General features: G+C 37.2%; 11 protein-coding genes across 16 annotated transcripts; 7 read left to right on the top strand and 4 right to left on the bottom strand.

Annotated features, from left to right (window-relative positions):
* Positions 1-20,758: 20,758 nt before the first annotated feature.
* Positions 20,759-22,642, top strand: msx3 (muscle segment homeobox 3). Its single transcript, XM_081350864.1, has 2 exons — positions 20,759-21,249; positions 21,727-22,642. The coding sequence occupies exons 1-2, from the start codon at positions 20,844-20,846 to the stop codon at positions 22,140-22,142; spliced, it is 822 nt and encodes a 273-aa protein (XP_081206990.1). The 5' UTR covers positions 20,759-20,843; the 3' UTR covers positions 22,143-22,642.
* A 1,576-nt stretch (positions 22,643-24,218) lies between these two features.
* Positions 24,219-26,673, bottom strand: znf511 (zinc finger protein 511). Its single transcript, XM_081351457.1, has 6 exons — positions 26,416-26,673; positions 26,179-26,252; positions 25,575-25,776; positions 24,824-24,948; positions 24,475-24,657; positions 24,219-24,367 (listed from the first exon to the last, which is right to left on the bottom strand). The coding sequence occupies exons 1-6, from the start codon at positions 26,611-26,613 to the stop codon at positions 24,301-24,303; spliced, it is 849 nt and encodes a 282-aa protein (XP_081207583.1). The 5' UTR covers positions 26,614-26,673; the 3' UTR covers positions 24,219-24,300.
* A 1,637-nt stretch (positions 26,674-28,310) lies between these two features.
* On the top strand, positions 28,311-35,872 carry adam8a (ADAM metallopeptidase domain 8a). The gene is made up of 25 exons (XM_081351456.1): positions 28,311-28,393; positions 28,506-28,618; positions 28,726-28,799; positions 28,899-28,977; positions 29,072-29,148; positions 29,338-29,521; positions 29,681-29,746; positions 29,834-29,902; positions 30,013-30,182; positions 30,571-30,652; positions 30,770-30,903; positions 31,011-31,188; positions 31,779-31,868; positions 31,970-32,165; positions 32,331-32,397; positions 32,495-32,663; positions 32,762-32,839; positions 33,079-33,163; positions 33,256-33,370; positions 33,483-33,666; positions 33,794-33,829; positions 33,928-33,984; positions 34,796-34,867; positions 34,975-35,049; positions 35,202-35,872. Exons 1-25 carry the CDS (start codon positions 28,342-28,344, stop codon positions 35,244-35,246), a joined length of 2,547 nt encoding a protein of 848 aa, XP_081207582.1. The 5' UTR covers positions 28,311-28,341; the 3' UTR covers positions 35,247-35,872.
* Positions 35,873-36,041: 169 nt separating this feature from the next.
* On the top strand, positions 36,042-47,145 carry spef1 (sperm flagellar 1; the record flags this gene model as incomplete). The annotated part of the gene is made up of 7 exons (XM_081350770.1): positions 36,042-36,156; positions 36,355-36,470; positions 41,518-41,664; positions 41,770-41,812; positions 44,721-44,793; positions 44,900-44,996; positions 47,065-47,145. 7 exons carry the CDS (start codon positions 36,042-36,044, stop codon positions 47,143-47,145), a joined length of 672 nt encoding a protein of 223 aa, XP_081206896.1.
* Positions 47,146-56,435: 9,290 nt separating this feature from the next.
* On the bottom strand, positions 56,436-64,226 carry erlin1 (ER lipid raft associated 1). 2 transcript variants are annotated; one of them, XM_081351047.1, is made up of 12 exons: positions 64,064-64,226; positions 63,022-63,149; positions 62,421-62,502; positions 62,194-62,240; positions 62,016-62,077; positions 61,451-61,576; positions 61,231-61,304; positions 61,089-61,147; positions 58,888-58,979; positions 58,711-58,800; positions 58,550-58,629; positions 56,436-57,087 (listed from the first exon to the last, which is right to left on the bottom strand). In XM_081351047.1, the coding sequence occupies exons 2-12, from the start codon at positions 63,132-63,134 to the stop codon at positions 56,863-56,865; spliced, it is 1,050 nt and encodes a 349-aa protein (XP_081207173.1). In that variant the 5' UTR covers positions 63,135-63,149; positions 64,064-64,226; the 3' UTR covers positions 56,436-56,862. The 2 variants fall into 2 exon arrangements, with proteins under 2 accessions (XP_081207173.1, XP_081207174.1); XM_081351048.1 differs by having other exon boundaries at positions 56,438-57,087; positions 61,445-61,576; positions 64,064-64,203.
* Positions 64,227-65,022: 796 nt separating this feature from the next.
* cfap43 (cilia and flagella associated protein 43) lies at positions 65,023-79,288 on the top strand (the record flags this gene model as incomplete). Its single annotated transcript, XM_081350564.1, has 38 exons — positions 65,023-65,111; positions 65,502-65,755; positions 65,884-65,980; positions 66,408-66,575; positions 66,697-66,847; positions 67,092-67,254; positions 67,401-67,480; positions 67,596-67,727; positions 67,945-68,061; positions 68,557-68,637; positions 68,746-68,894; positions 69,086-69,189; positions 69,728-69,877; positions 70,020-70,183; positions 70,275-70,442; positions 70,571-70,701; positions 70,852-71,023; positions 71,150-71,248; positions 72,122-72,199; positions 72,328-72,453; positions 73,025-73,129; positions 73,272-73,388; positions 73,571-73,750; positions 73,924-74,130; positions 74,385-74,474; positions 75,126-75,206; positions 75,308-75,433; positions 75,811-75,930; positions 76,077-76,184; positions 76,430-76,516; positions 76,604-76,692; positions 76,798-77,002; positions 77,119-77,231; positions 77,317-77,476; positions 77,555-77,719; positions 77,893-77,973; positions 78,153-78,306; positions 79,113-79,288. Exons 1-38 carry the CDS (start codon positions 65,083-65,085, stop codon positions 79,286-79,288), a joined length of 4,977 nt encoding a protein of 1,658 aa, XP_081206690.1. The 5' UTR covers positions 65,023-65,082.
* Positions 79,016-80,688, bottom strand: sfr1 (SWI5-dependent homologous recombination repair protein 1). Of its 2 annotated transcripts, XM_081350562.1 has the most exons (4): positions 80,638-80,688; positions 80,366-80,476; positions 79,828-80,160; positions 79,016-79,740 (listed from the first exon to the last, which is right to left on the bottom strand). In XM_081350562.1, exons 2-4 carry the CDS (start codon positions 80,453-80,455, stop codon positions 79,549-79,551), a joined length of 615 nt encoding a protein of 204 aa, XP_081206688.1. In that variant the 5' UTR covers positions 80,456-80,476; positions 80,638-80,688; the 3' UTR covers positions 79,016-79,548. The 2 variants fall into 2 exon arrangements, with proteins under 2 accessions (XP_081206688.1, XP_081206689.1); XM_081350563.1 differs by having other exon boundaries at positions 79,828-80,107; positions 80,366-80,667.
* A 2,338-nt stretch (positions 80,689-83,026) lies between these two features.
* col17a1b (collagen, type XVII, alpha 1b) lies at positions 83,027-105,870 on the top strand. The gene is made up of 57 exons (XM_081351821.1): positions 83,027-83,200; positions 84,345-84,405; positions 84,646-84,693; positions 84,871-84,978; positions 85,100-85,351; positions 85,445-85,492; positions 85,585-85,614; positions 88,496-88,543; positions 88,815-88,955; positions 89,144-89,323; positions 89,594-89,665; positions 89,765-89,839; positions 91,517-91,591; positions 91,695-91,847; positions 92,268-92,357; positions 92,441-92,485; positions 92,587-92,745; positions 92,840-93,079; positions 93,212-93,262; positions 93,396-93,422; positions 93,537-93,563; positions 93,682-93,744; positions 94,148-94,252; positions 94,422-94,466; positions 94,680-94,697; positions 94,792-94,845; positions 94,941-94,976; positions 95,068-95,103; positions 95,203-95,265; positions 95,829-95,864; positions 95,957-96,028; positions 96,197-96,223; positions 96,362-96,397; positions 96,566-96,601; positions 96,710-96,790; positions 97,874-97,909; positions 98,024-98,107; positions 98,195-98,272; positions 98,469-98,519; positions 98,656-98,718; positions 98,811-98,870; positions 99,019-99,045; positions 99,184-99,228; positions 99,473-99,550; positions 99,634-99,681; positions 100,114-100,239; positions 100,321-100,437; positions 100,520-100,636; positions 100,726-100,842; positions 101,040-101,144; positions 101,257-101,403; positions 102,614-102,745; positions 102,967-103,152; positions 104,725-104,886; positions 104,985-105,065; positions 105,195-105,275; positions 105,455-105,870. The coding sequence occupies exons 2-57, from the start codon at positions 84,351-84,353 to the stop codon at positions 105,496-105,498; spliced, it is 4,617 nt and encodes a 1,538-aa protein (XP_081207947.1). The 5' UTR covers positions 83,027-83,200; positions 84,345-84,350; the 3' UTR covers positions 105,499-105,870.
* Positions 105,871-106,074: 204 nt separating this feature from the next.
* slka (STE20-like kinase a) lies at positions 106,075-131,430 on the bottom strand. Of its 3 annotated transcripts, none has more exons than XM_081351824.1 (19): positions 131,254-131,430; positions 130,176-130,301; positions 125,487-125,651; positions 123,824-123,872; positions 122,725-122,874; positions 121,288-121,360; positions 120,943-121,137; positions 120,503-120,584; positions 120,266-120,412; positions 118,933-120,096; positions 118,552-118,682; positions 118,296-118,419; positions 116,056-116,235; positions 110,369-110,498; positions 109,509-109,633; positions 109,228-109,416; positions 108,997-109,122; positions 108,737-108,850; positions 106,075-107,673 (listed from the first exon to the last, which is right to left on the bottom strand). In XM_081351824.1, exons 3-19 carry the CDS (start codon positions 125,571-125,573, stop codon positions 107,527-107,529), a joined length of 3,213 nt encoding a protein of 1,070 aa, XP_081207950.1. In that variant the 5' UTR covers positions 125,574-125,651; positions 130,176-130,301; positions 131,254-131,430; the 3' UTR covers positions 106,075-107,526. The 3 variants fall into 3 exon arrangements, with proteins under 3 accessions (XP_081207950.1, XP_081207948.1, XP_081207949.1); XM_081351822.1 differs by lacking the exon at positions 131,254-131,430 and adding an exon at positions 112,011-112,082 and having other exon boundaries at positions 130,176-131,189; XM_081351823.1 differs by lacking the exon at positions 131,254-131,430 and having other exon boundaries at positions 130,176-131,189.
* Positions 131,431-131,944: 514 nt separating this feature from the next.
* LOC308681775 (dual specificity protein phosphatase 13A) lies at positions 131,945-133,193 on the top strand. 2 transcript variants are annotated; one of them, XM_081350892.1, is made up of 4 exons: positions 131,945-132,150; positions 132,237-132,274; positions 132,419-132,454; positions 132,857-133,193. In XM_081350892.1, the coding sequence occupies exons 1-4, from the start codon at positions 132,011-132,013 to the stop codon at positions 133,054-133,056; spliced, it is 414 nt and encodes a 137-aa protein (XP_081207018.1). In that variant the 5' UTR covers positions 131,945-132,010; the 3' UTR covers positions 133,057-133,193. The 2 variants fall into 2 exon arrangements, with proteins under 2 accessions (XP_081207018.1, XP_081207017.1); XM_081350891.1 differs by having other exon boundaries at positions 132,237-132,304.
* Positions 133,194-134,037: 844 nt separating this feature from the next.
* LOC308682178 (dual specificity protein phosphatase 13A) lies at positions 134,038-137,277 on the top strand. The gene is made up of 3 exons (XM_081351690.1): positions 134,038-134,330; positions 134,642-134,859; positions 135,280-137,277. Exons 1-3 carry the CDS (start codon positions 134,206-134,208, stop codon positions 135,489-135,491), a joined length of 555 nt encoding a protein of 184 aa, XP_081207816.1. The 5' UTR covers positions 134,038-134,205; the 3' UTR covers positions 135,492-137,277.
* The last annotated feature ends 201 nt before the right edge of the window (positions 137,278-137,478 follow it).

Raw genomic sequence — 137,478 nt, 5'->3', positions numbered from 1 at the left:
AATGACACACATTAAAGCAAGTTTTATGTTTATGCTTTTTGTCCTTTGGCTGCTCCTTTGCTTAAATGTAAACTCCTGATCTTTTCAAGCGAACTAGGAAATCTGTGGGATGTTTGTTAAAAAAAAAAATTGTTAGAATACACAGGTGATTTGTTTTACAGTAAGCTATGTTGTCAGGAATTAATGTACTATTAATGATGTCTAATTAACTTCTAAATTTAATTAAATTCTCATTGTCTAAAATAAATGGGGATTGAGCACTAGAAACCCAAGTTTAGGGTTTCTAACATACATTTCATTAATGCAACACTGTTTAGAGAGACTTGAAATTAAATCATAGTCATTGAGCTCAAATTATTAGTTGAGAATAAATAGAACAAAACTATATTTTAAAAAATGTGTTTTTATCAAACATTGTGCATCTAAAGTATAACCGGTTAAATTCATAAATTCAGAATTACCATTTCATTTGTGGAAGTCATTTCTATGGGTCAGATCGGGTAGAAATAGCTTCTGTGAAAGTTCTTCACTTTTACAGTGAACAACAGCAATAATTCAGAAAGAATGGCCACTCCGTGCATCTCGGTTCTTTTCACAGAACACAGCTATGGGGAGGTGGTGCACAGAGCCAGCGTGGGGTGGAACACATGGCCAGCGCTTCAGTCAGGTGAAAGTGTCTCCCCCATGCTGGCGTCTGAAATACCCGTCTCCAGGTCCCACTGTGGCCCCTGCCTGCCAGCTGGAGCCCCCTGACCTCGGCCCCGAGTGCCGTCACTGAGCAGGACACAGAAATGAATGAACGGTTTAACCAGGACCCCCAGAAGTCTGCTGGGGTTAGTTCACAATGTAAACACTAATCTAATATTAGATGAAATTGGAATTTAATATTATCTGACAAGGAAACACGCAAGTATTGTCTGATAAAATCATACTTAAGCACTATTGCACAAATATTGTAAATGCAAATCACTAAAATGCACATTTTCATGATCTTGGACCATTTTCTTTAAATTAAAGGGTCTATCAATTATACATTTTTCAACACCAAAAAAGGTGGTAACCTGCGATTGTTACCTTAAGGAGTCATTTCTGCATGATCTAACTCTTAAATTTCGCTTTGTTGGTGTAACTTTATGTATTTAAGTTGATTCAGTGAATAAATATTACAATTAAATTAGTCAAGGCAAAAAGTTTATAATTAGTAATAATGGTTTAGATGTTACCATATGAAGCAAATTTTTAAGGTTAACACAGTGGAAGACAAAAAAAAACACCTAAATCACACAAGCACCTGAATAGTTTCTGAATACTTTCTGAATACTTTACAAACGACTAATAAATTGTTTTCTCAAGTTATAGAAACACAATAGTAATGTCTATGACCTGTTGCTGACAAAATTATGGCGCTATTTTAAATCATTTCAGGTTATTCAAAGGAGCCAGAATGGATTGGACACTGCTGACCCAAAAGCTCAGTGGAGAACGTAACTCTGAAAAAGCAAACCTGTAGGCAGACAGTCGTAAATTCCCCCTACATGAAAACCTTTCTTTCCTGTACTGATATCTCTTAGGCACTAAATCTTCACTGCTAACTCAGGGCCATTAGAACCAAACACAGGGATTGCTGACTAATTGATAACGTTACGATTTGAAACATTCTCAGAGGCCCTAATTGAAAACATTAGGGAGGAGGCCTGGAGATGTCTGGGGAACGAGCGGAGGGAATCGAAGGGGGTCTTTGATCTTGGAGCTTGTCTGTCATCCTGTTTTCCTTCAAGGTTTCCTGGTTTGTTTCAGTAGACTGAGGCAGACTCTTGGGGACAGGACGTTAATGGATCACTTAAAAGAGACCTATTCTTTACGAGGAGGCTAAAGCGTTATCAGCTGGGTTAAAGACAGTCAGGCCGCAGAGCTGCATTTATGGGGGGAGAGGGGGGGCTGACAGATAACCCTTCTGAGTATTACAGTAGCTTTTTGTTGCAGGGGAGGAACTGCACTTTTCAGGGAGGAAAAATGGGAGAAAATCATTGCAGAGTTCAGGACATTGTTTGAATCAATTTGTCACATTGATGCAAAACTAAGTTTGCAAGTTTCCAGAATGCAAGAGCAGAACGTACTCGTGTGTTAGTCCATCCAAACATTTTACAGAAAAAAAAAAATGGCTCAGAAAAACTTTTCAAAATAGGAGCTAAATAACAGATACATTTTTTTTAATGTGTATTCATTTATATACTGTAGTTTTTTCCTAAATGACTGCAACAAAGCACTTGATTGATTACAACAAATATGTTAACAAAACAATCAATTCTTTTGATAGGCCACCGATTTTGTTATCAGAACTGTTCTCCCTAACGTTCTGTAAAACTTTGAGCAGTAACATTAACAGAACTTTCTTTCAGCGTTATCAGGATTGATAAACAATCTCAAAACACTAGCATGAAACCATTATTCAAAAATTGTTTCTATGGAGAATCCATGAGTTAATGAATTAACAGCAAATAAAAATTGCTCAGGGTCTGAAATGTTTTACAAAGTGCTTCAAAGTCATAAGACACAAATCATAATTCTGTTATTTTATCGCTGTTAATCACTGTCATTTTCACAAACATGAAATCTCTGGGTAGGCTTATCATTGAGATAGGCTGACATTAAGCATGTGGTACATTTACTGATAAAGCCTATGAAAGTAAACTGCACCATAGTCAAGAACGTTTGGATTTGATCTTGGGCAGTCTAGCCATCTTTACACTTGATCCAAAGCACCAGCAGAAAATTGCTTTTTGTCCCTTTGCAACCGTACATTTGGATTACAAATGAGGCCTGAATAAGGTGGAATAAATCATTGTCCTGTGTTTTTTGCACTGTGAATTAGCAGCAGTCATCTCAGTTGAGTAAAGACTGTGCAGAGAAGGACTCCTCTGAGAACATAACACAACATGATTCTCCAAGCTGTCCAGGCTCCGGAGCACAGTTGGCTTTGATAATGGGATTTCAAATCACAGTTGGCTTTGAGCAGAAACATTTACTTTAGAGAGATTTTTTGTTTGCGTGTCAAAGCCCCATCCATTCCAATGGCTCTGAATTATAGTGGAGATCATGCTGTTCCAGCATGAAATGGTGCCTGCAACAGAAAGATCAGATTTCATGAATTTTGGTCTTTCATCCTTATGAAAGAAATGTGTGCACCGTCCCAAAATGTTATGAACGGCCGTTTAAAGTTTGTGTAGAAAGCACATTGAACATATGCAATATTTGAGAAAATGACATCACAAATTTCACTGAGGAGACAGTTTGCGGAATAATAAGGAATCACTAAATGAACACAACATCGCCATTTTAAATGTTCCTTAGACCTGAATCTCCCTTGACATCTAAATTGAGATATATCATGCACACAGAAACCACTGAAAATGCAAAAAGAACCTTAAGCTAGCTCTTATTTATCATTTAAAACTGATGGCACTCATGCTGCCTCAGGCCTTCACACTTTAATTGGACTGGTGCCACGGCTGCAGAGGGGCTGGAGATCAATGGATTGCATGGCCAGTGGAGCGTCCGTGACCCATACAGTCAGACTCTCAGTGAGCGTCTGCCTCTTGCTGCCTGTCTCACTCTCTTGCCCCGGGCTAGACTCTGTGTATACAGGCACGCCAATCAAACAAGCCTGATCACAGTCTGAGTCAGTGTGGGTCCTCACTTAAACGGTCTTTAATTGTACCATGATTACATTTGGTAAGCTGTCTTTATAAAGGTGGTGTGGGGTGACAAAATTTAATCAAGTTTCTAAGAGGGTAATTACATCAGATCATGTTTTCATAAACACAATGAGACCACAGCTGCATTTACAAGCGTTTTCATATTAAAAAGCAAAACATTACGGCTTTAAACTCATTTATGAGATCATTAAGAAGTAACTATGAAGATTTTAGCATTTATAATTTTGCAAAACGATGATAGCAAAACATTTTTTGGTATGTTGTTTTCTTCATTCTAAACCATCAATAAGAGGGAAAAAAGTTCAGAATAGAGAACATTTGCAAACCATTTTGGAGCAATTTTTATCTACAATGAGATATAATTTGTACTCATTACTACATTAATTTCAACAAATCTGAACCAACACCTTGACAAATTTCTCTAAAATATTTGTTATAACATCAAAGTCTCCCCATATTGGGAATCAGCTCCTCCTAAAACATTCAATCAGTCCTACCCTTCTACATTATCATTATCCCCTAAACAAGCAAATGTTTAGTATCACAGACTTATGCAATGTCTATTTTGAAGTGCTTTTTACCTTTGAAGAGTTTTCAAGTCTATTTGAGGAAGAGATAGTAATTCATATCTACAGGGCTCTGCATAGGAAGTACCGGGTCCCTTTTGAACCTTTGGGTTTGCTTTAATGTGGGTCAGCTTGGAGGTGTAGTCCAGAGGTGTGGGGTGATATTACAGACTGCGAGAGAGAGTGTTTGCTCTCTGCTTATTATGGAGAGGAGCCAGTCTTCTCCGAGACCGTGGGGAGAAGATGGCAGCACTGATAGCAGCCACATGGGTTCCATCAGACTAATTGAAGCAGGCTGCTCTGCACCAAAACTGAGCCCTGAAGGACGTGACAAAACCAATTGATTTAAAGGCAATAGAAACAGTACTCAAAAAATGACATTTTTACCAACAGCCCTTAATACGAAGCAGGGTTGTTTACGGCTGAGTAGGTGTCTACCGAATATGTATTTTACTTTTACTGATTAGAGAGAAGTTTGGGCTTACATGCTGCAGGGTTTCAGAAACAGAGCTGCACTTCAAAAACACAAGAGTGATGAAGGCATTCTTTCCAGTGCAGGAACCCAAGTATGATATTACAATAATCTGAGTGATTCTTTGCTCATGTCAGATCCATTTGGAGCACTAAAAGATGTTGACAGAGACAAGGATGAACCAAGGAAACTTCACATGCAGCATGGAAAGATTTTAAAGATGCATGTAACATGATCAGAGATGTGAAAACAAAATAAAGGTCATTTTTAAAAGGATTTGGCATAAAAGAGTATGAGTGTGTTCATGAGCACAATGCACATCATGAGGTTCTGTATAAATAGCTGAAGTAAATGACACTTTTTTTGACAAATGATTTGTTATCACTAATAAGATCAAATTAGGTCACCAATATATCAAGATTTCTACAACAGATAGTCCTGCTAAAAAGACCTTTCCAAGGATCTGATCATCCGATCACAATACTCCAGAGCGGTGTCTTCAAAAATCTGCTGAGAAATATAATAAGAAATGCACCTCTACCACAGATAAGCATGGAGGAAGAGTATCATTATGTGGGGAGCCTTTTAGCTGCTGGGATTGGTGAGCTACTTCACTGTCAAAAGTAATTTAATGCTTTGGAGTAACAGGATAATATTACAGAATGGCTTGCTTCCCACAACTGAAAAATTGTTATCTTAAGAGGAATGATCAGATGTTATTTTTCAACAAGAAAATGCTCCTGCCAAATTACAAAGACAACCAAGAAGTAGCTTGGGAGCAGCTTTGAACCCTATAGTGAATATTTGGTCTCACATTAAACTCAAACAAACTGGGAGACATTTTTTAACTACTTATGAACTGTTTGAAGCATTGACATTGAGTGGAACAACACTGACTCTACTTCCTGTAAAATGCTATTTCAAGTTGGGGAAGGCTATTCCATGCTAAGTTACTTTATCTACAGTATTTGTGCAATTCTTGCAAATTTCCTGACCATTGATTTGAGATTAAAATTGTTAAGACCATTAAAAGACCACTAAATATTTTAACCATTTTTGGCTTGGCCCATTTTTTTGCTCAGGAGTGTACATAAAAACTGGGGGCAGATGGTGCAACATTGTTTGACTGACAGGTTTTACTTAATAAAAATAATAGAAATTTAGCAAAATGTACTTTTGTTAGCTACATATTTTTGTTAGCTACCACCATAAAACTAAAACACCACTTTTATAAACCTAAAATAGTCTATTACATTGTTATGAACACCAGCAATCGGCTAAATGTGTAAAATCAATGTAAAATATAGCCTATTATAATATTATTCTGTAGATCGCTACAAAAAAAAGACTTGATGCTGCTCATTTATCTACACAGGGGAGTGATGAATCAGTGAATTATTTATTTAATGTTTGAACCATCATTTAAATGAACCATCAAATTAACCGACTGTCTAAAATGAATCAAACTTTTCCAGCGCATACGAAAAAGAGAGACAGAGTGTGCGGCTACCATTGTAGATTACTGCTTTTCATTATTACCTCTTGTTATGGAAAAGCTACACTGTTTTGAGAAGCTACTTCCAAGTTAATGCAAACTGTAGGTAGGTTATATCGTCACTTTACTTTGAATTACTAGTTTCTCCCTTTAACATTAGAAGCAAAGAGGCTTTGAAAAGGTCCCTCTCATCCAGAGCAGATTAACATAGGTTTTAGATACAGATATGCCAGGTTAAACAGTCAGTGGTCACAACAAGCGGTTGACCTAGAATATCTATTTCTAATTGTGTGTCATTACACTAAACTGGACATCCTTGTGTGTGATGAGGCAGGGAGAGGCAGGGTTCACATGTCCAGCCTGCACATTGTTCAGAGCCATTGTCCCCTGGATTGTCTGGCTCCAGACCTCAGAAACCCTAATTACATGTCTGCAAAAACCACATACAATACTAGACCAACAAGGCAGCTTATCACTTGAGGCTCTCCATGCACATTTTTTCATCCCCATTGTTTTGCTATGTCTTGTGTAAGAAGTGAAGGAAACTTATTGTGTGCTTATATACTGTAACAAATAAAGCAAGAAAACAATGAAATGCACATAGCCAGATTGTTCTAGGGTGCACATAATACTGGCCATGGTTTCACTGGTCAAATGTCAAACCAGTAAACAAAAAGTTCAATGTAAATGGGATCAAGATTCTTCTTCAGCAACAACAAAAAATGTGTATGTCTGGATATTTATACCAAACATTTGTGATAATTAATGAAAATGTTTTTAAAGATCACTGGCTAATGAAAGAGATAACTGATAAAAGACAAAACGGTAGGCCCACATACAATCCATAACTTGCTTCTGCTTATCTGGTGTTTCTTCAAAGGCTGCACCGAAAGAACATTAAGGCCTTTTGAGTCAGTAATAGGACATGACATACAGAGAAAAACATACAACCAGGGTCAAATATGGTGCTTGTTAAGATAACGAATGCCCCATGTGAACACTATGCTATACAGCTCTCACATACCCACTCAGATGAAACTGAAGCCAAATAACAGACGTTTGCACTAAACTGTATTTTATGCTGAATATTTCCCAAGTTTTCACTGTCTGCAAACATTCCTTTGCATTCTACATGGCAAAGGCCCACATTCTTACCAAAGAGACGCCAGTGAAGTCGAAGCAATACAAATATATAAAAAATATCATACATTTTTTGTTTTTTTTACTTGTTACATATGGTGCTAAATATTTATAATAGTTGTAATCACTTTAATGATGCTTACTTTATTAATTTAGTCCATCACTTTCTGTCTTTAGACTACAGTGTTGTGAAATATCAAGTTTAGTACCCCATAGTTGGCAATGAGAAGATGTGCAGTTTACTGGTCTGTATTAAAATAAAACAAGCTACTAAAAGTCAACAGGGAAGCTTGGGCTCTTTTTAAACTGTGCCTCATATAAATAATGCAGAACTTGGTAATTCTTACTAAACTGGATTATAATTACATTATTGGTTTACGTAGCCTCCCGAAGTATCCCAAAGGGAAGTTCTTTGGCAAAGACTTGCTTTAATATGTCTCAAAATTGTTACCAGCTGACTTGGCTACAGGAAATGCGTCCCTCTTAAAAACCTCAAAGCAAATAATACAAGTAGCATGCAATATTCATAACCCTGTTTGGTTTTATTGCCGTCCATCCAATGGCGACATGTAGACATCTTGCCTCTCGGTATTTCATTACATGTATTTTTGTTTAATACTTTGCACAAAGTCTGTGATATAATTTAGTCTCATCAATCTGTCGTCTCCCGAGGCTTAGTTTTATCCATGCTACTATGAAAGCATCTCTTGACCTCCTAACCCTCTTGAGACTATCATCAGAGCCTTGTGGAGCCAGATCAAACCCATAATAGCCCTGTGTTCTTTTTTCTCTCTTTCTCTGCATGAGACAGGACACAATGTCTTCAGGCAGTGGTGTAAAGTACACCCTGCCAGCAAACTTAGATCTTAAATATCACACTAAGAAGGTATTTCACCTTCTCAGCTTAAACAAGTAGATTTTTTTTAGAACTTGTTTACAACTACGCTGAATTAGTCAAACGGCCAGATCTGTTCGCCACATGAGAGATACATTTTTGCATTACATTATGCCTGGCTTTGGGCTGTGGGAGAGATTTCATTTATTTCCTTTTTCAGACAGGCAGAGAAAGACAAAGTATGTTTAGATGGTGACATCATACATGCTGGAGCATTCAAAGGGCCCAGTGGAGAGAGTCCAGCCTGCATGTCTTGTATCTACCTGGTCTCCAGCTTTATCATTCAGGACTTCTACGGAGTGGAGAATAACAAGCTCTGAAGGTTCACGGTAGGAACTTAGGAAGTTAAAATTTCCCTCCCCAAAATACAGAATACATAAGAGAAGAAATATTCTACATGTAACATGCACAATGGAAATGTGACAACTTTGGGTAATTTGACAGGAATCTGATTATATAACTTGGAAACATATCATATTTAATAGTTAATCATGTTAATCATATACAAAAAATAAAAATATATAAAAAAAACATGTGTGTCATTTGGGTTAATAAGCAGAATTACACGTTCTTTCATTGCTTTTCTTACACAAAGGTTGAATGGATGAGGCCTGGATGAGGACTTTTTCCCCCAGTTTCTGTTAATCCAAGTTGTTGTGTTAAATTGTAACGCAAGTTAAAGCACATGTAATTCCATTTGCGTTCCTTCACCTTAACCTGTGTCTTAAATTCCAAGGTAACTAGTAAATAGAGTAGTAATTCACCCTATCGAATTGTGAATGTAATTAAGAGAAAAGTAAACAGCCCTGGGCAGGCAATAACACGAAGTGGAGTTGATTCAAGAAAACCCTCCGAAAGTACTTAGTGAAATTAGACCAGAACTGATAACATCTACTTACCAAACTTAATTAGTTCAGGCACTCAGATGTTTCAAAGCATTCCAGGCTGTCTATGGCAAGGCTGTCCCATCCTAGCTTTTTTTTCTTGGCACATGCGATGCTCCTCAACTGCGTTTTTATCACTCCTATTTGTCATATCAAGACATGCAGTCTAATACAATGGATGATATTTTGAAACAGTCAGCGATGTCAATATTGAACCTGTCTTTGATCTAAAAAAAGAAAAAAGAACCCGCAGATGAAACAATGTTGTATGAAACAAGTTCAGAGAGAAGACACGTGATTAAGATACACGTTATGTCAAAAACAACTAACGGCGATTTCTTTGACATCGCAGATGACACGCAAAACACGAAGGCAGAGGGGGAGCAGGCACACTGGTGTGAACTGAGAAGTCTGTGTTTTCTCAATGCGGCCCCCGCTTCAAACCCTCACTGATGTGAAGGAAAGTCATGCAGTGGTGACTTTCGGCCGTCAGCATCGGGGAGTCCAGCTCCCTTGTCTACTTAAGCCTCTTGATATGAGTGTGAAAGCTGTTGTTAATAAAAGTTTCAAAGGGAGAGATGAAAAGGAGGAGAAATTGAGCAGCCTGGGCAGCATTATTCCCACTCTGTATGGAGGCTGCCCTGGCGGAGGTGTTCCGCCGACCGCAGGGGATCGCAGAGGTCGCCGGAGATGTCGCCACCGTCGCCCAAGGGCAGGGGCGAAATCACTCGCCTCTCACAGGCTTCAAAGAGCCGGGCAATTACACTCAAGTAGCCAAATGAATAGATGTCTCAGCTTGCCAGCAGTTTCTTCAGAAAAACAGAGGAGGCCTTTGAGAGGGAGAGGAGGGGAGAGCCACACCTTATGAGTAATGTGTAACAACTCGTTTGATAATTGCAGGGGGAAAAAGCTGCCCGTCTTCTATACCGAAAAAAGCAACCCGCGCCAGCCGCTGGCTCTGATCGCAGACAGAAAAACCGGAGAGAAAAAGGCCTAGTGGCAGTACTCCATATGAGCAATGTTGTTTAGAGAAGGCGTCCATTGTGAATGCTACTCTCGAGCAGTGGCACATACGAAGTCAGCTTCCCATTGAGTGGGCTGAAAAGGGCCTTTGATTGGAAATTGCTCTGGCAGGAGAGCACACCTGCAGAGAGCGCTCTATAGAGCCTTTTGGAGGGCCCAGCAGCTGCCAGAGCTGTAAGTCTGGGCACCTAGTGGGCCGAAGAATAGAAGCTGTGGAGTCTTTCAATGCAAAGCCACTTAGTAACAGAAGGCATGTGCCAAGCTTGCAAAGGCAGAATGAAAAGTGCCCTTCGGAGTTGACTAAATATCAGGGGGGCACTTCTTCGAAACTCACCCAGCCCCCTCTTGCACTTCTATTTGTGAGAACAATAACAGACCTGAGAGCCCAAACGGCAGAAATATACCAACAATCGCCAGGGAGAGGGGCGAGGAACTCAGCCGGAGTGTGGAAGCCATCAATTACACAGAGCAAAAGTTAAAAACCCAGCGGGACCAACGCATTAGAATGCAGAGATATGCAGGCCTGCAGGCAATGGACAGCTCTACTGTGCTGTGGTCGAGGCCCCAGAAAAGTACTGTGTGGAAGAATATGGACCATGACTGAGAACATTCGACCACAAGTCTCAGTCATATGCAAGGTTCCATCTTTCATTGTTCAGAACGCTGTCTTTTGGAAGTTTGTATAATGTGGAATTGCTCTTAAAGGGACAGTGCACCCAAACGACAAAAATCATGTCATCATTTACTCACCCTCATGTACTTCTAAACTGGCGTGAGAAGATATTTTAAGAAATGCATTTTGTCCATTCAATGAAAGTCAATGGGGACCAGTGATATTTTGGACCTAATTGACTTTCTTTTATTTGGACAAAAACAGTTCAAAATATCTTCTTTTTAAGAATGAAAGTCCTGTGGGCTTGGAAAGACATGAGCGTGAGTAAAAGAATTTCCATTTTTGGGTGAACTATCTTTTTAAAGCTACAAAGACATGATTTGTTGAATGCAACTGGAATATAGTTTTAACAAACATGGCCTCCATATAAACACAAAATAAGGTTTAACAAGACTTCCACTGTATATAACACTTTGGATAATCTCATCTGAAAGACTTCAAGGGATCAAAAGCAGTTGACTGTCCGGGCACTGAGGTCCCGGATCCCCTCGCGTTCTTTCGGCTGAATCCCTCTGAAGGCGCCGCCTGACACATAGAGAGCCATGTGCAGGAATCACACAAAGCATTGTCAATTGAAGTATCTCCCAGCAGCTAATTTATGATGCCCTCAAAGCAATTTTCACAGTCAGAAAAGTGCAATTGTATTTTCCAGCTCATTAAACCCAAGCACAACAAAGCTTTCATCCTCCCGCAACCCCCTCCCTCTCTTTCCACCCCTCCAACCCACAGTCTGCATTTCAAAAGAGGCAACATGAAAACACAAGCCTCCGCTAAGTGTAAAATAAACATTTTGCTCTCATTTCGATGTTTTTATGGTCACCACCAGGAATCTCTCTGCATGTACGGTACGGATGAGAGCACGGCAGCTTGAAGTGTTCATAAATGTGGCGCAGCTAAGATTCAGTGAGAATTTAAGGCTTGTTTATTCAGAGGGCCTCTCTGCTCTCCTCCCTCCTCTTTGTTCTGGGTTTCATGGGAGGACTTGGAAATTGTAATCTCAGGACAATCAGGCTGACTTATTTGTTCAGGCCCTGTCTCACTCGTAATCGCAGTAAACCCTTTAAATCATGTGAGTACCTGTTAAAGAGCCTCGCTGTGAGGTGCCTGCATTCCCCAGCCTCTGAAATCTCCCTGCTTGAAACACTCTCTCAGTCTCAAGTGCTTAATAAGTGTTAGCAGTTAAATAAATCTCATGTTAAAAAAGCACTCTTGATGGACGAGTCTTGTTTAGTTTTGATCTTTGTTTGTAGGATTTGATCCGGCTTGAAAACAGTTTAGTTTCTAGTTTTCTTTGCAAGTAAATTGAGGAGCGATGCTAGAATAGGCTGACTATGACTTCTTTTCTTGTCTGTTTTTGACTTTGAACACCTGAGCTTCCAATCATAAACAAGAACCAGCATAATATCTTCCATAAAGAAATCAAGAATTGCGTTTGCAATGATTCGAATGACAAATAGGGCATTGATTACACTGAAGAAACTGACATACAGACAAATGTTTTTGGAGTGGTTGACAAGGAAGGTCTGCATAAGAACAGCCCCTTTTAATTCAATACTACATTTCTGCTGAGGGAAGTGTGCTCTGAGTAACAGCTAAGTGCTGGTTTTCTGTCAGGCGTTTATCAAATTTAGGTTGAAAAACCAAAAGGTATAATTCACACTTCTGTGAAAACCTAACTCATTGATTCATACAGAGAGCCACTGCAGACAGAATGAGAGCCGTTGGTGCATTCGAATATGTGGTCACATTCTTGGTTCCTCACTAAACCACAAAATGGCCACAATTAGTTTCTCATCCCAATAGTCAAAACCATGTGACCACGCTCATTGTCCTTTGCTTTCCCTCAAAAATCTCGGCTCGATTCCACAGCTAGAGTCCAGAAAAATTGCCTCAATTTTGTCCGCTGTCATCTTTGTAGTGCCCCTTAAGCGTTATTTGCTTTTTAGTGTAATGGATATTACATTTACACTGGAGTAGAAAAGAGAAAAGGAGAAAGTGACTGTAAATGCCAGTAAATGAAAAAAATGCTTAGTCTGTCAGGGCATGCAATTAAACTTGATAAACTTGAACATTTAGGCAATTCTCTCACAGCATGCTTTATAAATGATCCTGACATGAAAATGACACTGCAAAACCGCACCTCATTTTCTCAAAATCTACTTGCAATATCCTCTCATTAAAGGGATAGTTCATCCAAAAATGACAATTCTGTCATTATGTAATTCCAAACCTGTGTGAGAACGTCGGGGTCCAAACAACATTGGACCCAATTGTATGAAAAAAAGAAACAACCTGAAAGTCACACATAGGTATAAATGACATAAGGGTGAGTAAATGACAGAATTATGATTTTTGGGTAAAATGAACCTTTAAGCAACATGCATGTCCCTGATTTCATAAAAATGTATAAGGGTGATTTTAAATTTTATATTAATATTTACAAATTCATATTGCCTCATAAAAGCATTTTATACAACAAAACTACATGTAGCCTATTAAATGAAAACCAAATGAATGTAACACAGGGTATGTGTTTATTTCCATTGCTGACTACCTAATTGTTGAATTTCCTCTTTTTTATTTTATTAGCTTTGTAGCTATTAAAATTAGCCAGATAACAAGCAGTCACTAAATAATGTCCTCAAGTGTCATACATTTGGTTATGTTGCTTTAAATTATGTTACGATTGAGTTTCAGATTAGAGTAGGCAATTGGGTTATTTTCAATAAAATAGAATATAATTTATTTTACTGTACATGCATTCCTGATATGTACATCTTTATTTGCACACCATCAACTCATCATTTTTAACCAATGCATTCAAAATAATGTGTATCAATATATAAATGTCTGAGAATTGGACAGGCTGCATTAATAGGTTCATGGCTCTGTGGTGGGTTCAGTCTCTCAGCTGGGATGCTCAGCAGTTCATGGGTGACTTACCCTTATAATTGTTGGAAAACATGAGTGCGACAGTTGAGCTAAAGCAGGCAAGATTTTTCTGTGGGGAAGTCAAATGGCTTTAGGATTGGGGCCATGATGTTAGCCTAAACTGATTGGGTCAGGTCAAGCTCTTGTTAAGTCAAATAAAAGGTCAAGATACTTTCTACTTATCCGTGTCACCCGAGGCCTCTGTTTTAAGTGCCCCCTCTGGGCAGAGTAAAAAATCTTAAGGAAACCCTATGCGCATGGACATAAACACAAGCCCAACTTGCCAAAGCAGTTTCCCTTTCGGGGTAGTTAAGCATTTATGAGGCCTGACCTCCACCGGTTTCACTCGCAACAACCCATTGGGTTCTAGTTCAAAAAGACGTCAAGAGAACGCTGGTCAGAATGAGTAGAAATACTACTAAAGAAATAACTCGACCCAGGCCTTTTTCTAAACCCCTTTTCTTAAGAAACAACAATTTTTACTCTTGAAAATTTGTACACAAGCTACCATACAACAGATTACGACCTCGGTTTTAAAAGCATGTTAATGCGTGCGCGTCACAAAAAACTAGGTTGGTAAGAAAGCATCTCTCAATATCATCAATAAATATTTGATTGCAACGTACACACTCTCAGGCATAGAAATACAAACTTACAATGATAAACTTAAAAAAAAAAAAACTTAGTTACTTGAATCAATAATAAGAAAGCGACAACAAAAAAAGAACAAAATGAAACTGTAATAGACATTAGAGCAATATAGTTTTTGTTAGCATTTACATTACAGTTTTTTGGAGGCCTGGGATTCAATTGCTGCTTTTGTGTGCCGTCATTGATACAGCAATAATCATTATCCAAGAGGTAATTCTCCCCAGACTTGGCAAAGTCATGATTGTGAGATGTAAATGATAGTTTTAATTTTCCCTCAGTGGGATACAGCTGTTGTGCTCTGCCTACTTCTGTCACATCAACACTTCATCTTGGCCACCATTTCACAGAGGGCTATAACTGTGTTCCATTGTGCTTCTTCTGACAAGGGTTTAAAGTTCCAATTGTCTCTGTAAAACCCAGGAACAATGCTCAGATGTAATCCTATTGGAGCTTGATGCCACTTTCTGGATTTTTCATGTGAGCGGTCAGTTAACGGACATCGTGAGCTTTGTGGCAACAACTTCATCTTAGGTTGACTTTTCAAAGTGCTCTTTAGCATTTAAGCAAATGGATATACTCTACAAAACTTGATTTCCACCGTTGTGATCGCCCTGGCAACACAACAAGAGTTACTTAAATGCATACTTATTTTAGACTAACACAGATTGCAGTTTCTAACATTTTTAAAAAGGTACAATTAGCGCAGCTGCTCCAACATACTGTACTAGTTTGCATTTCAGCCTCTAGCTGACTTAAGTTTTTGAATCATTGCACTGAATCAGCCAACTTTCATTCACACTATGAAAATGTCCATCCTACTCCATGGCGACCTTGAAGGACAGATCTGCTTTCAAGGTCTGTAATGACTTCTGACATAGTTTACTTGCCTCCACGCTGTGACAGAAATGTCTTCTGGAGTCAAAGGCGGAAATCTCTGAAACAGGGCACCACTTTGGAAGCCTAAAGCCAAACATTGTGAGATTATACTTCAATGGGGATTTTTTTTCATTAAGGTATATGTATAAAAATGCAAAAGATAATAGGATAGATATATAATATTCTGAACGTTTTCCTGCATAATTATGTTGATTTGACAGGATCAAATCATTTGCAAGCAATAACCTCCTACCACTAAATGATATAGACGTATGAAATGGAAAAATAAAATAATAATTATCTTAACTTAAATCTTGGGTGAGAACCTTTTATGTACAATAGGCTGAAGAGTAGCCAAATTTAAGGAGAACCATGGAGAGACTGCACCCCACTAAGGCACTGCTTGACACAGAGATGAAAACGCTCAAAACTGAACTACTGTAATGTGCGTATGTAAATTGATCTTGACAAGCCAAAGTATTATCCACAGAACAAGATCTGATTAAAAAACAAAAACCTTGAAGCCAAAAGTTCAAGTTCTGTGCCTGGAGTATTCAAAAACACTGATCTCATTTAAAATGGTTACTTGTGCCCTTTGAAACCTCTGCAAGGATTTTCTTTGATCGTCTAAATGCCTGTGATTATCATAACATGATGCCAATACAATCTGTACGGATATGCCTCAAGATTTAATGTTTATAGACGGCCCATTTTAGCGGTGACTATAGAAAAGCATAGACTTGGTTATGAAGATGGAAATCTCTGAAGATGACAGTCTGAGATTTTACATGCTTAGAAGTATAGCTTTCTCAAAGGTTTTCATGGTCTAAAGAGAAATGAGGCACAGATCAGAAAGACACTAACATGCTAGGATGAGATCACAAAATAGAGCTGTAAAACCACAGAGATGAGATAGTTCTGTGACCTTAAACTTCATAATGGCCGTGTGTGTGTGTGTGTGTGTGTGTGTGTGTGTGTGTGTGTGTGTGTGTGTGTGTGTGTGTGTGTGTGTGTGTGTGTGTGTGTGTGTGTGTACCTGTTTTTCTATCCCGGTGGGGACTTCAACCTGAATGCACACAGACTCATGGGGACTCGTGTCACAGTGGGGACCTAAATTGAGGTCCCCATGGGTAAACAAGCTTATAAATCATGCAGAATTAGTTTTTTTGGAAATGCAAAAATGCAGAAAGTTTTCTGTGATGGGTAGGTTTAGGGGTAGGGTTAGTGTAAGGGGACAGAATATACAGTGTGTACAGTATAAAAACCATTACGTCTATGGAGAGTCCCCACAAAGATAGTAAACCAGACATGTGTGTGTGTGTGTGTGTGTGTGTGTGTGTGCGTGTGTGTGTAAGAGGAGGGGGTTGTCCTCTCTGTACTATGGCATAACCACACATCTGTGATTGGCTCAACATACAGCATGTCGGCATAGCTGGAGAGGGTATGAAACGTCTTGAACTATTAATGTCAGTTGGGCCAAGATGATGGCAATTTAACTTGAACTTCAACTATGCTTCACACATTTGTGTATGAATACTATTGCATCATCCAAGATACTGGCATGATTCTGAATTATTAGTCTAAATTGGCACTAAAAAAACATTTAATGTCATGTAAATCTGGAGTATTTATTTAACTATACATTTTTTCTGTTTTCGAACACTTAGGTTTGCTTACATCCAATGAACTAGGAGCAAACAAAAACGTACCACTTTATAACTGACACAACTTTTCCCAACAATTTTCCTTTTGAAAAGATGCATTTTCCAACCACAAGAGTCTTTCAGCAATCAGCATAGAATTCTGCTTGGCTTCATTTTTTTAAACATGAGAATCAAAGCTAAGGATGCATGAGAAATCTATGTAACCCCCCTTGGACATAGGCAAACATTCCATCAAGAATCAGATCTTTGCAAAACTTTGAACTCATGCACAGAGGACTAACATAAACAGTATTGTACTGCTTAAGAGCAATTGTTCCATTGGCAGAGCAATAGTCAAGTCATGAGGGATTCCCAAATAATAACATTGTGTGTTTACATTTCAAGCAATTATACTAACCTCAAGAAGAGTAACAGGAAAAATTAATTATTCAATAAAAAAGGTTGAGAGTCAAGGGAGACTGGAAGAAAGTTACACATGACATTAAATTCCCCAGAGATGAAATAACGTCCTGAGATGACGGCAAAGGAAATTACTTAATAGCTATATAGAAGCAAAAGGCAACAGCGATGTCTTCAGATAGAAATCTTAATGTGGTCTTTTAACATATCAACTTTGACACTGGCTCTAAGAATATGAAAATCTTGGTTTGTTAACAAATAATGAGGACATTGTGGCCCACTGTACAGTAATGCAAGTCCAGCTTCTGGTAGTACCAATTGTATAGGGTACAACAGAGCTAAAGGCACAACTTAAGAAAAAATGTATGTGTATGATTGCAAAAAAAAAAAAAAAAGTTTGTATTGAACATTTATGGAGCAACATTATTTTGTGTGAAAATAAATCATAAAAGAGGTTTATTTTGTTTAAAAATCGTATAAGTGTATGAGGTGGCAAGATGGGCCTTTTACCCCCCACACAAAAGGCTCACCAGTATGGGGGAAAATGCACATAGTATTTATACAAATACAACCAAATTAATATATGATATTTAGGCTACCACCTGAATCTAACCATGTCATGTCAACAAATGGAAAAGTCAACCAGATATTTATTATCATGTTCATTATTGTGCAAATTATTGTCAAAATATATTCAATAATTTTAGCTATTCTCATTTACTTAAATCGACAACTTTTTAACGTAAAATATTACATCAAAGTAGGCTAGTGCAGAACTTTGCGTTCCTGCTCGTGATCGCGTCAAGGATAAGTCAATCCACTTGCATCTTGAAAAGCGGATGTTTTGAAAAGTGCTACGGCAAGTTTTTTGCCATCTAGAGGTTTCAAAGGAGCCTTTTACCCCGTGGAGCCTTTAGCCCCGTTATACCCCATATATATATATATATATATATATATATATATATATATATATATATATATATATATATATATATATATATATATATATATAGCCTATGTTCTTAAGCATTTTACAGTCCGCTTGTACCTTTGTAGCATCTAAAAACAAATATGTCTCACGTAAATGCCAAGAACATTTAATTTATTATATGGCAACTTAGAAACGTAGAACGTAGAAAGTGAGCTAAATATGTATAATTCATAATTCTGCACAAGAATTATAGTTTTTTAAATCTCCAGTTATCAGTAGGCAAATAGTCTTAAAGTCCTGTTTTCTATACACTTATTTATATAAATATATAAGCTGTTTGGGCTCTTTCACATCTTAACCCATGTCAGCTTCTGCCATTTTGAGGTAATGAGTAGCACATAGACACACTACTTACAGTATTTTGTTTTGTAATAAATCAGAGAACCACTTCCTTAGTAAATGTTTCAATATGTGCACTGGTTTTGAAGAACACTTGGAGTGGTATTCTCATGGGAGGAGGTTACATGGGCCTAGCAATTACATTCACCAAGGATTTCGCTGAAATACCGCCTTATCGAGAGCAGGCACTGTGGATCAGGAGAAAAAGCACTCCACTTTTTTCTCACCGGTGTTGTTGGATTGAAAGACATAGAGCATGAAGTCCACAACACGCATCTTGAAGGTAGAAAAGGCATTTGGTATTACTCTTAACAAATTATCTATCAAATATTAGGCTACTAAACGTAATAGGCCCTATTTACAGACTGCATCAGCAACTCTTAATTTAAAATTTTAAATATCAAACATAGGCCTAAGTGCTATAGCCGGTTTGAATCAGAATTAGCCTATACAAACCGCAATTTGTATCGATGAATCATGTGGTTCTTAAATGGATTCGTATAAATTGTAGGCCTACATCCTAGCCTATATTAGCTGACATAATAGCCTATAGCCTATAAGTTTCCGTTTATACTAGGCTAGCTACTTTTTATAATCACTTTTGTCAAATAGATACAATTTAACTCTACGTCCTGGAAGAAATATGCTTCTTCAGGTCTTGAAACTGATCAAATGAATGTCATGATCTACAAGCAGGTCGCAGGCTACTAATAATAAAACCAAACATTCCTGTAGGCCTATAGCCTAATAAACTTTATTTTCTTTTTTCTTTTTTTAAATGAACGCGTTTTTATAGTATGATTTTAAAACGAACTGCTAAAATGCTTAAAATGTAATATTAAACTAAAATGTATATAGGCTAATTACAGGAGTCGCTTATTACATTTAGGTAGCTAGTTAATTTAACTTGTTGGCACAAAGGTCTAAATCCGTTTTAAAAGTAAACTTTACTGGGCTAATGGCTCCAGTTCATTCTTTCGCAGAAATCTGCAAAGTAAACATGCTCCGATGATAAAAATGATCAAGTCTAAACCTTCTAAAAGTAGACATATAGTGAGGCAACAGTTAACTGAGTAGTGCGCGCTGTCTGTGGGAACTGATTGCCCTCTGGCTATTGCCTTGACATTAAACTCTTCGAGGACAATTGGTTAAGTGGAGTTAACTGTTGCATATTCTCCCTGAGGTAGCTTCCTTTTTGATCTTGCCGAGACTGGCGCCTTCCAAAACAGGGCTTGTCTGCGTTATGAAATGCTTTGACTTACGGTGAGGGGTTGCCAGTTGCGCCTCAATGGAGGCTTTCTGCAGTCTTAAAGGGCCAAGACAAGCTTTAAATTGCTGTAATGCAGCGTGACAAAATCATCCTCAATTCAATCACATCATTTTGTCCTACCATTTTGTCTTTATGGATAAACGTTTTGTTTTTTCTCTATTGAACATAGTTCCATTTTTGAGGTAAAACAGACCCGATGCGATTTAGAATTTACAATTTAAAAAGCAATTTAAAAAAAAAAAAAAAAAAGAGGCTATACCACAAATTAAAAAAATAATACCACCCGCCTTATCTTAGGGCGTTGAGAAGGCTAACACTCTCGAAATTCTATCACATGTGCAATATAAATATTTTTCCGCTATCTCCACTATCCAGCGTTTTTATAAAGAAAATCTCCCAGAAATTGTGGACGAGGCCAAGGAAGTGGTTTGTTTCGCTGTATGTTTTCAATAAGAGTTCAGTTAATGAGTACGGAGGCCCGCTATACAGACATCCCCTCTGGTTAATTGCAACAAAACTTCTCAAATGGCTCCTTGCCTCCAAGACTGGAGCCCCCAGAGCAATCAATAAACCACCTCGGCAAGACAAGTATGATTAACCATGCAACATTTCTTTCAAAATCATTGTGACGTCTCAAAGAAACTTGTTTGACCAATCAGGACGAGCAAGCGGAAAGTCATGTGGGTGAAATGTCAAGCCGATTGGAGGGCGGCAGGGAAAAAAGAGAACTTTTGGAAGTTTATAGCTGCGAGTGCGCTCTGCGAGGAGAGGGAGGCAGGCGTCGCAAAAGCGCGACGGCAGAAGGGAAAGCCACTGGGGAACGAGTACAATTCAGGACGACTCACATATTCTTGTTGTATGGCCCCTCTATCATCCATGATGAATTCTTTTCAAGGGCCACTCTCCCAAGAAGGAAAACTACTGGAAAGCAAAAGTGCGGACAAAGAGGAGCAAACTAACGATAAAGCGACTGTCAAAGGATGTAAAGGCAAGGCGCAGAGTCTCCCGTTCAGTGTGGAATCTTTAATATCAGACAGAACAAGCACACGGACTTTATACACGTCATCTGAATCTGGTATTATATCTCCGACATCCAGTGCAGATGAGCGGCTGAGGCTCTCGCCCATGGCTCTTTACGCAGACAGAAAGATCCCAGTGGAGAGCGTCTCCAACCTATCCGACTGCAAGAGAGGAGATATGGAAGAACTAAATGACAAGGGACAGTCCGGCTGGTTTCAGACACCCTCGTACACTTCTCCGCCAAGTGAGTTGTTCAGTGATGAGGCATTGCAATTATAAACATGAATTTTAATATATATATAATAAAGTTTATTTAGATTTGAAATGAGCTTTTTGTATGAAAATAAAACGATCGTGAGATGTGTAGAGGAAAGTCTTGATGTCATCCAAAAGTTTAATAGGCTATAATTGACCAGTAGCCTACTTCTGCAAAGAAAAGCCATGCGTTGCAAAAACGCATTCCTTTTTAAGACAAATTTATGGATGTATTTGATTTAAAAATAGGCTAGGCCTATTTTTTTCATATCTGAATATATAGGCAATTTAATAGGCATAGCAGGCTAGGCTATCCCAATTTCGCATAGCCTATGTATATACTAATGATAATACTGAAAATAAACGTGAAGCATAAGTGGAAAAAGCAGGGATTCATTGTTATCAAGGCAACGTAACATATTTACTCCCAATTTAACATGTTTAATGTTTTATTGTTTGTTCGCAGGGCACTCGAGTCCACCTCCGTGTACCCTCAGAAAACATAAGAACAACCGAAAACCGCGGACACCGTTTACCACCTCGCAGCTGCTCGCTTTGGAGAGAAAATTTCGTCAAAAACAGTATCTTTCAATTGCAGAGAGGGCGGAATTTTCCAATTCACTCAACCTCACAGAGACTCAAGTTAAAATCTGGTTTCAAAACAGACGGGCGAAGGCAAAAAGGCTTCAAGAGGCCGAACTAGAGAAACTAAAACTTGCAACCAAGCCATTATTACCTGCGTTCGCCTTTCCGTTCCCACTCGGAACACACGTTGGTTCTCCACCCCTCTACGGACCGTCCAGTTCCTTTGCTAGACCTGCGTTACCAGTCCCGGGACTTTTCGGTGGCCCAGTGACCTACGGAATGTACTATTTGTCTTAACCGACTGAAGAACGTCCTTCAGTTCATCGTCTGCTGCGGTTCTGCCCAGTCAAATGACGAGTGAAATAGCAAATATGTTTTCTTTAAAGAACTTCAGCAAATATACCAATTTAAAAGAATTTATTCTTGTGAACTACACAGTTTATTCCAAAAGTGAGAGTCCCCAAATTGGCTTTAAAAGTGCAATGAATCTTCTTCCCCTGAACACAGAAGACTTTATCTTGTATTATAAACAAGCAGACATAACACAGTGTGGCTGATTGTCTTAGTCTCAGAGAAAACAATTTCCAAGAGATTATTTCTACTGAGGGCACAGCCGATTTGGCAAGTGCCACTTGTTGATCAGCATCACTTGTTGATGGGTGATGCGCGAGAAAACACTGATCTGAAGTGTGGGATCTGCCAGATCCAACAAAGCTCTTATTAAAGAAATGCCCTTATAATTAGATTTTTAAAAAAGTTTTTTTCTAACTTAAAGAGCTTGTTGCGATTGACAGCAGAAACAATAAAGAAAAAACAAGAAAGAAATAATAATAAATAAATAAATAAATAAAACATTTAATTTCTTATGACATTACTCATTTCCATTAGCTTAGCATACCTGCAGCCAAATTCGGCCTAAATGGATAGTCAATTTGAGCCCACTTTTTTTTTTTATGAATTATGAACATGTATTTTCACGCAAACCAAATATTTTGTAGCATATTACAAAGAATGTAGGCTACCCAAATAGCTAAAAATGTACGAAATCTGCCAGTAGGTCTGCTACACTTCTTTTTCCCCCCATTAATTTGACAGGCTGCACGGTTTTATGTTCACATACGATGCTTGTTATTCTGTTTGTCTTTATTGAAGAGAAACTATGCGGAGACAAACAGCATCGTCTATTCCATCCTTTCACTGAACTTTTCCTACCAAACGTTTTTACATGTTGTTAGATACAGAGAGTATTTTGGCCTGTTTATTGATTTTTCGCCTGTTTAGGCATAATCCCTTCAGTAGACTACATGTATGCTAGTTTGCTAGGTTGTAAGATTAATGTCTAGATTTTTATTATTGTAAATACGCGTATATATTACCGATTTTGCATTGCCCTTTTGAAAAAAAAAAAAAATACAAATAGAATTGCTGATATTTATACAGTGTTTACATTTATCTTCTGTAAATTATTGTATATTTTATATGTATATACAAATTAGAAAAATAATCTTTTGCATTAAAAAATAAATCTTCACAGAGACTGATGTGTACAATGTCATTATTTACAAGTATAGGCCTAAAAAATACAAACTTCAACCTAATAATCCTCCGGGAGTTTTTTTTCTCTCTCTCTCTCTCTTACGTTTCATAAACCTAAATAAAAAGCGCTAGCCTATGTAATTCACTGAGGTTGTAAAACTGCGCATTGTTCCATGTATTAGGCTACATTGTTTAATGATGGACGATTACATACATTTAATTTAAAAATAGCCTAGGCCTAAGCGCTAAATGGGAAGCACGACCGTTTCCAAGAAACACGAATATGCTCCTAAATATACATATATATATATATATATATATATATATATATATATATATATATATGTATATTTTTAAAAATAAAACAAAAAAGAGGAAAAAACAGTATTTAAATAAAAAGATCAAACACTTAACGCCGAACTCTCGCGACCAAAATGAAAAACGAAAGATCCATACGTATAGCCTACATTCCAAATAGTCCTTCAGATAACCTTTTTATAGTGCTACAAAATCCAAATCCCCGTCAAACCCATTCGAGAACACACATTCCTTCCATAGCATCTCAAGTTTGTAACAGATCTTATGTGAGTTCCACAGTTCCGCGTATTTGTGTCTGAAGCATCAAGCGAGAGAGCAAATCAATGTGCCATTCGTTGAAAGCATCTTTAGATCTCGAAGCACATAACCTACACTTAATGGAATACATAAAATATGTATTTAAATTACTCAATATATGTGAAAATATTTGAAGATATTCTGCTTGACATTTGACTTAAATTTCTTGCCACAAGTTTTAGATCTGATTAATAACATCAAAGAGAGAAGACACCTTTTTAAAGATTGCTTTTACAAGTTTTATTACAAAAATGCCACTCTCAACAAATTACTGCAATTGTCTGCATTGAATAAAAGCTTTGCCCTACTTCTTTCTTCTTCCTCTGAAGCCTCTGACTGAGCCTTGACCGAAGCAAATGGATGATGGAACTCTGGAGGAAAGATAATAATCAACACAGATAGTTTTGATCACTGAGTCTACAGGGTAATGAAACTTAATCAAGTATTTATATGAATCCATGACCATGAATCCACTCACTTGTATGAATATTGAGGCTTTAGATTAGCTGCATGCATTGGTCCGGTTTCTGCTGTCTTAAGGCTTTTTGGATCTGGGGTCAGAGAGAAGTCCATGGACTCAAAGCTCTCTTGTTGTATAGTTGCTGTTTCAGAAACCTCCATATGTGCATCCTTCTGTTGCCGAGTCTTTTTTTCTTGTATTCTGTTGATTTGCGTATTAAGATAATAAAAAAAAAAAATCCATTCTAAAATAATTTTAAAAAGTAATTGTATGAGGCACTGAAATGACTGGATAGGAGTGCAAAAGTAGAATATCTATAATATATTCTAAAATCGTCCACAATTTACAATCAGTATTAATTTCAAACCTTCCACTCTTCTTTGATTTGTCAAATCTGAAGTCTGCTGGATAGCTATGTGTTCTGATAAGATGATCTTTCCTTTCTTTGGTTGTTTTGAATTTCAATCCACATCCATCAACCAAGCACTCATACTGAAAAGCAATATTAACAGAACACAATAAGCAAAGCTGAATGATATTTGTTTGTTCAAAGAGAATGTGTATGGGGAGGAGGAAAAGTGTACTAATATTTTCTTTCACAAACGTTATTTCTTGTCCCTTTAAAATCGGTTTCAGGTCAATGAAACACACTGACTCTGTAACCTAATGTTGAAACCAGTAGGTGGCAGCATTTCATAAACATTTTAATTAATGGTTACCGGTACTTTTCTCAGTGTAAATGTATGAATATCAATTCTAGAAAAAATATGTAGTATTTCCATTGAGAGAGTAATATAAACCCGGAAAATGTATTTGTAGTTTGTATGCGCTACAAAAATTTATGCATCATCCAATTATTTTTTGTACAGTAGATTTTCTTATCTGGTTGGTAGGCTATACATACACCCAAAGAATTCATGCAAGATTGCCTGCAATCAATGACACTCCAATTCTCATCAACTTCATCAAAGTGGTAAATAAAACTACATCTAGCATGCATATAGTCTGTCTGACACATGCCACTCAAAAACATGTTATGAAAGACATAACCATAGCACTTCATACAACAACATGTATCACTCAGTACAGTCCTATGAACTATCTGGTGGTACTATTACCATGCATTGTTTCTCCGCCATGACCTGGAAGAGCGAGTCATGCCACTCCAAGATGTGTATCTCCAGCAGTCGGTTTGATGGAAATGAGCGCTTGCAGTTGGAGCATACATTTCGATGCAATGAATTGTAGTGGTGTTCATACGCTTCCAATGTGTCAAATAACTGTTTGCATCCAGCTATGTGACATCTAAACTCAGAGATACTGGGAAGAGGTTTGAGATATTAGTGATACATTTATCAAGGCAAGAGGATGTTCATCAAAATCCCCACTCATCCAAGCGACATCTTCAGTAGGCACTAAACCTCATGAGATACATTGACATCACTTAATGATAGTACTAATAACTACACTAAAAATAATAGTAATCTAGCAAGTCACATAATGACAGCAACAGAGAAAGATGAACTAGAATAAATATACAAGGACATTTTACGAGCTGAACAACTGAGGTTCTTTATAGACACATGATAATTATTTAATAGCTTTAACAATTATGATGCATAACAATTATGAGATCTACCAATTATTATTATAATTATAATTAAATTATAAGTAATTTGCCTAACTACAAAGCAATATCAATGGTGAAGCAACATTACTCACGTTGGAGGTTGTTCATCATATACAACAGCCGTCACGACATCTCGTAGGTACATGTGCCTGTGTATATCGCCATCCTGATGAAGAAACATGAGATAGGGATATTGGTAAATATCATCACCATGTGGTCATGTAGTTTCTAGTTTGACACTCTTAAGTTAAGTAACATATTGAGAAAAAACATGCAATTGTTTTTTTGAAGTGCAAAATTCTTGTCGACCAAATCGAATCTATACTAACCTCAAAAAATGCATCTTCTACAGCAATGCGAACTCGTTGAGGTCTGAATCCAAAAGGTGAAACAGCAGTTTCATCCCTTCTTTCTTCTTGTTGTAAATCAAGACACGCGTATTTTCTATATTCAATCACTGGTATCCTATCTGCAAGAATTGTTGGTGTTACAGACCCCAACAGTTCAATTAATTCTGGTTGCAGCATTATGTCAACATACTCGTTTATATGCCGCCATGCGAATCCGTGTCATCGCCCTTTCAAAATAAAAGCCGGTTGATGACGCAGATACGATTTCATGAGAAACTTGTAATTTTATTTTGATGCAAAACCAGTGCAATCTAATAAAAAAAAGTCTGATTTATAGTCTGATAGTTTAATATATATATAGATATAGTCTAATACTGATAAACAATACCTGCTGTAAACCTAATATAAGCAGAAAAATAGCTGAGAGAAAAACTGCACCTGCAGAAAATAACCACAAGATGTCAGTAGAGTCATTCATGTTATGCTGTTCATCCATCATTTTCCAAACGGCTTGTCCAATAAGATCGCTGGGATACTGGATGATATATTGGATAAAATATTACTGACAACAAATGAACAATTTGAAATCATATTTGTTGTTTTTCTTATAGCACATGTGATACATTTTTACTACTACTATTCTCGTCCTTGACCTTTTTTTTTTTTTTAAGTTACCTTGAATTTCACTTTCTGTCCCAACTATACACTTTGGCAATATCCTTTTTGTAATAACGCACATAGCCTATCCTTAATGACATCATCCTCCAGGAGATCTCAAAATCTCATCTCAACACATTTAGGCTAATGAATGGCTATGCTCTTCCTAATTTTGTAATTTAATCTGAATATCAGCATTTGTCATATTTAGTCAGTGGAAACAGTTCTGAGGTTAATTGATCTAATTATGTGTCTCTGGATAACAACGATGTGTGACATTGTATTACCTTGAATATCATAGTTTTTATCATAGTCGACTTGATATTGAGGAATTTGTGGACACATTGAGGTTTTTAGATATGTGGAGTAGAAACATATTGTTTTTATTTTGGAGTGAAAAGATCAAATTAGACCCTTAAGCCCCCATAATTGGCACAGAAGCCATTAAGAAACATCATTTTAAACAGAATATATAATATTGTATATTAATGACACTTAAAAAATATGTGTATTAATAAGCAAAATATCAAAAGTAGCCTAATGCATTATTATGTTTCATTCTTCACGTACTAAACACTTAATTAACACTTGATACACTTAGTATTCAACAATGATTTGACTCCAGTGACAAGCCCTATTGGATGAGAACTTAACTGAGCTGGACGATGACAACACTGTTTTCTACAGAACTGCTTTCGTCTAAATAAGTTTGCATCACTGAATTAGTTTCCGGTTATCACTATAAAGCTGCTGAAACAATCTGTATTGAATAAAGCGATAGCTAGCAGGCTATAAATAAAAGTGACTTAACATTGTTTAGGATATAGTTAATTGTTTTTGACAGTATTAACAATTAGACTATTTGCTACTTTAGTGATCTTAACCCTCATAAAGTTTTAATAGAGATACTTTGTTACACAAGCATATTCATTCCATTTGAAAAGATTGATGAACTACAAAAATCTACCATATTAGCATTCTGGGTGGTAAGCTAGCCTATACCTAGCCGGATTTTTAAAATGTATTTTTTTACATCAAATGATTTTTCTATTGAAAATTTGTATTTGTATTTTGTTTCTTGAAAATACTGACACATTTACTGGGTCGTGACTCATTAGTGACTAGTTTGCTGTTAAGTTACCGGATAAGGAGGTCGTAATGTATCGAGGCGGAGCATTAACCGTAAGTATAAGTTCCCACAGCAGCCCACCACAAGTCCCCGAGCAAGTCCACACAGGACAGTGAACCATGCAATACACTGGAATATTTATATCACTGCTTTCTTTTGTTTATTCATGGGGTGAGCGCACAGCATTATGAGGATTATTTTACAACGCGAATCATGTCACATTGCGTGATGTGCTTTTAACTTACTGCTTTTTACTAACTTTATTGATTGATTGTTGCTTTAGAGAATCTTGAGGCAGCGAATCCAGCTTTACCTCATGTGATGCGCTATGATGTGGTGCAACTCCGACCTCAGGCACTGAAAGAGCGAGTGAGAAGGAGCTCCTCTTCTCTCAAGGTTTGCTCTTTTTCAGACTATTTTTGCAAATCTGAAATATCATATTGACATCTCTTGGGATGCTTGATTCGACTTTTATTCATGCATGCTTGCTTTCACCTCTTTAGAGGTATCCTGAACAACTTGAATATGATTTGACTGTAGATGGGAGGAACTTAACGATATCTTTGCACAGAAATAGGTGAGAATGTGACAATATTATAACAGCTTATGCTCTAAACAATATGTAGAGGACGTCTTGTATTCACACTCAGTCTAATTTCATTTCTTTTTTTCACAGGGAGCTTTTAGGAAAACATTACACCATGTCACATTATACCGAAGATGGAATTGCAGAGACAAAGTCTTCAGACACTATTGTATGTTCAAAAAGTAAAACAGCTTAATTCCATCTGACATAGTATGTGAATATTGCTGCTTAATATTACATTGTATTCTGTTTTTTCACTTCAGGATCACTGCTACTATCAGGGACACATCCAGGATCTTGAAGACTCTTCAGTCAGTGTTGGAATTTGCTCTGGAATGGAGTAAGGATAATGTTAATTTTAAGCAACTTTTGTTAATTATAAAGGTGATTTTTGTGGATTTTGCCTGTAATAAGTTGCTTTGGATAACATTGTCTGGTGTAAATGACTACATGTGTACTATATGTGCAATGTCGGCACATAATACATTTCGCCCTCTTTAAAATATATTGTATCTTCATTATTTTGTAGAGGGTTTCTGAGGGTGAACAATCAAGTTTACTTGATTGAGCCCCTAGAAGAGTCTTTGGACGGGGACCATGCTATTTACAAGCAAGAGCATTTAAGGACCAAGCAAGGGGCCTTTGGATACATTAATGACACAGTCTATAACCTTGGCCCAAAGTCTAGCGGGCTGTATAAAGGCAAATATATGGTAATGATATTATAATTATCTTTTGTTGAAATCTGATTCATATTGGACTAGCTCCTTATTTCATTATTATGCAGAATGTTTGATTTGTACCTACTGTCTATTTCTAATGCATTTACCATTAAAAGTTTTATGACAATGACTTTTTCAACTTTCCTTCAGAAAAACAAAGTCCCCAGTGGAGGACAGCGGATCATTGAGATGGTTTTGGTCGTTGATAATACGGAGGTATGAATGTGGTTTAAAGGAAGAAATATCTTGATTACTAATGTGTTCTGTTCATATTGTTAAAATATATCTATACATTTTCTTCAGTACAACAAATTTGGGAGTTTTAAGAAAATTGAAGCAAGAATGATGCTGGTTGCAAATCACGTAGACAAGGTATGGTGGTTTTATTACAAGGTATTATTAAATTATTAAATAATAGTTTTTGCATGGTATGATTTTTAAAGAAATAATTATTGAATAAATACAACTTTTTTCACTTTCAGCTTTACCGACCGTTAAACATACGTGTCATGTTGGTCGGACTTGAAGTTTGGTCTCAAAGAGACTTCATTGATGTCAGCAATATACCAAATCTTACTCTGGAACGTTTTTTACAATGGCGTCAGGATAGCCTGCTCAAAAGAAAGAAGCATGACAATGCCCATTTTATTACGTGAGTCACTGACTGCTCATCTTAATCAGTTTCTGTGCTGAGAATGCCACATTTGTACTCACACTGAACATTGTTCCCTTTAAAATGTGTCTCACCACAAGCTTTAAACATCTATCTTTATTTAGTTATAGAAAATAATATTTTAAACAGGCGCCTTGATGAAAGCCTGTTTGGGTCGATATGCTTTGGTGTTTTTTAATATGTAGCCCTGCCCTGAAAATAATGGCTTTTTAAAAGATAAAATCTATGTGAGTGCCTGGATATTTGATCTATTCTATGCGTTAGGATCCACATACAATTATCTATTTTTATTTTTAGAAATTTTATTTGTGGATTTTTGAAACAACAAAAACATCATTTAATGACTTAAATTCTCTTTTTTATTCAGTGGTGTAGATTTTGTTGGATCAACGGTTGGGTTGGCAACAATGTATGCTATGTGCTCTTCATCCTCCGGTGCTGTGAATGAGGTATATTTTGAGAATATGTTTATATATGTAAATCAATAGATGAAGTGCTACATTTCTAATGTTTGAAATAAAGCTTTGGTTGTGGTAAATAACATAAGATATTTTTTCTTTGCAAAGGACCATAATAAAAATTGCATTGCAGTGGCTTCTACCGTTGCACATGAAATGGGACATAATCTGGGTATGTCACATGATAATCAAAACTGTGGATGCTCCTCTAACAATGGCTGCATTATGCAAGATAGCATTGGGTAAGGCTAATTGTAAATGCATACATTTATACAATGGCAGAAGATATAAGCAACTGCAGTTTAACTCTTCCTCAGAACCTTCATTTTCTTTCATATTCTTCCAACAGGTATATTTACCCTGATTCCTTCAGTGCTTGCAGTCAATCATCCTTGAGGACATTTTTGCAGAACTATGACAGCAGTTGTCTGCTAGACGTGCCGAATGAGGGTGAACTATATGGAGGTCCAGTTTGTGGAAATGCTTTTGTTGAAAAAGGCGAAGAATGTGACTGCGGAACTGTTGAGGTTTGTTGAAATTTTCCAGATGAGTTAACTCAGTTTCTCAATGACGGCTTAACATCACTAAAATAGAAGTGTGTATTTGAGTAGCCTATAATATATACACTATTGTTCAAAAGTTTGAGGTTGGTAAGATATTTTTTTAACGTTTTTGACATTTTTAAATATTTTATTGAATACAGTAAAAAATAAAGTAATATTATGAAATATTATTATAGTTTAAAATAAAGGTGTAATTTATTCCTGTGATGGCAAAGCTGAATTTTCAGCATCATTACTCCAGTCTTCAGTGTCACATGATCCTTCAGAAATCGTTCTAATATGCTGATTTGCTGCTCAAGAAACATTTCTTATTTTTATTAATGTTGCTGCTTAATATTTTTGTGGATTTTGTGGATATTTTAAGGATTATTTGATGAATAGAAAGTAAGAAAAAACAGCATTATGTCTTTATTGGGTCTTTACTGTTACTTTTGATCAATTTAACATGTTCTTGCTGAAAAAAAAAATCTTTAAAAAACACTTACCCCACAAACAGTAGTGTATTCTGAAAAATAAAAAGTTCTTCATTTTGTTGACTCAAACAATGATTTTAGGAATGCAACAATCCCTGCTGCAATGCCTCCACCTGTCGACTGACCGAAGGTGCCCATTGTGCACATGGAGAGTGCTGCCACAATTGCCAGGTATCAGAAAAGCCGCCCACCAGGCTACACAAGAAGACAATTGAAAATACATGTGAAAGTAGATTATTGCCTTAATTTCTGTCATTCATTCTCCCCTCTAGCTGAAACATTTAGGTAGCCTGTGCAGAAAGAGTGCTCACGACTGTGATTTGGATGAGTACTGTACAGGAGAGTCGGCCTTCTGTCCTGAAGATGAGTATAAGATGAATGGACTCCCCTGCAATTATAATCAGGGCTACTGTTACAATGGACAATGTCCAACACATAAGGAACACTGCAAGATGCTGTGGGGATCAGGTACTAGTCTCGCTGAGCGAGATTACATGGCATTTTGGATGTTTTATGCATTTACAAAAACTTTAACATAAAAGTCTTACAACTTATATACTTGTACAACTTTTATATAGAAATTGATAATTAATAAAATGAATTAATAAAAATCAACATCTTGTATATGTTTAGATGCTGAGGTGGATGCTGACACCTGCTTTAACCATAATGTATATGATGGAACCTCCAAGAGCTTTGAGTAAGTGTAACTTAACTCTTCTTTGATGGATAAAGATCTAAAAATAGTATTTTGTTCATTGCTTTCTAATGACACAATGGTATTCTAAATCCTATAGGCACAGGAAATGTGGGAAAATATACTGTTATGGGGGAAATGATTTCCCCATAACCTCGAATAGAAATGTAATAACTTTACCATCAAAAACCTGCTACATGGCTGTGGATCCCTCGCCCACAGAAGACTTAGGGATGGTTCCAGCAGGCACCAAATGTGGCACTAATAAGGCAAGTAAATAATGTCCAGTACATTGCCTTACACAGAATACAAAGTGTACAAAACCTTCAGTTATTTATTCTTTTTTTTTATGTTTTCCAATCAACAGGTGTGTTACAACAGCCTGTGTCAAGACATTAGTATATACGGCACTGAGAACTGCTCTGATAAATGCAACAATCATGGGGTGTGTGATTTTCTTTTTCACTTTTGTATTATTTTAAAAACTTACTTAACGTAAAAAATATTTTTTTTAGAAGAAAAGCATTAATGCAATGTTTGTCATGCTGTGATACTGTGATGTTGCGAAAAGCCATATCGCTCAAATGTGCATGTGAATATATTCCCTTTCATATTTGCTTTATAGACAGATAATTTTTCATAGCATAAACACATGTAAACATATTATTGACTTATATTTTAAAGGTATGTAACCATGAGAGGAAGTGTCACTGCGATCCAGGCTGGGCACCACCCTATTGTGATGTCCAACTCTCAGAACTTCCAAAAAGTAAACCAATTACATCCTTAGCATAACTGTACAGTACTTCAATTCAATTATTGTCCATGCAATACTAATTCTGTGCAATTTCAAATTTACAGTGAGAAATGGTGTGATAATTGGTGTGTCCGCATCTGTAGTCGTCATTGGACTGATCATTATTATTGGAGCATTGGTGTGTTACAGGAACAAAATAACAGAATTTAGAAAGAAAAGGTAGGATCTGTTACCTAACTGTCAATAATGACCTTTCAATGTCTGTTTTCATTTTAGTAAAAATATTATACTATTAAAGAAGGACATTCTATTTTAAATTGTCTTCTAAAAGGTCTTTGAAGGACATCCACACTTCCTCAGGCCAGTGCAATCCGGCATTCCAACCAGGAAGTGCAAAGAACAGCCCCAGATGTGCAATGCCACGTATCAGTCAACCAACTTTCCTTGACTCATCCACTACTCTGGCCTGCAAACCTCTCTATTCTCCGGCCACACCCTGGAGACCAGCACCACTGGTAAAATGATTCATTTAGCACTAAAACGAGCTGTTCAGTTTGTGCTTCACATTAAAAGTGCATTTTAGGATGAAGGAACTTCTGAATATATACTGAATTCCTATCACTAATTTCTCACTATGCACAGCCTCCAAAGAATGCACCACAAACTAGGAAAGAACAGGTAGTTAATCTTATAAAAAAAAAAATACTGCGTAATTAAATGAATCTTTTCTTGACTGTTTTAAAAAAAATATATAATATATGTCCATATTCAATTAGATTGTGAAACCCTCTGCCCCACCTCCTGGCATTTGCAGAAACATTTATCCTGCTCAGGTGAGTCCTAGAATATCTTGATATACACTCTTAAAAACAAAGGTTCCTCAAAGAGCCTTTCAGTCTTTCTTAAACGAACTGTTCTTTTTCATAGTGTGAAGAACATTTTAATAATCGTAAAGATATTTTTGCACTATAAAGAACTTTTTGTGCAGTGGAAAGATTCCATGAATGTTAAAGGTTGTTTATGGAATCATAAATGCCAATAATAACCTTTAATCTTAAGAGTGCACACTACCGTTCAAAAGTTTGGGGTCAGATTTTTAAAAAGAAATTAATACATTTATAAAACTTTCTATTTCAAATAAAAGATGTTATTTTGAGCTTTCTATTCATCAAAGAATCCTTAAATACTGTAAATGCATGCCAATTTCCACTAAAATATTAAGCAACACAACTGTTTTTAACACTGATAAAAAGAAGAAACGTTTCTTTGGCACCAAATGAGCACATTAGAATGATTTCTGAAGGATCATGTGACACTGAAGACTGGAGTAATAATGCTGAAAATTTTGCTTTGCCATCACAGGAATAAATTACATTTTAAAAATAGAAAACAGTTATTTTAAATTGTAATAATATTTCACAGTGTTACTGTTTTTGCTGTATTTTGATCATATCAAATGTAGCCTTGGTGAGCATAAGAGATTCTTTCAAAAACTTTTTTTTTAAAAGTTGACCCCAAACTTTTGAACGGTAGTGTATTATTAAATATAATTGTCAGTTCAATGTTGGTTGCTTTTAATGCCTTCAAGCTCATTGCAGAGGTGGCATAAAACAGAGATGATATCATGTCTAAATTTTGTTTCAGGAAAAAAATCTACTGCCACCATCTAAACCACTTCCTCCATCAAGACCGTTACCGCCACTGGTGTCTAAACCTGTAAGAAGCTAATTTTTGATGAGTGATTTAACAGAAAGCATCCAACCCTACTAACATTCTATAAATACCAACCAAAAATAATATCCCTTCTTTGTTTGAACTGATAGGTGACTAAGTCAAAACCGCCTCCAGTGCCTCCAGTGAAACCTACTGGGATGCAGCCAGTATTCACTCCACCTCAGGTACAATTTTACATTTAGCTGTTCACTTATAAACTATAAAAGCATTTTCGTTTGTCTCAAAAACTGCTGATACTAATTTTTTCAAGCTGCTTGACAGTTCAGTTGTGTGAATAAATGTCAGTGTTTTGAAAGCTCTTTTACATTCACCGTAGGTAATCCAGAAAGTTGCACTAAAACCTCCTGCCAGGCCCAGATGATCTGGAACAGTATTAGTTACCATGAATCACTGAGAGTTCCATAAGAAGAAGTCTACGAGCTGAACAAAGCTCAACTTTCTTTGTGGTATTGCTCTGAATAACAAGATGAAGTTAAGGATGGTAAAACAGAATAAAGCATTTGCACTCTAGGGATCGCCTTTGTTACACTTTTGGTACAACTTGTTTGTAATTTCTTTCCTTTATTGTACTTTGGCTGTCTTTGCTGTTTATTTATTTTATATTTTAATTTTAAAGAGTGTTATGTGCAGCTGTTTACAGTCAGTTCAGTTTGTATCTCCCTGTAAGTCTACATCACACTGCAAGAGGCATCCTACAAAGAGGCTGGTGCCATTTCTCAAACATAATCCGTCCTGGCTTTAGTGATTATCTTATGTGCAGAGTCAGACTCTTTCTTATTTATAAGTTTCTTACACCTTTTTTTTATGTGTGTGTGATCTTTGACGTTTTTGCAATTAATATTGTAATTTTATTAATTTGTTTTTTGCCTATTTTTTATTATTCAAACTTGCAATGATCTCAGCTGGTCTGATTTTACTTTTCAATGAGAGAATGTACTGTTTTTAAATTTGTTTACTATAATAAAGTTTTTCTAATTTCTTTTTTAATCCGTTTTAGTTTATTTCCACATTATTGTGAATCGCTTCTCACGTGTAACGCCATGACCTACTGCGCCCTGTATTTTCGTTGCCTAGTAACGATTCAAACACTCATAATACGCGTTCCTCTGAGAATAACAGTTTCGGGCTTTAATCACGCAAAAGCTTGTTTCAAATTATGGATGGGCCTAAACAATTAGACGAAGAAACTTTGCAATACCTTTACGCGTGGATAGACAAGATACCGCTCTCCAGAACCAAACGGAATATAGCAAGAGATTTTAGCGACGGAGGTAACGTTATATCCTTCAAGAAACAAATAAAACCAATAAGTTAGCTAATTAACTATTCATGTTTGTTGACATCGCATTTGAACAATGACTAGATAAAAATAATGCAATATTATTATACTATTATATATTATCATCTAATTAAACTGACATTTTCTCAGTTCAGTATAGTCTGAGTATTTTAATGGTTTCCATAAGCAGTTATGGCAGCAGAAGTAGTGAAGCATTTCTTCCCTAAGCTGGTGGAGCTGCACAACTACACACCCGCACATTCCACGCAACAGAAGCTGAGTAACTGGAGCACCCTGAACAGGCATGTATATTTATTTGTTCTCCACGCAGATAGTAATGCAAACAGTGCACTGCTTATCTGACCCCCGCGTGTCGCTTGCCACATTCCCCGGAGGATTGCAGGAATGTGACATTACACCTCAGCAATAACACCATTAACACTAGCTGGGTCTCCAAACCTAATGAGCTGCCTAACTACACAGCATACTTGGGCATCACATGTCGATCAGTGGGGGGAATGATGTAGAAAGAGCAGTTCCCTTTCAGTTCGGTTACGTTCGACGTTTCAGTATTGATTAAACAAGCCAATGCACATTGGCGTGCGAAATTTGCATCTAGCCTAAACACAGAAGCGGATGCTAGCTCCATTTGTCTTTCGCTTCAGGTTAGTTCACCCAAAAATGACAATTGTGTCAGTAATTACTCACCCTCATGTTGTTCCAACCCCGTAAGACTTTCATTCACCTTCGGAACACAAATTAAGATATTTTTGATGAAATCTGAGAGCTGGCTCACTCCTTCATTGGCTGCTAGGTAAATGATATCTGCCAGCCCAGAAAAGTTAGTAAAGACATCGTTAAAATAGTCCAAGTGACTACAGTGGCTCAACCTTAAGTTTATCAAGCGACAAGAATACTTTTTGTGTGAAAAACAAACAAAAATAACGACTTTATTCAACTATTCATTTTCTTCTGTGTGGGCCTCTGAGTGAGTTCACAAAGTGTAACAGCGCAGTGCTTTTGGGTTGTACGTCAGAACGTAGGCTCACTATTGGCCAGCATCACACACATGACCAGCGTCGGCCAATAGTGAGCCTACGTTCTGACGTACAACCCAGAAGCGCTGTGCTGTTACACTACGTCAACAGCTTAGGAGAATGACATGGAAGAGAAGAGATGGCAGAATAAAGTCATTATTTTTGCTTTGTTTTGTGCATGGGATCCACAGAGCGTGGTGTTCGTATCCTCAACTGATCTCGACGACTGGCTGATACTAGCTCAGTCTCGGGAGCAGTTGTGTGAGCACAGGAACTTGCTGCTCCAGCATATCAGTCAGTTGGGTCTTCGGGTCAACAAGGAAAAGAGCAAACTCGCCCCTGTACAGAGGATCTCTTTTCTTGGTTTGGAGCTGGACTCGGTCCACCAGAGGAAAGTGTCCGGTCAGTGCTGAATTGCTTGAATACTGTCGCTAACTAACTAACTAACTAATACTGTCAAGAGCAGAACAGTGGTCCCACTGAAAATTTTCAGAGGCTCCTGGGGCATATGGCATCCGCAGCCGCAGTAACGGCGCTCGGTTTGCTTCGTATGAGACCGCTTCAGCACTGGCTTCATGGTCGAGTCCCAAGATAGGTGTGGCAGAGCAGCACGCTCCGTGTGACAATCACCCCGGCCTGCCGCCAAACCCTCAGCCCATGGTCAGACCCTTCGTTTCTCCGGGCCGGAGTGCCCTTAGAACAAGTGTCCAGGTATGCTGTGGTCTCCACAGATGCCTCCAACACCGGCTGGGGGGCCATGTACAACGGACATGCAGTAGCTGGGGTCTGGGCGGGCCCCCAACTGCATTGGCACATCAACTGCTTCGAGTTGCTAGCAGTACACCTTGCTCTGAGACGCCTCAAAACGCCACTGCTCGGCAAGCATGTGCCAGTCTGTACAAACAACACCGTTGCGTACATCAACCATCAAGGTGGTCTACGCTCCCCTTGCATGTCGCAACTCACCCGCCATCTCCTCCTATGGATTCAGAAGCATCTGAGGTCGCTTCCTGCCACTTATATCCCTGGCCTACTCAATCGTGCCACCAACGAGCTCTCACGACAGCCTGTGGCCCAGGGAGATTGTAGACTCCATCCCCAGGCGGTCCAGCTCATTTGGGACCACTTCGAGGCCGCACATATAGATCTGTTTGCCTCTCCGGACTCGTCTCATTGCCAGTTGTTTTACTCCCTGACCGAGGGGACCCTCGGCACGGATGCATTGGCACACAGCTGGCCCCGGGGCTTCCGCAAGTATGCGTTTCCCCCAGTGAGCCTTCTCGCACAGACACTGTGCAAAGTCAGGGAGGAAGAGGAGCAGGTCTTGCTAATTGCACCTTATTGGCCCAACCGGATCTGGTTCCCTGAACTGATGCTCTTCTCGACAGCCCTTCCCTGGCCCACTCCTCTCAGGGAGGACCTCCTCTTTCAGAGACGGTGCACCATATGGCACCCGCGTCCAGACCTCTGGAAACTCCATGTCTGGTCCCTGTATGGGATGCAGAGGTTCTAGGTGATCTACCACAAGCTGTCGTAAAAACCATCACTTCTGCGAAAGCACCCTCTACGAGGCTTGCTTACGCCCTGAAGTGGAACTTGTTAGTTGAGTGGAACTTCTTCTCACCGAGAAGACCCCAGAAGATGTTCGATCGGTGCTGTGTTTTCCTTCCTGCAAGATGGGTTGGAGTGAGGGCTGTCTCCCTCCACCCTTAAAGTGTATGTTGCCTCTATTGCCGCACATCACGATGCAGTTGATGGGAGATCCGTGGGGAAGCACGACCTGATCATCTGTGCCCGGTTGCATAAAGCACCTTAAGTGTAATTTTCCCTTAAGTTCGCCCTTATGTTTCCCTTAAACCTAAGGGTGTTGCAGAAAAAAACCCTTAAGTGTTACTTAAGGCTTTCTTTAAGTGAAACGTCATAAACACTTTGAATTTCCCTTAAATGCTGTTTTTTCACTTAAATAATCCCTTAAAAAGAGTTTAGTGTTGCATAAAACCCCTTAACGGTCATTTCCCTAAGTATAACTTAAGGTTTGGAAATCGTAACCTTAAGAGTAACGCGGACAAAAATAAGACGACATGGATGAATTTATGGAACCAGCTGAAGATCATTATGTGCCAAGAATAATTTTTAGGGATAGGGAGAACCCTTTGGACCATTTTAGCGATGAAAAATTGTTGCAAGAATACCGATTTGACCGACGCGCAATATTTGCGCAATGCATCGCTGACAAACTAGAGAGCGACCTTGACCATGTCACACATCGCAACCACTCTTTACCTGCGGTGTTACAACTGCTTATAGCACTGCGTTTTTTTTTTTGCAACTGGGAGTTTTCAGTAGTGGGATATGTTTTACATGTGCATATCGGCTACCATTCAATAAATGTAGGCTACAATTAGTGTGATATTCTCAATTCATTCTGTTAACGGACGCTCTGAGGTAAAGTGTTCAGACTGCAGACTTATAGCAACGATTATATTTAATTGAACAGTACAGTCATAACATAACATAACATAACATAACATAACGTACAGACATTATCTTAATTCCATAATGTCCTTAAACATAACAATATTGCTGGCCATAAACTGAGAAAGTGCGCGTCCTTTGTGTGATACAGTTGTCCTAGACGCGACGCGGCGTGTTAGTGTTTTGCGTATCTATGGCAACAACAGACTTTTATAATGTGAATCCAGGATCGCTGTCGTGAAACACTTAAATGTTTCCCTTACCTAAGAGAACCGTTTAAGAGATTATATGCAACACCCTTAAGTTATTCTCTTAGGTAAGGGGAAATCGCCCCTTAAGTATCATACTTAAGGGAAAAACTTAAGGTGCTTTATGCAACCGGGCACAGGTTCCTGAGGGGCGCGAGGAGACTGAATCCGCCTTGCCCCCCATCTATACCCTCTTATCTCTGGTGCTGACAGCACTGCAGAGACCTCCCTTTGAGCCATTGCAGGCTGCAGAGTTAAAAGTCCTGTCTATAAAAACAGTTCTCCTGCTTGCTTTGGCTTCTATCAAGAGGGTAGGGGACCTGCACACATTTTCGGTCGACGAATCGTGCCTGGAATTCAGGCCGGCCGACTCTCATGTAATCCTGAGACCCCAACCTGTATATGTGCCCAAGGTTCCTACCACTCCCTTTCGGGACCAGGTGGTGAACCTGCAAGCGCTGCCCATGGAGGAGGCAAACCCAGCCCTGGCTTTTCTCTGTTCCCGTCTGCACTCTGCGCCTGTACGTGGACAGAACGCAAAGCCTCAGGACCTCAGACCAGCTCTTCGTCTGTTACGGAGGCCAGCAGAAGGGAAAGGCTGTCTCCAAGCAGAGGTTGGCTCACTGGATAGTGGATGCCATAATCTTGGCGTATCAATTCCAGGACGCACCATGGCGGAGCGTCCGATGCCAGGCCTAACACTCGCATGCATTGGTGAAACCTGTGCTAGGCTGGGTCCCATCTGTTGTGATCCCTACGGCGATCCCATATGTGTATTCTTCCACGGTACGGCTCCCTGCGGCGAGCCCGTGTCTTTCCCTTGGCAGAGCCTGCGAGCCTGCTCTGCCGTCTCTGACTGGTGTTGTCTCCCCCCTGCTATAGGCTGGAGCCACCTCAGTGACATTCCATATGTTGTACTGCCCGGAAACGCCCAGTCCATATGTGTAACCTCCACATGATACCTCCCTACCAGATGTGGGTTCTGTAGCATCTCCCTTTCCACCGAAAAGGCACACTTTCCCAGTGTTATCCAAGTCTGCCTGAGTGGGTCATGTGGAACAGCAGTGGATTTCCCTGGCCTAAGCCCTTTCCATCCTCACCTTAATAAATGCGGGAGGATCAGGAGGCTTTCACTAGGCACTGGAAGGTGGCAGCACTAAGTGGCGTTTTAATTGGGATCCCAATCAGTACAGTACGTCTCGGTTACGTATGTAACCCTCGTTCCCTGAAGGAGGGAACAGAGACGTAGTCCCGTCGCCACTATTGCTGGAACACCACTGACTCCGGGCTCTGCTTGGCTCCTCAGCGAAAAACAAATCGTGCGTGCATCCGTGTCTATACCTGCACTGCGGGCCGGAGCGCAAGATGAAAATTCCGCACGCCAATGTGCATTGGCTCGTTTTATCAATACTGGAAGATGACAGGCTCCCTAAGCGTGATCCCAATCAGTACGGTACGTCCGACTACGTCTCCGTTCCCTCCTTCAGGGAACGAGGGTTACATACGTAATGAGACGTTTTACTACCAAGACATTCCTTATGTTTGTATATAATTGAACAACACACGCCTGCATCATGTTCTCATTTCAGAAAGGTTTTCTCCAAGCTGAACTTTCAAATACCTGAGGACTTGCTGAAGAAAATTGTGGTCAGCACACCAGGCTACATTGAAACAGTCCTTTGCTCTCTAAAAGAGAAGATAGAGGAAAAAAGACAAGGAAAACAATTCGATAGTACACAGGTGAGTCTGTGTGAATTTGCATTGTCCGTTATATTTGCATAATTCATTATTCTTTATAATGGTTGACTTAGCAGTATTTTAACCCTGTCTCATCCTTTTTCATAGGACTTGGAATATTACAGCACATCAAATGGACAGCTGAGACCAGGTAGATACTGTAAAACATGTTGCACAGAAACGGGACTATAGCTTTTCAAGTTTTATATGCTACAGTAAGGCAATGAAGTCATTTTGAAGAGATATGACATGAAGCTCATGGCTCAGGAGTAGGTGGGGGAGGCCCTGGCGAACGGGCGCATCGATATTGCAGTATCAATATCTATCAATCTATTACCATTTTGTGATCCTATGGCCGTCTCTCGCTGTTTTTTCTGGGGTAGGTTGCCAGGACTTTCCCCAACCCTCCCCATTACATGGCTTGGTACTCACACACACACCTATGGCCAATTTGGCATGTTCAAGAAGTTTAAGAAGGTAAAGAAATCTTTAAGAAAGTGCACGTTTTATATTGTTGTATTTTAGTTTAATTAATTTATATTTCTGTTGTCATTTTGTATTAATTAATCACAATATTTTTAATCACAAAAAGTATCGGTATCGTATCAACTTAAAAAAGTTTGGTATCGCCCTTCACAAATCAGTACGTTTTAGTCGTCTGTAAAATGTCTCCAAAAAATGACAATTCTGTCATTTATTCACCTTCATGTCGTTCCAAAACCATAAGACTTTTGTTCATCTTCAAAAAGTATTGTGAAAATATACGATCACGTTACATGATGAACAGATTTAAAGGGGAACTGAAACTAACAAAATATAATTCGATGACATGTTGGTTATTAAAATTGTAAACAATTAATTCAAAAATAATATTAAAAACAAAACATATATGAAGTTTTTCCCAATACTGAAATTTACATTTGTTGTCATCAGAGCGCTGCCGTGTTCGATGGCGCCACTGGCATGGTACCACTGTAGGCTACTAACGTTATGTCAGGCTACTCAACTGCTACTCTGACTGAACTGACTGATTTTGACTTTACACATTTTTTTAACTGTACAAGTTAACACTAAAAACAGCATTTAAATAAGAAATTGAACTTGGATTGAACAACTAGATTTAGATGGACTAGTTTTACGACACATTTATGACCATTTTGGATCGCCTAAGTTTTGATTACCTGGACTTTCAATGGAGGGACAGAAATATCTCTATTATCTAATATCTATTTGTGTTTTGAGTCTTATGGATTTGGAACAGCATGAGGGTGAGTTAATGACAGAATTGTTATTTTTGTGTGAACTATCCTTTTAAGCTCAAGAAGGAAGCTGAAACCATGTCTATACCTCTACAGAACATGACTCCCATAGATAAATGTGACGCGATATGGCATGACCTCAATCACCACCCACCTAAATGTGTTAGTGGAAATCAGTGGCCACTGTTCCCACCCATATCAACTGTTTGCTGTGAAGGGAGGACATGTGAACTGTAGACATGTGTTTGCTCTCTCCGCTGCATATGAATTGTGATGATTATTTTTGATGCTAGTAAGAATGTAGTCTAATTCCACTGTTTAGCTTATCATTTGTCTAAACAGATCATATCTGAACACTTGGAAATGTGTCATCATTATGTTTTTAGGAACAGGTCAGTGTTCATAGATGAGCTGATTGTCACAATACTCAGAAAACACAGCCCTTGCCTCAGTAACTAAAAACCAAACTACCAAGATTAGCAAATTAAGTGTCACAAGTGCTAAGGAGTTTATTTTTGCCCTTTTATGTGCAAAGAAGAGCAGTTTACTTGAAAAATAAGTCAAGACTTTTAGAGATGGTCAAGTGTCTTAAGTTTTGTGTGCTCAGGCCTTCTGCTTAGTTCAACCTAAAATGACATTTCTGTCATAATTTACTCACCATCATGTCTTTCCAAACCTTTCTTCTATGAAACATAAAATAAAATATTTGAAGAATACCACTGAAAACCCAATACAATATCTTCTATTGTGTTTCACAGAAATAAAGTCATACAGTTTTTTTTAAGATATTTTAATTGATAAGAATCCACAGATACAAAAATATATAGGCTATATATTAGATAAATATACAGGTTCTCCAGTTTCAAGTTTAGTTTGATAAACAGTTATGGAAACGTATTCTTTCCATATGTATTAGGATGGAATAAAAACAGTCAGCTGTGTTTAGAAATAGGCCAAATGCATTGCATAGTCTGTACTCTTAACATAACATGGAGAAGGGCCAGATCAACCCTCCATTTCCCACACCTCATCATCATGGCGTCTTAGTCATGACAACATCTGGTTTCAGGTCCTACTCCCTCTTTTCTTGATAGAAAAGGTTCTGCGTCCATCAGCTCCATTTACCAGATAGCCCTTATCACTTCCAACAGGCTCAACACACTTGGCTAAAAGCCCTTTTCATCCATAGCAAACACAAGCCAACCAACAGTAGACTATTGAGTCTATTATGAGACCTGGAAGGCTAGATTGTTTCTGATATATCATATTATCGAAACGCAGACCTTTTCTGTTAAGGAAACGGGAGTCCTGTGCTTTTTACTTTTTTTTTACTATGTTTATAAGGTGAAGCACAGCTGGTGTTGATGATTCAAAGCTTAAAGCCAAATAAAACTCTACTGCTCCGTTGTTACAGTCTGGTGCCCCGTCAATGTGTCTTTTTGACCTTATTGTGTTTAATGGGTTCAAATGGAGTCTAATTAGTTTAGCCTTCCTGGCTAAGCAATTCTCATGAGCTTTAAAAACCTAAAGTATGGGGAGTACCACTCATCTAGAGGAAATTGAAGCAGGGTATCATGAGGATAAGGTCTCGGTGCCTGAATTTAGCCTGGAGGGATCCTGAAGCTGGTCTATGCCAAGACCCGGCACTTGAGTTTTAGGCTGTCACCTATATTTGTACATCAGGACATGTTTACCATGTTTTTGTTAGTTTCAAAACCAAAAATGTTTAAATGAAATATATATATATATATTTTTTTTTTATCACCTTATCCCTTTCTCTGTTTTCTCACATTTCTACAGTGAATCATATGATGGTTTTTGAGAACACTCCAGCCACCAATCCAACCACTGTGATGAAAACAGGCAAAGTCAGGTACTGAGTGATGAGATTTTGTTAAATAGAACTTTCTGAGGTCTTTGATGTAGGCCTGTGAAAAAAGATATACATTTATAATGGACTTGTTGTAAATCTTGCCTAGTGCTGCTGCAGCCTTGGGACCAAATGTGGATCCATCTCTCCGTTTACTCTTGGAAAAAAAGGACCAAGACATTTTGACTTTACAGGAGACTGTTGAGGTAAGGTTTTGATGTTAAAATAACAACAACAAAAAAATCCAACTTTATGCAGAGATTTGCCATATAGTGTAAACACTGTTGATCTTTGGCACTTTCAGTATTGCTTTGTTTGTCTGAGATTAGACATGTTTGCTCAACCAAAGGCATGAATATTTGGATTTAGCTGCCTGTTTGTCTGTTGACCAAATATGGGGGGAAGGTTTAGGAAACCTGCATCGAAACAGTCATTATGTTTGCAATTTCGTTTTGTGCCACTAGTAGAAACCACACTCTGCACCTTCTGCAATCAATGAAAATGAAAATCTATTTTCAAAATGCATGTTATTGATCTTATTGTAAATGATTCATCCATTTATACATTTTATTTATTTTAACAGTAATTTTCAAATAAGAAACAACGTATCTCAATCTTTCAGTGAAATGACAAACTTTATCAATCATTTAGTCTTAAATCCCCTGCAAGCTCACATTCATCTGCCTCTGTTTTTGAGTGCAATGCCCACATTTCAAAATTCAATCAACAACCAATTAATAGAACTATGTCACCGGCCTACATTTATAATTTTCTGATAAACTGATAGTAATTCTGATAGTCCCAATACAAAACCAAAAAATCTATCAATACTTCTGTTTCAACACAAATTTAATGTGCATAATTCATTTTAAAGGGGCCCTATTCTGCTTTTTCACTTTTTCAACTTTAGTTAGTCTGTAATGTTGCTGCTTGAGCATAAAAAAGATTTGCCAGGTTACAAAGCTCCACTCCAAAGGGAGATATTTTATTTAACAGAATCCACTTTCCAACTACAACGAACGATTCATTTGGACTACAACACGATTTTTCCGGATCTTATGAAGTCACAATGTTACTCATTTAAATAATCCCCGCCCACGGAATATGCAAAAAAAGGTGCGAGGCCTGGCTGAGCTGCACTAGAGAGGACAGTTCCTAAGCCTGACAAACTTGTAGTTAAAATTTCTTTTAAACACTGTTTCTGAACATTATAACCCCAACGTTTGTATGTGCGCTGCACATTTTACCGAGGACAGCTTCTAGAGACTAAGAGAAAACAATGCAGGCTACGCACAAAAGCTTCTCCTGAAATGGACCAGTTTTCACTTTATCGGGACAATCTGTTGTTTGTGGATCACAACTTGTAAGTATGTCTTATTATTTCTAGTTGCGTTTTCTATTAACAGTTCCAATTATGAGTTTATGTTGGTGTTACGATGTAAACAAAGGGCAATTTTGCTGTTATGGTAACTAAGGGGAGTGACATTTCCCGAACGCGTGCTTCTCCACTAAGCGGTGCCAACACACTGGGACACATTTAGTATTTAATATAATGTTAATGTTATAATATAATTTTTTGAACAATCAAGCATAAAAGCATAGTACACCCCAAAAACAAAATCAAGACTTCGTAAAAGGGCATAATATGACCCCTTTAAATATTTATTTCTTGCATGAGACGTACAGATATTCTTTAAAAATGTTAAATCTTATGACTTGCAAATCCCCAAACCTAACTAACAAGTTAGTTTCAGCACCTTTAGCATACAATGCCAGCTGGTGAGAGATGCTTGTTTCGCAAAAGGAAATTTGTCCTTCCTGTGCTGTTCTCCCTGCATTTGGTCAAGGGCTGCAGGTCACATGTACACTGACATGTTTCCTGTCACTGTTGTGGTAATGTGGTAAGAGATTGCAAGATTGTTAAATGAGTCACTTTGAGCTCAGCAGATGTGATATTTGTCATCTGACAATTAGCAAGACAATTTTTAGGTCAGCAAAACATTCAACTGCTTGAAGTTTGATAACTGCAACTGTTTGTGTTTCAATTGAAAGAAAAATTAATTAAGTAACTGTCCACCTTTTATCAACTTCTGCAGTCATTTGAATAGTCATCAAAGTTTATACGGATGGAAATGACACTACATAATGATTGTGACATTACCCTTCTGTTTGTTTGTTCTTTTGTGCCATTGGCTTAGCCTTTGGTTTGCAGATATTATATCATAAACCTACAACCACTGTTGAATATCACCTAAATGGTCTACTTTCCTCCAGATTTTACAGATCAAAGTAAACCGATTGGAGAACCTTGTGCATCTTAAGGACCTACGCATTAAGGACTTGACAAAGCACTAAGAGCAATATAAAGGCACACAACTCATGATCTCATTATTTCATTACATTGTCACCATAAGGAAGTGCATACTATATGCATACTCAACACTCCTAGTTAACTTAAGCTGATGTGTTGTCCATGTGAAATTATCTTTTTCCATACCTGTTTCCTAACCTGTGATCGTTAGCACACAGAAACACTGATGGCAATTTCTTTAACTTGCATATTGCATTAGCACCAGCAGTGACCATCTTCAGCAGTTTATGCTTCTGCATATGAATGATTCACCAGTATCAGTATAGGTTTTATTTTTAGGTCTTACGTTGTATTTTTTCACTATTTTTTCTTTTTTTCACTCAATATTTAAGAACAGACCTCCATCACCATTGATCGTGATAATCTTACAAAGCTTACTCTCAACAGTAAATGCAGTGATAGTGGTTTTATTTTATGTGGAATTATTGAACTTTATATTTAGTATATATCATTATTTTGATGTTATAATTGTGTGATTTTCAAAATCTTAATGATTTTCCATAGTATACCCAGTAAATTTGTTTTTTAGTTGTTGTTTTTTTGCTTCATAAATTTGGTTTTACTGTATTCTGGGATTTTTCTTATCATTTTACATTGTTTGTAAGTCACCTGACTTTACAGTATTATTATTAGTCGTCATGTCATAAGACCAGTCTGCCATGTTTGTGGCTGATGTTAGATGTCGAAAGTAAAGTATTTGTAATGTTATCACGTTATTTTACATATGCATCTAATGTAAAATACATATTTTTTCACCTGTGTTTTGATCCAGAGATTCTGTACTCTTTCAGAAGATGTGTAATATCGCTTCCCAACCGTATAACAGTGAAAACACGGAAAACCAGAAAATTCCGTCAATGGCAGGGAAGCGTTTTCTTATAAATGAAGTCAATGGCAGGGAAAGAGTTAGCCTAAGCACTTTGCATAGACACTAAAATATACAATGACATTTACAAGAAGAAAAAGTATTTTTATCAAGTTTCACTTCTCCTTTCTTTAAGAATATCCTCCTTTAACACGCTGCAGGAAAACACTGATTCTTAACTTAGGCCTATATATGTTTATTATTATCATGCATTCGTGAAGTGGCATTATAGGCTGTGAAGAAGGCTTGTCAGCATGCCACACAGTTGCCCATACAGGTGTTAGCAGTCATTGATCAACTTCCCTCCATGAGTCTATCCAGTGAGTGAAAAGTTATCAACACATCACATTCTGTTTCCCTGGGGGGCCATCAACAGCTCCCTCGTTTCACCACAGGCTATTCTTTATCATAAAGTTATCAGATCATGGGAGACCTGTAATTTGGGGGGGTTTCTTTCAACAATGTAGATTTGACTCCAGCAGAGTTGCAGCCACTCATCCTCTCTCTGCACTTTTTGGCTCCAGGAGTTCACAAAATCCTTTTAAAACAGTATTTGCAATCACTTTGTGTCTCTCTCATGAGGCATGTGTTTATACTAACATCAACCCCATGTGGAAACCTCAGACCAAATGTAAACAGTTCTGCAGCAAAGTTGAGAGTGGAAAAAAGCTTTATGGCTATATGTAAGAGATCATTATGAATTACAAATACGTTCTTATAATTGAGTGAATATTGCTGGATATATCCTGAAAAAGATATGTTTCATATAAGAAGCTGATACTTTGTGCCATAAAGTTCTCATAGCTCCCTGGTGACTCAAGCTGAGCTCTCAGAGAGAGACCGGCAGAATTTGGGGGTTGGATCTTTGGGTGGTAAAGCAGCATTAAAACTCTCTGAGTCACACTGAATTACAGTCAAATGCATGCCTGAGCCCCTCAGCAAACGGTATATGAAGACAGCAAACTGTGAGAATGTCTGGAACGGGAGTTGTTCTCATAAAGAGAGAATGAGAGTGATACTCCCTCTAGTCTATTACAATGTCTCATTTTTAAGACCATTTACAAAAGGACAGAGTATAAAAGAGTCTAATTCAATAGAGGAAAAGCAAAATAAAGTACAGCAAATACTCTCCTTCAGAGAGCCTTTTCAGGAGTGTTCAAATTTAAGAGCTTACTCTTCCACTAGCTTTTTTTGGTCAGTTTCAAGTGAGCATGTTTAGTGCTTGCACTTCAGAGAATCCTGTCTTCAAATGTTTAATTGTCATCATGGTTTTTTTTCACAACTAGTTTTATATGTCAGGTTTGGCAATGTATATCTTTCCAGTTTCCATTTTAACTCTGAATATTCCATATTCAGTACATGTTGGGCTCAATCAACAGCAAATGTTGATATCTTTGTAACTTTCTTTAAAAAAAAAAATTCACTAAAAAAAGTGAAAATCCAAGTTATGGTGAGGCAATGTAAGTAATCAGTTAAAAGGCATTAATGTGAAGGTTATAACTGTATAATAGCACATTAATTCTTCCCTTAAAACTGTTTGAGATCTAAGGTTTTTTAAATCAAAGGTTTTTGCAGAATTCCAGGGTTTAGGCCGTTATGTTATCATGGCAAAGCACTTTTAAAACTATATATGACTTTATGCAAAAAAGTTGGTAATCGAAAACTAAAATCATGTTAACAGGCATACTGTTTATTGTTATATAGCTAGAAACAGTGAGTATTTTAACGTTTCCATTCACTTCTATGGTTTGCCTCTCTTTAGCCCAGATTTTTAGTTATAAGGAACAAATCAAAAATGAATTTTTGTGGTAATTAAAATGATGCCACAAATGCGGTCTATTGAACTCAGAATATTCATTAGAGCAATGATAATGGTAGGCCTGCAATCCTTTAACTGAAGGTTCCTGTAATTCACGAACTGAAAGTCTTCACCACTGTGCTGCATTGAACTGCTGAGACATTCAACCCAAGCATTCATTATGAAAATTTATCAACATTTGGAAGGTTAAGATCATCAGGTAAAGTAAAGAAGTGTAAAATGACATGACAATAGTGTTGTTTTGTTTTGCACACAGAGAAAACAAACAAAACTCAAGGCGTGACACTGCATAGTAAATTCATAAAAATCTGATGGTATAATTCCAGTGACAGAGTTCAGATGTAATGGATAGCCTTGATTCCTATCCCAGTCATCTGTTTCTGTTCAGACTAAGACACGACTGTCTGAAGCGTTCCTTTCTTTTATGTTGTTTAAATGACTCTTGGAAGATTAATGAGGGATGATTCTGAAATGCAATGAAAAACACATGGTAATCAAACTGACTGAAAAACATTTAAAACATTCTGTAAATAAAAATGTCTTTTTATACCAGGTAATTGGCATGTTTATTGTGTTTTCCTCCTATTCACTTCTTTTCTCAAAGGATGACTGAAGATGGGAAAGAGATCCACAAACATAGTTTGGGATTGATTTTTTGCATGGATGTTTCCTTAATGTCCCTGCTGAACATAACTGCAGATGTTCACATAACAGAATCTGTTGAACCGTGTGCTCTGTTGAACTTTTTGTCTGAGTAATCTGGAAACATGTCTGCTGTCATCAGAGACATGATCCGTCATGAAGATCTATTAGTCTTAATGAGATACATCCTGGCCAAAACATAAAGACAAATACTTTACTGATTACCGTTCTAGTCATGACAATTCCAGCATTTAAAATGGCTTAATTTAAGTTTCATTACACTTAAAAGCCTTTAAAATTTTGCAAATCTTGAAATGAACCAGTTCAGGGGTTAACTGATGACAAGTATGGGAAAAATCTTGGAGTTTAAAACAAAGTCAGCGATAAACTCCGATTTCAGACAGGTGTTATCAGGGAGAGATGCTAACCCCGTGACACACCCAGGGGTAAAAGGAGACCTCAAAGCATTGCTTTCAAATCTCACAACCTTAAAAACAGACCTGCACTGAGTCAGGATGATTAAGTGGATGTGCAAGCAGCAAGATAACTGTTCTTTCCTTGCCAAGATAAGAGAACCACACACATAATGCACATTAACATCCGCCAAAACGCTAGATGCAAGCAAAACACACAAGTGGGTTTTTATGTTTTATGGGGACAATTCATAGGCATTATAATTTTTATTCTGTGTAAACTGTATATTCTATCCCCTAACTATCACAGAAAACTTTCTCCAATTTTACAATAAAACAAAACAAAAAAAAACACTATGATTTATAAGCCGTTTTCCAGATTTCGTATATTGCCCTCATGACATTTTGTCACTAAAATGTAGGGCACACCTGACCTGAACCACACACGATATACTGTTCGGGGCCATGTTTTGGAAAAGTTTCTTATGCTCATGCAACAAGGCTGATTTATTTGAGCAGGAATACAGTGAAACTATAATATTGTAAAATATTATTACAATTTTAAATAACTGTTTTCCATTTTAATGTTTTAGTGTAATTTATTACTGTGATGGCTGTGAAAGCTTAGTCATTACTCCAGTCTTCAGTGTAACATGATCCTTCTGAAGTCTATATTAGCTATTTTGAGAAACACTCCATTCATATAATGGATTCATATAACTTGAACTGTAATGGGATTGTATTGCTTTTCTTATGATGGATCCTAGGCCTTTAACTTTTTTAATAAAATAAACATTATTGAATAAAAAAACAAAAATTGTTTTTTGATTTCATGCTTTGTTTATAATGAGGAGGTCGTTTTAAGCCTTGAAACTTGTACGGTTTTTTTTAATGTTCTTATGTCAAATGTTTGAGTAAATTTAGTTTTTTCATGCATGACCCCTATAAGAAAAATCTTACTGACCCCAAACTTTGGAACGTTAGTGTGTGTATATAATGCAAAATTCTGTTTCACAACCAGTATAGCCTAAGTATGTGCTGTATCTATTCTGTTAAAACTACAACGTCATGTGTCACAAAATCAGATTTGGGCATGTAGAAATCCCCTTAGATTGGTCTGCATTATTGTGCTAATCAGAGCTGGTTGAGAGAAGCCAGGCTTATCATCTATGCATGTCCTTACAGAAGCTGCCCCATGACTCCTTGGTAAATCACGGCAGCGCTTCAGGGGATGGAGCAGGGCGATGAGCCAGACTGAACACAGAACACAATTGTTCAGGCTGTTGCCAGTAATTCAGAAATCTCATCATGGTTGTCATAGGAACATGACATGGGAACATGGTGTCTCTTACGCCATAGTCCCTCCAACCAACTACAAAACCTGGGCACTGCCCTTCCTGCAATGGTTGTAGGCAGGCCACAGATTTGCCATTAGTTCTAAAGAACCTTAAAAAAAAAAATCTACTAGCATGTGTCCTGCTTGGATGATGGCTTTTCTTTGAAGATAAATAAAAATATATATGTTTGTGGATATTTCTTGTTCTAGTGCACGTGATGCTTTTTTTCATTCCATGTCAATGAACAATGGAAAGAAAAGTTGGCCACCATCCCTGTGCTGAGTAAGACTGTGCAAGTGATGTATCCTGTACAAGTCATTTGGGAGTCATGAAATCTTGCTCTCCAGAGAACTTGTTTTAACATGAATTCAGAGTCAGTTCTGTTTAGTTAATAAAAAAATTCTTTAAATCAAATAAGGCTTAAGGATTATTAATGGAATCTGCAATAAAGTTGGCCTGACAAAACAACCACAACATAAGACTGTTAGGCTGCATCCAAAATCGCATACTTTCCTACTATATAGTAGGCGAAAAACAGTGTGACAAAAAAAAGTATGTCCGAATTCACATAAAAGAGTAGGCAAAAAGTGCCCGGATGACCTACTTCTTCCGGCGAGATTCTGAAGTGTGCGTCCGTCACTTTACTATCCCAGGGCCACGGGATAGGATTTGTGAATGGCAGTGACGCGACAACTCCATAACTAAAGTCCATTTCAAGGACGGTACGCGAACCTACCCATAGATGCAACTGACGTTGGTAGGTCACGTGATGAGGGCAACGTGGCAAAAGTAGTATTTCCTGATTACAATCATACTATATATAACTTTACTTTTTTGTTTTTTTTTTTTGCAGTCGTGAAGTAATTTCTCATTCAAAATAAGTATTTACTCGAGACAATTTGCGATTTCTGACGCGGCCTTGGTCTCTTCACCTCAACTAAGGTGGAGCCACTTCCTTTAGTTTATATCATTGATGAGTACTGCAGGAAGGAAATATGTGGTGCACCCTGCATTTTTAACAAGCTTGTTTAACTTAACATACAGATTCATCTTCTAAATGAGACACTTTAATTCAAATTCATTTTGATCCAATTTAAAAGTCTAAATGACTAATTTCTAATTAGAAACTAATGTCACCCTTATTGACCATCAGGAACAGGAAACATTCCCTATGTCTGGGGATTGAGTCAGCCTGGGGACCTGATCTAAATGGTTGATATTTACTCAGGAGGTCCTGGGGGAGCTCAAGCTTCTGTTCTCTCTTTAAGGTCAGCTGGAGACAGACCTTTTTGCCCACTTCCTTGAGTGACTATTTCCTTCCTTTGTCCTTTCTTCTACTCATGCACTGTTAGTAAGTCTGAGTCCTGCATCAAAAAGTTCAAGCCGGCTCATTTGTTACTTGGAGATGACACTTCGTGACATTTCCTGTATTTGGACAAATACCACTGACTGAGACATTCTGGGTTTATTTGCTAAGCAAACACAAATATATGAGCCATAACTGCCTGCTGTGATTATTCATTATGGTTGAGTTATTTTTAAGATAATGACTGTATCAGATTATTCCCAAAAGAGTTAGAAAAACATGAAAAAGTTGTTCTAAGATTGAAGAGGGATGTCTTTTAAATGTCAACATTGTTTTTTTTGTGTTTTTTTGTCATTTAGGTTACACACCTAACTCTACATATCAGATACCATATGAAACTTCAACTTGTAGCTCGCTCTGCTGTATAAATGGGTGAAAAATAACCCAAAGACATGCATTACAGTAGCAACCAGAGTCGCATCTGAAGACCAGAATATTAAGGTGATGATACACAGGGCAACTTTTTGAGCAATTGTTGCTTGGGCACTTTCCCATTTGAAATGGGCAATACATTTCTATCTGGATCATTTAGATCAGTCATGGGCCCTGTTACTCTCATCCGGTTTCCCGTTGACGGCAACATTGCTCAAAAAGTTGCCATGTGTATCATCACCTTTAGAGTGAGAGATCTTTCACTTAAGCAACCATGGAACACCTTACATCACAGTGTGAAGTTTTGCATGCACTTACATTTTAGAATCAAGTTCTTTCATGCGCAATAACTATTTCCTTTTCCTCTTTATTTCTCTAAAAACATAACTTTTGCAAAACACTTCCTTAGTAGGACATGATGTACTCTTCCTTAACGTGCAAGGCAAGAATATGAACACATAATTGCAACACCAAGAAAAGTCATTTCATGGTATCAAAATAGGTTTTATTTCACAGAATTAAACATTGTCAAAATTTTATAAATTTTGCATATAAATGTTTTAAAATTAGGAGCTTAAATTCTGCTGACATAAAAAAAAGTGACATTCACCGAGTGGGTTTTATTCCAGGGCAGTCAAGTTCTGTCCTCTCTCATTTAATCAACCATAAGAATCACAGGGATCATATGGACAGAAAAATCATGAGACAGTTAATCTTACACCTTGAAGGAAAACATTGAATGAAAAGTCAATTTAAGAGGAAAATGGGAGAAGCCACTGTTTGTAGATGTAGAAGGAACATTCAAATTAAACATATTGAATGTTTGTCTCTTTAATCGATAAGTATGGAGAGGATGGAAAAACGATGTGCTGTGTGACGGATTCACACAGACAACATGACCCTACATCTGTTTGTGAAGTGGTCAGAGTTTAAATGTAAGATACCATAAAAGCTGGTCATTCAAGTTAGCACACAGGTCTCTTTTCCTGAGAGATAGCACTAGTAGACACTATTCAAAACCTAGTTTGGATGGTTTGATTTAATGAACTGTTAATATTGGCATATGAAAACAACTTAGGCAGACTTTTAAGAGAAGCATTGCCACATTTTTTGGAGTCATTTAACTCTTTGTTGTCCAGTCTTTAGATTCCTGAAGATCACTGGCTTCCTCTAGTGGTGAAATTCTGATGAAGCTTTTGAGGCTTCAGGGCAACTCCAGTGAAAAACATCACCTGGCATCCAAAATGCATTAATATGTTGTTACAAAGTCTGATCATTAATGCATTCATCCAGCATAATGCTAAATTTCTTTGATAGTGCCTAATAATACTGCAGCCCTTATTGTAACTGAATTCCCTTTGAAATAAACTCCTTCCAGTAATGACAAAACGAGCAAGCTCAACTAAAGGCATAAAGGCATTTTCAGTCATAAAGGAACCGAACCTATAACCAAACAGCGGTTCATCTCATTGCTTTTCAAAGGCAGGAGCCCCGGAACAAAACATTAACATCTTATGAAACTTTATGAAACCCATGAACAGTGTCACCCTTTCTATAAACCAACAATTCAACATCATCCACAGAGCACCCACAAACGCTACACAATACTATACCAAACCCACTATTTCTGACATTACATGAAATTTAATTCACACCAAGTATTCAGGTCTCAAGGTCATAGAAAAAGTCTTCATAAAGATCAACAAAAACCAAGCAGGGATAATTTTAAAACAAGATCGATCTCATATGTAAAAGCCACTGATCTCTGCAGCTGTGGCTGAACTAAATTAAGATTTTAACTATAATGAAGTTAGAGACAATGAAAATGAGGACTTTTCTAAAGGGGAAGATCACCCAAAAAAAAAATGCATTCTGTTATTTATTCATCCTCACGTCATCCTAAACCAGTTGGACTTTATTTCTTGTGTTCCACAGAAGATAGATATTCTAAAAGATTGTTAAAAACTGTTTTTGTCCATACAATGAAAGTCAATGGGGTCCAAGTAAGGTACAATATTGGATCTCAACAACATTCACTGTATGGGCAAAAAAAGAAAGAAAGAAAAACCCTTTTATTATTATTATTATTATTATTTAAAAGTCTTCGTTCCACATAAGATGGTCTTACAAGTTTGGAACGATGTGAGGGTGACCAAATGATGACAGAATATACATTTTAGGGTTAAGTATCCCTTAAATATATATTATATTAAAGAAAAGATGACAAATGTTGGCTACAAAATGAGTCCCATCATATTGTAGCTAATAAAGCCACTGCCTTTGATCTCAATTAGTGTGATGCCTTATAATTCCAGTTATGTTAAAGACAACACATAAAGGGTAAACCTCGAAATGTTCACATACTTCACATAGTTGCATCTGCATCTAAAAAATAATTAGCATGGATTTGTAAAAGAGAATCAAAAGTTGAGAGCAAAAAAAGGGAGAAAACATGCTGATGTGAGTTAGGGACATTAGGAGGGATTTTTTTTTTATATTTGAATCGCAACAATTCAACCTGGCAATATTCAGTAGCACAGTTCTTAGACATTTCTTTTTAGTTCTCAATTGACTGCTGGAAAACCACAGGCTCTGTGTGAGTCTCTTCAGTTTACTGACTCACAGCATAGCTAGCCAAGCACCCAACCCCACTGCAGTAGAATCCATGTCAGCATGCCTCACAAGCACCAATGCCCCACAGAGAGAGAGAGAGAGAGAGAGAGAGAGAGAGAGAGAGAGAGAGAGAGAGAGAGAGAGAGAGAGAGAGAGAGAGAGAGAGAGAGAGAGAGAGAGAGAGAGAGAGAGAGAGAGAGAGAGAGAGAGAGAGAGAGAGAGAGAGAGAGAGAGAAATTGCAGAGGAAGAGGGGGTGGACAGCTCTCAGGCCCCTCAGTGGCCTTCTGTGGCTTTGGGCTTGGACGCTTTCTTAAGACTCTCTTTCATACTCAAGGACTCCAGCTGCTCCATCAAATCTGCCGCACCCTGGCCCGCGGCTGGACGGGAGGCACTGTTGTCTACAAACATGTTTGGGATTTCCTGACCGAAGTAGATCTTGCTGTTTGAGGCTATGGCCTGATATTTCATCAGTTCCAGGTACTCTGGTGTAAGCTTCAGCTGTGGAGGAGGGAGACAGTGGTCTGATAAATGATCTGAGCATTTCCTGTGGAATCAACTTTACTGAAGGAATGCGTGAATGTGCCTCCACGTGTTCAGAGTGGACACTAGCACCAATATGAAATCAGCTACAGTCTCCATGTGCTCTCTTAATATAGCTAGATTGAAGGATATTTGAGCTTGGTATAAGCTGAAAAAGAGTGAAATTCCTTCACACAATCTACTTTATTAAGTCTTTTTGCTTTCTCGTTGATGTAATTAACAGATTAGATTGATAGTTTACTCACTAAAAGTGAACAAACTTACTGTTACACCAGTCTGTGATTTAAACCTACATGTTAAAGGGTAACACTTTACAATAAGGTAAACTAACAGGGAGCAATTAATTGTTACACCATTTATTAATTTCTGTTAATGTTAGTTAATAAAAATATAGTCGTTCATTGATTTTTAATGTTAATACAGTGCATTAACTAATGTTATAACACGGCTATGTGGAAAACTTGACTCTATTCCCCGATAACAACCGCTAAAAACTGATAACGCAGGCTCATCCGGGTTATTGTCACTGAAGACGGGGAGTTTACACTTACTGGGAAAGATTTTTCCTCGTGGAAGTTTTACATTTGGTGAGCTATTAAAATATTAAAACTCAAATCAATATTTTGTGTACAGGTATTTAATTAGTATCATCCGGTATCACGGACTCACTCTCTCTTGTTTCATACAAATGCAGCTGTAATGAAAATAAGATAACAACGATTTTAAATTAGTTTCGTCTCAAATCAATATATATTATCCCCATAGTTATCTATGTGAAACACTGTGTAATAAGAGGTATGACCATACAGAATCCCTTAAATGTCCGTCTAGTTTGATCTCTGCTCTTGCTCTCTCTGCGGAAGCTTTGCGTTTAAAGAGCTAATCAAATATTTTTTAAATGTTCAATATTTCATGTCTAATTACTTACTTATGTGGCAATAAGCTGTGTAATAAGTGGGATAATGTACATCCAGCTGGTTATCATCACAGAATAAACCCCTTCAGAATCATGTAAGTACTAATCACCCTGTCAGGGTTTATTCTGCCATAACAACCAGCTGGATGTACATCATTATCACTTAACTTTTGATTTTAAAAATGTATTAGTAAATGTAGCAATTAACTAATTTAGTTTAATAAAAATAAATATTCCTAATTAATTTTAGCTAATTTTCTTAAATTAAACCTTATTGTAAAGTGTTACAGATTAAACACTGTGTAAATACACTTAATACAAACACTTTAAACATCTTTAAAGCTAATAAACGAGATCTTCCAAGGAATTCTCTAAATAATTATGACAATAAAGTACTGAATGTTCACGTGTAAGGGGCACCAATTTCACATTTTCTTAAATAAATTAATGGTAACATTGAGCAACACACAAAAATGTAAGAATTTTTTGTGTTGTTTTTTTTACCCTGTTGGCTTCAGCAAATTTTTCAGCAGTGTAATATTCTGCATCTGCTCTTGCCTTCTCTCTTGCCAGAAAAGCAGCATCTGTTACAATCAAAAAATGGGTCTGATGAGCAACATACTCTGTGTGACATGCTGTGAAAATGCTCTGTAGATAAACCAGACCTTCAATTTCGGAGATCCTTTTCTCCGTTTCCTTCTCCATCACTTTTTGTTGGAAGTGAATCCCTGCCACTTGAGCCATTTTCTCAGCCTCTGTAATGAGAGCAACACACAAGATGAATGAGGGCAGAACCCTGATCCTGTACATGATCAGCATTATATTTGTAAGTTTGGACTCACCTATGATGGCCTTCTTTCTCTCAGTTTCAGCCTCTTTCTCCACAACTTTCTGCGTCTGAACGGTGATAAGCAGCCTTGTCTTCTCTGCTTCCCTGCAGATCATAAAAGACAGGGAAAACAATTTTGTAACAATAGATACATGCATTCAAGGACAATAAATCAAGATGCCTGATGATTTTCAGTACACTACCGATCAAAAGTTTGGGATCAGTAAGATTTATTTTGAAAGAAATCAATACTTTCATTCAGCAAGGAGGATGCATTAAATTGATTTAAATGTTATGAAGGTTTCCTGCTGCTCTTTTGAAATTTCTATTAATCAAAGAATACTATAAAAATATTTATCACACGTTTCCACAAAAATATTAGGCAACAATGTTTTCAACATTTCTAATAATAAATGTTTCTTGAGCACCAAATCAGAATGTTAGAATGATTGATCATGTGACGCTGCAGCCTGGAGTAATGATGCTGAAAATTCAGCTGTGCCATCACAGGAATGAATTGCATTTTAAAATATATTAAAATAGAATAGTTATTTTAAATTGTAATAATATTTCACAATATTACAGTTTTTTTTTATAAAATAAATGCAGCTTTGGTAAGCATAAAAGCAAAAAAAAAATTTATCTTAAAGACCCTAAAAGTTTGAACGGTAAATCTCAATAAATCCTCGTTAACTCTTTCCCCGCCATTGACGGAAATTTCCATCATTTGTGAGAAAACACTTTCCCGCCTTTGACAGAATTTTCCGGCTTTCTGTGTTTTCACTATTATAGGGTAGGGGGCGCTATGGCACATCTTCTGAAAGAGTACTGAATCTCCATATCAAAACACATGCAAAGATGATGCAGAAACAAGCGATAGCATATGAAATCATATGCATATGTAAAATAACGCGATCATCAACATTAAATAGCCTAATATTACTGAATGAAATGTTGATCTAAGATAGGCCCAGGGCTGCCAACTTCTGAGTTTAGTTTGGAGTGATAATTATGGAAGGGGGAGGGGGGTGTGGATTGGGGGGGATCTTAAAAAACAACTTGCATTACAATAGGTGTAATTGTGATTGTCAAAACATTTGGTAACCAAACAGAATTTTATTAAGTTTAGTGACAATGTTACAATGTTTACATGGTACAATGACTGGTAGGCTACTGTTTTTATTATTGCGTAACAATTTTCACTGTTTCAATTAAATTCTTGGGATTTGATTTCAATCTTGATTCAATATTGACTCATTTGGATAAATATTAGGTAGGCTACAGTAGATAGCCTACATGTTAATTTTTCTCCAGAAAAAAATATCTCACATAATGTTGTAAACATACAGAGAGCCCTATCAGCTGGTATTATTAAAGGTTAAAAATAACAAATTAAATTAAATATAATGCGGTTTTCATTGTAATAACAATTATTTAATGACACAAGTAAAAATATAATAAATATGTAATATGTGACCCTGGACCACAAAACCAGTCACATGGGTAAATTTAAAAAAATAATAATTGAGATCTATACATCAGTGGAAAGCTTATTTATTCAGCTTTCAGGTGATGTATGGTTTGTTAGGATAGGACAGAGATACAACTATTTGAAAATCTGGAATCTGAGGGTGCAAAAAAATCGAAACATTGAGAAAATCGCTTTTTTATGTCCATTTATGTTCGCGATTGTGCTGCATCCACTCACAAAAATAAATGTTTTATATATTTACGGTAGGAAATTTACAAAATATCTTCACGGAACATGATCTTTACTTAATATCCTAATGATTTTTGGCATAAAAGAAAAATCGGGGGAAAAAAACATAATTTTGACCTATACAATGTATTGTTGGCTATTGCCACAAATATACCTGTGCGACTTGTGACTGGTTTTGTGATCCAGGGTCACATATAGTGCACATATTTAGCAAAATACTCGTCTCTATAGCTCTTTTTCTAGTCAACTAACGTGCTATGGTCATTACATGGCTTTCCTGAGGTAAATGTAACGTTCTATGCCATAATTGTTCTCCTGCTGTAGGGGTGTTGATGGACTCAATTTACATGTTTTGATCATCGTTCTGAATCCAATCTCAATGTAGTCTTTGACAAAAACTTGATTTTCTCATCTTTTTCTCATACCTTAAATACCTTACTGCAGAGAATAATATAAGAAATATAAAAATTTAAAATAAATGAATATTCACTCACATTAGCTCATAGTTTCTTCTGATTGCCTCTGGAATTTTAGGTTTGGTGACTCGCACAGCCTGCAATATATCATGTAAGTGTGTAATTCTGCTGAAGTCAAAGCTGAAACCTCAGAAAAGAAACAGTGGAGTAAAAACCATACCTGAATAGTGAGACCAGGAGCCATAGCATTCAAGTCCTTCTGCAGTGCAGTCTTTAAGTTCTCATCAATTATGTCTGTCAAACAAAAACGTCACAAATGCAAGTCTCTGACAAAGACTAAACTTATGACACAGCAGAAACGCCAGTGCTCATATAAACAACTAAAAGTTCACAGTATTCTTGGTAGAATAAACTGTTTGACATAAGTGACTCACACTCACCGAACAGCTCTATGTAGACTTCCTGTAGTGTGTGCACACTGCAGAACTGATTTAACTCATGGTGAATTTTGTTGAAGATTAGCGTCTTGTCATAGTCTGCAGTGTAGTTCTTCACTATCTCCAGCACTGTGGAGAAAACGAACAAGAGCATTATTTCTGTCTTCCACAGAAGAAAGTAATACAGGTTTGAAAGAGGATTGAGGGTGAGTAAATGATGAGAGATTTTTTTTATTTTTTTTTTTGGGTGAACTCTCTCTTTAAAGTCGTCATGAAATCAAAATTGACCCTATTTACTTTGTTAGTGCACATTACTAGTCTTGTGGAGAACAATTCATCCGTGCAAGTTAATACACAGAAGAAAAACTGTTTTGTCATGGTAAACTTTAATCAAAATCTGAAAATGTCCTTAACCACTCCCCTCCAACAGTCAGTGCGCTATGAGCAAGGGATGAAGAGGAGGTGCGCTAAAGTAAAACCCCGCCCTCCATTTCACTTGGAAATACATCACAACAAGGAAGTAAAGTTGGTTGCAACTTCCGGTTCACAGGAACTTTAAGGCTCTTACCAGCTGATGGAACCAGCATGTTGACCACTTCAATTCTGTCAAAATAGATCATAACACCCCCACTGTGGAAGACAGAGAAATTATTTTTTATTGAAGAGCCACAGAAAATATACCACGCAAAATAAAGATGGCTATTTATTATACATTTAACAGAACATCCAATAAAAGGAAGGTTTACCTGGTTCCACAAGGCACATTTTTTATTTCATCAGTTTGCAAAGTTGTCTATAAACATGATGCAAATATGAGAGAAAAAAAAAGCATTTTCAACAAAATATTCAAGAGCCCACCCTTGTAACAGAAGTCAAACAAAATTATCATGATCAGCAACATTTAAATCTGTAATAAGAGCAATAATTAATTTGTTATTAGGCCCGTTGTAAAAAAAAAAGAAGACATCTGTACCTGCACTGATCTGTATGAAGTGATAAAAGGCAGCATTATATGGTAACCTGGGCCATTAGGAGATGTCAACAAAGCTCCTCCTCTGAAAAATAAATGGTAAAACACATGAACTAATATGAATGATAGTGAATGATAAATGTCACCAATTTCATTTGCATAGAAATAACATTACCACTGCCATTTTCATTTTTGGGTGGACAATCACTTAAAGTGATAGTCCACCCATAACTGAAAATTCTGTCATTTACTCATCCTCATGTCATTTCAAACCTGTTTTACTTTCATTTTTCTTTGGAGCACAAAAGAAGATATTTTGAAGAATGTTGGTAACTAAAACGAGCATTGATTTCCATTGTATGGACAAAAAAAAGAAAGAAATTTCTCTATATATTTGATTTTATGTTAAACAGAAAATAAGTCATACATGTTTGAAACAACATGAAGGTAAGCAATGATGACAATTTGCATTCTGAACGACTGAAACAAAGTTAACTGATCAAGCCTTTCCCCAACCTACAATTATATTACAGGTATTTTATGAATGATTAACATAAGCAGCTTGAAACCCAGGATATTTCCAATGCAACTTCCTTAAACTCACCTGTAATACACAGCTAAATGTCCTTCCTCAATCTTGTGTATGGAAGAATGAAGGAGAATGGACATCACACCAGCCATTGCTGCAACTACTGCCCCAACATGTGCCATTGTCATTTAGCCAGCGCTCACCTGCCAAAAGACAAGTTTGTAAAAAGGAAAGCTGAGTTGATACTTACGATAAACACTCAATTTAGGTGACAAAAGATCAGCTTATAACACAAGCTAGGGCCCTGGTTGCAAACATGTAAGTAGATCAGCCTGTGCTGCAGAACCTCCCTCCACTGAGCCGAGCCCTACCCCCCCCACCCACACACACACACACACACACACACACACACAATAATCTCTGGAGAGCTGCACAGCAAACCGAGATAACAGGTTTTCAAAGTCCATTAGACCCACACACAGCCCCCATACACGGAAGTAATGTTTCCAAATGCAAATGTGCAATACAAATATATACAAATACATTATTATGGCCACATCGTGCATGTATAAGTGACAGTGAGAGCTGAATAACTATTTTAGGGAAACGAGTGTCAATCATAAGGCTGTCAGTGACTAGGAATTGCAGTATGGTGCGTTTCAACACCTAGTGAGCTGCCTACCTAGACAGCTAACGTTAATGCAGAAGTGCAGTTTTTTGTTCGAACGAGCCTATGATGGTGTCTAGGAAGGCAACTCGGTAACGTTATCTTTTTAAAACATAGCGTCTCCATTACTTGTCCTGGCTACGCAGGCTAGCTGCTTCCTCAAATGAAGTGCTGACTCGCCCGTCCTACTGTACACGGCACGAACTGATATGAATGAGCGTAATCTGTCGGTTCATATGCTAAAACAACCGTTACAGTCATTCACGTGATGTAGACATTGTAGAAGTCACACCACCACCACATCACTCACACATGACATGACTACATTTAAGCTAACTCACGCCCACGGCTGGCTAACTAAGCTAATTATTTGAAATGCAGGCTAAACGACATTCTGTCAAGTTAAACTCCATATACGATGGGCTAATAATAGCAACAGTAATCATTTACCGATCATTCGTTTATAATGGACGATGCTGTCCTCTCACTTTCGCAGGACATTACTTTATTACTCACGACGCCGTGTCCAACATTGTAGGTTGGAAGATTCCCAACTGAAACGCTTTGTGAATCCGATACTGATTTCCCTTTCAAAATCTGCTTCAAGCACACCTTCAAAATAAGAGTCACCAGTACGATTTCTAGTCAGCAACAGAAAAACAGTTAAAGGGATAGTTCACCCAAAAATGAAAATTCTGTCATCACTTACTCCCCCTCACGTTGTTGTTCCAAACCTGTATGAGTTTCTTTCTTCTGTTAAACACAAAAGAAGATATTTTGAAGAATGTTGGTAACCTGACAGTTGATGGACCCCAAACTATGCCCAATACTATGGAAGTCTGATCACCGACATTCTTTAAAATATATTATTTTGTGATCAACAGAAGAAATAAACTCATACAGGTTTGGAACAGCATGATGGTGAGTAAGTGATGAGAACATTTTCATTTTTGGGTGAACTATCCCTTTAATTCTGGGATAAAACCGCGTGAACGTGTCTGAAAACTTAGAAACAAAAATAATTAACGTTAACGTTAATTCTTATTACATTCAATTTGTCTCGATTTTAACGCCATTTACACGATATTTACGTACTAATCTAATCGCTAAATATTGACACTACTTAATTACACTATTATTAAAAATCATTATACATATAATTAGAAGTGTTATATACATTTTTAGCCAGTAACGTTAATCAGGAGCTGTAAATGGTGAAAAGCAAAAGGGCTAACTTAACGTTACACTTTGAAGTCAAAAGTCATCTTTTGTTAACGTTCAAGCAAGTGGTGTTACAAGACCATACAAACTACGCATAATATTATACTATGTTTCATATATGTATGTATTATAATCTTAAAATTAAATTCATAAAATAAAACAAAATGTGTGTTGTTATTGAAGTCCGTGTGCTGTGGGTTGCTATGGACACAGACGCACACAGAGGGTGAGCTGCTTACGGATTGAAAATGGATGTACTGGGAAACCTGGAAGTTCGGTGCGTTACGAATTATTTATTTGAGAAAATTTGGAAAGTCCTGAACAGTGTTTCTGTTGCAGATAATGAATTTTAACTTGTAAAGGTATCCTGACTGGATAACAAATTTTTGCATCAGTATCCTAGTTAGCTAACAGTTAACGTTACCTTAGCATTGAGCAGAAAACATGCTCGAATATACACAGCACACACTGGAATACTTTGTTATGATATAAAGTAAACTAAAATACAATAAAATCAACGTACTACTCGTACAATCTGAAAAAAATATATAAAACAATAAGAAAGCTAATAAAATATGTACAAATATTGTAGTATTCATTGCAATAATGAGAATACATACAAAACATATGTAAATAATGCTGTTTTTTGTTTATTGCCATGTATAAGGTGGGTGCAAGGATTCACCAATGGCACATTTAAATTTGTCGACAAGAAAACAGCATGCTTCACCTGTGGAAATTTCATTGTTTTCCTCAATGTGGAAACTAAAACGAGGAAGACTCTGCAGAGTCCTGCTTCTGGCATTGGGGCCTTTACAGCAAGTGGACATCGCAGGTGTCTTGCTTTCTCTGACCTCAGACTGAATCCTTCCATCTTTGTCTACAACTATCCAGAGCTTGAGCTAATGTGTGAACTGAAAGGTCAGCTATTTTTGAGTTGCACCTTAAACAACAAACTCCTAGAGCTGTTTTAGGACTTTTTTGTAAACAGGTAAAACTATTTTTAGCATGTAAAACTATTTAAAACTTTTTCCCTTTTGTTTTTTTAGGTACAACTAAACTGGGCTATACAGCTTTGGCACTGTGTGATACTGGCCCTTATTTAGTCAGTTCTTCCTCCATACCTGATCACACCATCACGTTATGGTAATGTATGTGTGTGTGTGTGTGTGTGTGTGTGTGTGTGTGTGTGTATATATATATATATATATGAAGACATCCAAAGCAAAAGCCTCTAAAAGCCACCTATGTCAAAAATGAGATAATAATATTGAGTGAATGCTCTCCGCACATAATATACGTTCAGCAAATACTTTCACTTCAAACTCACTAAATCCCAGCCTCAGCCCAATCATAAATGTCGGTACTTAGGTAGAAACCTATACATAGGAGCCTGATAAAAATGTTAAAATTAAAGAAAAAACATTAGACAGACTTGTCAGATGCTTTTGCATCTGAAATCTTCATATATATATATATATATATATATATATACAAATACAATAATTTTATTTACAGAAGTTATTTATATTTTGCATTACAGTTTTAATATTATTAATTAATATCTTTTTAGGAACTGGGAGAGTATGATTCCACTTTGTAGCCATCCAATTTTGGGAGAGGACATCACAGCACTGGTTTTCAACCCCATGAACTGGTGTCAAATTTGTGCTTTAAAATCTAAAGCCCTTACCATCTGGAATGTTGAAAGATGTGGCAACTATCATTTGATGACTCCTAGGTAGAGTGTGTCTCCAGCAGATGTCACTGTTATTTGCACATGTATTTCATATGCCGATGGGATCAATGCACAGAAATTGTTTACTGAACTCATTATATCTTCTGTATGTTTGCTTGGCAAGTGCTGTCGATCTCCCCGCCACTGATGGTTCAGCTATTGAGTGTGAAGCAAACCCGTCTCATATGCCCAGTGGGAAGATGACCCACTTCTATCCTCAGATGCCCTCTTCAGCTGTTGCTGGACTGAGTGGAGACAAAGCTGACAACTTTGTGGTATGGGTTGTGTCTTTAGTTAGAAGTGTGTTCTCGTAAACCATTAGTTCTCCTGAACATAGGTTTGTATTAGTGCTGAATTAATCTAAAACAAAAAAAATCAGCAAAAAATATTTTACATGTTTTCCATTTTTTGATTCAGTAATTTTTCAAGAGCTTTTCTATGGGAAAAATCATAAAAATCAAACCGTTCAGACTACACTTGATTTTTGTGTCAGCAAAATATTTGTCTTTGTCCCAACAGCCTTTGAAACTAATAAAAGCAAAACTGTGTCCAAGTGCCATCTGCTGGTCAACTTCTTCTGACCTGTATGTTGGTTGCAAGGAAGGTTTCCTGCTTTGTGTGAATCCTGACACTTTGCTTGTCTCTGTCCTGTATAAACCCCAAACTGAAGTAATCAGCACAGGTAAACATATACTTGATACATATCAAATTAGAACATTATTGATTTCACTATTGACATTTTTGTAACTAGTATGAATTTTAGACTTATTTAGTTCCTTGTTTTTTAGATCTATATTAATTGCATTTTATTGTAATTTTACATCCCAGATGACAGTGAAACGTCCCTACAGGAGGGCAGTTTCCAGAGCTTAGCACTGCAGGACTGTAATCTCTTCTCTGCAGGAATTGTAAGAAATGTTATTTATCTTCACCCTGATAATAGCCCTGAAACTAAACACTAAACTCTTTTCAAGTGAGACATAATTTCAACCTGATTCAAGAGCATTTACAAAACCATTACAGGAAGGCATTTTACGAAAAATACAAATAAAAGGAAACAAATTAGAGGTAGTGCAAACTTGGGCTTTGGATGAGGCAGCCTCGGCTATATGCTTTTCCCCTGACGGTGAGACACTGCTGCTACCTTGTAACACAGTAAGTGTTATTATAATTTACTATAAAAACAATGTATTTTTATGATTCATGCCACAGACATATTGTAAAAAAAGTTTTATTATAATGTACAATATATTTGATCAAAAACTCATCATAGCCTTATATTTATGCCAGAATGCAATGCAAATCATAAAAAAACCTAATTTAAAGACATTGATGAGAAACTTTGTTAATAAATTCTGGTTTTGCTTCACAGGGCTGTGTTTACAGATTCAAACCACTTCTGAAGGATAAAATTGTCAAAGTCCTAGATGTCCTCTGTGGAGATTTTGTGGCTGTTGCTCCAATCTACACTGATAGAAGCATTTGTTTGGTAAAAGACCTTTGCAGTGTCAGTAGGTTAAAGGGATAGTTCATTTAAAAATGAAAATTCTGTCGTCATTTACTCACCCTCAAGTTGCTCCAAACCTGTATGAATTTCTTTCTTCTGCTGAACATATATTTTGAAGAATATGGGTAACCAAACAGTTGCTGGGCAACATTGACTTCCATAATATGTATAAATTTGTATTTTTTTTTTTTAAATGCAATGGAAATCAATGGGGCCCATCAACTGTAGGTTACTGACATTCTCCAAAATACCTTTTGTGTTCAGCAGAAGAAAGAAATACATACAGGTTTGGAACAACTTGAGGGTGAGTAAATGATGACATAATTAAAATTTTTGGGTGAACTATCCATTTAATTATTTTAAATAGTAAATTGATACTATTAAAATAGTATTATTACAATGTAATATATATATTAGATTACAAAAAGTAGAAATAAAATATTATTGAAAATAGCATCTGTATCTCCATTGTTGCAGTCAGTCAGAGAAGCAGGAGACGTACAGCTGTGGGCTCTGGATGATGGACAATGCATGGGCTCTATCTCTCTGCAAACACATGTTAGTGCTATAAGTACAGGTTCTATATGAATCACACAGAGTATTTATTTTTCCCAAATCATAAATACTCAAATCTGTGTATAACTATTTGGTATGACTTTACTTCAGGTGACCAGTATGGCATGCTGCCTCGTAGCGCAGTATGTTGTTATAGGGACAGCCACTGGAGATGTCCTGTTTGTGGAGATGACTACAAAACAGAAGCCCAGATTAGTTCACAGAGTTCATTTCTACCATGTCCCTGTAGACCATTTAGTGTGAGTTTCTTAGCTGCAGGGTTATTTGCTCTCATATTTCTTTAGAACAAATATAAACCCAGACAGCAACATCTGGTACGTGTGGAATCTACGTGTACCAGATGTGTGCCGGATATGGGCCGACACCATGATGCTGTATGGGATGTGAACTGAATGTTGAGCATACTGTATAATATATATTTGTTCAACAGGTTTGATCAAGGTGGCAACTTCTTAATCACTGGAGCATCAGACTCACGCATGTTTGTGCTGAATGCAAGACCATCAAAAGGATTTGAAGTTATTGGATGGATTGGTAATTTTTAGGACAACATACTCTGTTATTCAAGTTTCGGTCAGTAAGATTTATTTTGAAAGAAATTAATATTTTTATTCAGCGAGCATTAAATTGATTGGAAAAAAAACAGTAAATACATTTATAATTATAATAAAAGCGTTCTATTTCTAATAAATGCTGTTATTTTGAACTTTCTATTCATCAAAGAATGCAGAAAAAAATGATTGATTGTAATAAAAAATGTTTCTTGAGCACCAAATCAGCATATTACAATGATTTCTGAAGGATCATGGTCCATCACAGGAATAAATTACTTTCTGAGATATATTAAAATAAAGCATTTCTTTTAATAATATTTCATAATATTGCTGTATATTTGTTCAAATAAATGCATCATTGGTAAGCATAACAGACTTCTTTCAAAAACATTAAATAAATAAAAATAAAACCTACTTGACCCAAACCTTGAATGGCAGTGTGTTAACTTTTTTGCCTAAAGGTTTAAGTAATTTTTTTTTAAGTGAAGTTGTTTTACTTTTTTTTTTTTTTTTTTCAGAGGCTCCAGGTGCCATTGTAAGCCTTTCCACTCAGTACCAAAAGGAAAGCGGACAGGTTAAAGTGCTGGTGCTATGCAGCACGACAGGGAGAGAAATCAATGAGGGAAATGTACTTCTGCTACTGACGTTGTTTGTGCAAGAGCTTACAGGTCCATGCCATACAGGAAAAAACATGCCATAATTGAGGCTGGCATAGAAGCCTGGCTTTGCTGAAAATTTAGGAGAACAAAAGATAGACATTCAAAGTACATCACTCCAGCTTTCCTTATTATAATGTTGTGCCTCTTCCAGACTCAACAAGTTTTGTGGATGTCCACGGCCGTCTGCGTAAAGATGTCCTTCACAGCTGTTTGTACGAGCTCCCTCACGCACTTAGTTCTTGTGTCCTGGCCACAAACAAGATATTTGGTTACTGCCAACAGAGAAAAGTCTTGCAAAGATTCAGTATCCCTGAGGTGAAATAAGAACAGACAACACTCACAGCTTGATGACAGTTTTATTTGTTTTTTTGGTAGTGCTCCTAACTGCTTCTCATGTGTTATACAGAGTGGTGAAAAGCCCTCTAATGTGCAGGAAGCAGTTCAACTTATACCAGAGAAGGAGGCATCGGGCCATTTTCTGAGCCCTGCATTTCTACAGCTCTCTCCACATCAAGCCTGGCTGGCAACAGTTGGCAGGGATGGACTGCTGCGCATCTGTGAGATTTCAACAATGGTATTGTCTGTTAAAACCACTCTCTACAAGTTCATCCATGTTTATGAGCACTGGGCTAGGAGCAACATGTTTCTCAGGAAATGCCCAAATATCTGAAGAGTATGTAAGAGTATGCCTTTGACATGCAGGACAGGTGTGCGCAGCTGCAGTGCCACTCATGTTGGCAGGATGGAGTCGGATCTGTTTGTTTCACCCCAGACAGTCAGACCCTCATCACCACTGGCCTGAGGGACGGCTCGCTTGTCTGCAGCAGGCTAAGGTGAGCTCGGGGTCTCAAAAAACATCAAACAGACAATATTACTATAGAACTTTGATCTATAGCAATATTTTCTCTCTCTGGTCATTTTAAAATGCCCTTGAAGCTGGACCTGAAGCATTTTTGTTTTTACAATGCTTTCAAATTTAACAGGCTAAAGCTTTCTGGGGCTGGCAAAGCAGATGCAGCTACCCAGTATGGTCAATCAATTGCTGATTCTTTTGAGTCAGTAGTATCCTCAGAGAACACCGTCCTCACCAAAATGACTGACTGGGATTCCCAGACACAATCCTTTACCAGATGTGCCTCATTTCATAAAGAAGAGGTATAGAAACACAGCGCTTTCTAATGTTTAAATAATAGGCACAATATTGTACCTGGTTTAGCAGTTTAACTGGGGAGATGTTCCTTGAGATACACAATATAAACTGTCACAAAATTCTCCCTGCAGGTCAATTTTAATGAAAAGATGAGTCATGAAGCTGAACAAGAGGAAAACTATTTTGCATCCCCAACTAGTTCTACATGGCTTGATGGGAAATTTGATGCGGTTAGTGCTTGTCTCTGAATTTATTTATGTGTTGTGTCTCATTTAATTAAAAAAGTGTGTTTATTGTTCTTAATTGTATAATATAGAATCATTTGTTGCCAGCAGCTAATTCTTTTCAGGTTGCAACAACTTTTGTGTTTATTTTTTATTAAAAAAAGTTTAAAATGGCTGATTACAGGCCTCCTGGAGAATTTTTTTTTTTATTAATATAAAAATATACCCTTAAAAGTTTTGGGTCAGTAATTGTTACTATATTATTTATATTCATACTATTATTCTTATTATTATCACCACAGTGAATAAATTGATCAAAACCCAATAAATTGAGCAAAACCCATAACCTACACTGTCATTCAAAAGTTTGAGGTCAGTAAGATTAATACATTTGAAAGAAATTAATACATTTATATTCATCAAAAAGCATTTTAAAAAGTATCATGGTTTCTACAAAAATATTAAGCAGCACAACTGTTTTCTACATTGATAATAATAAGATAATTATTTATTTATTTTATTTTTTTGAACATATTATAATTATTTCTTAAGGATCATGTGACAATGAAGACTGGAGTAATGACTGCTAAAAATTCAGCTTTCCCATCACAGGAATAAATTACATTTTTAAATTAAAATAGAAAACTGCCATTTTAAATTGAAATAGTATTTCACTTTATTTATACTATATGTTTGATTAAATAAATACAGCCTAAAGTCTTTATAAACAAAAAAATCTTACTGCCCCCAAACTTTTGAATGGCAGTGGATATTTATTATACTGGTTTCCACAAACATCAAGGAAGATGCTTAAGAAATAGAATAACTGAAAGATAATCCATTAATACTAAGATTATGACTCTAGTGGTATCTCACCAGGTTCTCCAAGAAGAGATCCAGCAGTATGCAGAGACGAAGAAGAACCTAAGAAGAAACATTAAGGTTCTTCGTGACAGAGTAAGAGAAAGAATCCTCCACTTCTATTATTAATGTATATATTAAACAAATTCTTATTTAACTTGACTGTTTCCATACACACATTTGAAGCTGAAAGGTTCATCCTAATTGTTTCTGGCTCACTCCAGATCAAAGCTATGATGGAGGAGAATGAGAGTCTGGCAGACATGGAGAAACTGGAGCAACAGGAATTTAACCTGGATGTGGAGGAGCAACAGAGACTACAGCTGGAGGGAAAGCAGGAGGTTACCAGGGTAAACATGACTGTTTACAGATGATTAAGAGCAGATTACTTATATAGACATCTTTTTGGAAGCAGTTGTGGCCTAATAGTTAGTTAGAGAGCCAGAATTGTAACCCGGAGGTCGCAGGTTCGAGTCTCAGTACCAGCAGGAAATGTAGGTGCTGGGAGTGAATGAACTGCACTCTCTTCCTCTCTCATTACCCACAACTGAGGTGCCCTTGACAAGGCAAATAAACTCCAATCGCTCCCTGGGTGGCGCAGCAAAAATGTCTGTCCACTGCTCCGGGTGTGTGTTCACGGTATGTGTGTGTTCAATATTCACTGCTGTGTGTGTGTGTGTGTTCAATTGGATGGGTGAAATGCAGAGCACAAATTCTGAGTACAGGACACCATACTTGGCTACACGTAACACGTCACGTCACTTTTGTACAAACAAGCTTTTCAGTTTCTATAGAATTTCTTTCCCCTATAGTTCAACAATAATATCTTATGATTAGAATGTTGATACATCATCAGATATTTATGTAAAAACTAATATATACATCTCAACTTTTTTTTTTTTTTTTTTTTTGTGGTTTAAGGTGAGGAAGGAGATTGAGATGGAGAATCTGGCTAAGTGCTATCAGAGGGAGGTCCTGAAGAGAGAATTCTGGGATTCCATGCAAGTCAAAGGCAAAGCCATTAAGGTATCTGGTAGAATTTATGTGGGGGAAAAACCTTTGTAACAATATACACATCCATCAATTTAACCTGGCTTACCTGTAACTACTAGAAATACTATACAGCTACCAACTGTCAGTGTCTTTGTGTGTTCTTTATTGCCCCCAGGCCTTTCATTCTGAAAATGAGGTGAAGAACTACCCCATGAAGGAACGCACTGAAAAGGAACTTGAAGAGCTTCATAGGGTTGAGACCACGAGGCAGATTGAACAGGAAGATTCACAAGTAAATGTACAGTGTATTACTCAAACAATAATGAGTCAGCTGTTGGAATGGATTCCTCCATAGCAACCAAAGCCTCACATGATACTGAACATAATGTACCTTGACGCTGGATACACAGTGTTTGTTTCTACAGATGTTAGATTCATAAAACCTGACGCAAATAATATGAATATTCTTCATAGCTTCAAGAGGCGATTTTAGACACAACCTCTGGAGAGAAAAGGGAGGAGATGGCAGCAGAGGACAGTCCTGCTCTGACTGGCAGCCTGAGTGCTCTTTATGGAGGCGTCAACCCGTATCTCTACAACCAGTTTAAATTACATGTCAGAGAGCAGAAAATCAACCAAATCACCTTGCTAAAGGTGATGACTTTTCTTGTTGTCTTGATAAACAACTAGAGTCAGGACAAATTTTCTTTTATTTGTGTGTTTGCATCCTGTTTTAAGTACAGAAAATGTCTAAAGAGTAAAAAAAAAGGGTTCATTTGGGTCTGAACTCCAATTAATTTGCTATATTTCATGGTTGTTTTATGAAGGATGTTATCTACAAAGTGAAGAGCGCATTCAACAAAGAATTTGAGGCAGTTTACAAGCAGAAGGAGCAGGAAATCAACCGTGTCAGAGAGAAGAAGAAGCGTATCTCTGAAATTATGACTGAGCTGGACCTAAGTGAAACCCTGTGGGAGCCTAATCTCACCGATAATGAGTGTCCTGAGAGAGCTCTTACTGTGACCGACTTAGAGGTAACTCAGGCAGTCTGTATAGAAGATTTTAAATAATTCTAGGGTTAATCTAGGATTTATCTTACCTTTATTGGTCCAAGTCACCAGATCCATTGTCTAAAAAGTCTGATATACAGCAGACCCATTTTATATCTTTCAATTTGAAATACTTACATCATATACTTTATATCGTTTGAATAATGTAAACATGGCAAACACTGATTTATTATTGTGGACAGTGAGCCTGACAGGCAAATTCATGCGTGTGTTTCTAGATCAAGGTTGAGAAATACCTCACCCCCGAGCAGAAAGAAAAAGAAGAAAATCTAAGAGAGGAAGACAAACGGCAAATGCTTGCAGCCAAGGTATAACATTACTGTATCGCACAACAGGTGTGCTTTTAACAGTTAAACTAATTATTTTCACCTTATAACTCATGTTTAACACAACCATTCAATTTCATTTGAGTCATATCAGTGTAATAATCTAGGGTTTGATTATTAGAGGAGTGGACCAACATTCAGTTTTTAGTCTATTCATTATGTATTCATATAAAAATTCTTAAATTAAATCAATTTCTACACTCAGTACGATTTCTTTTTGAAATAAATAAATTAACACATTTATTCAGTAAGGATGTGTTAAATTGATCAAAAGTGACAATGTTTCTTGAGCAGCAAATCAGCATATTAGAATGATTTCTGAAGGATCATGTGACACTGAAGACTGGAGTCACAGAAATACATTTTATTTTAAAATATATTAAAATATAAAACAGCAATTTAATTGTATTATTTCACAATATTCCTGTATTTACTGTATTTTTGATCAAATAAATGCAGGTCTGGTGAGCAGACCTGAAGAGACTTCTCCGACCCAAAAGTTTTAAATAGTATAAAACATTAAGCTGCAATATGAAAACGGTCTTATATTTACAGATATTGTAACGATACAGTGTGTTACTTGGATATTTCAGTATATTAGATGATAATAACTTTTCTGCATTTCCATTGCAGTCGGACAAAATGAGAGATCAAGCGCTCAATGTAATGATGGGTGGAGTTCTGGAGCTTAAAAAAGAGGATGTGCTGAAGATGGTGAGATGGCCGATATAATCTTATTGAAATGTATCAACATATTTATCAAAAAGTACATAAAGGTTGGGGAAAATAACATTTAAGATATGCTTATTTCATAGGAAATACCTCAGCCTGAGTTCATGTCTAAACCTGAAGTACAGTGGACAGAAGAAGAGAGAAAGAGCTTCAAAGAGTTTGAGAAAAAATCAAAGGAGCTCAAAGAGGAGCAGGAGAAATACAGAAAAGTATGAATTTGATCACATTACACTTAAAGGGATCGTTCACCAAAATTCTGTAGATTTGTATGGTCAAGCTTTGAATTTTTTTTTTTTAAAGCACCATAAAAATATCATAAAATCTACCCATACAATGCTTATACTATATTTCAGATCATTTGAGGCCATACAATAACTTTTTTGTGAGGAACAGACATCACATTTGCAGTCTTATTTGCAGTCAAGTATATTCAAGTTGCTGCTTCAAAATCCATCACAGTATATGCAAAAACCAATGGTCATTTGGCATCGTTGGTGTCAAATCTGCATTTTTGGATGAACTATTCCTATAACCAATCACTCCCTTACATTTCAAATCTCTTAAAACAAAGTCACTGTTTTCCTAGACACTGGAGACAGAAATGAAGAAACTGCTGACATCTATTAAAGAGGCTACCCAGATGTTTGACGAAAGACTCACAAAGCTGTTTGAAAGGAAGGTGAAATCAGAGATGGTCATATACCAAGTAAGATGATACAATACATCATTACATTTTTGCATGTCACCTTTTCAGGGGCGTACTGTGTACAAATAACATGACCTGCTAACAATGTAGTCATGTAACAGTAACTGCTCATCTACTACTATAGATTATGATTTTTTATCCTTCAGGAGGAGCTCAAGATTGCAAATCTGGTTCACTCCATTCAAACCGAAGAAGAGATCCTCTGCAAAGAGAAACAGTTGAGCCTTAAACTTGAGAAGGCACGAACTGTAAAGGTGATCTTCGTTTGTATATAGATATTCTGTCTTTTATCATTTATTCAGCCGTGCTGTTGTCTGTTTACAGCAACTCTATAACCTTGTCAGAAGTTGTCAGTTATTATTTGTTATTAGACAATTATAATGTTCCTGATGATGAGACAAAAATTTCAGGCAAGAACAAACTTGTGTGGCACTGTAATCCGTTCCTGTGAGACTGTTTTGCACATTTACTAATGTATGAGTCACTTCTTTCCTGACAGAATGAAATTGGGGAAGAACTGAAAAAACACAGGGAGACCGTTGATGAGTTTAGAGAGGTGTATGATAACACAGTCGCTGAGGACAAAGTAAGATTACGAAAATATGCATATGCATGTCCATAATGTTCTCACTTTCAAAGTCTTATTTTATAAACCCTTTTCCTTTTTTAAAAGCTTCTCGACAAAGGATTTCGCAAAGAGTTTTATGACATCACTGGACATATAATTGACCAGCTCTATAAGCTTTACAAACGCAGACCCAGGTATAATTTCAGAGAAGTTGCAACTTCAATCATGCATATGCATAATACAAGTGTTTGTCCAGTATTAATTACCTTTGAAAAGAGTAAAAAAGCGTTGTTTGACAGGGTTCAGAAGATAAAAACTCAGACTGAAAACAACCCGTTTAAAGAGGGGGCGCTGTTAGGAGCAGCACCATCTGATGGACTCTCTCTGATGATGAAGGCCATGGAAGAGTTGGAAGCTCCAGAGAACATGCCGGAAGGATTAGATCCAGTCGTTTGGGAAAGGTTTTGCCTGGCCAGACGGGCCAAAGTGGAAAGTGAACAAAAGGTGAGAATGGGTAGACATGACGGAAAGAAGCTAAAAGTCCCCCAAATCTTAAGCTGAGTTCCTCATAATTCATAATCAAAAACCATCTGAGAAGGGTTTTATGCTGACTCCTGTAGGTCAAACTAAAGGCATTGACCCTGGCGGAGATGCAGGCTTTTCTTCAGAGGAGAACAGATGAGGACGAGAATGCTCAACTTGAAATCAAAAATCTCATTGATGAACTTAATGGGTGAGAAGACATTTCATTATATAAATTAAGGATATCACTGGAAATAATCGGTGAGCACATAATTTCATACCTAATATTGTCTAAGCCTTTCTGAAGAGAAGATGAGGTTTCGACTGGACTGCATGGTGCAGATCCTTCTACAGCAAGGCCAGGTGGAAGTGGAGGCTGGAGACTTCATTGCTGACAACACCGATGCTCTGCTGATCCATCGCGAAGTAATTGAGGACCTGAACAGCTCCATCAGGGTAAAGAGAACTGCTCATCAAAATAAAAACTACGGGAACATTGTCTGATAAATTCACAGATAACTTTTTATCAATCAGGCTTTAGGAGATCAGAAGATTGCCAGCATGGTGGAGTGTAAAGACTTCCGCAAAGGAATCATACAGCAGGAGTGGGATCACAGGAGAATGAGAATGGAGCTGGAAGATCTTAGCAACAAAGCCAGAGACATACAGACCCTGCGCATCACTCAGGAGATTCAAGACGTATGGACTTAATCTTTAGCCTTACATTTTAAGTAATCTTGATTGAAAAAAAATCTAGTAAAAAATCTAAGACAAGAGGACACTTTGGCTCAGGACTACCTTTGTCTGTGAAACTTTAATGATATAATATTACAATTACAAATATTTGTTTCTTTGTATTTTTCTCATGTCAGTACTTGACTGAAACAAGTAATGACAACATGGTGTCAAAGCATCTCACAACTCTGGAGAGGACCATAGATTTACAGGAAACGGTAAACTCGCTTATTACTTTTCAAGCGCCTTGCAAAGATAATAATCATATTGAGTAACTTAGCCAGATGCTTATTTCTCAGCGCAGGTATTCCCCAGTTGTAAATTCAGTCTGAGTGATTACATTAATCAAATTCAGTGACAGATTTAAAGGTTTTTTTTTTTTCCACTCTTGGCCTAGACTCATCAAAAGAAAATTGAGACTTGCAAGAAACAGATAAAGCACCTGAACAGACAACATTCCCACATGCAAGAGAAGAACGCAGCCCTCGACGTAAGAATGGCTGACATGGAGATAACTGTTGCAGAGAGAAGAAATATTGTCGAGGCTGTTGGTAAATTACTTCATATCTTGCTACATTAAAGATAGTAACAATTGTTTTTAGCAAAAATAGATTACATGGTACTATTCAAAAGTTTGGGGTCAATAATTTATTTATTTTTTTAAGAAGAAGAAATTAATACTTTTATTTAAAGGGATGGTTCGGAGTAAAATCAACCTAGGGTCCTTTGCACCATGACCTCGAGTCAAACGAAAGACACATTAGATTGTATGAAAAGTAAGACAATTATAATTTTACAAAATTAATGTTGTTCTTTTGAACTTTCTATTCACCAAAACATCCTGAGAAATGTAAATAATAAGAAATGTTTCTTGGGCACCAAATCAGCTTTTTGGAATGATTTCGGAAGGATCATGTGACACTAAAGACTGGAGTAATGATGCTGAAAATTCAGCTTTGTCATCAAAGTAATAAATTAGATTTTAGATATATTAAAATGGGAGTTATTTTAAAGTGAAATATATATTCTCAGTAATACTGTTTTACTGTATTTGTGATCAGATATATTAAAATATTAAAGTTATTTTAAAGTGTAATATATATTCTCAATAATACTGTTTTTACTGTATTTTTGATCAAATAAATGCAGTCTGGGTGAGCATAAGCATAAGAGACTTATTTCAAAGGCATTAAAAAATTACTGACCACAAACATTTGAACAGTAGTGTAAATTAACCTATTGAATTTAATTCATTTTTTAAAAGATGCATGATATTCTGTTCATGGTCAATGAATTAGGCCCAATAACTTTGAGTTTTGAGCCAAAATATCTCAACATTTTGTTCTGTGTTAACCAGCAATGGGAGATGATAAAAAGACAGAGGCAGAGAAGAACTACCAAGATATCATCTTGAGAAAGAAGCTGCTGAACACAGTCGGAGCACAATCTGAAGAGATACTCCTACTGAGAGCAGAGGTTGAGAAACTGCGTATGAAGAACTTCCCATCTCTTTCTCAACTACACTACAACTGATTCAGGATATATAACAGATTTATTATTTCAGCCTTTGGTTGAAAAATAAAAATTTCAATATACAGACATGACAACACAATTTTTTTTTAATAAATTACAATACAGTTTAATAAACCTATCAAAATTCACACTGCAATGTCTTATAAATTTCACATATAATCTGAATATTTTCTCAATCCAAATGTTTTAATGAATAACCTGGTCTGAAATGGCATGTTACAACCGGTTTAACAGTGTGAATAAAATTAATATAATGACTTTCAGGTGTCTGTGAATTCTTCCTCTGTCCTATCAAAGTGCAGTAACTTGTCATCTAACCCAAAGTTGTCTATAAGCTGAGACAGACTAGTTTGTTTTCCCTCTGTGGGTAATTCACGTTGTAATTCATACAGCACAGACTGAGCACAGGATCTCCATTTGTCTATGAGCATCTGCAGCCGGATCAGGTCATTCTACGGGGAAAGAGAGCAAAGAGAAAAACTTCAACAACACCATCCTTTGCTTTTAAGCCAATGCCAATACTTCATTTAGATGTTTACCTTGTTTCTATACATCTGGACCATCTTTAATCTTCTCAAGTTTTCTGATCTCTCCTTCACTGCTTTTCTTAGCTCTTCGCATTGCTGAATCGAGTCGTTTGGTGCAGTCTCTGCTGTGTGATCGTGTGAACAGTCTCTTTGCTCCCTCATATCATTCTGATTGACATCAGTATCAGTCTCTCTTTCCTCAGTCACGCTGTGCTTTGTGTCTCCAGGTTGTGAAGTCTGTGGTTGATTGTCATCTTCAATTTTAAGGCGTTTGACCACACTGAGGGGGGATCTGAATGAGTGTCGTGCTCTTTTTAACTTCCCCCTCAGTGAGGCACTCATGGACTGAAGCAAAAAACAAAACAAATGTCAACAAAGTATCAACAATAATCACAAAGCCATGTACGTCTTGACGCAGTACAGTAACTTACAGTGTTTTTGTGTGTGAAAAATAACAATGGTGTACAAGCTAACATTCTTTGCTAATGTTAGCTTCGTCTGAAACCAAATATTAGACATCAACTCAAAAAGCCAATAAGCTGTAACTTACCGTGGTTGCGCTGGACCTACTTGAAGAAGACTGGGCTGTATTCGTTGTAGTTTCATTAGCTGGTGTCGGTTTTATCGGGGTTGTCTCCATGATTCACACCATGTGAAATCGCTATGAAAAGGAGAAAACGGCTACATAACTCTACAATGACTAAATAATATATCCGTTTTGCTGGTGTAAAAATTTAGTTGGAAGCAACACTGTGTAAATCTGATTTTTCATCTGTAAAGTGATCAGGCAGATGTTTTGAAACTGGTGCAAGTTCTATTTACTTCGTTGTCATTTCCGGCCGTCTCTACGTCATTGTCATTACCAAGAATCATGGGAAATGTAGTCTGAAAGAACTGTTTTATATAAGTTAATAATAAGCTACATAAATGTAAGAAATATGCAATTATTACATTTCTAGTCTCTTTCTTTTAGTATAAAAAATAATTGTTAGAATCCAGCACCTCATATTTCATTTCTTATTTTTAATTCACAAAATAACACAGAAAATAGGTTTATACAGTACTGTGCAAAAATCTTAGGCACTAGTATTTTCACCCCCCAAAAACATTTTTTTTAGCTAGTTATTTATATATTTTTGTTTTATAAGGATTCTGACAACAGCCGATGCTCCACACGGAGATCTGATCTTACCATCATCGAGTCCATCTGACATTATATACAGAAAAAACTGAGACTGAATCCAGAAGAACTGCGGCAACGTTTCCAAGACGCTTGAAAAAAAACCTACCTGCAAAACTAAAAACTATGTGCAAGAGTACCTGGACAAAAGCTGTTTTAAACGCAAAGGGTGGTCACACCTATTGATTTGATTTAGTTAATTGTTAAAAATGAATAACAGTAAATAATAGTTAACTGATAAAAGTTAATTGATAGATTTATGACATTATTTTTTGCATTTTTACACAAGTGCCTAAAACTTTTCACAGGTCTGTAGCTTTGCAGGCAGGTTTCTTCAAGTGTCTTACAGACGTTGCCAGTTCTTCTGGATTTATTCTGTCTCAGTTTTTTCAGTTTCTTCATGTAATCCCAGACTGACTCGATGATGGTAAGATCTGACCTCCGTGATGATCACATACCAGCTGTTGTCAGATATATATATTACATAAAGTACATAAAGAAAAGTAACACAGGGTAGATCTAAACATATGCCTGGTTAAAGGGACTAATAGGATTCCAGAGATGAATCAGAGGTGAAATTGTTGACAGTTTGACTGAACCCATAAAGTCAAAAAGAAGGATGTTGAAATCAATGACTCAAACTCATGAATCCAGGTAATTATATAGTTTATATAACAAACAGCATTGTGCGCACAAAAACATTAGGTAATTAATTAGGGGGAGGGAGAGGGGGTATTTAAGGAACACAATTACAAAGAAAAACATCTAATTGCAAATGAAGATTTGTACATTTGTAGTTCAGCTCATTCATTTTTTTATTCAACCCCATGGCTGTTCTTCCTCTACTGGAAATATTTTATGTCTTGTTATAACTTGTGAAATCATAATTGTTTAATAGCTGTAGACTCATGCACTCTCACATTTTTTCTATATTCGAATGGGTCTAATACACTGGTCAGAGAGAGAGAGAGTGAGACATCCATTATGGGGTGGAGTTAAAGCTTTTGTGACTCATGTGCATTTTTGTATCATCAGGGTGTGGTCAGTGGGGAAAATACATCAATAGAAAAAGTTAAATCACAAGAGAAGCAACACCTTTTTCCCTTGGGAAAGCTTGTATGTCCCTAAATTCCATTAGGAACATTTGCATTGTTCTTTGATCCAGCTCCTCAGATGATTCACTGATAATCATAATAATGAGTAATACATTTACATAATATTTATTATAGCATTAAATCATATCTGTCACAAAAAAACCCTTCCTATTATTGTATAGGATTGGCTAAAAAGGTATGCATGAACACGTGTACATCTGTAAGGACAGGGAGTTAAACTCTTGCTGGAAATGAATGCCAACAGTATCCTCATCTGACCCCATTTCAAATGTTCAGACTGTAAGCAGTTGACAGATTCACAGTAAAATTATTCTAGTCATGTTCCTGCAGTTTCATTAAAGACCATGCTTCCTTTGAGGTATTTGAAAAGTATTTAAGCATGTTTTGATTCCCAGGAAATGCATGAGTCGATCAAATATACCTTGAATGCACTGTATGTTGAAAGAAATGTCTGTCAAATGTTTAATGCTTAATGCATCTAGCACTTGTGCAATAAGAGACAAAGCATGACATTTTGAAGCCTGCTGAATGTATGGTCTATAATGTAATCAAAGTCTTCATGACCTAACTTACAGAGGACATTATTTTACAGACTCTCAAATAAAACATTTGCTAAAATGATTTGTCAGCGGATGTTGAACAAAATGCATTTTCTGTTATGGTTACACTGTTATGCCAACAGTAGTAGATTAAACCTACTTTTTTTTTAACTTAGTTTTATTTTATAGGTGAAGTTACTGACGCACATATAACGCATCCAGCCACACCTGTGTTCACCTGAACATGTCCTAAAGCTTTAGTTTGCAGGAGCATAATGAAAATTGTGATTCCTGAGGCCTGATTGTCTTCTTTAAAAGTCTGTCTGTGTTTACCTGCCAGTACTGGGGAGTGGCTCCATATAAAATCCTACCCTGGAGTCATGTGGAGACTTGCCTATCAAAGTAAAGAGAAAATCAGATAGAAAGCAGCAGAAATCAGGTAACAACATTCATTCTGCACAAGTGAAGTTCTCAGACAGCTCTGAAGTGACCTTACTTTATCTAACATCCAGACAGCCAACCCTTTTCTCTTCAGATTCGAAGGATCGAAGGTAAAACACATTTACATCAAATATAGCCTGTATTTTTTTTACCACATAAAAGTGAAAGTATAAATTAACCATAATAGTTGTTTCAGTTAGCCCATATGTAATTAATCATTTTGTATTGATCTGTAATTATTATTTTCTTAGATGCAGATTCTAAAATGATTGTTTTCTTATATGATTCTAACCATCTGTTGCTCTCCTGAAATACTTGTTTATTTATAAATCCTGATGTGAACAATCAGAATTCTTTGTATCTTGGTTTGGTGTGGGGTTGCACCTGACTTGAAACTGGATTAAAACAGTAGAAAGCAAAACACCTTTATGGTTTTAATGATAAATAAGGGACCATTTCATTAATTATATCTGTGTAAATGTTTATGTTTTATTCTAATCTTCACAGTATGTGGGAAAGAAGTTTGGCTAAACCCTTAGCTGATTCTGAATTGAGTTCTGAAAAGGCATTATTTGTCTATGGGGGCCCATTCACTGAGTTTAGCTTTTTCATTGATGTATTGTGGTTTGCACGGAAACAGTAGCTCTTGCATTTGAAACCGAAGATGTAAAGAGGGTGGGGTGGTGATGAACTGCTTTACTCTCTCCACTGTAAATATGAGACTACCTGTACCTGCAAGTCTTTTGTTGGAACAAGTAATTGTCCCTTAGGCAGGTTTTTTCAGTTAAATACATTAAAGTTAAATACGGGGATGTGCCATTTATAATTACTTTTTGGATATGGTCTGGAATAGTCTTCCATTCTTGCCTTGAAATCTGAGTAGAATATGCCAAGAAACAGAACAAAATCCTTTTGTTTATCAGTGTGCACACATTTTACATTTCTTGTTACTTATTTTGAAGGACATTCAGTCATGTACAATAAAACTCTTATCATGTAAACGCAAATGATTCTGTCATTTCACATAGCAATACATCAAGTTTAATTGATTAAATACTATGTTAACATTTAAGGAAGTTGGCAATATATATATATTGCAGTTATTTTGATCCAGTATATCCTACAGTTCAGCTTTGATAAAAACATCTTGAAGTCATCCATTAATTTGATATACAACTTTTTTTTACAATGAAGACTGATTCTTCTTATCACACGGATTTTAATGATCTGTACCGTTTTGCAACATTTATTTAGCATGGAATGGATGATTTAAGGCAGCAAAGAAACTATCCAGGAGGAAGTTCAGGAGACAGAGGTAAGGATGTTTGAGTGTATTTAATTGCTGTGAATCTGCACCAAAATAGTCTGTGAAGATCTTTTAATTCAGAACACTATCGCCATCTATCAGTTCTGTAATGTTACTGAGAAGCTTGATTATTACACTGATGACTGATGAAGTGGCAGTTTTATTCAGTGGTATTTATACTGCTATATGTTTTTGACTGTCAAAACAAGAACTGTTCACATTTATAAGACATGTATTCTGAAAACACAGGCATCACTGAAACAATCTCTACTACAAGAATTACAGCTTTACCTCCACGTAAGTTATCCCCTGCCATATATATTTTATGTGTTTTCGTTGTGTTTTATTCACATTCAATGCCTTATTCCTCTACAGAATTTGTGCTTCAAGGGGAATTTTCTGTTTGTCATACTGTCAATGTAACTTGAGCATCTTTTCAATATTGCTGTAGTTTATTGTGTTTTTTACCTTCAGGAGGCTTCAGTGCATCCACCAACAAGGGCATGTCAAGCACCTCTGGGTCTCCTGGCCTGGAGAAGAACATTTTGACTCAAAACGGCAGCAGTTCTTTTTTCTCATCCTGTAAGCCAACAAACCATTTGAAATTTCAAATAAACTTGTATAATAACTAAAGACAGAATAGATTAATAAATGTTCTAAGAATTTGTAAATGGCTAAAATTGTCCCTGCTTCTGTGACTCAGCATCTGTGGGGGTGAGTGCAGGTGGGTTAGTCTCTGGATCAAGGGAATATCTGGTAGAGGAGTCATCTGTGAGTAAGAGTAAGAAGGCAGGTGGTGCTTCTGGAGGATTTGAGAGTGTCTCTGGATCAGGATCAGGATCAGGATCAGGATCGGGGTTGAGATCCAGATCCACTGATGGCATGAGAAGAACACAAGACTCCCCTTTGTTTCTGGAGAGGAAAAGCAAAACCACTCATTCACGTCGTTATGATGGTTAGTCACAGCTGAGAAACCTTAAATAAATAAACTAAATCATTTTTGTTAGTCCTTCATTATGCTAGCATGTAATCATTTTTTAAACTTCAGGAAGCTCAAGTGAAAACTCATCCCCAGAGATCACAAGAAAAGACTATGGTAAGACCCTCAGCCACATTAAAAGGATTAACAGGATTTTTATGTGATTGAGACTAGAAATATCATCTTTTGTTTCATTGCTCGGTTTCCAGGTTCAACTAGAGGAAGGAGTCAAAGCAGGGGTGAGATTATTTACACTAATACAAATATATAAATTACTTTGCATAGGTCATCCAGTCAAGTACTATTATCCTATAATATTTTTACTTCCAAAAGGTCAATAGTTTAAAGGAACACTCCACCGTTTTTTCATATTAAACCATGTTATTCCCTTAACTAAGATGAGTTGATACATACCTCTCTCGTCTCAGTGCGTGCACTCAATCGCTCTGGCGCGCAGCGACACTTTGATAGCACTTAGCTTAGCTCAGTTCATTCATTACGATCCAAACAGAGATGAAGTTAGAAGCGACCAAACACCTCCACGTTTTCCCTATTTAAATACAGTTACACGACCAAGTATGGTGACACAAAATAAAACGTGGCGTTTTTCTAAGCGGGTAAAAAGGATAACTATAATGTATGGCGGAATAGCACTTGGGAGCACTGCGACTCGGCGCAGTAAAAAGTCACGTTGGTTCTATTGACAGAAGTGAGAGGGAGAGGGGGAGAGGATTTTTCAGGAGTGATAATATTACTGCGCCGAGTCGAAGTACTCCCAAAAGTGCTATTCCGCCATACATTATAGTTATCCTTTTTACCCGCTTAGAAAAGCGCCACGTTTTATTTTGTGTCACCATACTTGGTCGTGTAACCACTCGTGTAACTGTATTTAAATAGGGAAGATGTGGAGGTGTTTGGTCGCTTCTAGCTTCATCTCTGTTTGGATCCTAATGAATGAACTGGGCTAAGCTAAGTGCTATCAAAATGTCGCCGTGCGCCAGAGCGATTGAGTGCACGCACTGAGACGAGAGAGGTATGTATCAACTCATCTTAGTTAATGGAATAACATAGTTTAATATGAAAAAAAGGTGGAGTGTTCCTTTAAAACCCTGCCCACCACAGACATAATTCACAGGGAGTATTGCTGATTGGCTAAAAATGGTGGGCCACTCCCCAGTCAGGCAGTAGGGACAGTTCATTCATTGAATTACCAAACACATCTTTAATTTAGGCCTGATTCTTTCATTATCAATAATGTTTTACACAACCGATTCTGATTCGTCAATTGAAGCATTCAGCTGTCGAATATTTCTGAAAAATGACTACTGTCCATGTTGAAACTTTGTTCATTCAAATCAATATGCCATGTCCATGTACAGCTGTGGCTAAAAGTATTGACATTGACTTAAATTTTGTGTTTCATAAAGTCAGCTGCTTTAGTTGTTGAGGTGTTGATTCACATTGCTTCTAGATTATTGCGCAGAGTGATCAGATGCATTTTAAATATCAAAAAGCTTAATTGGCCAAAAAATAAACTTAATCACAAAAACCCATATTTCTTTTTTTTTTTTTTTTTGGCCCTGGCACAAAACGGCCAGCTAACATCATTTTACTAATCATATCATCAGCACATGGGAAAGTGTGAACAAGTACTAGTCAGAAGAAATCACTCTTGGATTATAAAATGATTGGATGATTGGATTATAAGAGCAGACTGATTGCTATAAAATGAGAGAAGAAGTGCTTCCAGTCATTGTGTTCTTGTGTTAACAATGGTTACCTCCAAAGACAGACATGCAGACATCATCGCTTTGCCTTAAAATAGCCTCACATACAAGGAAATTGCTGCAAAGAATATTGCACCTGAAAGAACCAATTACCAGATCATCAAAACATCAAGGAGAGAGTTTCAACTCCAGAGTGTCCAGCAAGTGCCAGGACCGTCTCCTCCTGAGGAGTTGGCTACGGAATTGTGTCACCAACAGTGTAGAGCTTGCTCAATATTGGCAGCAGATGGGATGACGGCAAGACTTTTGGACAACGGCTTGGTGTCAAGAAGGGCAGCAAATAAGCCACTTCTCTCCTAGAAACACATCAAGTCATTTTGATAAAACTAAAATTCTGCAGGAAGAAGCTGATGACTGGTGCAAGAAAACTGATACAAAGTTATTTTCTCTTATGAAGAAGAAAATAGTCCGGAGAAGAAAAGCTACCATGTGCCCTGTGTTGTGCCAATAGTGAAGCATCCTGAGACCATCCATGTGTGCTTTTCATCCAAGGGAGTGGGCTCTTTCACAATTCTGCCCAAAAACACTGCTGTGAATAAAGAATGGTATCAAAACATCCTGCAAGAGAAACTTCTCCAATTCAACAAATTGGTGGTGATCCTTGCATTTTCCAGCATGACGGAGCACCATGTCACAATGCAAGAGTGATAATGAAGTGCCTCGAGATCATTACATTGAAATTTTGGATCCATGGCCAGGCAATCTTAATCCCATAAAGAACCTGTGGTCAATGCTCAAAAGGCGAGTGGACAAGCAGAAGCCCACAAATTGTGATCAACTCCGGGCACTAATAAGGCAAGAATGGATCGCCATCAGGATTTGGCCCAGAAGCTGATATCCAGCATTCCAGAGTGAACTGCAGAGGTTATGAAGAAGAAGTGTCAACAACACTGTAAATACTGACTCTTTGCATAAACTGAATGTTTTTTAACAATAAAAGCCTTTAAAACTAATGAAATGTTTTTCACATAATAGAAACATTTGAAAAAGTATCTACTAACACTGAAACAGCAAACTTTGCAAAACACAAAATTTATGTCACTGCCAATACTTTTGGCCATGACTGTGTATAAATTTGAAAAGTAGCAGTCTAATAAGCTTTATAATGTAATTTTCAGGCGTCATTATCATAAAATAAACACTGAAGGACACCGGCACGATGTTCAATATGTCTCAACACTTGGTTTGTGGGACATTACTGATCAGTTCCATACATTAAATATAGAGTATGTGCTAAATGTATGTTAGTGTTGAAATAATGACAAGACAATCATGTTCAAAATTCAAACTCTCTCTATCACTATTATTATCTCTCTTTCTGTGTCTGTTTTAGAGACGGAAATCAGGACCAGACTGCAAAGTGCATCTCCCTCCACTAGATGTATGCTGTCTAATTCTCTTTAATTCAATTATTTCAGGAAATTAAATAAATCGAGATGTAACACTCAACGATAATTAAACTGCATTAAAAAAAAAAAGTGAAATGAACATAACTTTAACTTGGGAAGTTTACAAATTAATTTCACATGTTTTTCCCAGATACTCAAGGAAAAAGCTCAGAAAATATTTAGTTTTGTTCAACACATGAGAGAGTGAACGTAAAAGGCATGTTTAGTCATGAAGTTGTGACTAATACAGTGCTGTTGCTATAGGGACTGAGCTGGATGATGTGAAGAAGCTGTTGAAGGGATCGCGCTCCGCCAGCGTCAGCCCCACACGCTCTCCCTCCTCCTCCCCTCTTCCTATACCTCGCAAGGCCACCACCTTAAACACCAAGATCTCCACCAAGCAAGGTAAGGAAAGCTCAGGCTGATGACAGATAGTAAAGCTTGATTAAACTGCAAGATATCTTTGTATTTAACACTCCTACTACACCTATGGTATGCAGAGCCCATTTATTTTCAAAATTCCCCAGTTCATCTGTGCATAGAAATCTTGTGCTCATTGCCAAAGCGTTAAGACCTCCATTCAATTTTCTCAGTCGAGCAATATGACAGCACTATTCTTGACGCTGACCTTGCCTCGTACACATGGAACTCCTCCACACTGCCCTCTACAGTTTCCACTGGACCTGGAGCTGCTTACGGCTTCCACAGCAACACCAACAACATGTCAACGGGAGCTTCGCTTGTCAGCAGCACATCACCATCCTCCTTATCAGGTCTGCATCGTTGATCACTGTTGACCTGACAATATAGAGAATTGAGCAAGTCATTAATCTAGTAATTGATTGAGGCAAACTTTGAACATAAATATGTAAATCCCTCAAAATCACACCTTGGAAATGACTATTTTCTGGGGTGATTATAAATAAAACTGTGAACACATCAAAACATTCAATTGAAAACACAGTCCTCTAACAGACATACAATGGTATTTTTTATATACATTTTATGTACAAATTCATGTTTTTTTTCTTCTTGAATTACAGTGTATGGCTTCCACAACAATTTAGCTCCTGCTAGTGGAGTTCTAACTTCGAGTGGAGTTAACACAGTCTCAGGTATCCTCTGAGGCATATAATATTAAATAATTGTAATGACATTAGAAGACAATAACATTCCTTGTAAGCATGTTTATTTGTTTATGTGTGTATTTTTAGGATATGGAGTGCAGAAGAATTATTCGACAAGTCCCAACAGCACTTTTGCTGTTAGCACAGGCGTCTCCACTGCAGGTGTTTGTTATTTTTATATTCTGTACAACAATAAGAATGGCCCAGGGTCAGTGTGAGACAGTTTTGGGATAGATGACTGAATCGTCAATTGCTCTGTCAGGCCAATGCTGGATTGTCACCGTATTTTGCATTCATTAATCCTGTGTTTTTCACTGTTTTTTATAAACAAAAGCGTTTATTACTTTTAGTTGAATAATTTAAAGATATTTTTCCCAAAGCCGAAAACCTCACATACAATTTGTTTTAAACTGAATTATTTTGGGTAAAGAAATCCTAACATTTTATGAAATTTATAAAAATGATTTATATAAACATACACTACCATTCAAAATTTTGCGGTCAGTTATAGGGGTCTTACTTGTCTTTTGTTCACCAAGGCTGCATTTGTTTGTTAAAAATACAGTACACCAGTATTATTTAGAAATATTATCACAATTTAAATGAACTGTTTTATGTTAAATGCAGAGGTGGACAAAGTACACAACTTCCTACTTGAGTGAAAGTACAGACACTATAGGCTACTGGTCAAATATTACTACGTTACAAGTAAAAGTTGTAAAGACCGATTTTTACTTAAGTAAAAGTACAGAAGTACTTGTTTTTAAAAGTACTTAAGTATCAAAAGTAAAAAGTAAAATGCATTGTTTTACTGTTGTTGCATTGTTGTATGTAATACTTACAATAACTTATGCCTCTGAATCTATGTCTGCCTACCTACACTCATATCAATATCAAATTTATTTCTAGAACACAGTTCCAGTAGTGGGATTAAATGTGAGATTGAATAAGTGCACTCAATAATGTCCACAATGGTTTCGGACACCCAAATGGCTGTTCCCTCAAATAGTGCCCTATTTAAAGTTGTTTTGTTTTTAGTATGAATATGTTGCCTTACTGTTGAGATGACAAATGACAAAACAATGACAAAGTTTGCATTTAGAAGACCAAACCGAACGTTAAAAATGAAAATCAGGTTGATCTCAGAATTCAACGACAGAATAATCTCCAACGTTGGACAGATATTCTGACGTCAACCCGACTTTCATTTCCAACCAAAATCCAACATCTGTCCGACGTCGGGTTCTGACGTCTATCCGACTTAATTTTCCGACCAAAATTCAACCCTGCAACTAAAATCATCTCATGACTGACGTTACTACTTTCTACTCAAGGACCTTGACAGAATTGTAGTGGAGTAAAAAGTACGATATTTGTCTTTCAAATGTAGTAAATTTAAAGTAAAAAGTTTCCAGAAAAAAATAACACTCAAGTAAAGTACAGATACTCAAAAAGTGTACTTAATTAGTAGCCTACTCAAGTAAATGTACTTTGTTACTGTCCACCTCTGGTTAAATGTAATTTATTCCTGTGATGGCGAAGCTGAAATTCTAGCGGCCATTACTCCAGTCTTCAGAGTCACATGATTCTTCAGAAATCATTCTAAAAAAATTCAGAATAAATAGAAAGTTCAAAAGAAACTTCTTTCAACTATGTAAAAGTTTTTACCGTCACTTTTGATCAATTTATAATAATATATTTTAATTTAGTCAGGACACGTAAAAATCATTGCTTGTAATCACTGTTTAAACAGGGACACTGTGCCCTTTTAAAAGAGGTGGCAAATAGATACTTGACATTTGAACATGATTATTTATTTGTTGATATGTGTATTTCTAGGATATGGTGTGCAGAAGAATTATTCCTCAAGTCCCAACAGCAGTCTTGCTGTTAGCACAGGCGTCTCCACAGCAGGTGTTTGTTATAGTCACTCAGTAAAGGTTTTATAGTTACTGTAGTTCTCAAAAGACGTAGCGATTGTCACATAATAAACAAGAAGACTTGGTGTCACATTTAGGAACTGGTACAAGGACCCTTAATGAGAATGTGCCAAAGAGATACCTGACGCTGGAGAAGGAGAACATTCCAGTGAAGAGAGACACCGACGAATTTATCCTGACCAAAGACAGTGGCAAGCACTTTACCACCAGCGCCCCCAATGGGACAACAGGTAAACACATGACTGAATGTTGTATTCTATGTTGTAGTAGACTGATAGTTCACCCAAATATGAAAATTTCTCCTGTTGAACACAAAATAACATATTTAAAAAAATATTGGGAACCAGACAGTTGACGGCACCCATTGACTTCCATAGAATTTTGCTTCCTACTATGGAAGTCAATGGCTACTGTCCACTGTCTGTTTACCGACATTCTTTAAAATATGTTATTATATGTTAAAATATGTTATATATGTTCAATAGTAGAAAGAAACTTATACATGTTTGGAACAACATGAAGGTGAGTAAATTATGACAACATTTTTATTTTTGGGTGAACTATCCCTTTAAAGTGATTTACAATACAAAATGATTGATGTTTTGATCTACTCTAACACTACATATTGATTAACTTGATTGATTTTAAAGGGTCATATTCAGATGTTTCAGTGAAGAAGGAAACTATGATGACCAGCTACTCTGAAAGTGTTCCTGTGAAGTCTAGCTCTGGCACACATTGTAAGGGACTTAATTTTCATGTATCATTATATTGTTTAATATAAAATTAATATGTGATTTTTAAAAATGTTACCCCTCCAAAGATGGGTCTACGTCAGTGTCAACAAAAGATAAAGCTACTTATGCAGGTAAAACTTTTTATTTGTGAAACTATTGCACACAACACGGTATAGAGTCACACTGTATACAACTGGGAATCACCTGTCTCTTGATATTTGCGTTCTGTCAGAGATTCATAAGGCTAAGCTTAAGGATGAGGATGACTGTAAGTGTGGAGGGGGCCTCTGTGGATGTGGGCCAAACTGCTGTTCCTGGTGGAAGTGGCTGCTGGGTTTTTTGCTCAGCCTCCTGCTGCTCCTCGGCCTTCTGTTTGGACTCATTGCTCTATGTAAGATTTGGATATCTAGATTAGAAACTTAAGTAAACATAATGTGCTGTTGCATATAGTCTTCTAATCTGTTGCTAATCTCTTTTCCTTGAAGCTGAGGAGGTAAAGAAACTAAAGTCTCGTGTCAGCGCTCTTGAGGGAATATCTTCCTCCATGAATGCCCGCACAAGTCGTCTGTCTGCTCCTATTGATGACACTGACATATATAAAGATGCTGGAAGTAAAGCAGCATTTGCTAATTCACTGGATTCTGCAGTTTATTCAGACAGTTCTGTACTGCAGGGAAATGTAAAGCAAATACTGAGAGCAGAGCTGCAGTCTGAAGCAATGAAAGGTACAAGTGAAAACAGTTCTGCTCAAACACACATAAACATCGAAACATACATTTTATAGAAATGCATATATTTGATTATTAAATGCATTTATATGCAAACACAATACTTATAACTTTTGTGTGTGTATCTAGCCTTCCTTGCTTCTTCAGTTAAAGCTGAAAGAGGACTTCCAGGGCCAAAAGGTACATCAGATATTCTGTTTTTACTGAGCACACATTACAGAAAACCGAATTTATAACTTCTATTGAGATTTAATAGAGAGCTGATTTCCTATCACTGCCACCATCACACCTTTACTCTTTTCATCACTTTCAGGTGAAAATGGATCTCCAGGGACGAGGGGTTTGTACAGTTTTAAAATCAATTATGCTATCTGTAAATTCAATTAACTTTTTATCTTTTTATATTGAAATGCGTACAGTTGTAAACATGATTTTTTTCAAACCTGTTTTTCAGGAGACAATGGTTTTCCAGGGCTGCCAGGTAAGAACAATGCTTGGTCTTCTTGCAGAACTAAAGTCTTAACAGTTGTGCAGCAAAATAATACATACACACATATTATATATATATAAAAAAAATATTTTTTTTGTTGTATCTGTAGGTCCACCAGGAATACCAGGAAATCCCGGAAGGGAAGGACAAAAAGGGGAGAAAGGAAGTGCAGGTACCTGAAACTTGACACAATTCTTTTATTTTCTGGAAAACGATCACGATCATCCATTCTATTTCAATCTACAATTACCCAAAAAGTTAAGGCTTAGAGGTTCAGATTTATATGCAGTTCATAAATGCTGAAGCTAACAGGTGCTATTGCTGTAGCAATAACAAATAGCTTTAAATAAAGTCAGTTAGTCCCAAACTCCTGTACTTCCTCCATTCATACACTCCAGATTACAGCCTAGTCCCTTGCTACATTTAGGAAACATATAAGACACATTTCTACTGTGAACACATGACTCAGTTCTGTTAATGCTCTTACTCTTTCTGAAAAAGAATGAACCTTTTCTAAAGATGTTGCCTCATGGAAACTTGTATGCTAAAGTTGTAAGCTAAAATGTATGTGATAGGTGAACATGGTGCAGAAGGACGTCCAGGATTCAGGGGAAGAGATGGTCAACCTGGACCCCGTGGAGACCCAGGACCTCCTGGAGCAGGAGAGAAGGGTGAAAGGGGTAAGATACTGCATGTATTGAGAATTTGGCTCTTGAAACACGATCTTAGCATTTAATTCTTAGTACTTAATTCACACAATTTAAGTTCTCATAAACAACATAAATGTGAGATTTAAGCTTCTGTTTTGATCATATTAACAATGTGTTTGTGTATCTGTTCGTTCTCTAGGTATTCCTGGCTCTCCTGGTCAAGTTGGTGCACCTGGGCCTAAAGGTCAATACAAAACACAGTTTATATTATTATTTTTATTGTTGTTGTTTTTATTTGGGTAATAAAAGCTGATACAGTATGGTTTAAGATGTGAGTCATTGAGCAAATGCATTGCATATACTTACGTATAAATGTTTAGCCTACCTAATCATTAAGCAGTAATTAATTATAAGTATGCGTTTGATCTTTGTTCTCTTTTTGTCTATTTTTCAACAGGTGCTAGTGGTTTACATGGTAATCAACTCTTTCTTTGAACAATTTTAGTGGCATTGTGTATTTGTTTTCATCATATAATGACATTACATGTGAAAAACATTTTTTTGTGCAGGTGAACAAGGCCCTCAAGGCTTCAGAGGTGAACCTGGCACTGTCGGACCTAAAGGTGTGTAGCCCGATGTAAACTTGGTGCATTTTTACAAAGCAATAAGCCTACATAAAATCGTAATGTTTATAGATTTAAAAAAAAATTCTTTACAGGTGATAGAGGCCTTCCTGGTCCACCTGGAAGTAAAGGTTTGTAACCAATTATATGTCAGCCTAACATTACCAATGTATTTATGAAGTCAATGTGAATTCAAGTAAAATGATGTGTGTGTTGCATCAGGTGATCATGGTGATTTAGGAGACAAGGGATTGCCAGGTATGTATGTTTAGACTGAGCCATATCAAAGAACTTGATTAATTTGAGCCATGTTCACAAATATATGATTCAGTGTTAAATCACTATACCCTTCATCAGGTATTCCTGGTGCTGCAGGACGACAGGGACCAGCTGGTGAGAAAGGAGCTAAAGGAGAACCCGGTAATTCTTCTTTTGCCATTTTAGAACACCTAAAGAACAGCCATAGGAAGTGATAGGAAGAGAAGTGTGGATTGGGATTGTCAGAGTCAAAGGTTTTTCATGGATTGCCTGTACAGTCCAACATGCAACATCTGACAGAGCTGGATTTCTAATCGTCAAATCTCTAAAAACATTATTGTTTTTTCATTGTGTGGGTGCTAGTGAAATTACACCACCGTTCAAAAGTTTGGGGTTTGTGCTACTAAATTTGACATAAGATACCAAAATCGTACCAACCCCAAACATTTATTTATACAGTTGTGTAAATAAAGTCTGTCTCAAATAGTTCGAAAAGGAAATCCATGAAAAATGTCCAGAAATTGTTTGTGATAATTATTTGTTATCTAAAGCGATTTCCCCCAAAATAATATCACTACTTAATATCACTATATTGTATATTTACACTCAGTTGCTTAGCTGCATGGCACAGATTAAAGCTCCATTATTACCTGGACCTCTTTAATGCAAATCTTGTATTGGTGTAAAATAAGTCCCCAGATAGTAATTCTGTCATTTCATACTAGGGCCTCAAGGAGCTGATGGTGAAAAGGGCCAAAGAGGTGAGTGGCATTTTCAGAATTTGATGATTTCAAACTAAAGAATGTTTTTCAATCTGCAAATTTGTATTGTGTATCATTTTGTTCATATCTAGGTGAGTCAGGCTCAATTGGCTTGCCAGGAATCAGAGGACCACCTGGACCACTCGGTGATTCTGGGCAACCAGGTATAAAAGCATGTAGAAAATCATGATCCTCATTCTTAGAAAATTATCTTAAGCTGCATAGTTATAGCACAGTTCCCATCATTCACCATGTGATAAATATAATAACTAAAATTTGATGGTGCATTGAGTTTGATTCTCTATCTTTTTCTACTGTTCTCTTTGAATCAGGAACTCCAGGGATTCAAGGACCTCCAGGTAACCTGTCACTTAAACTTCATTATATTCTCTACCCAAGTTATGTGTTTTATTTTTGTGCAATTAAGATTGTTATAATATTTCTCAATTATGTATGAAGCTGTAATGGTGATCATTGTTTGTTTTCTTTTGTCATAGGCCTACCTGGCAATCCTGGTCAGCCTGGAGCTAAAGGTGCTTGTGTGAAAACATCAGTATTAATGAAACAGACTATAGGATCAATGTTTAGCTGCTTTTTGAAGTTTTTAGCTGTATATTTTATTTTATTATTGGACATTACAATTATGATAGGTACAACTATGCATATCAATGTCCTGATAAGTAATCTTAAAACGTTCACAGGTGAGACTGGTGAGCATGGAAGAGTGATCAATGCAGGTAAGATTAAGTGAAGCATTAAAACATATTTAACAGGTCACTGTGCACAGTGTGTTGTGAACATGAATTGTGAGTAAATCTGAAGTGAAAAACTGCTTGATTTTGCAGCAGGTTCTAACTCAGTGGCAATCCCAGGGCCGCCTGGAAGCCCCGGTCCTCCTGGCCCAACTGGCTCACCAGGACTCTCAGGTATGTTCATAATCATAAACTGTTAAAAACAACCAAACAAAACCCAGATTAAAAATTCAGCCAAATCAAAATACCTTCCTCCTGTTAACCAGTAAACTCACTGTGCCAGGAACGTTTGTTGATTAAACACATTTTAGATATTATTAATAATGACAACTTGCCTGTCATTTTACATACATAAATTTGTGTATATTTTTTAAAAAAATACACCGAATGACATACAGTGCTATGCATAAGTTTAGACACCCATGCTAAACTTAATGCCTTAATTTAAACAATTAGGAAAAATCAAACCTTTAAGGACACCAATTTTCTTTGTGAATGAATAATGTATCGTACATAAATAAATGTTCTTCCTTAAAATACAGGGTGCATAAGTTTGGACACCCCTATGTTAAATTCCCATAGAGGCAGGCAGATTTTTATTTTTAAAGGCCAGTTACTTCATGGATCCAGGATACTATGCATCCTGATAAAGTTCCCTTGGCCTTTGGAATTAAAATAGCCCCACACCATCACATAGCCTTCACCATACCTAGAGTTTGGCATGGTTTTATTTCAGTTAGCCTAATAGCTGGTTTGATTTGCATTGAGAGATGATCTTATGGAAAGTACTCCATGCCAATCTCTAGGTATGGTGAAGGCTATGTGATGATGTGGGGCTATTTTAATTCCAAAGGCCAAGGGAACTTTATCAGGATGCATAGTATCCTGGATCCATGAAGTAACTGGCCTTTAAAAATAAAAATCTGCCTGCCTCTATGGGAATTTAACATAGGGGTGTCCAAACTTATGCACCCTGTATTTTAAGGAAGAACATTTATTTATTTACGATACATTATTCATTCACAAAGAAAATTGGTGTCCTTAAAGGTTGGATTTTTCCTAATTTTTTAAATTAAGGCATTAAGTTCAATTTCCAAAAGATGATTTTTTATTCCTCTTTTTAGTCAACTTTAGCATGGGTGTCTAAACTTGTGCATAGCACTGTACTTGAACTATTTACACCGTATAGATACACGTTTATATATAAACTATATATTTATAATGTGCCTTTGTGATACATCTGTTTTGTAATGCTAGGTCCCGTTGGCCCTGCTGGACATCCTGGTCAGCCTGGTAAAATTGCATTTTGTATCTGGTGTTGCTATTTAATATTGTATATGAGTAAAATATAAATTATTATCAAATGACTTTCCATGCATCCATGCATCTACCTTGATTTTTGTGCAGGTCTTAAAGGTGATAAGGGAGATCAAGGAGAACCGGGTATTGTTGTGAAGACTGGTGAGACTTTGGTTTCATCGCGTGCAGAAAGTAAGTCTTTATTTTAACAATCTAATTTAAACATTAGTAGCTTATAGAAATGCATTCACATAATGCTTGTATGTCTGTCATTTTTAGGACAGTATGGGGCTGCAAATGTTGCTGTTACTGGACCACCAGGTCCTCCTGGCCCCCCAGGGCCTCCTGGACGTCCAGGTAAAGTAACATTATCCATGAAACAATTTTTTTCTTTGGCACATTAATTAAGTTTTAATTTTAATTAATTTTAAGTTTTCTTTTGTGAAGTTCATGAAGTAAAGTTCAAGTTCATGAAATGTTAAAGTTATGGATATGACAAAATACACCAGTGTTTAAAAAACAATTTTAGATGTTCATTTTTAATCTCCAATAGGAGATTCCAGAGCAGGTCCACCGGGACCACCAGGTTTACCAGGCTCAGCAGGTAAGATGATGTGAAGCAGTACTTTACACAAAATATGACATCTTTAATTTTTTGGCCAATTGTACATCTCACTCTACTACTAACGCATACTCTATAATGGCATACTTTTCTCAACTCTTCTGTTACTGTGTAATAGGATATGGCAGACCTGGTCCTAAAGGAGACAAGGGAGATCCAGGAAACTTTGTGCCTAATTCAGGTTGGATTACAGCATATGCCTGGTATTATACATTATTGTAATGGTGTTGTGGTTTTTGAAGTCTCACAGCTTTACAAATGTTGCGTACACAGGAACATATTTTGCGGGACCACCTGGGCCGCCAGGACCCACAGGGCCTAAAGGAGCGACAGGTGAGTCTTACCTACAACTGGAGTTTTGTTGATTCTTAGTACTTTTCTTCCAACCTATTGTCAGTGAAAACACCATGCGTGTGAAATGTGATGTCAGAGAGTAGTTTAACTATTATCTGATATCTAATTATATATATGTAAACTTCAGGTGCCCAAGGTCCAAGAGGATATCAAGGTAAGGGTTTCTTCTCCAACTAATTCTGAATATGGGTGACAAGAATTATATGAACCGTAAAACACATAAAATACTCAGATGGATCACCACATGCCTTATAATAGTGCTTTGTTTGCCATATGTGATATTATTTTTTAGGGGAATCAGGTCAGCCTGGCCTTCCAGGGAGTCCCGGTAGAGTTAGTAAGTTATCTTTTTTTTTTTTTTACACTCAAAGCAACATATTTAGTCAATAATGAGTCAGTTTTAATTATATTTTGTGTGCCTGTTTAGTTGGTTTATGGCACTTAGCCTCTACAATACTTAATTTGCTGTTGATTTAAATATTGTAAATAGATTATAAAACATCTGACACAAAGAGGAACAGTTTTTAAGTGTTCATAAAAGCTATAATAAATATTGAATTAATCTTTATTATACTCTTTAGTCTCTGAGTACGGTGTCGCTCAAGGGCCACCTGGTCCTCCAGGGCTTCCTGGACCGCCTGGACGAGAGGGCCGTAAAGGTAAATAACTTGAATAATGATGAGACATTGTATTCAGGTATATTAATATCTACAGTACAATAATTTGTAAAATAATTTCTCAGGGGATCCTGGAGTACCAGGTTTATCAGCATCACAAGGAGAGTCAAGAGGTAAATCTTAGTATGATGTACTGGATATGTATTAAAGGAATAGTTCACCACAAAATTTAAATGTTGTCATCAATTACAAACCCATAAGCATTTATTCATCTTCAAAACACAAATTAGGATATTCTTTTATTTTTGGGTGAACTACCCCTTTAAGCTATTGACTTGTCTAACCAGTCTTTACCTCTTTAGTGAAAAAATTGTAACTGAGCAATTTGTTTGCTGTCACCGAAAATAAAACCATATTCATTAATATAAATTTACAAAGTTGGATACCTCAGTGTTGGATACCTCATTTTGGAAAAATATAATGGACCCACTAGAGCTGTTTGGGAATTACACTGACCTCAAGTTGCACCATTATTAGATTAGTAGATGAGTTTCCCAAAGCAAAACAATGCCGTAACTCTCTGTATCACTTCTCATTGTCATCAGTCTCGGTATCAGGAGCAGTTGCAGTCGGGCCCCAGGGGCGGCCTGGTCCTCCAGGACCCCCTGGTCCACCCGGTGGATCCCATTCTGCCTCAGACTATCGGCGTTACATCATGGAGTATATGCAAAGTGAGTACCTGTTTGTTTGGATGATCACATTCCTTCTACTGAAGGTCATTTCCTCATGAATGTGTCATGTTCTTTCCACAGGTGACAGCATGAGGCAGCATTTGTCTAGTATTCAGGGACCACCAGGTCCACCAGGTCCACCTGGAGCTTCAATGTCTGTAGAGGACATTGCATCTCGGGTCATCGCTTACATTCAGCGTAAGTTAAGATGTAATCTGTGCCGTTTAAAATGTATGTCTGTGTCTCCTGCTGCATTTGTAGTAAAATATTATTGTTTCAGGCTCTGGAATCAGTGGTAGCATTATTAGCCAAGGTGCTCAAGGTCCTCCAGGACTTCCTGGCCCTCCTGGCCCACCTGGAAGTATAACTGCTGACTACATCATTTCCCTTTTACAGAGTGAGTAAACCATATCAGATCCACTTATGTATATACAGCCTTTTGAGTCTTGAATCTGGGAACTGACCCAGTGACTTTCTTGTGCTTAGGAGAAGATGTGAGGCGTTATGTGGTTGGCCCTCCAGGACCATCGGGTTCACCGGGGATTAGTGCTAGTACCTTTAATGCACAGGAAGTGGCAAACTATGCCATCAGAATAATGAATGGTGTGTCTTCAACCCCAATTCTATGTTAAAGCTGCAATAGATTGAATTTTGTCCCAGACAGCAACACAGTGTCGGCCCAGATCCGGCCCACATCTGGTACACGTAGAAACAACATGTACCAGACGTGGGCCAGATCTGGGCCGACACTATTTTGTTGTCAGGGGTAAGTCCAATGTCATTTGTGAATTTGTTTTTAGAGCAGGGGATTACAAGCAGACCTGGACCACCAGGCCCTCCGGGCCCACCTGGCCTACCTGGCCAAGCAGGTGCTACCTACAGCGACATAACAGCTCTTATTCAGAGTATGTGATTCTTTTTCAAATTTAAAAATAATTTTTCATTATGTGTTTTATAACAGTACATGCACATGTGAAGGGTTTCCTCTCCTTAAATTCCCCTTGAATGTGTTTGAAGGGTCAGGGCTTGGGGGAGGCGCTGGACGCCCAGGGCCCCCTGGTCCTCAGGGAATACAGGGACCTCCTGGTCCGCCTGGTGCCACAGGAGGCAGCTCCCCTGCAATCTCAGGTTACAGATTGGAGGACATCCAGCTCTACCTGCAGAGTGAGTTGTCCAATGGGTTTTATTCTACTGTCTGAGGCCCTTTTTACCCCTGGTATTAGGATGTGTTTTTTCAGTTCCCCAACCACAAGTGGTCAACCGAGATGCATTATCGTTTATATGCATCACTGCTTAACATGCATGCATGCAGTCTCACTTTGTGTGGACCCTCCACCATTATTCCGTCACACTCTACATCACTTTTGTGTGAGCACCGAGTGCAGCGCACAAATACTGTTGAATTGATCAAACCATTACGCTGGTTGTGAGTGAGCGGGAAAGGAAGCTGTTGTAAAGTTTTTCTTTCTTCAAAGCAGAGACCAGGAGACAGTCGGGATCGCGTTCAACGGAAGTTATTCTTTATTGAGAACTCCTCTGTACGTGGCTGTAGAAACTTCCAACATGATCTGATCTAACATAACTTTACATGTTATCTTATAGGCATTTTAGGAGAAGGGACTTTTTGAAGGTGGAGACAAATACAAACAAAGCATGTAAATGAGGTATACAGGTTAAGGTAACCTGCCCCAGACCCCAGCGTGTTTACCAGTATCAATTTAATCAGCATACCTATTCAAATGCTGATACTGGCCAGGAAACTCTGGTTCCACGGGCCATCCCAGAGCCATTTAAGACAAAGGGTGCATCTTGGAGCTACTGGCTAGAGCCATTAAAGACTCATTTAAAACACAATAGAGAAAACAGGTCTGGTAGGAATAGGAGACTCTTGCTAGAGACTCAATAATCACTTTCTCAGTTTATATACTATCTAAATTAAAACCTCAAATGCTAAAATCAGTATTCTTCACCGTGATGTTATGTAAGGAAACATATCTGAAATAGATTCTTAAATTTGGATCCCTTCAAAGCAAATGGAAAGGATACGAATGGTAACGGCGACACATAATCCATGTGTTATGACTCTCACATTCTAGGTCAGTGGGTGGAGAGCAGGCAGTCTTTTTGGCTGTTTGGCGAACACATTGAGCATCTACACTATGAAAGCAGTCCAGTCGCATACGTTTTCGACTACCCTTGGAAGCAGTTGAAAGTGGACAAGCTCAAAATGTTTTTGACCATGTTTACACTTGTGTTTAAAGCTGTCCACTTGTTAATGGATAGACGAAAAGGCATCTTAATACCAGGTGTAAATAGGGCCTTATATATACCTGCAATGTTACAAAAAATCATTATGTGATTCTGTGGTATTTAGAGTCTGGTTTTAGGGGACCTCCTGGTCCACCAGGACCCCAGGGTCCTCCAGGTGACACCAGGGGCCTTGAATCATATACAGGATCTTCTGCGCGAGAACAGATCCGTGCTGAGCTGCAGGATTACTTGAACAGTGAGTGTCACTCACCACATGCTCTAATCCAGAAACTGACACCTCAGTGTAACTTTACATTGGACACTTTCACTTGGTGGATGTCTGACTGATTTAACAAGTGATCTCACTCCATTCTAGATTCTGAAAGTTGAATGCATGATTTGTTGAACTCCCAGATTTGTCTCACCAGTTTCTGCAAACGCTTTTACCACATCAATAAATAGTTTCATTTTTTTCAGGTGACACTATGAGGCGCTATCTTCACAGTCCCCCTGGGCCTCCCGGACCCCCTGGCCAGAAGGGTGAACGTGGTGACCCCGGACACAGTTATCAGAATGCCAGAAGCCAACACCGCTTTGGCACGGAGATCAGTGAACCAGTGGACTACTCCAATGTTGCAATAAAAGTAACCGATTACATTAAAAGTGAGTACAGTATCACTCAAGTCATATGCACCACAGTTATATTCATAATGAAGCTGTAAAAGTAACTTAAATTTGTGTTTCTGAAAGAAATATCCAAACATACAATGCAGCAAAAGAATTGAGTAATAATTTTAGGTAAGTGTTGATCACAAGTACTGATATTTAGTCCAAAACAAGTGACTGTCTTTAAAGTAAGCCATTGAATCATTCATTTAGGTGATTTGTTCTATTCTCTTAGTACTTCTGAATAATTACTTCATGTTCTATTTAGTATGAATGTAAGTCAGATCTTCTGTATTTGTCATGTTGTCATTGTCATGTGACCTACCAATGTCAGTTGTGTCACTTCACTGCCATTTATCCCTTAGGGGATAGTGAATTGTCCTTTGGATGCGCACTTCAGAATATCGACCGATGCAAGGCTGTAACCGTGGGCCTCATTTATAAAAGTACTACGCACAGATTTGATCTTAGAGTGTGCATACGCTAAAATCCACAGCAACATTCATTTTTATAAAAAAGTTTACAAGATTGAAACCATTCAGCTTTGCACAATTGCAAGATTATTTGCAATTTATAAATTTCAAATTTGGAAGAGAGACGTACAAACCTTTTTTTGTGTGTGTATCACACATACGCACATTTGAGAAATGATCGTAAGATCAAATGTAGGACGGCCACATTTCATAAATAAAGTCCCATGTCTTGAAGATTGGGGAAGACCAAACCAGTGTTTAGGAGGAGGGTAATAATAATGGGTGTAATGGTCTTTTATTTAAGGAAATTAAACAAGTAAAGAATTTAAAGGCAAAAATAGCCTACATTTATTTTAAAGCAAATATTTTTATTTTTAAAATATGCACACACTTGACGTGTAATTTTTTGCCTAATTTGCCTAAAAAAAGCTCTGTTAATGTTTTTGTTGCCCCGTCACATTCAATTATGAATTACAAGAAGCTTTGTGCTGGAATTCATGCTCGCCTTCTGCCTTCTTTGACCGCTGAGGCAGACCATCTTAAAAACGTTACTTTCAAAACTTTTTTTTTCATCCTAACAACAGAGTGTTTTGTGTAATGTAGTGCAGGAAAGCAGCATCAGAAATATCAAATATTTGGGGGTCCCCATCAATGTCTATGGTGGTTATGGCCCTGACCCGAAGTAGTAGGTCATCTGGGTAGATTGTACCTACTGTTTTACGAGTACTGTGAATTCGGGCGTACTAGCCATTTCATACTGTTGTTTAGTCAACTATTTAGTAGGGAAGAATGCATTTTTGGTGCAGCCAGTTTTTGAGTCACTTGGTTGATTCATTCAAAAACTCCACTACTGTGTGTTGGCTTAGTTTGGTACTACGAGTATCTGGCGATGGTGTCTACAAAAAAAGGCAAAATAGTTATAACAAAGCACTGTAATAAAAAGCAAATCCATCCATTTTTCCAACCCGCTTGTCCCAAGTGGTGCTGCAGGGATGCTGGAGTTAATCCCAGCTTTTTGGGCCAGGGAAACACAGTGAACTGATGGCCAGTCCATCACAGGGATAATAAGCAAACCCATGTCACTCTTTTCCATTAGATCAAGGTCTACTACAGGACCTGACAGAGGGATACTGGAGAACACAAGCAGGAAGGATCCAAGGACCTGCTGGGCCTCCTGGCCCTCCTGGCCCACCCGGGTACAGCCGTGTGATTGCTGCCTATGGGAACGTGACTGCAGACCTCATGGACTTCTTTAGAAGTCAGTGTCTACTTTTACACATATATGCAGATTATAGATTTAATTACCACATTTGGCTTGTATTAATATTTATTTTTGCCTAAACATTATCTATTTAGCACATGGGACCATCCCAGGGCCTCCTGGCAGGCCAGGACACAAAGGGGACAGAGGATACCCAGGACCTAAAGGAGACAAAGGTACCAGTCATCACTGATTTAGCTATTCAGGACAAAATCAAACAGGAAATCAGCTAAAGCGCTGCCCGATTAAACATGAAAGTGAAGAGCTGTGAATATTAAGCTGTATGGTATGTATGTGATCTACAGGGGAAACAGGGAGCTCAGGGATACCAGGCCTCCCGGGACAAAGAGGACTGGAGGGACCACGGGGAGTAAAGGGTGAAAAAGGTTAGAATAGTATACTCATCATATATCCTAGCATGATGTTACATTCAAAGTTCATTCAATATATTCAAAGTTATGTCACATCAACCAGCATCTAAAAATCATCAATGATGACGTATTTGAAGGCAGCACTGGATCCAGCAGGCACTCTGACATGCATCTCTCTCAATATTGAACTTTAGGTGATGTCCAGACTGGTAGATGGGTACGGACCACTGGTGTGTAAGGGCGTTTGCAGCAGCACACTTTCGTGGATGCACTGACAGCGAAAAGAAATCTTTAAGATGATAAATCCATAAACTAGCCTCTCCTTATGAAGTAACAGTTTAGAGGCTTGTTTGGTTCCTATTTTATCACACTATGCAGTTTTATATTCAAACCAATGCATGCAATATTATAATTCATACATTCAAAACAATTTTCAGCTTTACTAACATGGGTTTAAGACATCAGTCTTTAGTCTTCATTATTATGCATTTAGCACTTGAAATGTACTTTTTATCCGATAGTGGACTTTGTAATTGCCTTTATTTTATGATTTAAAACAAAATAAATTTTTTTTTTGTATTATATAAATTTGTCCATGGTGAAGTCTTGCAATGCAAACACACAAATCAAATCAGAATGTAACGGATACACCAAACAAAAAGGTATTTTAAGCACCTGAGATAGACCATGTGATGTAACATGACTCACTTTACAAGAGCCACTGAATCTTTAACAAAGAGTATTGATTTTACGCCTAACCCGATATGAACCCAAACTGCACCATGTTTAGAAAAAAAAAAAAAACACCAATAAATCAAAGAAAATACAATGAGTTTTATTTACAGTTTATCAATGGACAAGCGTTTTGATACATAAATTTACCTCAAAAATGCATCAGATATTCCATCAAAGTGCTGCAAGAGGTTAAGGTCACTGTTCAGCTATATGACACTGGGATATCTCTGGACAAATATCCCGTTTGTGCAAATGCCAACTTTTAAAACCTGTTCAAAGAGTTCACGTCTCTGGTAAAGTACAGCATTTGGGATTTCTCTCAGCATGCAAAAAGTATATGAGCACAGCATGTCATAATATGGCTAAGATACAGATGTGTGATTTCTTACACGAAACATGTTATCAAAAATAAAGCTTGAATCAGATGAAAAGTCCTCAGCAACAGTGAGAGGTGTTCATGTCTTCCCACTGAAACTTCTGCAGACTGCAATGGGCTATTCAAAATTCTGCTCTACATTTGACTATCAAAAGTATGTGTCCTTCAATAAAAAGAAAACCGAAAATTAAAATACAATGTAACATGCAAGTTCCATATTCCCCTTATATTTTGATGAAACAGGAAAAAGAACTAACAATAAAAACGTTCAACTTCGGTTAAATCCATAAATAACTTTTTACCACCATATAAGAAACATTCAAGGCGGCAAAGACTGCCCTACTCTCCTTCAAATACGTGAAATTAATTTGCTCATAAAAAAATAAACTCGGTTACTCTGGACCACAAAGTGACATGCCAAATGAGAAATGACATCATCGTATACAAATATTTGGACAATTTACTTCCTAATGCACTAAAGAGATCACTACTGCATATGTTCAATTTGTTTTAAAGTGTGCAATGTCAACTTATGGGTTACATTCCTTGACTGCAAATATCTTTATCCATAAAGCAAAGAGTAAAAGTTAAAAAGAGTAGCATGTTTTAAAAGCAACTTTGCATGGAGATTTAAAACAGAATAGGCAAAACAGAGGATGCCGCAAAAATACAACATATGACAGCTGATACAAGACCATAACAGAACTGAAGCTTGTGTACCAGTGACTCGAGTGTCCACGTGTTTGAATGTGATCTCTTACCACTTAAGTTGAATATTTCTGTCTGTGATATTATGTTTGTTATGGGCTTTTCTTCATGTGACCCTTATTAAGGCTGTTTCATGATTGTATTCCACAAAGACAAGATGATATTGCCTGAGTGTATTCACGGTTAATTTGCGCTAATGTCTTAAGCACAAATTAACATGACCAGAAGACAACGTACAGAAAACTAAAATGTTAATCCATTGGATTCAATGTGGCAAAAAGCATGTCAATGTAATGCATAAGGTTTGTCCTTCATTGCTGTTAGCTTTCGAACTCTCAGAAATTTCATTTCAAACCCATGCATCTATTCTGATCTCATACCTTTGAAAGGACAATGGACTCTTGACTAGAACAGCACTTCCCCGCTTTAAATAAAGCTCAGTGAAGGTTAAGAGCCGGAAGAGTGGACACTGGGAATAGGGTAGAATTTAGAGACTCTGCTCTGGGTGGTGGGATTGAGGCATTCAGACTCTCCACTCATTTTAAAGAAGACTTCCTGTTCTTGCAGTTTACGTGTGAACTCTTCCTCCAGAGCCTGAGAGAGAGCAGGAGAGAGACATATAGTATGTGTACTTACAAAGAACAGTCCTACTCAGAATATATGAGATGGCATATTATCATTCCAGAACACTATGAGCTCAGACTTTATTCTAATATTTTCTTAGATTTTTTTTTTTAATGATAATATTAGGGTATATAGGGTTACACACACACACACGTTCAAAAGTTCAGGGTCAGTAAATTTTTTTTGGGGGGGAGAGGAGAAAATACTTCTACTCAGCAGGGCTGCATGAAACTGAAACTGACTTTTAACTGATTTATAAAATGTAACATACGATTTCTGGTAACACTTTACAATAAGGTTCATTAGTTAACTACCTTAGTTAAACTAAGAATGAACAATACTTCTACAGCATTTATTAATCTTAGTTAATATTAATTTCAACATTTACAAAAACATTATTAAAATCAAAAGTTGTATTTGTTAACGTTAGTTAATGCACTGTGAACTAACATGAACAAACAATGAACAGCTGGATTAATGAACAAAGATTAATAAATACTCTAACAAATGTATTGCTCATTGTTAGTTCATGTTAATTAATACATTGACTAATGAACCTTATTTGAAGTGTTACCAGATTTTTATTTCAAATGAATGCTGTTCTTTTGAGCTTTCAATTCATCAGAGAATTCATCACAGTTTCCACAAATATATTAAGCAGCACAACTAAAGACTTGGGCAATGACTGCTAAAAAAACAAATCAGCTTTGCAATCACTTCAAAGAGAAAACATTTATTTAAATTGCAATAATATTTCACAATATTACTTTTATGTATTTTCTCTGCATTTTTGATTGAATAATTGCAGCCTTGGTGAACAAAAGACACGTCTCTCAAAAACATTAATCAGTAGTAGTGTGCATATAAAAGTTATTAATAATTATATAATCATGTTAAAAACATTTTTAGATTTCAGATATTTTCTTAACAGCTTGTTTGGAAACCCACAATCTTTGACATGGGGGGAAAAGCAGCATGATCCACTTGAAATGATCAGGTTTAACTGGATCCAATGAAATGATATACTGAATACCTTCTTCCTGGGACGAAGCTTCTCCCTCCAGTCTTTCAGCTCCTGACTGTGATCCTCATCCAGCTCCTTCAGCTTCTGAGTCTCATGCTCAATCAGGAGGTGGCATTTCTCATTCTGTTGGCAATAAGACAATGAACCAGATGTTACAAACAAAGATAGAGGGCAACTAGCTCAACAGAACAGAGAATAAATGCAATAAAAAAATGCAGGCACAAAGGAAAGAGGAAGATGGAAAGAATGTCCGTCTGTGTGTTACAGACCTGCATCTGTTGAAGTTCTCTGATGTTGGAGTCACACTGCAGCTGCAAGTCTCTCATCTGGTTCTCATGTTTCTGATGCTGATGAAGTCTCTCATTCTTCTGTCTCTTGTCCTCTTGAACAGCAAACTGCTCGAAAATAAAGTAGAAAAAGGTTTAAAAAGGACTTAACACAAGCCTGATTCCTCTGATCTTGACAAAGGTCTTCCCGAGCTTCCTGATAGAGGGTCTGACCTGTTTGATCTTCTCTCTGTCCTGCTCTGGTGTTCCTGTGCCAGTGATCCGCAGGCTCTTTTTAAACATTGCCATGCGCGTCTTCGCTTCACTGCGCTGGATCTTTGGCAGCCGAGCTCTTTCCTGTGTCTGCCTGTTCTTCATCTCCTCAATCAGCCGCTGGTTATAACCCTGCATCTGCTCCATCTCCTGATGACCAGCCAAGTAGGAATAAACAGTCAAAGTGGCTACAAAACATGGCAGTATTTGATTTGTTGTATAAATTGACTGCCAGGTCTCACCTTGTCATGCCTCTTGAGGAGCTGATGTCTCTGCATGAAGTATTGATCCTTCAGCTGCTGCTTCAGCAACTGGTGTTTCTCCTGCAGGTGGCGCTCCTCCAGCTCCCACATGGCTGCCTCCCGAGCTGTTGGTTTGTGAGCCAAAGAATAGAGGAAATAGAGCAATTCTCAGCCGTTAGAACCAGATCATTTGACTCCATTCATGTTTAGACATGTTTGCAGACACAAAGTCACAGTTCATTACACATCATAGATGGCAAGTCTCAAAACGGTCTGTATGGGACATTTTTCACACACACACACATCTAATCAAATGAGATCTGGGCCACACCTCAAGAGGAATACGGCTGGCCTTTATAATTGGCCCCCTGTCTGAAAATAACAAAGTTTAGCTCTATTTCAGCATTACTGTCAGTAGAAGCAGGTGACGTGTTTCCGTTGTGGTTGGAGTTGAAAGCGTGACCTAGATAAATATATCACCAAATATGTGCAGCTGATTTATTTGTAATGAACATAACCACAAAAGTATACTGGACTCTTTCTCATATAATCACTCTTTGAGAATATACTGCAAGTAAACAAAAATGTTAACACCAAAAAACAAACAAACAAAAAAACAAACCCAGGATGCTTTAAAATCCTTTCTATTATAAATGTAAGAATGTAAGAATATTCACCTCTGTAAATAGATATATATACACACACACTTTTACTCTATTTTTATTCAGCAAGTTTGTGCAACTATATGAAAATATACTGCAGGCAAAAAATAAAAATAAAAAAAAAATAATTCAAAATGCTTTTCATTATTATTAAATGTAAGAATATTTACAGAGGCTTCTCTGTAAAGAGTGCCTGACCTCTCATGAGCTGCTGCTTGTGGTTGAGACAGTCTCTCTCTATAGTGGCAATCTCTAGTTTGTGCTGCTGGATGATCTTCTTCAGAGCTCCATCCAGCTCCTGCTGCTGCCTTTGGAGAAACTCTTGCTCCTAAGAGAGACGGGTGGAGCGAGAAGAAGAAGAAGAAAGGAATCGGGTACAGAAACAACAGGGGTGTTGTAAATTAGTATCTGTACATGATCATGCTCCAAGGTGAAGCAGACACATTTCACATGAGCACTAACACAGCACTGATACCACAGCATTAAGAGGAAGGTCACACACTTAAACCATTTAACAGAGATAAAACATTTATAAATTCATGATAAATGGATAAAGATTTAAGAAGGGAATGATCTAGAGAATAGATTAACAATACATACAAAGTCACAGTACAGCAATAACAACCTTAAGGTAAGCCCAGACTGACTTTTTTCATATTTTCTAAACTGATTAAAGGGGAGAAAAAGGTGGGATGGATTAAACACAATAAAGTGTTTTAAAATTAGTTCCTGAAAGCTAAAACGCAAAAAAGTACACTGCCGTTCAAAAGTTTGGTCGGTAAAAGTCTCATGATTATCAAGGCTGCATTTATTTGATCAAAAATACAGTAAAAACATTAATTTGGTGAAAAATTCCAATTTAAAATATTGTTTTTCTATTTTAATATATTTTAAAATGTAAGTTTCCTGTGATGACACAGCTGTATTTTCAGCATCATTCTCAATATTTTTGTAGAAACCATGATAGATTCTCTGTATTCTTTGATGAATAGAAAGTAAAAAAATATATATATATATATCTTACTGACCACAAACTTTTCAATGGTAGTGTATGTATTTGTATAATTTCGGAAAACTTCCTGACAATCATTTCAGATCCATTTGGGCTTGCCAAAGACATGCATAACACTGACAAATTACTCAATCAAAGCAATACAGGCGATATATATAAGCTAATGCATTAATATACAACTACTAATAAAAATAATACATCTCAAAAGTCATCCTGATGTTCGACTCCTTTGAACTTGGCCTTCAGTGGCAGACAGAAAAAAAGCAGCACAGGTGACGCACAGAAACTTGACTAAAGTTTCAGTAACAGTATGAGAGAGTGAATGGATAGAAGAGATACTGAGACAGTGCAGCAACAGCACTCCAACACAACAGAGCACCTTCCTGCCCGCATGTGCCGTCAACATCACGTTCAAACACTACTGCACCGTTACAAAGGGGCATGCTTCAGTAGAATCATGTTGAACATAATCAAATCAGTTCTGCTAGTGTCGCTCAACAAATATATAGTTCAGGAGTGACAACAGTGCAATGAAATGCCTCATTCCTACTGCAGAAGTTCATGTGAGCCTCCCTGGAATCAAAGTACTGGGGCGAGGAGATGTGCTGAAAACATGCATTTTGCATTTGTACTGCATTCTATACTTTATGGTCTATTCTCTCTGATTTTAAAATGTGTAAGCTAATCAGTTTTCCATTACTTTTAGTTATTTAAAAAAGTTAGCTAAACTATTACAGCTGTTGTGAATTTGTATGCATCTGCTCCGTAACTTGTGTGACGGACGGGCACATGTGAGAGGGTTGAGTCACGAGGAGAGAGGAGACTTACATCCTGCATCTGAGCGTTGAACAGAGCACATGAGGACAACTGAAAAGACTGTATCATAACCTGGGCCACACCCTGTGGAGCAAAACACAGCCAACTCCACCACGTCAGGAACAGGGGACACACACCAGCACTCAAGCGCATCACACGCAAACCATACACACATCTCACAATATCATCTAGTCTCCTCATTGCAATAATCTGTTAGTGTCCTGGGTCCAAGACCCGCGAGCAGTGAAATCAGTTGATCCAGATGATGGACAGAGAGCAGGTTTAGCAGCTGGTGAGTCTGAAGGCTGTCATCCTTGTCATGCATGATGAGTCATCATTAGTCTGTTATACTCCTCTCTCTTTGGAGTTGACGGATTGACAGAACATCCTACAGGGCCAAAAGTATGGGGATACCCCTTTCTAACCGGTTTTGCTACTTCAGCTACACACATTTCTAACAGGTGCATAACATGAAGTATACAGCCATGCCATCTGTACAGACAAACACTTGGAGTGGAATAGGGTAGGGCTGCATGATAAACCAAAAATAAAAGTGAAAGGGACCGGTTTAATTATATAAATATATGCGCTGCATGTTTTGGAGTGAAGCGCAGACTGTGTTCTTTAATAAGCGAGCTTATAACCACTTGTCAACAAAAGAGAATTTAATGTTTCATAATTAAATTAAGACAGTCATAAATATTAATCATTGTATTTTACTGTACAACTGTAAAATTACAAAACTATTATATTTCTTTCCTTAAATGCTATTTTTATATTACAGTAAAATATTATATCCGTAATATTTCTTGTTCGTTTATTATTTTAGTTAATAATAATAATTATTATAATAATATTATCGCACAGCCCTAAAATTAATTGGAATGCAGGTGCCAGATCTCATCGCCTAATCTCACTAATGCGTTTGTGTCTGGACAAGAGAGTGAATCCCTGCATCCATGTTCTATTATCTAGTGGAAAGTCTGTCCAGAAAAGGGAGGACAAATTATTCATTAATGCCAATGGAAGATTCTCTTTAAATAGGGAATTTAAGGAATAACCTTAATTATTGTCAATCCTACAATTCAAGATCAGAGTGGTAGAAAAGAGGAGAAGTGGAAGTGTGTGTATGGGGTGTCTAAATTACCTCTTCATGTTGAATGACTGCTAGGTCTTCCTTTAAGCGTTTCATGAGCTCTTTTCTCATGCGTTTGGGGGACTGTTCGACCTCTTGTTTGACCTACAGTGTGAGCATGCAGACTGTTGGGAATGAAGGCTTTACTTGCGTAGGGACTGACGGTGTAAATCATTAGTTGGAGAAAGTCATGCAAAATCTGCCATGAAGGGTTAATCGATGATGATGAACGCTTTAGTATTTGAAAGATAATCATCTCCAAACCACTGATGATTTCCAACTGGGTTAGCAGTTAAAATAAAGATGATTCCAATAGCCCATGATCAGCTACTACCGTTAAAGAGTTGTTCAGAAGCTGAAGAACAGAGAAAAAGCCCACTAACAGCAGCTAACATAGATCCTTCCTTCACCTCTACAACCATTACAGCCATCAGAGTATAGATCCCTTCAAATTAATCTCTAAAAGATGCACACTTCTATTTTGCTGACGTTTGTTCTTCTGTAAAGGAAGCCGTGTCAGCAGGATTTTTTTTTTCAACAGCAAGAGAGGTCAAGTGCCAAAATGTCAAATTGTCAGTTTGATCAGGAAAGAAAGATATTTTGCTGACTCTAGATTATCCTCGTTCTCAGAAATGCCAGTCACTGTCCAACTGAAAATATTAACACTTACTTTTAGCTAATATAGTTATCTTTATAGTTTTCATTCTGGATGTGAACCGGCCTTAACCCAGTCTGATTAATCAGCTCAAATTATTTGTATTGTCCAATTAATAAATATCACAGTGTTCATTCAAATTGAACAATTTTGTCTATCTCTGCCATAATAAAATCATATACATTATCATTTCATGTACACTACCAGTAAAAAGTTTGGGGGCTGATAAGTTTGTGTTAATATTTAGGAAGAAGTCTCCTATGCTGTATTTATTTGATCAAAAATACAGTTTTAAATTGAAATATTAATAAAGCTTAAAACAACTGTTTTTTAATTTAATTAGAACGTGTCAAATTATCCTTCAGAAATAATTGTAATATGATGATTTGGTGCTCAAGAAACATTTGTTATTATTATCAATGTTGAAAACAGTTGCGCTGCTTACTCAAAAGAACAGTATTTATTTGAAAGAAATCTTTTGTAATATTATAAATGTCTTTACTGTCCCTTCTGATCACTGCATCCTTGATAAATAAAAGTAGTCATTTAAAAATAAATCCTTCCGACTCCAAACTTTTAAATGGTAGGGTAGTGTATATTACTTTATCTGCTGCTCAGCAATATAGAAAACTGAAATGTGCATCTTGCAATGAAGGTCACTTTTGACAGTATTTTTAAAATGAAAGGAAACTTAATCTCTAGTACATATTAGTCTATGAAAACTGTGTTCCCATCAAGAGAAGAGGCCCTACACCACAGCACTGATCTCCACTCATTACATCACACTCACACAGCAACATAATTAGTGACATTTAGAAAAGCATAACATCAAAAAACAGTTATTTTACATATACTTATTCTGAAAAATAATGTTAATACTTTATAGGAAATATTTATAAATTTCAATTTCAAGATGTATTTGAACAGGGCATCATGAGAGGGAGAAAGAGAGAGTATCTGAATCCATTAAGGCACTCTGTTCATGCATATGACAGCATTAGTGAGGAGCAAGCGGTCTAGTACAAGTGCCACAGAAAAACCAAAACAAGAGAACATAAGAGAGAATCTAGTGGTGCTAATACACAGTTTGACCATCGCTGTGAGCATGTATCATGCTGGCTGATGATGCAATGAGAGACCAAACAGCTGAAATGTGCTATTATAATCATGTTACTGACTATGAAAGCAAATGCACCATGCATCAATACCTAAAAGGAAATAAGAATAGTGACAAACCCACCCCACACAGACCCCATTTCCATGAAGCCATGCATGATTGTACTGAAATCCCTTCATTCATGAGCAACACTTGAAAACACCAGCAGGAGGAAGAGATGAAATGAAGAGAGCCTTTATTTTGTTCCTAAGCCATTGCTTAGCACCCAATTAACCTTTAAAGCCATCTCTGTGGTCTCTCGGAGGATGGAGGTAATTGAATGTGAAAGCCAGAGTTTCGTTAAGCAAACATAACATGATAAGAAAAGAACTTCTTTGCATTTACAAGTCTGAACACAAAGCAAGAGACACAGCTGAGATGTGTCTAAAGGGACAGGTGAGGAAATCAATTCCATTTGCAGCTGCATTGTGATTCCAGAAGTAAATTAGTAAACGCAAGAGTGTCTGTTTGGATTTTGCATCCCCAGAAAACAAGAATGAAAAAAGCTACTAAAAGCATACCAAATAGGGATGAACATGAGCAATCCAACAGACAAATACACATTCTGCTAACTAGTTGACAAGTAAACACTAAATCACAAATAGATTGTCCGACTCCTTTGTGACTTTACCTGCCATAGACTCAAATCAATGTAAAGAAAATGTTAAGCATGATCTAGTCAATTATTCAGAAAAAAAGGGATGAAAAAAGCTGCAGGGACACATATCAGCCTTTTTTTAAATAAGAATGTGAAGCTATAAAAAGTGAAAGTGATATGTTGAAACAGCATTTTTATGTATGCAAATACACTAATGCTGGCAGCCTACTTTTCAAACTGATTTCTATGCAAGTTTTTTTTTTCTCTCTCTTTCAAAAGAGGTTGTCAAATATTTTTTTTCCCAAAACCAATGTAAGTGTGATATAGTTTAATGTTTGAGAATAAAAATCTATTTCTTTTTACTTAAATTTAATTTGAATTTTAGTTAGTGTACTCAACTGTTAAATTACTCTGAATGCTCATCCCTAGTACCAACAAGCAACAAGTCATGGCCTGAACAAATACATGCATAAATACAGTACATTCAACTCTGCGCCCCTCTTTCTCGGTTACCTCCTTTTTGCGGTTCTTCAGCATGTTCTGGAACTTGGAGAGCTCCTTGTCCTGCTCTGCTTTGATCCTCTTGGCCTCATCTCTCAGCCGGTTGGTGTGGTCCTGCTCCAGACGCTCTATGGTCTGTTTTTGCTGTTTCTCAAGGTTCTCCACCTCTTGGTCATACTGACGTTTCTTTCCCTGTGGAGAGAGAGTGTGAAAGAGGAATACTGAATTACGGTAACTGACCACTAATGCACTGAGCAATTTTATCTGTGTGCTTGTGCCCCTGTGAGACTTCATCAGGCTTTTAAACCTGAACTAAAAGGGAGCAGTTCAACAAAAACACTTTTTTAAATTCACATAAATGTTAAAAATGCACATGAAAATCTTGTGCGCTCAACTGAGTCAGATAAGAAATAAGAAATTTATCCGATAAGAGAATGTGTGCATAAATTGAATCAATGCACATCAACTAAGCAATGGGACGGCATAACTGGACTACCCAGCAGATGATCATCTGAAATGCTGTTTTGGTCATTCTGAAATGCCTCAGCAAAGACTGTCATCAAAGTGGTTCGGTTTAATAATCTCTTACACAACTGCGTTCCCAAACAGCAGGCATCCGCCTCCAAAAGCAAGATAATGTGACCGCTTCTTTTGTGTTTCAACTGCGCGCTCTGAGGCACAAGTAATTTATTTTATATATATATAGGGCTGGGTATCGATTCAGATGTTACAATTCGATTCGATTGCGATTCGCAAGCTCTCAATTTGATTCAATTTCGATTCGCAAGCTCTCAATTCGATACAATTTCGATTCGATTTTTGATTTCGATTCTAAATTCGATTCGAACATAAGTTTACAAGTGGTTAATTAATAAAAATAAATAAAGAGCTACAAACCTGTATATTAAACTCTTTATTTTAGGTACACTTGGGTACATTAAAACAGAATCATATTTACCTGTGCCCTTCCTGTCTAACAGGTAGGACATATGCAAAAATGTAATAAAGTTATCAAACAGTCTGTGCTGCATTAATTATAAATTATACATAGACTAATCCTTATTAAAGTTACAAAAGTTCTTTAGTCAAGAGCAGTGAGTGTTTTTCTCTGTTCCCTTTGTTCTTTGATTAACTTTAACGACAGAGATAATTAGTGGCTACTTTGTACTGTCCCTTTAAGACCAGCCGCTGTTGACAGAGACGCGGATCTCACACGTGCCTCATTCTCTCACCAGTCACAACTCTTCACGTTCATCATAAGACTGCTCTTATGTTATGAAGATACTCGACAAAAAGACATTTTGGCATAATTGTGTGTGTTGTTGTTTGTTCAAGCACAAAAGAGAACTCTATTCTGGGCTGTCTTGTGCACACGCACTATATCAGCGCGAGTCTTTCTTTGCATCACACTCAGGACATTCACATCATATAATTGCGTAGGCTTGACACCGCGATTGCGATATGATTAATCGTGCAGCACTAGTTATTTTATGATTAAGATAAAACAAACATAAAATCTCACAGCATTAGCTATAAAATGGAGTTTGTAAGCCTATGAACAGTGGAGGAAAACTAATACTGGTTAATAGCTTTTGGGTAATAGATAAATAAATATGGAAAAAAATCGATTCTTGGCGTTTGAGAATCGATTTTGAATCGACCACATTTTAAAAAACGATGAATCGATTCGAATCGAATTATTACATACAGTGGCTTCTCCTACTGTCTTTATGATGTTTAGCGCCAGTTTATGAGGAAGTAGCGATTTTGTATTCTTAAGCTCACTGGATGGATTTTCCAATTTTGCACAAGTTAAATTCAAAACTTTGGGACGAAACATAGCTACAGATGAAAGCTAAATGACAGCCAATCAGAACATACATGATGTTAAATAAAATGCCATGTGAAGCAAGATTTTGGACCAATGAAATACGACTGTGGGCGGAGTTACTATAGATCACAACATTACAAAAATAGATCATAAATCCAAAGTACTGCTTGTTACTGTGGTGGCAAAATCTCAAATTAACATGAGAGAGATGGTTAGGAGGCAGTGTATTGCAGCCTTCCTGTTATGTGAATCAACCTTGCTGTGTTTAGATACTTTTAACTTATCCATCATGCTACATCTGCATTTAAGAAAACTAAAACAGCTCTTTCAGTGTTTATGGACAAAACAAAAGAGTGTACAATAACCAGTGGATTACAATGTTTAATGTAAACAAATATAGTGAGGGAATGAGGGTGCTGACCGTCATTTCCTGCTCGAAGCGCCTGAAGAGCTGCTCTTTTTGCTGCTGCAGTTTGTTGCTGAGCTGCTGCTGAGCTCTTTGCTCCTCTTTTTGCAGCAGCCTCAGTTCTCGTAGCTCCTGACGCCTACAAAATAAACACACTTCACACACTCTTTCTGGTGATTTAAAACATTTAAGCATTATCATATATGCATTATCATTTGCCAGTCGCAAATTGCAATTAACTAGTAACAGTAACTGATGTCAGCTTAGATACCTCAAAAATCTCAGTTCCTCACTCTTGGTGTCATTGTCTGTGACAATCTTGGATGTGGTGACACTGACTTCCACCCCATCGACCAAAAACTTGCGGGTCTTTTTCAGGGTTTTCTTTTGGCGCTTGCTGTCCTGTGGGAGTGAATAAAGTTAATTTCAAGGACATCTGGTGCAGTTATAGCAGGGGTGTCAACCTCAGTTCCTGGAGGGCCACAACCCTGCAGAGTTTAGCTTTAACCCTAATTAAACACACCTGACCCAGCTAATCAAGGTCTTCAGGATTACTAGAAACTTCCAGGCAAGTGTTTTGGAGCTGATTGGAGCTAAACTCTGCAGGACAGTGGCCCAGGACCGGAGTTTGACACATGTTAGTTGTAGGTACCTGTATTGAAATAGATCCTTCTTTGCTTTTGGAGAGGAAGCTGGAAATTGACAGGTTAATGTCAATGCTGTTAGTATCTGCAGCAGAACTGCTGCCTGAGTCAGAGTCTTTCTCTTTTTCAACATCAGGTTTCACCACCTCTGCTGCATTCTCAAGCATGGTAGGTGCTTCCAGGGTCTCTGGTCTGTCTTCATTGGCTTCTTGAGGTTTCTCTGTTGCACCGACCTCCTGTTCTTTTACACCATTGATGACAACAACAGGCAATTCATTCACAGAGGTGTTCTCTAATACATCTACTCCCTTGGTTGCTGGATCCTCTTTGGGTTCTGAACTGTCAGCCTCATCTCCACCTTTATCTTGTTCCTCTGTTGCCACTTGAGGAAGATCCACCTTTACCTCTTCTGTGGAAACATCTGGTGAAGTTCCCATTTGCTCCTCCTTTACTTCTGAAGAAGCATCTGGTGAAATTTCCAATTGGTTCTTCTTTACCTCTTCTGTAGGGACATCTGGTGAGGTTACTGTTCTCTCGTCCTCCACTAGTTCCTTTTTAGTAATTTCTTCCTCAGTCTCAATTTTGTCTTCTGTTTTTCCTGTAGCAACTGGTTCAGTAACACCATCAGATTTGTTCACTGGTTCAGCTTCATCTGAAGGCAGGATACGTTCCTCTTCTTCATCTGTGGTGGTTGGTGCTTTGGCTTGCTGCTGCATTTCTTCATACTCTTCTTTCTTCTCTGTTGTCTCTTCCACCTTCACTTCTTTCTTTTCTTCCTCTCCAGTTTCTTCACTGACAGTCACAATCTCTTGGAGGACGGTGTCATTTGATGCTGGTGGGTTTGGCTGATCAGAAATCTCCACTTCTGTGGTCACTGGTGTAGGAGATTCCTCTTGTTTTGGTACAGCCTCCTCACCAGAACGTGATTCCTCATTGCTGGTGTCTGACACACTAAACTCATTAATCTTCTCATCCTCAGCATGGTTGGGTTTGCTGGTGTCCACCAGCATGTCGGAGGTCTTGTCACTAGCCTGATCCTCTGAACTGGGTTTTCTTTCAGGTTCAGCCCTCTCTGAGACCGACTCAAGAGTTGGCGTGTTCTGATACTGCCTCTCATCCTCTGAGCTGCCAATGCTGGTGTCTGATAATGCACGTTTGTGTCCAGGCACTGCCTACATATAACAAATAAAAACAAAGTGATGTTTTGAACAGTGTGATGTGCATGAAGATACTTAAAGGACTCTGGTGATGTTGTCTTCCATGCATATTATCATCACAATTTCAGATTCTCTGAATGTGCGTCTACATTCTGAAAGTGGTCAAAAATGTTGATGTTCATACCAGCTGGGGCTCAGGCTCTTCTTCCTCCTCTTCCTCTTTTCCCTCTTCCTCTTTCCCCTCTTCAATCTCCTCAACCACTTCGGCTTTAGCCTCAGCAATCAGCTCTCGCAGTGGTTTGTTATCCTCCACATTTGAAACAAATGGATGCTGAAAGCAAACCATGGCTCATTACTTACATGTGCATTTTAATTTCATCCTTTAAATGTAACTGCACCAAGAAATACAAGACGGCCCAACCTGTAAGAGCTGCAATGCACTCAACCTATTGTCTACATTCTTATCCAGCGCTTTCCGCAGGAAATCACTGAACTCCAGAGACCTGTTTAACACAGCGGAGGAACAAATATAAACCATGTGCTGAATGTAAAAGGGCTCTTCGTTTGGGGTATTACAGTCATAACTATTGAGCAACAGGCTATCCAGTTCCAGGCTGATCATGTGTTGGGACTCTGGGTGGGCGACAAATTATACGATTCATCAGCTCAACAGCCTCCAGTTTTATTATTTCATAGTTGGAAGGTTATTTATCATACCACCCAAAATATTACTAAATATGACCAAAAACATTTTTTATTGAAATAACCTGTCCTTGGAAATGATATTGCTTCTATTGCTAATCACATTTGACTTTATTGACACAAGTGGAAGATCATGGCACTGTGAGTCATAACTCTTACCATCGTGATGGAGCTGCGAGTGTGGGGGGCTCAGACTTTGCTATTTTTAGCAGGACTCTCATTGGGTTCATCTCGTGGTTGGGCGGCTCGATCTGTGCCAGCTCGATCAGAGTCACCCCCAGGGACCAGATGTCCGCTTTGTAGTCGTACGGTCTGTCCTTTGACGTCTCACACATCACCACCTCGGGTGCCATCCTTGCATTTAAGAGAGAGAAGGGGGGGGAGGGAGGGGATTTTGGTAAATCGGACAAATAAAGAACCGTATTATGTGCCCTATTCACAGCTCTGTTCTTACATAGTGACAGATCTCATGATTCAAAGCAAGACTTAAATTGAGTGACTAACCAGTAAGGCGTTCCAATGAATGAGTCTCTTCTCTGTAGGGTCTTTGTATTCTTTGCAGACACTCCAAAATCAGCTGAGAAGAGACATTGATCAAAATTAGAGACATACAGTATGGCTGACAGCACTATGGAATTAAAAGTAGGGCTGTCAAAAGATTAATCACGATTAATCGCATCCAAAATAAAAGTTTGTGTTTACATAATATATGTGTGTGTACTCTGTATAATTATTTTGTATATATAAATACACACACATGCATGTATATATTTAGGAAATATTTGCATACATATACTGTATATATTTATATATAATTTATATTATATATAAATATTTTTTTATATATAAATTACACATTTTTCTTAAATATATACAAGCATGTGTGTGTATTTATATATAAAAATTTAATTATACACAGTACACACACATATATTATTTAAACACAAACTTTTATTTTGGATACGATTAATCGCGATTAATCTTTTGACAGCCCTAATTAAAAGCTATTAAAAAAGCCTTAAAAAATAACAACAACAGTTGTTGAAAAACTTAAAAAGCCAAGATAAACATTTCAGTTTACTAATATCCGCCCCTATTAATTACTGAAAATCAATTAATGAGACTTTTTGACAAAATTACTCTTCCCTGACCTTTCCAGATGTTTTGGGATGACTGGATAAGGTTTTTTTAAATAATTTAACAGACATTATTAGGTGTCTTCAACAGCCATAAAGAGTGATTCCTAGCCAATTTAATGTTTTAGAGCAAAGCAACATTTAAATATATAAATGTAACAATATAAAATTAGAATTTTATAATTATGAATTGTCATAACTGTTAGAATATAAAATTGAATTGTCATATTCTTAGAATTTTATAATTATAAAAACAATTAATTTTATAAATGCATTTAGTATTGTTATATAAATAAATATTTAATTTCTATTTATTACATATTTTTGATCATTTTACTCCTGTTGATCACAATTCAAGGACAGGGAAATCACCATTTTAAAACTCCCCGATACTTCCAGTCTTTCAAGACTCCAGTGAAAATTTTGTATTATTTATATAATATTATAGTATTTCTTAATAGTTTGAACTAACCTATTTTTATATTTTTCAGTTTTCTTTCAATTTTAGTTATTTTTGTGTGTGTGTTTTTGTGTTATGTGCATTTGGCATTTTTATTTGTTTTTTTTTATTTGTTTTTTAAATTATTATTTTTAAATAACTTTAGTACTTCAACTTATTTTAACTTTCGCTCAAGTTTTTTTCATCTTCAAAAATATTTTATTTCAGCTTTTATTTCAATGAACGAAAATGTTTTGTAATAGTTTTAGTTTTATTTACCAATAACAACATTGTTTTCTTTTTAAGGCAGTCATTTGTCCCTCAGGTGCTAAGACAGTATGTAAGCACACTTCATGAAGCCATTACCCAATTTGACGTCTCCATCCGAGGTTAAAAGAATATTTCCAGCCTTCAGGTCGCGGTGTATAATCTTATTTTCATGGAGGTAAACCAGCGCCTCCAGTGTCTGTTTACACACAACCCGGATCTGAGGCTCTGTCAGTGGCCGCTCCAGCTCTGCAGACACACACATACACAAGCAGAATTGGCGTAAACAGAGTCACTACTAAGCAAGCACACTTTATACGATTTTTTTTATTTGCTGTGATGTGTATTCAACTTAAACTAGACAAATAAACTACAATGTAAAAGTGACAAAGGGCTATGGCTTTTATTAATAGATTTGTTCTCTGCTGTTGTTCTTGGCTAAGTAGTGCGCACTGATTGAAGCAATGTGAACTGCCTTTATTACAGCCACACTGCTGGGATAGGCCATCACAGAACAGGCAGAAGGCAACAGAGGGAGTTATAACAGCACAAACAGTGAGTCAACAAAAGCGTTTCCATCATAAGAACACCTCCTCACCCCAACACCTCCCACCAGCAACACCTCTCTTTCAGGCTAAATGTAGAAGTAGCCAGATTGTCATCACAGAAGACTAAACAGTCATAAGAAGGAGAGGTTTTATTCTTACAGGATATTGTTTACAACTGCAAAATGTTTTTTCAATCAAATAAGGTGACAAGATTTGTGATTGAAAACAGCTTTTTGTAAATGGTACAGACAACACTGTACAAAAAGAGAAGAAATGGGACCATTTGTTAGACATTTAAGCATTGTTTCTGGCTGAATTAATACCACTGAGAGCCATGAAAAATTTGTAATTTCTACTTATGAATTTGCTGACATGGCATGTCACAGAAAAGGTCTGATCCGTATGGGGACATTTCAACAACGCTTCCAACCAACACGGAAAAAGGCTGAGTAGCTTTAAAAAGAGCCTAACCACTCCTTAAAAAACTGACATTGATAATTATATGGTTCAGTCCAGTGGCAAAACTGAGCACAGCATGCTGGTGTGCCAGTGAGGTCTGGAGGAATGGAACATCATCACACAGTAGAACAGACTCAGACGACCACAGAGCCTTCTATTACCTTCAGCTAAACAAAGACCATTAAACTTACCCAACATCACAGCGTCTACTGCTCCTCCAGCACAAAACTCAATGAAAATCTAAAGGAGGAGGAGAAAGACAGATCCAGAAGATGAATGAACTAATAATGACACTGAGAAAACAGTACAGGCATTTATAATGTTACAAAAGATTTCTATTTTGAATAAATGATTCTTTTGAACTTTCTATTCATCAAAGAATCCTGAAAGAAAGTAAGTATCACGGTTTCCACACATTTTTTTTAATTAAATATTGGTTTCTTCTGGCTTCTAGTTAAAGCACTGATGACTTCACTTAAAAACCTTTTCCGAGGTCTTTGTTAATGCCACTCTCAGGTATCATTAGAAGGGCTATGATGAGATGAGAACATTTTGTAAAAATTGCTAATCTAATTTCTAGTTTTATTAGGTTACACAAGTATTCACTTATTTTTTTGGTATACTGGATAATGGCAACCAACAGCAGTGCAGTGATAAATGAAACTTAATCCTCTGAGTGAAGTGATAAAATCATTATGTAAGTGAACACCGTCCTATTACACTGACCACAGCAGCTGGTCTTTAAGGTAACAGGTGCTGCAGAAAAATCAATACAACCCCTATATTATGCTATGTCTCATGAGAGGAGAGAAATAGCCTACATGGTAACATACAGTAAGCAATCTCATCACAAACCAAGAGAACTTAAGTTTATCGGACACACTTCGACACTAAAGCGTCAGTTCCTTCATACAATGTTAACTCATGAAAAGTCAGCTGCATCTGAATTAACTATGAACACTGACAGGAGGCTGGAGAATAATGTAACATTACTTGACAAACAATTGACTGCAGTGCAGATTTTAGTCAGCTTTCTATGAATATTTTGCACAGCTCTGACACTGAGTGTAGGAACGATCTCTCTACGCATTAAGAGGCTTGCTTGTGCTACTATGAGCTGTGCATTCATATCTCTTGAATAGCAGCCAGGCTAAGCAGACTGGACTTGCATCTAATTAATTCATGAGCACTTTCTCTGGTCATTTGAAATAGGCCATTATCCTTCTATACATGCCAACCGCAGAGGGGATGATCATATGAAACCATCCTTCCGTAATTATCTTGGGAGCTCTATAGTAGAAAAATAGGATCCACTGACACTCTTTAGACAGGGATGAACAGAGAGGGATAATTGGTGACTAGTAAGGAGCTGTTAAGCCTTGACATTGTCATTATTCACTATTACATTTAAAAAAATGAAATGAGCAAGTTTTTTTTCTATTGTTTTTGCCGTTGTTGAGAATGAACGTGAGAATGAACTTGATTTTATCCAACAGGATTTGATTGGATTATTACATCTTAGATTTTATTAGGAACAAATTAGTTTGATAAAAATAAAACATTTAAAAATAGAAAATTAAAAACATTATTTAAAAATAATGTGGTTACAAAGCCCAGAATGAACATTATGCCATATTATAGCCTTGAAGTATGTGAGAAAAAACACAGCAAGATCCAGTTTGTTGTGTGTACAAACACTTCTTAACCAACAGCATAGTGCTACTCGACAAGCAAGGCGAGAGTGAAGTGTGCTCTCACTCCTACTCCTCCTACAGAGGTCAATGTCTGTGTATGTGTGTGTCTGGCTACAGTACAGCAGAAGTAACCAAACCCCTCATGAGAAGAGTCACTCACCCATAGTTTGCTCTCATAATAAAAAGCATCCAGCAGTTTGACTATGTAGTGATGGTCACAGGAGGCAAGTATCTCAATCTCCACCATGTAGTCCTCTAGCTCCTCTTCTGTTTTGGTATCGATCACTTTCGCTGCAGCCAGGATCCCGGTCTCTTTGTTCTGAGCCTGTGATAAAAGCAAACAGTGGGAAATATTCAACAGGTAGCACAGGCATACAATGGCTTCTATGATGTTGTACAGACCTGCTATTCAAACAGCAGCTCACAAGCCACATGCAACACTTTTTCAATGCCAGGGGCTCAAACTTAAGGATAATTTTCTTTGATCTTGAACACATTTTCATCTGAGCTGTAATAACTGTCAGTGTCGTTGTGAGTTACATATCTATGATGCACCTCTACTCTGAGCAGACAACCACTAAGATACAATCAATAACTAGAAGCTCAATTTCTCTAGTCTCAGTCTCAGATGTCACGCTCACGGACTGCCCACACTCCTTTCACCTGATGTCTGATGCATATGGCAGACTAATAAATAAATACTTACACAAAGTCATATGTCGACTCCTACCTGATTTCTAGGAGTCTAATGTTTGGCCGTCTTTAGGAAACAAATCCTTTTACTTCAAGACGGTGACAATAACGAATTCAGGTTAGAAACATTAAAAGATATTTAATAGTTTTTTTTGAGGCACTTAGTTGAATGTAAAATAGATGTTTGTTTACTTACAGGATACAGGAAAAGTATAATTTTCCAAGCATAGCCCATGTTATAAGATGATGACGAACAGAACATTTTGAAGTGGAAACATTTTTTCACATCAAATAGTGTGTAAAATTCTCATTTCTGGTGGTGTAATATAAATTTAAAAAAATGAATTCATGAAGCATTCGGTTTTTCGGCAGTTTACAGCAAAATACACCGTTATCTTGACTTCTGAACTGTCTGATATGTGTAGCCTTGTACAAAATTTTTACTTTACTTGACTAATACTTCCACTTTTTCAACATTAGTTAGTCTGAAATGTTGCTGTCTGAGCATAAAAAGATCTGCCAGGTTATAAAGCTCAAAGTCCACTCCAAAGGGAGATATTTTATTTAACAGAATCCACTTTCAAGAAGTACAATAAATGGCTCGTTTGAACTACAACACGATTTTTCCGGATCTTGACTTAGCCTATGTCACAATGCTACTCATTTAAATAATCCAGAATACACAAAAAAGGGGGCTAGGCCTAGTTGAGCTGCGCTAGAGAAGATGAATAGTGTTGCCGCTATGTCGAAGAGACGAATGATCCTCATTCGTTAACATTGTCAGGGGCTGAATCGAGGTCGAACTGGTTTGAAATTTACGCCATCCTTAATATTTACAGTTTACACTAGAGCAGAAAAATCGCAGTTATGGAGGGGCGGGACATTTCCCGAACACGCGCTACGCTGTGCCAATCACGACACACTGGGCCAGCTAACCAATCACAGCACATTTCGTATTTTGGATGGAGGGGTTTCTTCGAAACAGGACCTAAATGGTGCATTCGAGAGACTGAGGAGTGAGGAGCTGTAATAATACAAAAATATGTGAAAAATAATGCATTTTTTTAACAATCAAGCATGAAAACATTCTAGTACACCCCAAAAACAAAATCAAGACTTCGTAAAATGGCATAATAGGAGGACCCCTTTAATGGCATGAGTAGCACTAGGAGTAAAACTATTGATAAAAAGAAGTAACTTGTGTACAACCTGTAAAATGGCTGAATGAGAAACAAATTCCTGAATGTACCCAGAGATTAGCCTATTGCCTTTGACCTACTTCATTACAAAAGCATTTTCACAGCTTTACTCCAACAAGAGAGACATTCAGAATGAAACTTATAACCATCAAAGCACATTGGCCTTGCTAACTAACAAATTTGTTACAATAATGATTGAGTAATAAGCCAACAGACATCACGTGTAACTGTATTATGAATTTCTGGAATATTGAACATGAAATTTGTATATGATATATATACAAAAAACCAGAAATATCTTGTAAAAGATTAGCCCCTCCCAGTAACCTGCAACTGATACATAAGCAACAACATCTATTCTTTAAAAAAGCAGAAAAAAGAAAAACGGAAGCACGACAGGGTTACCTCATCTAAAGGCGCGCCAGAGGCTGTTTGAGGAAATACATATCTCCATGAGGCTTTGAGGTCATCCCTATGAACTACAACACAAAAAGTAAAGTTGCAGTTGTATTTTGTAAGTGTTTGCATAGCTAACAACTCCAGAATATTCTATTCAAATCGGATGTGACTAATGACGGGTGTAACACATTATTCCATTCAACCATCCTCCATCTATGCCAAGGAACAGTTTCTATTCTGGGATCAACCTCTGAGTGTTTACAGCTAACCGAAAACAGAGAAGAGTAGACAGAGAAAGGAAAGAGGCAAGTGTACCACGAAACGTGTGAGTAGACCAGAGTTTATTGAAGCAGAAAGTTTCTCTCAATTTCACTTGTACTGCTTCACGCCTGTTTTAACCCTCAGACCAACAGGAAATTAACACAACCTCTGCATTTCTGAAACAACCATGATAAAGAGAGAGAGTAGGGTTAATTTGGTTTCCATTATTGTTCCACAGAACTAGCGAGTCTGGGCAGGTCACACTTCTCATAGCTCATCAGAAGAGGAAATAATAATTTATAACTGTATTTTACTAGTGCTGATAAGAATATACAATGACAGACCTATCTCAATGCTCAAAGAAAGACAACAGACTGGTCAGTAAAACCAAATTCAGATCATGCGGTTTAAAATCGCAATGGAATTGAAGTCGCAACAGATCTTTTCTTCCATTTGGGAACGTAAAATTCCCAAGAGTAATGGATTATCCAAAAAAAAAAAAGTGGGGCGGGGATTTGGTTCTAGCCATCAGTTGTTGATTGGATTTTGGGAGTCCTGCATATGTGACCAGAAGGTCAATTTATGACATTTTTAACAAACATTCTGAGGTAAACATTTTTTAGGAAAAACAAAACATGCACAGATGAATTGTTCACAATAAGTTCTATAATATGTATTAACAAAATACATACCGGTATGGGGAATTGTCATTTCATGCCAACTTTAAGTTAGCCACATAAATCTCAGAAATCTAAAAAAACTAAACTTGTCAGGGAAAACATGCAGAACAGAGTTTGATTTTATCCATCAGGAAATTACTGAATGGTGGTTGTTCATTATAAGGATGGAGCCATATCAAATTTGCTAAAAACAATGCCTGAACCACATTATCCAACAGCCAGTGTGGCCTATGTGGTATCCCTTTGGAATAACATCCACTGATGAATCTTTCACTGACCAGGAATGCACATTAATTTATTGATAACTTGTTTTGCTTAGAATATTTTTTTTTAAAGAGACTCAAAATACAGTACAGTGTATCTCACCATAGGTAAGATATGAATAAAAGACTGCAAAATAAAAAGAAACAGTAGAACCTCTGGTAAACCACATGAAAATGTGGTTCAGATGTTTATCAAAGTGCCTAACACCCCCCAGCATCACTGCTAAACGGAGGAAGGAAGATCCTGCTGATTCACCCTGATAAACCTCACCACACCTCTGCATGAGATCCTACATTCATTCACACAGAGCGTTACTTCCTCATTAGACAACTTAGTTCTTACCAATACTTATTTCAGAATAAGACGTCCATAAACTTGAGACATACTGACTATATTTTGTGGCTGGTTTTGTATGAAAACCATTGCAGAATCTTAAATAACAAAGGCTAATCTGTCTGCATTTTAATCATGTCACTATGATACCTCAAAGATGTGTGTGTGTTGTACAATTTCTTTAGAATGTCACACCCAACTTGTGGTGTCACAAACACAATGCATTCCATAAACAAGAGCAGTATGGAAACATTCTTCGTCAGACTGAAGTCTGAAGCAGGCAGGGACTGACAGGAATGGTGTGAATTCAACTACAACTGGTTCTACAATGCGAGTAAAACTACATTAACTAGGCTTTTGAGAATGTAAAGAGATTAAATAAATCCAAATAGGCTACTACTTTGACTCTTTTTGTCCAATTAAATTGTGTTCAACTGAGAATGGAAAGTCGTTGGGTTCAATAACTACATTCTAGATGAAGTTGCCCATGTTTACATCCTTTTCTTTACTTCTCTACTGCCCTTACAAAAATATGCCATGGTAACAATTGTTTCTGCCAAAATATCATAGTTGCTAGTGCTACTGCTATTCATAATACTGGGAAGTCATCAAGAGATTCATCAAGCAGTTTTCAATAAAGTATCAAGTGCTGGTAAGGAAACAATCATTTAATCAGTTAAAATTATAGTTTTCTTTTTTTTTATCAGTTACATTAAAGTTCTGTCATCGTCACCTTTTTATCCCGTGGAACACAAAATGAGTTGTTAGAATGAGTCTCAGCAACTATTTACTTTCATTGTATGGAAAACAGATGCAATTAATTGAGTTATGCTGGTAGTCTCTCACAACATCTCGTTTTGTGTCATACAGGTTTGGAACAACATAAAGGTAAATAAATATTGACAACATTTACACTTTGGAGAGAACCGCCCCTTTAAAATGAATAAGTAGAGTCAGAGGGACAATGCTAATACACTCAGGTCAGGTGACAATCACCTACTGGAGGAAGATGATATTTACCTTGTAGACTTTCCCAAAGGCTCCATCCCCAAGTTCTCCCACGATCTCCCACTCCTCCTCAGGGTTGATGTCTCTGTGAACGTGCTCATACTGTTTCTTCTTCTTCTCCGTGCCCAGCTTAAATATCTTCCGAAAATTGAAAAAGGACATCTTCTAAACGCAATCTATATGTCTGTCGGTTTAAAAAAAGAAATGACACGACAAACTGTTGTGTTAACACTGTACTAAACGAATCACTTGGGGAGTTGGCTAATGAGCTAGCTGCGGTTGATCGATTCCTAGCTAATGTTAACTCATTTAACTGTACAGTTGCAGACAGCTCCAAGTAATCCTGTGAATGGCGGTGAAGGTATTAGTCTCTCTGAAAGTGACCGAGGTCAGTCTTTATGTGGCATTTCGCGTCTCCATAACATTGAATCATCTAGACGAGCGACTCCTTCCACACAGGGATGGAAAAGTAACAGTCCACTTCCTCAGCTAGCTTCACAACGGCTACATGTGTGTGATTCTCTGTTTTTACCTCATCCGTCTGATAAAAAATAAGCCTCGCAGTCAAACAAGTCTCGCGTATTGAAATATGTTGTTTTAAAAAAAACTACGGTACAGTAAAATCCATAAAGGTGGAGGCGATTAGGTAGTTAGCACACCGTAAAAATGCGGAGCGGATGCTGATGACCAAACTCCTGTCTGAGCTCAGTCTACTGCTCACGGGAGGGGTGTGTGTACAGCTTAGCCAAACACACCCGTTTCGATAAAAAAAACGATTGAACAAAGTACAGGACACCAGCAGGCCAGTCGACACTGCTCGCGGTGTTGAAATGGACGTTTCTCGCGCCTTGCTCAACGGTCGCTCGGGTCTCTCGTGACTAACTTCTCGAGGATGTTGCGGGAGGACTCAAAGCGCGTGCGTTTGGATAGGGAAGGCGCGTGCCCGGCAGTGGAAAAGCTGGCGCATGCGCAGTTGGTGCTGGCCATGCAGAGGACAGCACTGTTCTGACTTAAAATCAGTAACCTAACCGATAGTGGTAGGTAGGGGATTTGATTCATCCCATTTAATTGAATCCTTTGAATCACTCACCAATAAATAAATAAACAACCACTGATATTGCTCCTTCACAGCCCGCACTCATAAGCTCTATAATTAGACCTATTTGAAAGGGAAAAAAGCAGCTGTTATGGAAAAAGTTTTCTCCTTGCAAAAAACAAAAATCTAACATTCTCAATCCAAACTCTTTATTTTAACTCAGTTTTAACCAATGACCTCATACACAGGTGTTTGCTATATTCTCATTTTGATTCATCTTCCACCTGTCGGCCCAATTGTTTCTTTGACTTCTTGGCTTCTTCTTACTAGTGGCACGCTGTCCGTTAGATTATTTGTTTTTACTTTGTAGCACTCAAGTGGTGAGAACAGGCATACTATGTCTCATACACTGTATGTGTATCAGTGTTACTGATTGTCTGAACGTGAACAATGAGTTTCAAAAGGCCTAACATTTTCTAGTTTCACAGAGGTCTAAAAGGCCTAATATTTTCTTAATTCTCTCAAACCACTCTACAAAAATATACTGTATTTCTAATCAAATATTCTATAGCCTACCACACGCTTAAAAAGGGAGAGACATCAGTGATTTAGGCTCATTTACACTGCGTACAGTGCGTAGGCTCACTTTGGCATACAGCACTTGGAAAAAGGACTTGTGTTAAATATGAGGCCATACACTGATATCTACTGGGGAAAACATGGTAATGCAGAAGTGTCACACCTGGAAATGTCACTCATGTAGTAGCCTTCTCAAAGTTGTGGGTTCTCCCCAGTGCTCTTATTCCTGAAAATGGAGAATGTAGATCGAACAGTGGGCAACATTTTGTCTGAAACGCCCTCTATTGAAGAGCTGGAGGATATATTACATGGGGGTCAGCTATCCTGTAACCATGTCGATGAAGTGTGGCCTAATTTGTTTCTGGGGGACATGTAAGTGCATTTGTGTGTGACTTCTTTTTGATTTGTTGATTATAAGAATATATTAGCCGTTTACTATGTCATTCTTTCATAAACAGGTACATGTCTCATGACAGATATGGCCTATGGAGACTGGGTATAACTCATGTTTTAAATGCTGCACATGGTAAAATGTGTTGCAAATAAAGAGATGATTTTTATGGGACAACTGTGAAGTACTATGGTGTTCCGGCCAATGATCTGCCTACATTTGATATTTCACCTTTTTTCTACCCTTCAGCACACTACATTAATGATGCTCTCAGCACAGCAGGTGGTATGTAAAAACATTTCATTTCCATTTTTAAAATAGTATACAATTTTTTAGGCATGATCAACACTGGTTAGTGTTATTTTATTATTATTTTATCCATTTGCATTATTAATTGATATCTAATTTAATATTTATGAAGATAGATAGATAGATAGATAGATAGATAGATAGATAGATAGATAGATAGATAGATAGATAGATAGATAGATAGATAGATAGATAGATAGATAGATACATAGATAGATAGATAGATAGATAGATAGATAGATAGATAGATAGATAGATAGATAGATAGATAGATAGATAGATAGATAGATAGATAGATAGATAGATAGATAGATAGATAGATAGATAGATAGATAGATTTGTTACTGTCAGATTCATGACTGTATCTCTTTTCAACAGCTAAAGTGTTTGTGCATTGTGCTGTGGGAGTGAGCCGTTCAGCTGCTCTGGTCTTAGCTTACCTAATGATTTATTGCAATTACTCTCTGGTGGATGCCATCTTGAAAGTGAAAGAAAGAAGATGGATCTTTCCAAACCGAGGATTTCTGAAGCAGTTAATAACTCTCGGCAATGAATTAAACAAGGCACAGTCAAAGTAGCTTGATATTTTTTAAACAAGCATGCAATTCAGAAATCTGTAAATTCAAACATCTAATAACATTTAAACAGTAGCCTACTCCTACAGTGATCAACAACAATCATCATTAACATAATAAACAGTTTCTCTTATGTATAATCACAGCTTTGTGTTGTACTTTGGTTAAATGTTGGCTATTTTCAGTTCTTTTTTCTTTTCTTTTTTTTTAAGCAATATTTAATTACTGAATATACTGGGCACAAATTAAACCTCGAATACAATCTTTGATATATTTTATATAATCTTCAGCTGATCAGCAAACACTGTTACTCTGTTTTTCTCTTTGTTCCACTATGTACAATACTCCAAATGTTCACAGATGTTCACTCAACACAATTGTCACTTATTGTCCCGTTCTCTCGTCATCGGATGAATCATCCGTCATTTGTGAAACAGATCACAATGTCCATAGAAATGGAACAAGCTAGAATGACAATAAGAAACATATATTTTTAAAATAGGTTGGAATTAGCGGCCTAGGCGTCAGTTACGATATGTAAATAATAATTAACAAATCTAAGCGCTTTACAATGTATTGTCAAACCAGGGGCTATTAAAGTGTCATTATTCTGGTCCAAAGCACTGATGTAGTACATACATGATCACGTGGTGCTTGTTACTTTTTCCCACGCTAGTCAAGATGAGCCAATCACAATACGTGATTAACGTTACTGGTGCAGCCATTTTATTCAAATATTTTATTAAGACTGTCAAGCTATAAGTCAATTTACATGTCAGGTTCCATGCCTTGGAATTCACATATTTAATTCCAATATATTGGTTATATTTTTTCGAGTATAAATGTCTCCAGTAAGATGAAAAACATCAAAAGATTTGAATGCGACTCAATGGAGGTTTGGACTTTCCGAGCCACCGGGCGCCCCCTGCCCTGGTCATTCACACTATTTGTTGTACGCACACAGGCTTCTATCAACATCGAAGAGCTGAGATGGTCAGCGGTATCTGGTGACCGAGCAGCGTCATAAAGAGCACCTGTTTGTGTGGATCACGACGTGCCAACCCGATTATGCATGCTGAACCCCGGGAAAACAGCAGAAACTAATATTCACGGGAGTAACGTTAATAGTTTGATTTGGGTCAGTTCAGAAGAATGACAGCTCAGAAACATAAACACGGACTCCTGGCTATTAAAGAGTTAGAGAATGTTCTGGACACATGCAAACTTGACCTAACTCCAGTCGACGAGGTCTGGCCGAACCTGTACATCGGAAATGTGTAAGTAGCCTAACGTTACCGGTACTAGCCTAACGTTACTACATAACTGATTATGCGGTGTCGTACTATTAGCTCTTATTTAAAGATTTATCGCACGCAAGCTATGTCATTGTGGTTTACATTTCGTTTTATTATATTATCTTTATATTTAAGGATTTTAGAAGATACTATTCTATTCGAAGTGACTTATTTGATTGAGATTCAATCATAATGTGCATCCCTCTAGTTAAATCAATTCTGCAGTTGCTTCACTTTTAATGCTATAGTGGTTGTCCTGTTACATTACATAACACATTTTCACTTTTTTATAGGGCCATTGCTCAAAATAGAAAAGCTTTGCAGAAAATGGGCATCACTCATGTTTTAAATGCTGCCCATTCCAAGCAAGGCAGCATTGGGGACCAGAGTTATTATGGAAATACAATAGTATATTATGGCATCCCAGCAGAAGACACTTCATCATTTGATCTTAGTGTGCACTTTAAACCGGCTTCTGATTTCATCCACAAAGCTTTGAGGAAGAAGAATGGTGAGTGACCAGTCAGTGATGCTAATATGATGCAAAAAATGCAAATCAAGTCGATCAAAATGCACTGGGGAGGAATTTGAAGTCCATTTTTAAACTAACACTGATTCATAATTGTTAATATAGTTAAGATACAAGTATTTCTAAAACCTTTCCCTGTCATAAATAACCCACAAGAGATAAGAACTAATTTTAAATACAATTTAAAACCATCCATAGTTCGAAACTTTTACACCATTTTGAGGACAGAAAAATAAACTTGTTCCGTTGCTGCATTCTCTTTGAATTCCCCTCTAAACCTGATAACAACTTATCTTGATTCTGAAATGCTTTATAATCCATATTTAATGAAAATGAAAAGGTTCATTTCAATAGTATTAGCAGCTCCTCCTGACCATTACGGTCTGTGTTTTTTATCCACAGGTAAGGTGCTTGTTCATTGCATCATGGGAATGAGTCGGTCTGCCACTCTGGTTCTAGCGTACCTTATGTTGCGTCAGCGTCTTACTCTCCGCACTGCCATCCAAACGGTTGTATTGCAACGTGCAATCTATCCTAACAGGAACTTTTTGAGCCTTCTCCTGGATTTGGACATTCAGCTTCAGAGAAAGCGAATGCTGTGTCCTATTCTCTGACAGAAAAACAATACAAATGTAACGAACACACAAAAGCACATGCATTCATTTCATAACTAAAGGGTGAAGAGGTAACAAGCAATGGTATGTTTACATTATTTATGATATATATATATATATATATATATATATATATATATATATATATATATAGTCAAACCAAAATTTATCCAGACACCCTCAACATTTCTCACATTATCACAGATAATTCGCTATAGTTTAGAAAAAGGTAGTAAAATATGACAAGAACTCAAATCAGTTGATATTTCACTGGTTTTGGCCATCCTTCTGTTAGACTGTCTCACAAATGGTTGAGTAGCTGTCAGCTGTTAAATTTAAGTACAGAATTAGATGATACCAATTTAGGTCAACCAGTATGCGGTGTAAAAAAGGTCACGTTAGCAATTAATGAAAAAAAAAACCTCAAATTTTTATGAATTTTACTGGTAGTCCACTTTATGAAGAATTTTTGGGTATAATATGTCACGGTTTACTTTATTTTGCTATCCTCACTTCATAAATGAACTATAGTGTTCTGCACCCACTAGTAAAAAAAATATAAAAAAATTATATCGGGTGTTTGAATAATTTTTGGTTTGATTGCATATATAGTTTCATAGTAAAACATGTGCCTTTCAGGTTTAGTGTAGGCCTTCTTTGTACTTTTCCATACATTTACAGGGTTATTTTATTTATAATATGAAAATTTAGCTATAAAAACACTTAAATATTGAATGAAAAATATTTAACTTACTTGACGCCTGGCAAGTTTGCATAGTCATGGGGGATTTTACTGTACAATGTAGTGTAAGTGAAGAATTATGTTGAAGAATGGTGTTTTTTATGAAAATCTGTTTGATATATTCAAGAACCACAGCACACAAGTGCCACATGCTGCTCACACAGCAAATCATATTTAATAGTGGAGTCAGTATTCAGCATAGAATACCAAATTAAGCAGTATTAAATTATTGAATTGTGGTTGATTATTCGGCTGCAAAGAAAACACTCCCTGTGAGCAGTATTAGCTTTTACGTTGCTTTTGGCAGCCAAATCTGGAGAACTATACGGGCCAAGCACAACATTCTTCTGTTGACTCAATCCTAAAAGCCTTGTTTAAAATGACTGCGCAGCACTTCACTGATTCGATTTTTAGTGCACTTTTTTGTTTTAATAGCAGAATAATGTGTTTCATTCAGGTCATTGATTCACAGAAGTTCCTTTGTTATCTTGGAGAACATTTACTGGTGTATAAACAGTTTTGTCAAATGCACTGTATACTTAAAACATTTAAGTGGACAAGAAACTCTATTGACCATGAGCAGGATGAATATTCAATTGGTCACAGTATTTTTTGAAAGTGTAACAACTGCACTAGTGGATTCATATACAGATGTTTCATGAACAGATACTAACAAGGTGCCAAATAAATTTAATTTGTATCTGTATTGATTTAAAAAATAAACATACTAGTTTGGCAAACCTGTATTTACCTGTATACTAAGTTCATAATAATTGTGAACATAACTAAATGTAATTTCTAACATTTCTTGTTTTATATGTCATGCATTTCCAATCATTTACCTCACATGTTAAGATATATGCAAGTTATGTGTCAGTTATAATATTAGATGACCCTTTCTAGGGTAGGGTTAGGGTATAACTTTATTCATCTATTCCACTGTACTTTTGCTTAATTTCCCTGTGTGCTTCCGACTGCTTCCAGCAGGGTTCAGTGCTGTGCCACGAAAAAGATCAAATTAAAATCTTGCTGTTTTTTATTGTGTTTTTTCTTTTTTTCTTTTCATCTGATATCCTTCATATGCTACATTAACATAAGCCTCTTTTGTGCTGTAATAAACATAAAAAAATGCTACATGATAAATAGATTATAGATTCAAACCTGTCCTTTATCATTTGTCAATGACATTTCATCATGCAAATGTCATTTAAGGGAACTGTAACCAACCAAGATTGTAATAGAACA

The sequence above is a fragment of the Scardinius erythrophthalmus genome (genome assembly GCF_964197995.2).
Source record: "Scardinius erythrophthalmus genome assembly, chromosome: 21".
NCBI lineage: Eukaryota > Metazoa > Chordata > Actinopteri > Cypriniformes > Leuciscidae > Scardinius > Scardinius erythrophthalmus.
This window is presented reverse-complemented; position numbering and strand designations above follow the sequence as displayed.

Bases quoted from the DNA above. Each gene is read 5' to 3' on its own strand.
- msx3 (XM_081350864.1), top strand. From the start codon at position 20,844: ATGGCCCCTCTATCATCCATGATGAATTCTTTTCAAGGGCCACTCTCC. The intron at 21,250-21,726 runs GTGAGTTGTTCA...GTTTGTTCGCAG, and splicing joins CTCGTACACTTCTCCGCCAA to GGCACTCGAGTCCACCTCCG.
- znf511 (XM_081351457.1), bottom strand. From the start codon at position 26,613: ATGCTGCAACCAGAATTAATTGAACTGTTGGGGTCTGTAACACCAACA. The intron at 26,253-26,415 runs GTTAGTATAGAT...TTTCTTCATCAG, and splicing joins TAGAAGATGCATTTTTTGAG to GATGGCGATATACACAGGCA. The intron at 24,368-24,474 runs GTGAGTGGATTC...TCTTTCCTCCAG, and splicing joins AAGCCTCAATATTCATACAA to AGTTCCATCATCCATTTGCT.
- adam8a (XM_081351456.1), top strand. From the start codon at position 28,342: ATGCAATACACTGGAATATTTATATCACTGCTTTCTTTTGTTTATTCA. The intron at 29,149-29,337 runs GTAAGGATAATG...ATTATTTTGTAG, and splicing joins GGAATTTGCTCTGGAATGGA to AGGGTTTCTGAGGGTGAACA. The intron at 32,398-32,494 runs GTAAGTGTAACT...TAAATCCTATAG, and splicing joins GGAACCTCCAAGAGCTTTGA to GCACAGGAAATGTGGGAAAA.
- erlin1 (XM_081351048.1), bottom strand. From the start codon at position 63,134: ATGACAATGGCACATGTTGGGGCAGTAGTTGCAGCAATGGCTGGTGTG. The intron at 62,503-63,021 runs GTGAGTTTAAGG...TTTATTTTTCAG, and splicing joins CATTTAGCTGTGTATTACAG to AGGAGGAGCTTTGTTGACAT. The intron at 62,078-62,193 runs GTAAACCTTCCT...TGTCTTCCACAG, and splicing joins AATGTGCCTTGTGGAACCAG to TGGGGGTGTTATGATCTATT.
- sfr1 (XM_081350562.1), bottom strand. From the start codon at position 80,455: ATGGAGACAACCCCGATAAAACCGACACCAGCTAATGAAACTACAACG. The intron at 80,161-80,365 runs GTAAGTTACAGC...TTTTTGCTTCAG, and splicing joins GTAGGTCCAGCGCAACCACG to TCCATGAGTGCCTCACTGAG. The intron at 79,741-79,827 runs GTAAACATCTAA...CTTTCCCCGTAG, and splicing joins TCCAGATGTATAGAAACAAG to AATGACCTGATCCGGCTGCA.
- col17a1b (XM_081351821.1), top strand. From the start codon at position 84,351: ATGGATGATTTAAGGCAGCAAAGAAACTATCCAGGAGGAAGTTCAGGA. The intron at 93,423-93,536 runs GTTTGTACAGTT...CCTGTTTTTCAG, and splicing joins TGGATCTCCAGGGACGAGGG to GAGACAATGGTTTTCCAGGG. The intron at 96,791-97,873 runs GTATGTTCATAA...TTGTAATGCTAG, and splicing joins TGGCTCACCAGGACTCTCAG to GTCCCGTTGGCCCTGCTGGA.
- slka (XM_081351822.1), bottom strand. From the start codon at position 130,325: ATGTCCTTTTTCAATTTTCGGAAGATATTTAAGCTGGGCACGGAGAAG. The intron at 121,138-121,287 runs GTTAGTCACTCA...CTTAAATGCAAG, and splicing joins TTCATTGGAACGCCTTACTG to GATGGCACCCGAGGTGGTGA. The intron at 109,634-110,368 runs GTCAGGCACTCT...ACAAACCAACAG, and splicing joins CAAGCAGCAGCTCATGAGAG to CTCGGGAGGCAGCCATGTGG.
- LOC308681775 (XM_081350891.1), top strand. From the start codon at position 132,011: ATGGAGAATGTAGATCGAACAGTGGGCAACATTTTGTCTGAAACGCCC. The intron at 132,151-132,236 runs GTAAGTGCATTT...TTTCATAAACAG, and splicing joins AATTTGTTTCTGGGGGACAT to GTACATGTCTCATGACAGAT. The intron at 132,455-132,856 runs GTATGTAAAAAC...TCTTTTCAACAG, and splicing joins TGCTCTCAGCACAGCAGGTG to CTAAAGTGTTTGTGCATTGT.
- LOC308682178 (XM_081351690.1), top strand. From the start codon at position 134,206: ATGACAGCTCAGAAACATAAACACGGACTCCTGGCTATTAAAGAGTTA. The intron at 134,331-134,641 runs GTAAGTAGCCTA...ACTTTTTTATAG, and splicing joins AACCTGTACATCGGAAATGT to GGCCATTGCTCAAAATAGAA. The intron at 134,860-135,279 runs GTGAGTGACCAG...TTTTATCCACAG, and splicing joins AGCTTTGAGGAAGAAGAATG to GTAAGGTGCTTGTTCATTGC.